General features: G+C 32.8%; 12 protein-coding genes and 3 long non-coding RNA genes across 18 annotated transcripts in view; 6 read left to right on the top strand and 9 right to left on the bottom strand.

Moving 5' to 3' along the window:
- Positions 1 to 5,147: 5,147 nt before the first annotated feature.
- Positions 5,148 to 7,423, bottom strand: LOC109182586. The gene is made up of 3 exons (XR_002054388.1): positions 7,075 to 7,423; positions 6,686 to 6,884; positions 5,148 to 5,437 (listed from the first exon to the last, which is right to left on the bottom strand). It is a non-coding gene; the product is annotated as an uncharacterized LOC109182586 (long non-coding RNA).
- A 12,273-nt stretch (positions 7,424 to 19,696) lies between these two features.
- LOC109182651 (AT-rich interactive domain-containing protein 1-like) lies at positions 19,697 to 20,413 on the top strand. Its single transcript, XM_019332803.1, has one exon. It carries the CDS (start codon positions 19,697 to 19,699, stop codon positions 20,411 to 20,413), a length of 717 nt encoding a protein of 238 aa, XP_019188348.1.
- Positions 20,414 to 22,404: 1,991 nt separating this feature from the next.
- On the top strand, positions 22,405 to 23,363 carry LOC109182585 (AT-rich interactive domain-containing protein 1-like). The gene is made up of 2 exons (XM_019332737.1): positions 22,405 to 22,429; positions 22,543 to 23,363. Exons 1-2 carry the CDS (start codon positions 22,413 to 22,415, stop codon positions 23,219 to 23,221), a joined length of 696 nt encoding a protein of 231 aa, XP_019188282.1. The 5' UTR covers positions 22,405 to 22,412; the 3' UTR covers positions 23,222 to 23,363.
- A 2,332-nt stretch (positions 23,364 to 25,695) lies between these two features.
- Positions 25,696 to 26,719, top strand: LOC109182650. The gene is made up of 2 exons (XM_019332802.1): positions 25,696 to 26,508; positions 26,666 to 26,719. The coding sequence occupies exons 1-2, from the start codon at positions 25,696 to 25,698 to the stop codon at positions 26,717 to 26,719; spliced, it is 867 nt and encodes a 288-aa protein (XP_019188347.1).
- Positions 26,720 to 28,528: 1,809 nt separating this feature from the next.
- Positions 28,529 to 29,461, top strand: LOC109182649 (uncharacterized mitochondrial protein AtMg00810-like). The gene has a single exon (XM_019332801.1). The coding sequence runs from the start codon at positions 28,529 to 28,531 to the stop codon at positions 29,459 to 29,461; it is 933 nt and encodes a 310-aa protein (XP_019188346.1).
- A 7,790-nt stretch (positions 29,462 to 37,251) lies between these two features.
- Positions 37,252 to 37,968, bottom strand: LOC109182648 (AT-rich interactive domain-containing protein 1-like). Its single transcript, XM_019332799.1, has one exon. The coding sequence runs from the start codon at positions 37,966 to 37,968 to the stop codon at positions 37,252 to 37,254; it is 717 nt and encodes a 238-aa protein (XP_019188344.1).
- A 382-nt stretch (positions 37,969 to 38,350) lies between these two features.
- LOC109182830 lies at positions 38,351 to 52,181 on the bottom strand. Of its 2 annotated transcripts, XM_019333042.1 has the most exons (7): positions 51,783 to 52,181; positions 51,495 to 51,692; positions 50,922 to 51,269; positions 50,612 to 50,779; positions 50,075 to 50,242; positions 49,250 to 49,870; positions 38,351 to 38,361 (listed from the first exon to the last, which is right to left on the bottom strand). In XM_019333042.1, the coding sequence occupies exons 1-5, from the start codon at positions 52,131 to 52,133 to the stop codon at positions 50,219 to 50,221; spliced, it is 1,089 nt and encodes a 362-aa protein (XP_019188587.1). In that variant the 5' UTR covers positions 52,134 to 52,181; the 3' UTR covers positions 38,351 to 38,361; positions 49,250 to 49,870; positions 50,075 to 50,218. The 2 variants fall into 2 exon arrangements, with proteins under 2 accessions (XP_019188587.1, XP_019188585.1); XM_019333040.1 differs by lacking the exon at positions 38,351 to 38,361 and having other exon boundaries at positions 49,239 to 49,870.
- Positions 52,182 to 52,272: 91 nt separating this feature from the next.
- LOC109182831 lies at positions 52,273 to 56,501 on the bottom strand. 2 transcript variants are annotated; one of them, XM_019333043.1, is made up of 4 exons: positions 55,581 to 56,501; positions 54,469 to 54,558; positions 53,831 to 53,999; positions 52,273 to 52,606 (listed from the first exon to the last, which is right to left on the bottom strand). In XM_019333043.1, the coding sequence occupies exons 1-4, from the start codon at positions 55,581 to 55,583 to the stop codon at positions 52,413 to 52,415; spliced, it is 456 nt and encodes a 151-aa protein (XP_019188588.1). In that variant the 5' UTR covers positions 55,584 to 56,501; the 3' UTR covers positions 52,273 to 52,412. The 2 variants fall into 2 exon arrangements, 1 of the variants encoding a protein (XP_019188588.1); XR_002054442.1 differs by lacking the exons at positions 52,273 to 52,606; positions 53,831 to 53,999; positions 54,469 to 54,558 and adding an exon at positions 54,945 to 55,469.
- Positions 56,502 to 65,709: 9,208 nt separating this feature from the next.
- On the top strand, positions 65,710 to 67,431 carry LOC109182832 (acyl-coenzyme A thioesterase 13-like). The gene is made up of 3 exons (XM_019333044.1): positions 65,710 to 65,997; positions 66,094 to 66,234; positions 67,072 to 67,431. The coding sequence occupies exons 1-3, from the start codon at positions 65,803 to 65,805 to the stop codon at positions 67,213 to 67,215; spliced, it is 480 nt and encodes a 159-aa protein (XP_019188589.1). The 5' UTR covers positions 65,710 to 65,802; the 3' UTR covers positions 67,216 to 67,431.
- A 392-nt stretch (positions 67,432 to 67,823) lies between these two features.
- On the bottom strand, positions 67,824 to 74,924 carry LOC109182829 (ABC transporter B family member 25, mitochondrial). 2 transcript variants are annotated; one of them, XM_019333038.1, is made up of 20 exons: positions 74,446 to 74,924; positions 74,047 to 74,274; positions 73,773 to 73,959; positions 73,533 to 73,594; positions 73,108 to 73,151; positions 72,378 to 72,480; positions 72,162 to 72,269; positions 71,719 to 71,802; positions 71,550 to 71,610; positions 70,953 to 71,098; positions 70,562 to 70,678; positions 70,341 to 70,426; positions 69,881 to 69,969; positions 69,752 to 69,807; positions 69,552 to 69,632; positions 69,395 to 69,460; positions 69,207 to 69,299; positions 68,608 to 68,672; positions 68,286 to 68,421; positions 67,824 to 68,204 (listed from the first exon to the last, which is right to left on the bottom strand). In XM_019333038.1, exons 1-20 carry the CDS (start codon positions 74,716 to 74,718, stop codon positions 68,064 to 68,066), a joined length of 2,226 nt encoding a protein of 741 aa, XP_019188583.1. In that variant the 5' UTR covers positions 74,719 to 74,924; the 3' UTR covers positions 67,824 to 68,063. The 2 variants fall into 2 exon arrangements, with proteins under 2 accessions (XP_019188583.1, XP_019188584.1); XM_019333039.1 differs by having other exon boundaries at positions 74,047 to 74,237; positions 74,446 to 74,923.
- A 5,471-nt stretch (positions 74,925 to 80,395) lies between these two features.
- On the bottom strand, positions 80,396 to 82,161 carry LOC109182647 (F-box/FBD/LRR-repeat protein At1g13570-like). The gene is made up of 4 exons (XM_019332798.1): positions 81,409 to 82,161; positions 81,155 to 81,331; positions 80,781 to 81,074; positions 80,396 to 80,635 (listed from the first exon to the last, which is right to left on the bottom strand). The coding sequence occupies exons 1-4, from the start codon at positions 82,159 to 82,161 to the stop codon at positions 80,396 to 80,398; spliced, it is 1,464 nt and encodes a 487-aa protein (XP_019188343.1).
- Positions 82,162 to 94,029: 11,868 nt separating this feature from the next.
- Positions 94,030 to 96,424, top strand: LOC109182877. Its single transcript, XR_002054456.1, has 2 exons — positions 94,030 to 94,272; positions 95,675 to 96,424. It is a non-coding gene; the product is annotated as an uncharacterized LOC109182877 (long non-coding RNA).
- On the bottom strand, positions 94,924 to 95,712 carry LOC109182878. Its single transcript, XR_002054457.1, has 2 exons — positions 95,616 to 95,712; positions 94,924 to 95,195 (listed from the first exon to the last, which is right to left on the bottom strand). It is a non-coding gene; the product is annotated as an uncharacterized LOC109182878 (long non-coding RNA).
- Positions 96,425 to 99,690: 3,266 nt separating the features above from the next.
- Positions 99,691 to 101,406, bottom strand: LOC109182876 (F-box/FBD/LRR-repeat protein At1g13570-like). The gene is made up of 3 exons (XM_019333109.1): positions 100,556 to 101,406; positions 100,292 to 100,459; positions 99,691 to 100,208 (listed from the first exon to the last, which is right to left on the bottom strand). Exons 1-3 carry the CDS (start codon positions 101,300 to 101,302, stop codon positions 99,894 to 99,896), a joined length of 1,230 nt encoding a protein of 409 aa, XP_019188654.1. The 5' UTR covers positions 101,303 to 101,406; the 3' UTR covers positions 99,691 to 99,893.
- A 4,072-nt stretch (positions 101,407 to 105,478) lies between these two features.
- The window catches only part of LOC109182646 (F-box/FBD/LRR-repeat protein At1g13570-like), a 10,665-nt gene continuing 6,824 nt past the window's right edge, over positions 105,479 to 109,319 (bottom strand). Inside the window, exons 2-3 of the mRNA XM_019332797.1 lie at positions 106,284 to 107,083; positions 105,479 to 106,196 (exon numbers count right to left, since the gene is read on the bottom strand). Coding sequence (XP_019188342.1) covers positions 105,726 to 106,196; positions 106,284 to 107,030 — 1,218 coding nt within the window. The 5' untranslated portion in view covers positions 107,031 to 107,083 and the 3' untranslated portion in view covers positions 105,479 to 105,725. The remainder of the gene's footprint in view (positions 106,197 to 106,283; positions 107,084 to 109,319) is intronic.

Here is a 109,319-nt window from a genome sequence, read left to right as displayed (position 1 = left end):
TCTCTCTAAATGTGAAAACATTTATTGTATTCATATTAATTTATAAATAAATTAATGTAATTCCCAAAAAATTCTCCTCCAAATGTGAAAACATTTATTGTATTCATATTAATTTATAAATATATTTATGTAATCCATGTAATTTAACATGTTAAGTAAAATAAAAATATAATATTAGTTATTACTACTGGAAATTATAAAATTTCCGACCACCTGAAAGTGATCTTAAATCAAGTCAAAAGCCTTGTTCCGACCACTTTTGGTATCCGAAAAAACCTTTATTGTTATTTTCGACCACTTTTTGCTTTCAAATTGATTTAAGATCACTTTCAGGTGGTCGGAAATTCCATAATTTTCAGCAGTGTATTATTATTATTATTATTATTATTATTATTATTATTATTATTATTATTATTATTATTATTATTATTATTATTATTATTATTATTATTATTATTATATCTATCTATCTATCTATCTATCTAAAAAAAATTTCCTCTAAATGTGAAAACATTTATTGTATTCATATCATGGTTGCAGTAGGCGCTGGGCGCTAGTCGGGCGCCCGGGCAGCGCCTAGCGCCTAAGCGCACTAGTCGGCGCCTAGGCGGAATCTAGGCGGCGCTAGGCGGTCGCGAAAAAAACAGTAGCAGACTTGCAATTTGACAATTTTAATGAGGCTGTTTTCAACATTCAATCAAATAACACATCCAAATAAATGACATAATGACAATTCATAAGTCATAACATCAAAAGAATATTAAAAAAAAAAAAAAACTCAAATGAAATACTCAAATACTTCAATCATCCAAAGATTGAAAGTATCAAACTAGTCTACGAGTGTATATATGTCATATTATATGTATATGTCATATAAATGGACAAAATTAGCAAGGTCGAGTCGGTCGGGTTAACTCGACTAACTTGACAGAAATTGACGAGTTAACTCGGCGTAATCGGACGAGTTAGGCGCTAGGCGGCTGAATTAGGCGCTAGGCGGGCGCCTAGGCGGCTGGTCTCCTAGGCGGGAGCCTAGGGCGGAAATCGCCACGGCCTATAGGCGCCTAGTGCCTAGGCGCCGATTACTCGGTGCCTAGGCGGGATTTTTACAACCTTGATTCATATTAATTTATAAATAAATTCATGTAATTTTCAAAAAATTTTCCTCTATTCCTAAAATTTTCCTCTAAATGTGAAAACATTTATTGCATTCATATTAATTTATAAATAAATTCATGTAATTCTCAAAAAATTTCACTCCAAATGTGAAAACATTTATTATATTCATATTAATTAATAAATAGATTTATGCAATTCATGTAATTTAACATGTTGAGTAAAAGAAGAATATAATATTAGTTACTATTATATATATATATATATATATATATATATATATATATATATATATATATATATATATTATAGTAATAATAATTCACACATAGAACAAATTTTTCACATACAAAAACGCGGAATCATGTATCCTATTAGCCTTAACGAATTATTATTACTATAATTATTATTTACTATAATTTACTATAATAATAATAATAATAATAATAATAATAATAATAATAATAATAATAATAATAATAATAATAATAATAATAATAATAAGAATAAGAATAATAATAATAATAATAATAATAATAATAATAATAATAAGAAGAAGAATAATAATAATAATAATAATAATAATAATAATAATAATAATAATACTATACTATACTATAATAACGAATTAGCCAATTTATAAATAAATTCATGTAATTTAACATGTTGAGTAAAATAAGAAATATAATATTGGTTACTATTATTATTATTATTATTATTATTATTATTATTATTATTATTATTATTATTATTATAGTAATAATAATTCGTGGTATCTAATAACACAATACTTTATAATATATAATATATGTTAATAGTAAGTGATAATGTTCAATATAAAAACCAATTTAGTATTGCTAAAGAAAAATAAATTTCTAAATAAATTTTCATCATTAATGTTTGATTTTATCATTTTTTAAAAGAATTAATACCCAGTATAATCATCGACTATATCGATTTTACTCAATTTAGTCCTAAATAACTTTTTGTACTCAATTTAGTCATCGACTTTAATAATTTTACACAATTTAGTCATTTGTTAAAAGTTCTGTTAGTTATCTGTTAGTTAACTGTTAGAAATAGAGTCCTAATGGAAATTTATCATCCTTCATCCCATTTAGGATGGTTCATTCTTCTTCCCCTTATTAAGATCCACGCATAAATGCAAATCTTTGAGGACTATATTAGGTATTAACTATTAACTCTCTTAAAAAATATTATCAACAATAAAGTTACTTAAATTTTATGACGTGCATCGCACGAGGACAAATATATTATTCCCACTTGGTTTTTCTGACTTATCTTAAAATAAACAGCCATTTTTACAACATATTTCCCGCGCATCGCACGTGGCAAATACTAGTATAATAATAATAATAATAATAATAATAATAATAATAATAATAATAATAATAATAATAATAATAACAATAACAATAACAATAACAATAACAATAACAATAACAATAACAATAACAATAACAATAACAATAACAATAATGTTATTACCTTAAATAGCCTCCCCGTCATTTCCTTCTCCACATTGGTAGGGGCGTAGGGCTTCGGTTATTACCTTAAATAGCCTCCCCGTCATTTCCTTCTCCACATTGGTAGGGGCGTAGGGCTTCTCAGGCTCATCTCTTTGCTTTCTTTTCCTATGAATTTTCTACCTTTTTCTAACTTTGCCTTTTTCTATAGAGGGTGGGAATGTGATGGTGAGGAAAGAGAAAAAGAAAATGGAAATATTTTTTTTTAACCAGAAGTTTCTATGTTTTCTTATACAAATTTATAATTGTAAATTTATATTAATAAATAATTATTAAGACAAGTTTAATTTATTTTATATTGGGGACACATTATTTTTAATAAATTTAATTTAATAATATTATACCTTAATTATTAAAATTTCACCTAATAATTTTAGTATTAAATGTCATACAATAATTACCATAAACAAAGTTTAATAATTGACAAAATTTATTAGGCAATAAAAATTCCACCTAATATGTACACATTATTTTTAATTATTTCGGTTTAATAATATTATATCTTATTTATAAAAATTCAAAATAATACTTTTAGTACTATTAAATTTTGATTGACTAAAAATTATCTTAATTATTAAGACAATTAATAGGTATAAATTAGTTTTAAAATATATGAATTATACATAGTAACATGGACCAGGACTATGTGGTTTAATGGTACCCGGGTTAGACTTTCATTTGGAATGTTGTAAGTTCGAGCCTCAGTGGAGGTGTTATTAGTTCTTTGTGTTTCTTCTGTATATGAACAGATACTACAATGTAATAGAGCTAGTAGCAGCATTCAAAAAATACATAGTAACATGGAAACAATTATATTAGGTAATTATTTTTTTAAAATATATACACAGATTATGCCTAACAAAATAGAATTATATATATATATATATATATATATATATATATATATATATATATATATATATATATATATATATACACTTAATGTATAATATTATTAGTAGAAAATCAATTATACTTACCTTAATAATTAATTATTAATATTATTCTCTAATAATTATGTATTATCATCTTTTTTGGTGTAATTATTATTGTAATTTATATACATACATATTTTTATACTTAATATATAATATCATTGGCACAAAATAAATTATACTTATCTTAATACTAATTAAGACACGCGCTTTGCGCGATTAGACAAATGCCCAATATGTATTTATAAATTAGTGTTCCTTAATTAGTTAAAGTATTCATATAATAATAAGAGAAAGAAAAATGCGAAATGAATAAAAGATAAAGAAATAATCGTGGTACTTATATATTTTAATAACAAATAAAGAAATTCGAAATAGTATTAATTAAGATGGCAATATTGTAATTAAGACATTAATATTGTAACTCGAAATTAGGAATCTATTAAGATTTGTATTTTTTATTCTAATTATAAATTATAAATTACAATTGTATAAAGATGGTAGTAATGTTTCATGACAAGTATATATATATATATATTTGATATAGTGAAGACCGCATAATTAGTAAATAAGAATTGCTTTTTTATTTGTCTAATCAATAACTAATATGGTGTGTACAGTGGTGATTGAATATGTTGGGTGCTTAATATAATCAACTGTGCTTCAGACATTAAAAATGTATGCCTCAGTTCTCTCATTAGTATCACCTTTCAAATTTAGATGTGGCTCAATTCCAGATTCTAAACCTACCAAAACAAACAAACAACCACACAATAGCTTAATATAATTCTGCACTTGCTAATCAACACACCCACACAATAAATAAGAGCCTTGAAATGCAGATATAATGCAGAGAACATGGTAAGCTACGTCATATATTTTGCGAACAACCAGCGGAAAAATCTAGAATCAGGGAATCGACTCACCAACCCATTGGCATAAAGACTATGCAAACCATCTATATAAAAAGGAAGTACTAACTCCTCAAAGCCTAAACCTCATAGAGCAATAACTCATGAATCAAGAAGAATCATCATTATACAAACATGACTTGCTGGAGAAGCAGTTAAGGGGCCAAGTGGGATTATGTACAGAAACTATATAAAGTGGTTGATTCTCCAAACTAACTGAAAAGCTTAACAACCAAAGTGGTGCTAAACCTCTTGCAATAAAAGGTCAAATCCAACTTTGAAGCACACGATTCAAGCAACACAAATGGTAGGGATTTATAGACTCATATCTTTGATATTTAAGAGGCTGTTTACAGGCCACAAACTATGACATAAGGCCAGCAGGCGAGAACTTCACCAATGCTAACTTGCAAAGTCTAACACAAAGCACAAGGCTCCAACATCATGTAGGTCTATGGAAGGATGATGATGCATGCAATATTACCCCCATATAGAGGCTGTTTCCCTTGCTTAAAACCATGGCCTAACAGGAAATGAGTGAGCACTTGACCAGCATACCAAACCCAATATTCATTGCTAAACAAGTTATTATTGAAAATTCAATAAGGTTACCACTCATCAAGCACTATGTTCAGAGCTGAAAAAAAGTTCCTTAAATTAGTATTTTAACATCAAAGAAACATTTAATAATTGACTGAGATACAAAAATGATACACAATACAACACTTACATGTTCAGCATACTTTCTTTTGTAAGTATCAACATGCCTAGAAGATGACAGAAACATGAGAATTACTATTTCAAAAAAGAAAATACTTCAGACTTTGTGATGTCGCTCTTAGAGAGAGGTGAATGGTGGATACTTTGGTCATTATTACAATGTACTTCAAGATTTTTCCATCTATCATATGAAACATGAAGTGTCTCCCTGTGCAAGGTTAATAACCAAAATAAATAAATAGTTAAATAAACAAACAAATTTATCACATAACCTTGCATTCAAAGTATCATGTCAGTCTTTCATTACTTAAGATAGTCTTGAGGGCTTATACTAAAGAGATGTTATACTAAAAATGTAAATCTCAGAGTCTGAAAGAAACAGCCATGGAAATGATCTGAAGGTCTCTTACAATGAAAAGAAAACTGCAGTTTTTGTAGCACTACAAACCAAGAAGTATACTGACTGACAGACAGACAGAACAGAATCCTCCATCACAGAATCAATCTTCAATGGATTGCACGGGTGAATCGCTAGTTTGGTTTGTGGAATTTTTTTCTAAAGTCCTTACTGCCCACATTAATAACCTGATAAAAAAGCCTATCTTAATGCCATGACCAATTTAAAATAAGCAGCCGAAAACTATGCTAGCATCTAAGCAGTTGACAAAAACCCTTGACGCAGCAAAATCCAAGAGTATGTCTCAACATATGGAAATTCATAGTTTCAGCTAAAAATGGATCAAAATTCACCTAAAAGTCTATACATTTAGCAGCTATACACACATCCTAATTTTTTTTTTTTAGGAGTTAACTCTTTTATTTTTAGTATGGAAAAGAATGTAGATGCATTTACTGTTTTTTACTTTAATATGTATGTGCAGATTTTGGGGCTTGAAGTCTGTGCTGATATTTTGGTTGGAGATGAAATGATTAGAGGGATTTCCGGGGGACAAAGTTAACATACAATTTTCCCTAAGTAGTATTCCGGTTTCTACTTGTTTTCACTCTACAAATCTGAAGATAGAAGACTGCAGGGATAAGCTTATCCAGCTGAGTTCATCATAATTGATAAACTTAATTTAAAGCTTCTGAAAACTACAAAAATTCAAATCAAATTAGGCCGGTGAAATTTCATGGTGAGCCATCTTCTGGATCAAAATTCACCTAAAATTTTTTACATTTTGCAGTTATACACGCAAGATTTGAATCCTTTAAATCAATCCTAAATTAGGCTGAAGTATCAGTGCAATTTCCTCATTACTGCTGGTAATAGTGATTAATAACGCTCAGATTTTACAAAACCAACCAAATAGACTGGCACAACCTGAATGCCAATTAATTTAAGTCCTAAACTTTGACCACATGAATAAGACTTACAATTTCATCTTCATTTGCATCTAAGAAACATATACGGCTTAACAGACAAGAGATAAATTAGGGCAGTGAAATGAATTACCAGAGTGAAGATGGAAGCTAATCGGAGGAAGGAGCAGAGAGAGTCTCCATGAGCTCCTTGTCCCGCCTTTCCATAGCTACATCCCACACGTCATTTTGTTTTCAAATAAGAAATTGAGGAATTGAGAACCTTACTCAACTCATCTGATCCCAAGGCATACCATCCTCAGAAGATGCAACAACTTGCTAATTTTTAAGCACTGTAATTAGCAAAATACAAAGAACTGTAATTAGCACATGAGTAATTACTTGTACCATTTAAAAAGAAAAGCCGTACTGCACTGTTTTATCTTCTGCATTTTCATTAAAGGACCAAAGTGATGGCGATGAGGGTAGGGAGTTTGAAAGAGGAATATGCATATGGAGAGGCAAAAGAAAGAAGGAACACACAAGTGAGAGTAGAGTGAGGTGAAGTCAAATCACTCTGCACAAACTTAAAACCCTCATCGAATCAGCCAAAAGAAAACGCAGCAGCAAATCCGGTAAACAAGATGCAGACGCCAAACTGCCGCTGGTTGAACTGCCGCCGCCGGAAGAGAATTCTTTTGCCGCCAAAGGAATTCTGCTCGCCGATCGGACTTCGAACGGAGATCGCTCCTTCGTTTATCGCCTCCAGAAGTGGTCCGGAGTAGTTGATGTTCGAACTGCTACCGCCGGATTTGCCTTCTCCGAACTGCTGCCCTAATTTCCGCCGGATTGTCGCCGCTCGTAATTGCCTCTCAATTTCACGTAAACTTCAAATTTGCCACCGCGCAGCTTTGTTTGACAGAGACGTTAAGTTTGACGGTACAAATTTGGTAAAATTAAGAAGGATTAGGTTATATTAGGATGAATTAATTTCACTTTTGGTCCCACAACTTTTGATGTTCTATCACTTTTGGTGCACAACTTTAAATTTTTTTAATTTTGGTGCATAACTTTGTTATTTTTATCAATTTTGGTCCTTTCGGCCAAATTGACAGCTAAATGTTGCTGGATTTTATATTGTTAGGGGTAAAATCGTCATCCCAAGGAAACATCTTCAGTATCTAAACAAAATCACCGTAAAATCATATCTATAGGTGTTTGATGATGAGAATAATGGGGAAGATGGGCAGAAACCAGACAGATCTATGAGATTTATAGTTTCGACCATTGGAAAACTCTTCTTTTCCTCTTAATATGATTTTTCTTTTGTTTAAATATTGAAGATCTTTCCATGTGATGACGGTTTTGCCCCTAAAATATAAAATTCGGAAATATTTTACCGTCAATTTGGCTGGAAGGACCAAAACTGATAAAAATAACAAAGTTAGGCACCAATATTGAAAAAATTTAAAGTTGTGCACCAAAAGTGATAAGAACTCAAAAGTCGTGGGACCAAAAGTGAAATTAATTCTATTAGGATTTGCAGTTGGCATTGTACTATTATAAAAGTTCAAAGTAAAATTCTGTAAAGGGTACTATTATTAGGTACCGACATTTTTTTTTTATTCCCGTTAAGGGTCTAACAATATTCGATCTTATTAAAATTGTAGATATAATTAATTTTTAATTTAATTTCCTAATTTTTATTAAAGGTAATTATTTTCATAATTTTTCTTTCTTTCTTTTGTGTAATTATTATGGTAATTTTATGTAATGTATTTAAATATTGGAAAAGAACAAATATTATAATTAATATAATTACTAAAATTATTATTATAATTTCTATAATATTTGGTAATTATAATTAATATAATTAATAAAATTGAGAAATATAAGATTTCTTCCGCATAAATATTTGTGACAATTTCATTAAATTATAATTAATAAAATATAAAATATGAAATATAATTAAATAAATAAAATTATAAAATTAACAAAACATGAATATTTATATATTTTTTAAATATACGTACATATACTTATGCACTATAATAATCATATAAAATTTAAATGATACTTTTTAAATTTCTAAACATAATTTTTAATTATAAATCTATCAATATAAATTATAGTTAATGAAATTATATTATAGAATTTTCCTATATACATATTAATAAATATTATGTGTATATACAATGTATTATAAATCATATAAGAAAATGTGTCCGATTAAAGTTTAAATTTATTAATACAAAATTTAGAATTTTTATTTTTTTATTGATTTCTAAGTACAATTCTCTTAGTTATTATTTTCATATTTTTAGAATTATAATATATATGAAATACAATTTGGAATAAATCAACTTAATTGTATGAATTTTTTAAATAATTCATATATGTGAACCAATGATTTCAAAATGAAATTAATATACAGTTACAAATAAATATAGCATGATTAGATTTACTTTAATTAGTTTTATTTTCTTAATGAAATGACTTTTCTTTATCAGTTTTTGATAGGAGACTAAGGGAGTATTTGGATTGCTGAAAAATATTTTAAAATAAAAATACATACTAATAAAAAATAATTTAAAAATATTTTTTTACACCTCATAACATGTGTAAATCTTATATTTTTAAAAAATACAATTTGATAAATATTATAATTTCTGTTTATAATAATTAAAAAAATAAATAATTCAAATATGTGAACCAATAATTTTAAAATGAAATTAATATACAGTTACAAATAAATATAGCATGATTAGATTTACTTTAATTAGTTTTAATTTTCTTAATGAAATGACTTTTCTTTATCAGTTTTTTATTAGAGACTAAAGGAGTGTTTTGGTTGCTGGAAGATATTTTAAAAATAAAAATACTTACTAATAAAAAATAATTTTAAAATATTTTTAATCCATAAAAATGAGAAAATTTTATATTTAAAAAAAATACAATTTCATAAATATCACAAATTAATTATTGCAATATCATTTATGTTTACAATGAGAACAATTAAAGAAAAAATAAATAATTTAAATATGTGAACCGAAGATTTCAAAATGAAATTAATATACAGTTACAAATAAATATAGCATGATTAGATTTACTTTAATTAGTTTTAATTTCCTTAGTGAAATGACTTTTCATTATTAGTTTTGTATGCGAGACTAAGTGAGTGTTTAGTTTGTTGGAAAATATTTTAAAAATAAAAATAATTTTAAAATTTAGTTAACCCCTAAACTTGCAAAAATTTTATATTTCAAAAAAGATACAATTTGATAAATATCATAAATTAATTATTGCAATATCATTTATGTTTACAATGAGAATAATTAAAGAAAAAATAAATAATTGAAATATGTGAACAAATGATTTCAAAATGAAATTAATCTATCTATAATATTAATAAAAGTAAAATCCTCCTTTACAACATTCTAGCCCAAATTAATATGAATATTAATTAGGTAGTTTTTAAAAAATTAATAAATGTTAATCGGTAACAAAATTTTATATGAAAATTAACTAATAAGTAATATCTAATGAATTGTTACCACAGATTAAAGTCAATATGTACATAAAAATAGAAAATGGTTACCAAATTCTGAGAATAATTAAATTATTATAATTGTGAAAATAATTGACATAAATTCTGCGTAATAAATGGGAAAATTTGTTTGAAATTCTATGTAATTTTATAAAGAAATAATAATTTATTAATTATTATTTACGCTAATTTATGCCATTAATAGAAGTAAAATCCTCCTCTTTCAAATTCCCGTCCAAATTAATATGAATATTAATTAATTGGTAAAAAATTAAATAAATCTTAATTGGTAACAAAATTTTATATGAAAACTAACTAATATCAAATAATTTTTTATCACAAATTAAAGTTAATATGTTCTTAAAAATGGAAAATGGTTATCAAATTCTTAGAATAATTAAGCCATTATAATTGTGAGAATAACGGAAACAAATTCTGTGTAATAAATGGAAAAATCCATTTGAAATTCTATGCAATTTTATAAGGAAATAATAATTTATTAATTATTATTTACACCAATCTATATCTATACTATTAATAAAAGTAAAATCTTCAATTAAAATGTCTTTCACCCTTTTGATATGAGATTTCCCGTCAAGTTCTAACGAAAACAATTCAGGTTGATGCTAGCATATGTCATGACTATTAACAAAAGTCAGGGTCAAACACTAACTCGCGTTGAGTTATTACTGAAAAAAATTAATCTTTAATCATGGTTAATTGTATGTGGCTTTTTTCCCGAGTCACCCAGGCCATCCTGTGGTCTGATGGTTTTAACTCTAGACGATGATGGATGGGTGACATTATATCAAGCCAGTGATATTATGTTTTTTTTTTTTTAATACAAAGATGACAAAATTATATTGCTATATATATATATATATATATATATATATATATATATATATATATATATATATATATATATATATATATATATATATATATATCTACATAGAAAATATATCTTCCGTATAAATAATTTCTATAACTGAGTTGCTAGACAACGAGCTAATTAGCTCAATTAATACAAATCTAAAATCCCAAGTTACAGCACCGAATGCGTATATCTACACACGTTAGCTATTAATTGGACAATTATTTGCTCGAATTCAAGCACGAATTCAAGCAATGATAACATCAGAAAACATAATCGGTGCAACTCAATTATATTATATAATATTTGATGTTATAATTTATAATTTTTTTTGAAAGTTACTGGCTCTATTACATTGTAGTATCTGTCCATATACTTTCTCAACCTACTGAAACACAAAGAACCAATAACGCCTCCACTGAGGCTCGAACTTATAATCTTCCAAATGAAAGTCCAACTCGGATACCATTGGACCACATAGTCCTGATGATGTTATAATTTATATAATTGTATATCAATCTAAATATTTTTAAAATGTTATAACAAATTCATCTCGTGCAACGCACGTGCGAAAATACTAGTGTAATGTAAACAAATTTTCCAATAATGCATCCAATGTTAAAAATAGCTTTGATTTATAATTTTCCAATAACGCATATGCAATGTTTAAAATAGGCATCAAAGATATGAAGTTACCCACACAACAAAGTAATAGGTCATTATTTTAATTTTGGGTTAATTTAAAAATCTAGAAAATTATTTATGGAAATCATTTTGTAGTTCAACGGAAAATACATTTTCTGGACAAAGGAAAAAATTTGTGTTTTGGCACAAAATATCTTTATAGATTTTTTAATCTAAATATGTTTCTCACATGTCTCTCATGCTTGGCTCTCTCTTTTCCCGGTATTTCAGGCTTAACTTGACTCTATTTTTCCTCATTCTACACGTTTCACTCCGTCTCCCTTTCTCTCTCACATTCAACTTTATCTCTCTCTCTCTCTCTCTCTCTCTCTCTCTCTCTCTCTCTCATGTTTCTCTTTATCCCTCTCTTAAGCACAACTCTCCCATACTCCAATCTTCTCAATCGTCACAGCTATCGCCTCACTCTTCATTGGAGTCAATTAAGTTCAAGTACGTACATATCATCTATTTTCTTTAGTTTCATTTATATATTCAAATTATTATTTTTTTGGATATGGATTTATTTGTTTGATTTTCTACCTTCGATTCTTTTTTTTGTTTTGAGTATTTTTAAAGTTTCAAGCATTTGATTCTATACACATAAATCGAAGAAATTGAATTTCTTCAGCTCAGATTAGAGCTACAAAATCTAACTCTCAGACACTTTGTACGCATTTAATTTAGATCACAACAATTTAGTACTCGTATACACAAAAACAGTATTACAACAAAACATATTAATTATAAACTATGACATTCTAAAAAAAAAGGTGCTACTTGACCAAAAGGTCTAGGCTAAAAATATAAAGTATTGTTTTATTTCAATAGTAATAGCTGTTACTGTTGTTGCTATTATTATTTAACAGCTAGAAAGTACTAATTAAAAAGTCAAAATTATTATGAATTATCAAAATTTAAAAGTTACTTGATATTTATATAAACTTTAATTTAATTTTAACATTATTCCGTAGAATTTTGTTGTTGTTGTCATTGTTGTATTAGTATTATTTTGAAACAAAAAAAGTATGGCGGTATGGGTTTTAAAGAGCTGAGGGCTTTTAATATAGCAATGCTAGGTAAACAAGCATGGCGATTTTTAACAGACCCAGAAACACTTGTAGCCAAAATCTACAAGGCAAGGTATTATCCCACAACAAATTTTACAGATGCAACTATTGGTAATTGCCCGAGTTATTGTTGGAGAAGTATAATGGCGGCCCATGCAATGGTAGTCTCAGGGGTGCGAAGGAGGATTGGGAATGGACAGACAACCCTAATATGGGGACACCCGTGGTTACGAGACAATCCTAGCCCATTGATTCAAACAGAAATGCCGCAACAATTGAGAGAGGCGCGAGTTGCAGGACTAATTGATTTACATACTCATACCTGGGATCCGCACATTCTGTCTGATTTATTTATTCCTGAAGATGTGGAACGAATAAATATGATCCCTGTTAGTCCTGAGTATGAGGACTCATGGTATTGGATGAGTGACCCAAAGGGGACATATACAGTAAAGAATGCCTATAGGCATATTGTGGGAGATTATGAGAATAATCCAGCGAATTTTGATAAGTGGATCGCAATGTGGAAATTAAAAGTACCCCCGAAATGGAAAACTTTTTTGTGGAGAGCCATATGTGATATTTTGCCAACAACCCTTAACTTGATATTTAAAAGGGTGGAGGTGGACCCAACTTGCCCTATGTGTGGTTTAGATCATGAAGATGTGTTACATGCTTTAGTGCTTTGTGAATATTCTAGACTTGTTTGGAATATAACACAATTACCTATTATTAATATTGTTGCAGACTCGTTTACAACATGGCTAAAAGGGGTTATGACAGTCTTGACGGAGGAGCAGATCCGGTTAATGGTAGCAATATTATATTATATTTGGAGAACCCGGAATTCAGCTGTCTGGAAGGGATCAATGATGCGGCCTGCCCGGTTGGTCAGAGCAGCCACCGTAGCACTGCAGGCGTATGGCACTGCTCATGTTGGCCGAACCAACCCGACACCGGCGACGGACCACGTGAATGGTTCAGGAGGGGGTGGTCTACGATGTTATGTGGACGCGGGTTTCCGGCACGACACGGGCGAGGCTACTTACGGCATGGTAATTATAGCGCCAGATGGCTCGTTTGTGGCAGCGAGGAATGGCAAGTTACCAATTTGTTTTTCACCACTTATGGCGGAGGCTCAGGCATACAAGGAGGCTTTGTCCTGGCTACTTGAACGGGACACCACATCAGTAAGTTTACTCACGGATTGCATGGAATTGGCAGCGATATTCAGGCACCATCATACGCCGATCCATTCGTACGGTGGGGTCACAGTTGACCAGTGCAGGATGTTTATGTCGTTATTTAATCGTATTACTTTGGATTATATTTCTAGGCAGGTTAATTTACATGCGCATACTTTAGCTACGTTAGCATTTACTCAGGATCAAACTATGTACTGGGATGCTATCCCACCTGACACTATTTCGGCTTTGATTCATTAATACAATCGCAAGATTGACCTTCAAAAAAAAAAAAATAGCCATTTTAGAGTTCAAGGACAAGAGAACTGAGACTGAATATAATTAAAATTGTCCAATTCTAAAAAGGAATTTAGTTAGAAAACTATATAGACATTGTCAATTCATTCTAAACTTACAGGTTTTATTTTTGTCCATTTATTTTAATTTTTCATCGCATATTTCCTTCCATAACTTTATGAAATAATTAAAGTTTTTCTATATTTGTGTTCATCCCCTACACATTGAGCAACAAATGTTAAATACCATAATTCACCTCCTTTTCAAACTAGTTTTAGATCTTCATGTACCGTTTCCATTTGATCTTAAAATTCCATTGTCTTCTTCTGTTTGGTTTTCCTTTTCCACAAAATTAACCAAAAAAAAAAAAAAAAACATAAAGATCCTTCAATCTAAAATTGATTATAAAATACCAATGACAATTTACTTGGCCTGCAACGGAGACCAAAATTCGGGGAACAAGAATAGATTCCATCTATTCCCTATTGGGACAACCGGACAAGGATACTCCTCTCTACCTAAGTAACCTAACACCGTCCTTGACTTATATGTGTGTGTATAAAATTTGTATTTGGATATATGATGTTTAGACGTTTTATAATTGTGGATTTGTGTTCTTATTTACATGAACACTCTTTGCATTCTGTAATTTGGCATTTCCGTTGTCGTTGAGGATTCAAAGAAAATTTAACTATTTAATTTTTTAAAAAAAATTGTAATAGTTTAACTAAGGCTGACTGAGTACGGAGAATCTCCATTATTCCAAAAAATTCTCCGTGGGGCATGGATGGGGATAAATTTCCAATCTGGATGGAAATGGGGATGAGAAATAGGATGGAGTTTTAGGGATAGAAATGAAGATTATACTCAGTCTTCGCGCCATCCTGTATGTTGACCTCCATATTGAAAATTGAATATTTATTTTCCTTAGCTTTGGAATGAAATTAGTTTGTTTTAGTGTACTTTGACTTGATGTTACATTTTGAAGATTATTAAGGTTTTTAATTTGTTGAAATAGCTAGGAATTAGATTGCCCTTCATATGAAGAATCGAACTTGAACAAATTGAAAGTATGAATATTTCATTAAATTCATAAAGATAGAACCCTAACCTAGCTCTATCATGCATTATTCTTATTAAACCTAAGGTGACAAAAAAAATGGCAATCAAATTTCCCTATTTTGTTTTTGTTTTTGTTTTAGAAGTCCTAATAGGAAAAGATGTGAATGTTACAAATTCAAAACTTCAATTCATTCATCCTTCTAATAGGAAAAGATGTGAATGTTACACATTTAAAACTTCAATTCAATTGTATTAGTTTATCAAACGAAAATGAAAATTTTTTGTGAAATTTTACAATTTAGTAATTTCAATTGATTTGTGGGTTTCATAAAGATTTCAATAAAATTGGAGGAATACGTGAAGAAGAAACTATTGAGACATTATTCAAACCATTGAATTGAAGTACTTTCTAAATTTTCATAGATATTGTTTTTTATTATTTTTTGTTTCAAATTTACTTGTATATTATATTATATTTAGAGAGTGAGTTGAAATTGTAAAAATCTAGAGAAAATAATATTGAATTGTATTTTCCAAAAAAAAATATTGAATTGCAAATGAGATGATATAGCACTGGGGTCCACTTCAAAAAGTGGGAGAGTATTGTAAGGATGCGGATAATGTAATGTAAACAAAAGTGTACCAACTTTCAATTATGCACGTATAAGATTCAAACTCTCACTTTTAATTTTTGACTATAGTATGTAGCATTTATATTTTTTCCAATAATGCATCCAACGTTTAAAATAGCTTTGATTTATAATTTTTCCAATAATGCATATGCAACGTTTAAAATAGCATCGCAAAGATATGAAGGTTCCCACACAACCAAGTAATAGGTTAAAATTATTTTAAATTTTGGGTTCATTTAAAAATTTAGAAAATAATTTTCAGAAATTCTTTTGTAGATTTTCTAATATTTAGTTATCCAACGGAATATAAATTCAACGAACGGAAATACATTTTCTGAACAAAGGAAAAAATTTGTATTTTTGGCACAAAATATCTTTATAGATTTTTTAATCTAAATATGTTTCTCACATGTCTCTCATGCTTGGCTCTCTCTTTTCCCGGTATTTCAGGCTTAGCTTGACTCTCTTTTTCCTCATTCTACACGTTTCACTCCGTCTCCCTTTCTCTCTCACATTCAACTTTATCTCTCTCTCTCTTTCTCACTCTCTCTCTCTCTCTCTCTCTCTCTCTCTCTCTCTCTCTCTCTCTCTCTCTCTCTCTCTCTCTCTCTCTCTCTCTCTCTCTCTCTCTCTCTCTCTCTCTCTCTCTTATGTTTCTCTTTATCCCTCTCTTAAGCACAACTCTCCCATACTCCAATCTTCTCAATCGTCACAGCTATCGCCTCACTCTTCATTGCAGTCAATTAAGTTCAAGTACGTACATATCATCTATTTTCTTTAGTTTCATTTATATATTCAAATTATTATTTTTTTGGATATGGATTTATTTGTTTGATTTTCTACCTTCGATTCTTCATTTGTTTTGAGTATTTTTAAAGTTTCAAGCATTTGATTCTATACGCATAAATCGAAGAAATTGAATTTCCTCAGCTCAGATTAGAGCTACAAAATCTATCTCTCAGACACTTTGTACGCATTTAATTTAGATCACAACAATTTAGTACTTGTATGCACAAAAACAGTATTACAACAAAACATATTATAAACTATGACATTCAAAAAAAAAAAGTGCTACTTGACCAAAAGGTCTAGGCTAAAAATATAAAGTATTGTTTTATTTCAATAGTAATAGCTGTTATTGTTGTTGTTATTATTATTTAACAGCTAGAAAGTACTAATTAAAAAGTATAAATTATTATGAATTATCAAAATTAAAAAGTTACTTTTTTTTTTTTTGAATGTTAAAAAGTTACTTGATATTTATATAAACTTTAATCTAATTTTAACATTACTCCGTAGAATTTTGTTGTTGTTGTCATTGTTGTATTAGTATTATTTTGAAACAAATTAGTATTTAAATAGCCATTTTAGAGTTCAAGGACAAGAGAACTGAGACTGAATATAATTAAAATTGTCCAATTCTAAAAAGGACTTTAGTTAGAAAACTATATAGACATTGTCAATTCATTCTAAACTTACAGGTTTTTTTTTTTTTTTTTTTTGTCCATTTATTTTAATTTTTCATCGCATATTTCCTTCGAATTAATTTCACTTTTGGTCCCACGACTTTTGATATTCTATCACTTTTGGTGCACAACTTTAAATTTTTTTAATTTTGGTGCCTAACTTTGTTATTTTTATCAGTTTTGGTCCTTTTGGCGAATTTGACAGCGAAATGTTGCTGGATTTTATATTGTTAGGGGTAAAATCATCATCCCAAGGCAACATCTTCAATATCTAAACAAAATCATCCTGTAAAATCATATCTATATGTGTTTGATGATGAGAATAATGTGGAAGACGGGCAGAAACCAGACAGATCTATGGGATTTATAGTTTCGACCATTGGCAAACTCTTTTTTTCCTCTTAATATGGTTTTTCTTTTGTTTAAATATTGAAGATCTTTCCATGGGATGGCGATTTTGCCCCTAAAATATAAAATCCAGAAATATTTTACCGTCAATTTGGCTGGAAGGACCAAAACTGATAAAAATAACAAAGTTAGGCACCAAAATTAAAAAAATTTAAAGTTGTGCACCAAAAGTGATAGAACATCAAAAGTCGTGGGACCAAAAGTGAAATTAATTCTATTTCCTTCCATAACTTTATGAAATAATTAACGTTTTTCTATATTTGTGTTCATCCCCTACACATTGAGCAACAAATGTTAAATACCATAATTCACCTCCTTTTCAAACTAGTTTTAGATCTTCATGTATCGTTTCCATTTGATCTTAAAATTCCATTGTCTTCTTCTGTTTGGTTTTCCTTTTCCACAAAAGAAAAAAAAAAATCCTTCAATCTAAAATTGATTGTAAAATACCAATGACAATTTACTTCGCCTCCAACGGAGACCAAAATTTGGGAAACAAGAATAGATTCTATCTATTCCCTATTGGGGACAACCGGACAAGGATACTCCTCTCTACCTAACACCATTCTTGACTTATATGTGTGTGTGTATAAAATTTGTATTTGGATATATGATGTTTAGACGTTTTATAATTGTGGATTTGTGTTCTTATTTACATGAACACTCTTTGCATTCTGTATTTTGCATTTCCGTTGTCGTTGAGGATTCAAAGAAAATTTAACTATTTTAATTTTTTTTTTTAAAAAATTGTAATAGTTTGACTAAGGCTGACTGAGTACGGAGAATCTCCATTATTCCAAAAAATTCTCCGGGGGGAATGGATGGGGATAGATTTCCAATCTGGATGGAAATGGGGATGGGAAATAGGATGGAGTTTTAGGGATAGAAATGAAGATTATACTCCGTCTTTGCGCCATCCTGTTGACCTCCATATTGAAAATTGAATATTTCTTTTATTTAGCTTTGGAATGAAATTAGTTTGTTTTAGTGTACTTTTACTTGAGGTTACATTTCGAAGATTATTAAGGTTTTTAATTTGTTGAAATAGGAATTAGATTGCCCTTCATATGGAGAATCGAACTTGAACAAATTGAAAGTATGAATATTTCATTAATTAAATTCATAAAGATAGAACCCTAACCTAGCTCTATCATACATTATTCTTAAACCTAAGGTGACAAAAAAATTGGCAATCAAATTTCCCTATTTTTTGTTTTTGTTTTAGAAGTCCTAATAGGAAAAGATGTGAATAATGTTACAAATTCGAAACTTCAATTCATTCATCATTCTAATAGGAAAAGATGTGAATGACACATTTAAAACTTCAATTCAATTGTATTAGTTTATCTAACGAAAATGAAAATTTTTTGTGAAATTTTACGATTTAGTAATTTCAATTGATTTGTGAGTTTCATAAAGATTTTATTTCAATAAAATTGGATGAGTGACATTATTCAACCCATTGAATTGAAGTACTTTCTAATTTTTCATAGATATTATTTTTTATTATTTTTTAATTTGTTTCAAATTTACTTGTATGTGTTAAGTTGTTTCATACTTTTTTTTTTTTTTTAATTCTAAAAAGAATACTAGAGATTCAGAATCCGAATTTTAGTGAATTCCCTTTTCTTGCATTTGTGATTATTTAGATTTTGCTAATTATTATTTAAAAAAAAAAAAAAAAAAAAAAAAAACTGGAGATAGGGATGTGTAATTTTTGCAGTTGACCATTTATAGAAATGTTACTGATACTTCTAATACTTCATTTTGTTAGGAAGGCTAAAAGTTTAAAGGGGAATGAATATATAGATCAGATTTTTGTATTTGAGCAAAAAGAGAAAAAAAGTAGTTTTCAATTTTTTTGTATTCCCTGTTATTATATTCTTCATCTACATTTCTAACAATAAGTTCATGGTTGATAATCTGGTAAAGAATTGAAGAATGGTGAAGGGCAAAGTCCGCAAGGAAGCGTCAAAGGAGCCAAGAAAATGGGTGGATTACATCCAGGATGAGAGTGAGAAGAAGGCAGTTCCAATATTAGCCGGCCGGTTTCAGGCGGAGTTGCCGGAGTGGATTGGTCCACCCAAGAAAGGTGATCAAGAAACAGAATTAAAATGGTTGGGTACGCAGATATGGCCAATCAAGAATGAGTCGTCTGATACAACTACAGAAGAAGAAGAAGAAGAAGAAGATGATGTGGGAATTATTGGAAAAGGGAGAGCTGAAGAGTTGTGCGACTGCGAGTCTCGTGGATCTGTTGAATGTGTTAGAAGGCATGTAAATGATGAAAGGATAAAGCTGCAGTCTGAACTGGGATCGGCGTTTTGGGAATGGAATTTTGATGGGATGGGAGAAGAAGTTTCGAATCAATGGACTCTAGAGGAGCAGAATAAGTTTGAGTCAATCGTGAAAATGAAGCCATTATTATTATCTCAAGGTGGAAAAGGGTTTTTGAAGGCTGCCATGGCCGCTTTGCCCTCCCACAACACCCAAAGCATCATCAGTTACTACTTCAATGTTTATCTGCCACGGAGAATCGCCCAGGAAACCAGGAGGTCAGATAATAAAACGGCCAATAATACCGACGACGAGGATGAGACTAAGGAGGCAACAAATTCCAAGACTAGTCGTCGGAAGAAAAGGCGTATCATATCTTGAATTGATAGGGCGCGGCGAGGATGAATCTGCAACGTAACTCGATCCATATGATCTCTGCTTTCATGAATTTGCTTTGTGAGTCTTGCATGCAAACTGCAAACTATTTGTTTTCTTGTTTTGGATGATGTTTGAATTGGCTTCTTATCTGCTGTATAGTATCAGTAAAGCACCTTCCTTCTGCGTACTTGTTGCTTCATTCATTATTTCCAAATCAGGATTGAAAATGAGTGACTAAATTAATTGTGGTACAAAAGTAGATATGATTTACCCTACAAATAATCTATAAAAAAATATGTTGTTGAGCCCAAACCCCATGACTCCATCGTGAATTGGCCACTTCTTCTAGACAATTAGAAGTAGTAGTAGACCCTGTCCTCATGGCCTTCACATTACAGCCTTTGCACTCACCCTGTTGAACTAAAACTTTCCTAACACCTGAACCCGTTCTTGACCTTGGCCCTACAGGCTCCAACCATTGTTAGTTTGATCGTAGGATGCTCCAAAACAAATTAAAATCTTCCCTATGTTGATTTTTAGAATAGTGAAAAAGTAGGGTTTCTTTTCTAATGAGATGACGCATTGTTCAAAGATTGATCTTTTCTCATGCTATTTATGTTTTTCTTGTGGGGCCTAGAATGTGAGAGAAAATGGAAAACAACAGAGCATTTCTGCCTGTGGAGCACAAGTATCTATAAAGTTTTTCAGTTTTTTTTTTTTTTTTTAAATTGTTGTCAGCCCTTTTTTCCTTTTTTTTTTCCTCACTTTTTTATTGACATCCTCTCTCTTTCCTAATGGCACTTCAAAAACCATGAAAAAACAAGAGCTGATGAGGATGCTATAAGCTGACTACCTTCCTAAGGGCAAATTATATCGTGGACCGCATAATGGACCGAGTTTCTAAACGACGTTATTTTGTTTAATGAAAAAAAAAAAAAAAAAAAAAAAACGGCACCCGTTCCACAAAAATTAATTAACTCTGTTATTCATTTTCATTTTGTATACACTGCATTTTCATTTCAACACAACTACAGTTTCATTTCGATATAACTATAGTTTCATTCGATATTTATACACTCAAATATATGAAAATGTTATTTAATTTTATTTTATATACACTATAGTTTCATTAAAACACAACTACATTATCATTTCGATATAACTATAGTTTCATTGCACAATATACACTCAAATATGTGAAATGTTATTCAGTTTCATTTTATATACACTGCAATTTCATTTCAACAGAACTACAGTTTCATTTATATATATATATATATATATATATATAGAGAGAGAGAGAGAGTGAATAAGGTACAAAATTGCATAACATGAGACACAGAAACGCATAACGCATAACACAAGACACATAGACATGTTTTACAGTTTAAAAAAAAAAAAAAAAAAAAAAAAAAAAAAAAAAAAAAACCTGAAACGTGAATTGAACAACTAACGGTCACCGTTAAAATTAAAATTCAATTCAAAACTGCATCGTTTATGATCATGGTCCATAATGTGCTATAGACCCTGGTCCACGATATAACGATTGTTTAATTTGACTATCTTTTTTTTTTTTTAAATTAATTGGACATTTTTCAATCACTGCCTATTTTTAACTAGTAAAATTTTGGTAATTTCAATTAACACTAGAAAATAACATAGCTCACCCCTAGTTATACTGCTTCGGTCTTCTTGCCCGTCCATATAATATAATGTCATTTTTTTTTTCAATTTCAGGACAAGGGTTTCAATTTCCAAATTTGTTGTTGAACATCTGCCTTACCTAGTAACTGTTGATAATTTTAAGGTTTAATGCACATGTTTTTTTATGCTTTCATTAAAAAAAAAAAAATAATAATAATAATAATAGACACAACTATTCCATAAATCTTTTCAAATTAAAGTTAAAAGACATGATGATTTGAAAGTATAAATATTTGTATATAGTTTGCTAACCATTTTCAGTGCTTGTAGCTGTTTGTTGTATATATTACAGATAAAAATGAATACTTTTAAAAGGTGAGATGTCAAAACTGTTCAAATCATCATCTATATATATTTTCTGCTATTCTTCAACTTGTCAACTTGTGTAATTAATATAATAATACCTGTTTGATATTCTGGTTATGAAGAATACAGGAGACCAAGCAAGCATCAAGGAAGAATCCAGTGCAAACAAATTGGTTGGATTACATCCAGGATGAAAGTCTCAAAACGATCGTGATTCCGGTAGGGCCCCGGTTTCAGGCGGACTTGCCGGAGTGGATTGGTCCGCCCAATACTGGAAAAGAGAAGGAAGAATCAAAATGGTTGGGAACACAGTTATGGCCAATCAAGAATGACGACACAAACGAAGAGAGAATGATTGGGAAAGGGAGACCGGAGTTCTGTCACTGTGGGTCGCCTGGATCAGTGGAATGTGTGAGAAGGCATGTGGGTGATGAAAGGAAAAAGGTGGAATCTGAACTGGGGCCTGCGTTTCGGGAATGGAGATTTGATGAAATGGGAGAAGATGTTTCTAATGAATGGACTCCACAGGAGCAGCGCAAGTTCGAGTCAATTGTGAAAAGGAATCCGCCATTGTCTATAGGTAAAAGCTTTTTGCAGGCTGCCATGGCGGCTTTCCCCTCCCACAACAGACGCAGCATCCTCAGTTACTATTTCAACGTTCATCTCCCTCGGAGAATTAGCAAGGAAACAAGGTGGTCGGATCATGGTGAAGCCGCCGGCACCGATGACGAGGAGAAATCGGCGTCGTCAACGAACTCCAGGAAGACTAGTTGTCGGAAGAAAAGGCGTTTTGTATATTGAAATTAATCTACAACTCGTACTGGAAGGCAAGCAAATTCTTTCGTTTGGATACTTGATATACTGTCTATTTATGGTGGTTTAAGATGAAAAGGGATGACCTTTTTTAATTGTAAAGCAATATTATATTATATGTACTCTTAAACTCCATTCCCATAAACAAGCTAAGTGTTATAAATATTAAGTTATGGCCATTATCTTATAATCTCTCCATTATCCCACTTTCTTTATTATTTTATATTGTATGAGCATTTCAGAGCAGAGCTGAGCTTTAATTTGCTGCTAAGGAGCTTCCTCTCTAGTGGACAGTGGTCAGTTTTTCTTCAGAAGGAGATGCATGCTGGTTTCAGCATGCTTGAGTTAACAAACTAATGTTGATGCCTTGATGGTTTCCAGAGGACTCGTGTTGGTGGCTATAGCAATAGCTGGCAATTAACGGATGGTTTGGTTGGAGGGTGGAAATTAGGTGGGAAAGGAATTATAATTTCATGGGAAATGAATTATTACGAATAAAGTGGAATTTAAATTTCACTATTTGGTTTACACGAATAGAATTATTGGGAATTTCAATTTCAATGTTTGGTATACATGGAATTGAAAGGGAATAAGTAGTATAAAGTCTAAAATGTCTATTATTATTGTTATTATTATTATTATTATTATTATTATTATTATTATTATTATTAATAAATGACAACTATTTCATAGACCCATTTGCATATTCAAACACAAAAAATATAAAATATTAATTTCAATACTAGTCATCTATCGTATCTCTTGAACTAGATATATATATTGTAATTAATTTTCATGCAAATACTTAAAAAAAAAAAAAAAAAAAAAAAAAAAAAAAAAAAGCTTAAGTTTTAAAAAAGAGGGATAATAATTTTGTCTCATGATTATCTTTTTTCTTCCTAAACTCCATGGAATTAAAATTACAGGGGGACATGAGATTTTACAGGGTGTTTGGTTGAAGGGAATTTAAATTTCCTCTCACCTAATTCCAAATGTCACAAAATCCCATGTCCCCCTCTGGGAATAAAAAAAAAAAGATAATGATGAGTCAAAATTACCCCTTCCTTTTTTAATCTAAAATTAATGTCTAACAACAACAATGGACATTTTTGACTTTATACTACTTATTCCCTTTCAGTTCCCATGTATACCAACATTGGAATTGAAATTCACAGTAATTCTATTTCTGTAAACCGAACACTGGAATTTAAATTCTCACTTTATTCCCAATAATTCATCTCCCATGAAATTGTAATTCCTTTCCCACGTAATTCCCCTCTCCAACCAAACGCCCTGTTAATTCCTTGAAAATGAGGGAATTGCAATTCCATGGAATTACAATTCCTTCCAACCAAACTAAGAAATTTAGTGACTTTTGAAATTGGGTGAGAATTAAGTGGGAATGGAATTTAAATTCCCTCCAACCAAAAACCCTAACAGCACATTTGGTTCACGGAATGAATTTTGAGGTAATAGGAATGCTATTCCATAAGGAATGGAATATGCAAGGAATAGAATAGGAATTGTATTCTATTGTTTGGTTCGCATAAGGAATAGACTTTAGGAATTATATTACAGTGTTTGGTTGATTTAAGGAATAGAAATGAAATATGTTTTAAAAGACATAAATACCCTTATAAAAATATGTGATGGTGGCGATGGTGGTGGCGGTGGAGGCGGTGGTGGCGGTGGTGATGGTGGTGGTGGCGGTGGCAGTGGTGGGAACGATGGTGGTGGTGGTGACGGTGACGGTTGTGGCAGTGGTGGTGGGGGCGGCGACGGTTGTGGCGGTGGTCCTGCTGGGTGATGGTTCTAGTGGTGGTGGTGGCGGCGGCGATGGTGGTGGCGGTGGTGGTGATGATGGTGGTGGTGGTGGTGGTGGTGGTGATGGTGGTGGTGGTGGTGGTGGTGTGTGAATAATGTTATTATTGTTATCTTTTATATTGTTATTATTTATTATAGTTTGGCTTAGTCTTCTATATAGGCCCTACTAGTTAGGAGATATTATAGCTATCTATTTCATATAGCTCTGTAATCCTTATCGATTGAAACTGAATGAAACACTTATTTCTCATCTGGTATCAAGAGCCAACGATCCTAATCCTTTTTTTTTTCTCTCCCTCTCCGATCGACTATGTCGACTAATTCTTCCGGGAGAACAGTGACTGCCGCCACCGTATCTACTCCGGCCACCACCCCAAACATGCTTGCCTCAGCCCATCATTTTGTATCCATCAAGCTCAATTCTCGCAATTTCCTGTTCTGGAGAACGCAACTCGTTCCCTTTCTCAAAGGACAGGGGTTGCTCGGCTTTGTGGATGGCGAAAATCCATGTCCACCATCCACGATCGCCATTCCACCAACCTCCGGCGACTCCAGCACTGCGACGACGACCACGCCCGCCACCACTGGTCCCAATCCCGCGTTCCACGCGTGGGTGCAACAGGACCAATTAATCCATCATGTCGCTTCTCATCTCCTCACTATCTGATGAGGTTATGTATCTGGCAGTAGGGAGGAGCACTTCGCGTGAGGTGTGGGAGGCCATAACTGCTACGTTGGGGTCATCTTCCCAGGTGCGTTGCTTGAATCTGTTGGGCCAGTTCCAATCCTTGCGGCAAGGGAACAGCTCTCCGGCGGAATACCTCAGCAAAGCTCAGCTCATCGTGGAAGCGCTCGCCCTCGCCGGTCGCCCTCTCTCTCTGGACGAACAAAATATGTACGTCTTCAGGGGGTTGAGGCCAGAATTTAGGGCGATGGCGTCGTCTCTCACCGTCACCGGAACTCCGGTATCCATCTCCCAGCTTTCGGATTATCTCCAAGCTCAGGAGTTTATTTACTCCGATGATTACCCGGCCACAGAAGGCGGCACTGCAGGTTCTCCGGCAGCCTTCTTCGCAGGTCGTGGACGTCACCAGTCCAGCGACCATGGTGGCAGCAGCAATCGCGGTGGGCAGAACCGCGGCAGGCAGGGTCGTGGACGTGGCGGTGGAGGGCGTGGCCGTGGCAGAGCTCCCCGGTGCCAAATATGCCGCTCGCACGGACATACTGCGGTGTATTGTTACAAGCGATACACGACTCCGCCGCCGGCTCCACAAGTCAATCTTGTCGTCGCCGGCGATGATGCTACCGTACCGGCAGTCGGGTCATGGTTCCCGAACACTGGGGCCACCGCCCACGCGACACCGGATTCCGCGATGGTTTCGCAATCTGAAGAGTACACAGGCAGCGATGTTCTAAGAGTCGGGAACGGCGCAGGTTTGACGGTCTCCCGAGTGGGCCATGCATTTATTCCTACTCAGTTTAAATCTCTGTCTATGTCTAATATTTTAGTTGTACCCAAATTGTCAGTTCCTTTATTATCTGTACACCGCTTTGCAACTGAAAATAATGTTTACTTCGAATTTCACAAAAATTGCTTTTTTTGTGAAGGATTCCGTCACCAAGGCGACACTTCTTAAGGGTCCTGTTGCGGGCGTTCTGTAAAAGCTGCCGATGTCACAGTCACATTTTGCGTTCATAAGCTCCCGGGCCACTCCCGGGGTGTGGCATCGCAGGTTGGGTCATCCACATAGCCAAGTCCAGAATCGTGTCCTTCAAGTTTGTCCAGTTACCACAAATAAATCTGAGGCGTCGGGGTCGTGTGCAGCTTGCCATCTTGGAAAATCGTCACGTTTTCCATTAGATAGGGTAGCTTTATCTAGTCAAAATGCGTTAGATTTGCTGTACACTGACATTTGGGGCCCCGCCCCCGTTATTTCTTCTTTGGGTTTCCGTTACTTTTTGTTATTCGTTGACGATCATTCCCGATTTTGCTGGTTTTATCCTTTAAAGCAAAAATCGGATATTTATAAAATTTTCGATTCCTTCCGTGTTATGGTAGAACGCCAGTTTTCGCGTTCTATCAAAGCTATTCAATCAGACTTAGGGGGTGAGTACCAAAAGTTACACAAAACCTTCCATTCCCTTGGCATAATACATAGGCAGTCGTGTGCGTACACACATGAACAAAACGGTAGGGTGGAACGCCGAAATCGACATATTGTTGAGACCGGGTTGTCACTCCTTGCCGAAGCATCTGTCCCTTTACAATATTGGGACTATGCCTTTGAAACGGCTGCGTGTCTTATCAACAATCTCCCCTCATCAGCCATAAATTTTGAAACACCCTACAGTCGGTTACACAAAGTGTCTCCTCCATACACGTTTCTAAGAGTCTTCGGGTGCCGATGCTATCCCTATCTCAGGCCATATAATCGGCACAAGATAGAGTATCGCTCTGCACCCTGTGTCTTCCTAGGCTATCCTCCGTCTTTTAGGGGGCATAGGTGCATGGATCTCACAACGGGGAAGGTCTATATCTATCGTCATGTCCGATTTGACGAATCTTGTTTTCCTTTTTCAGATATACAGGATCAGACACAAGCGGTTCCTACCCAAGCACCGTGGGCCGCCGGGCCTATTATACCACATGGTCTGACAACTGATTCCCCGAGTGTTGCACCTTTGTCATCAAATCCCACTCCTTTGGCACAGGACCCACCGCCTATGGCACTTGAAGCGCCGGCTACGGTCCCGGCCAGACGGAAGCGTACTCGTGTGCAACGCACCACTGACAGGGGCCATGTCATGAGACTACGTCACATAACTCGAGGAACTGACGAGCCCTTTCATGTTTTAAATGTTACTACTGATCCCACATGTTACTCACAGGCAGTTGGTCATCTACAATGGCAGGATGCCATGGACCAAGAATTTAATGCCTTAATTCATAACAGCACTTGGAAACTCATCCCGGCTACACCGGATATGAACGTCATTGGGTGCAAATGGGTCTTCCGTACCAAACGCACCGCTGACGGATCGATCGAGCGCTACAAAGCTCGACTCGTCGCCAAAGGGTTTAATCAAGTGGCTGGAGAGGATTTCTTCGACACTTTCAGTCCCGTAGTCAAACCGACAACGGTTCGCTTGTTATTTTCTTTAGCCGTATCAAGGGGGTGGACTCTGCGTCAGTTGGACGTGCATAACGCCTTCCTAAACGGGAACTTAGAGGAAACTGTTTACATGAAACAGCCTCCCGGGTATGAAGACCCAACCCACCCTGACTATGTTTGCCACTTGCAGCGCTCCCTGTATGGCCTGAAATAGGCACCCCGAGCTTGGTTCAAAAGGCTGCATGACTACTTGATTTCAGCTGGCTTTTCTCCCTCGAAGACTGATGTCTCGTTGTTTCACTACAAATCCGGGGCCTCCCGGGTATTTCTATTAGTCTACGTGGATGATATAATCATGATGGGTGACGATGCTCCGTTAATAGATGCTTTGCTTCAGGGTCTATCTACTACTTTCAAGATCCGGGATCTTGGTACACCAGGATTCTTTCTGGGCATCGAAACATTAAAACAGGATGACGGTCTTATGCTCTCTCAACGCTGCTACATGAATGATCTCCTGAGTCGAGCAGGAATGTCAGATTGCAAACCGCTTACAACTCCAGCGGCTGTTACACAAGTCGTTTCCCCCTCAGATCAACCATACGAGAATCCCACACAATACAGGCGCTTAGTTGGGGCTTTACAGTATCTCACGATCACACGACCAGATCTTTCCTATGCTGTGAATCGTCTTTGTCAGTTCATGCATGCGCCCACAACAGATCATTGGGTTCTATTGAAGCGGGTTTTACGCTATATCAAAGGCACCTTGAACTATGGGTTACGGTTGTCTCCGTCCACATCCCCCGACATCCATGCTTTCTCTGACTCTGATTGGGCCGGTTGTCCGGTGGACAGAAAGAGCACTAGCGGGTATGCGGTCTTCTTAGGCACTAATCTTGTTTCGTGGCTATCCAGGAAACAGCGCACGGTAGCCCGCTCTTCGACTGAAGCCGAGTACAAAGCCCTAGCTGATGTCTCAGCCGAGGTCACATGGATTGTCTCTCTACTCCGAGAACTTGGGTTGCACTTTGGGAATCCTGCCACTCTTTGGTGTGACAACTTAGGTGCTACTTATCTTTGTGCGAACCCGGTTTTTCATGCCCGGACGAAGCATGTGGAGATTGATTTTCATTTTGTCAGGGACAAGGTTGCAGCAGATGATTTTATCGTTAATTTCGTGTCTACGAAGGATCAGCTTGCAGATATCTTCACCAAACCACTACCGGGGCCGCGGTTCGTGACTCTTCGTGACAAGCTCAGTGTGGCTACACACCACCCTTGTGCTTGAGGGGGTGTGTGAATAATGTTATTATTGTTATCTTTTATATTGTTATTATTTATTATAGTTTGGCTTAGTCTTCTGTATAGGCCCTACTAGTTAGGAGATATTATAGCTATCTATTTCATATAGCTCTGTAATCCTTATCGATTGAAACTGAATGAAACACTTATTTCTCATCGGGTGGTAGTGGTGGTGCTGGCGGTGGCAGTGGTGGGGGCGGCGACGGTTGGGGCGATGGTGGTGGCGACAGCGGCGATGGTGGTGGTGGGGTGGTAGTGGTGGTGCTGGCGGTGGCAGTGGTGGGGGCGGCGACGGTTGGGGCGATGGTGGTGGCGACGGCGGCGATGGTGGTGGTGGTGGCGGCGGCGGCGGCGGTGATGGTGGTGGCGGCGGCGATATAGGATAAATTTATATATATGATTTAAAAAAATTAGGTTAAAGAAAGGGGTAAAAAAGAAAATAGATTCTAAAATCTATTCCTGAACGTTCAGTAATAGGCTAATACCAGGGGGGGCCCTAGTAATAACTATTACCTTATTTGAGGTAATAGGCTATTACCAGAAATATTATTCCTGGTAATAGAAATGATTACCAAACAAAGGAATATGCATATTACTGGAAATGCTATGCTATTCCAGGCCTATTCCGTGAACCAAACGGGCCATAAGTTTATTCATCTAAAAAGTTTTTGAACTGGGAAGCTGGTAGTGCTCAGACTATTGGAAATGTTGAGCAAAAAGGAATCATCGATTATGGAGTACAACTAGAATTAATTATGGAAAATTATATCAGAGTTTTCCTATTTTTATATGATAAAATATTTATCATGCCATATAAATTCATATGATAATAAATTATTATGTGCAAATGATTGTTATGTGCACTTAGTCATATATTATTGGGTATTTGATATTTCATGTCATGCCTGATATAATTATTTTTAAAAGTTATATCCTTGAAAGAAGCAAATGGATACATCATCACTCTCGACTGGATATAAGAGAAATGAGGAAATTATATATGTTGTGGCATTCAAAAAAAAAATATATGTTGTGGATAGTGCAACCACACATACAATGCCTAATAGTGCAAAGTATTTATGTACATTATTGAAAAAGAATGAGAAATTTGTTACTACAATATATTTATATATTGTAGTACAAAAATGAGTGAAGGCCCCGGTAAAGTTAATATATTATTCCCTAGATGAACAAAATATATAATAGATAATGAATTGTAAATTGTAATGCATTGTTCCCTCTGAACTCTCACAAAAATTTGTAAGTTTTAAAGATGTTCGCACTAACGAATATTATATTGCGACTATAAAAGAAAGGAATCAAGAATTCTTCAAATTACAAATGCAGTATCAGAGAAGAAATATATGTTGGAAAATTCCCTGCTCTTTCCTCATTTTTATATTGCACAAGAATAAATGTTATTGACGTCAATCTTATTGTAAACTTAAAGTTTACCGATTTGAATTATTTTAAATATCGTTAAATACAAGGAAATTTCAATCTCCAATTATGAATTTTTTTCAAAAAAGAAAAATAAACATAAAAAAATATTGCGGTTCAACCTACTTTGTATTAAAAAGATTGAAATGTTTTTGTATTTAACGATATTTCAACGATTTTGTTGAAGAAAGACTAAAAATAGTCATGTCACAATAATACTAAGACTAAATGAGGATGCTCTAATAAAATAATACTAAAAGTGAACAGTCACCTATAAATCTAGAACAAATAGAATTAACTCTACCAAACAGGCCATAGTTACGACTCTTTCTTGGAATATTGTAAACATAAGTTCAAATTTGATGTTTACAACCCTTGAATACTATTTGAGTAGTATTGCATCACAGTTTAGTTTTTTTTTTTTTTTTTTTTTTTTTTTTTTTTTTTTAAATAGAAGTATAATTACAGTACTTGAATATTGTAAAGAGAAAATTTCAATTTTGGTCCACTGATTATTGCACTTGTGTTAATTACAACACTTGATTTTTAAAACTGTTAATTTAGTACCTTGACTATGTAATTTTTATCAATTTTGGTCACTCCGGCCAAATTACCGACCAATTCACGCTAGAAAAACTTAATTAATCAATTAATATTTAATCTGAGGGGCAAATTAGTCTTTTTAATTGTGACAGTCTTCCCACCGTTCTTGCTGACCTTAGCAGAGTGAGATGTACGACTTTCGGACGTTCGTTCTTATTCCGACGAGATTCTCCAATGGTTGTGGTTCCGAGAACGCACCCCATAATGAAATTGATGAGCGAAATAAAAGAATCCAAAACTGAGTAGATGAATTCAGTAACTGGTTTTGCTACTGCATTTATTACAGCTTAGCTCTGATCTTGCTCTTCTTCATCACAAACATAAACAAACAATTTTATTGCTCATATCTACACATTAAATTAAATTAAATATATATGACGGTTGGAGTTCGGTTCCCCGGAGTCAGAACCTGCCCCGTTGATTTCATCGCTGAGAGATTGAAGTCGGTCGATTCTGCGAGCCGCTGGCTGAGCTTGTGTGCCGCCATTAAATCCGGCGAATGGGTCAAATTTATCGTCAGATAAGCAAAAGGAATGAGGTGTAATGGCTCAGAATCCTTCCATGTTAATAAAACTAATCCTTCGTCGGATTTGCATTGGCAACGGAGTGGTTGGATTCGCGTCGTCGGATACTCCGGAGTCACGACTCACGTCAGACGGACAAAGATGAAGAAATGGAATAGGAAAATTAATTTGGGGATTCTAGAATACAGACATTAGGGCTTAGGTATAATTTGAGGTTTGAATTTTAATTCCTAACTATTGAAGTGTTTGAGGGTTGATGAACAAGTGAAATCCATGGGAACAGTAGAGTGAAGGCTTCATCGTCTTCTGCAATTTTCTTATTCTAGGCAGAGCTCATCGCGACGGCCATTCCGGCCAGCCAGATATCATTGGAGGGTATTGTAGAAAGACGAATTTGCCTCTTAGATTAAACATTAATTGATTAATTAAGTTTTTTCGGGGAGAATTAACCGACGATTTGGCCGGAGTGACCAAAATTGATAAGAATTGCATAGTCAAGGTACTAAATTAACAGTTTTGAAAGTCAAGTATTACAATTAACACAAGTGCAATAGTCAATGACCAAATAAAATTGAAATTTTCTCTATTCTAAACATAAGTTTGAATTTGATGTCTCCCACCTCTAATCAGTAAAGAGCCCCGATCTTAGCGCAGTGGTTAACGGCATGACTTGCACAACTGAATGTAAGAATGTGGTGATTCGGATCACACAAATATGAATATGAATGGGAAAAAAAAAGTAAGGATGATAGAATGTCTGAATTTGATCACTTATAAAGACTAGGGTCTGATCAATTGGTTAACAATAGTTATTGTGTGGACTGGGCTGTGTGGACCATGGTCCAAAAACGACGTCGGTTTTTTCAATTTTATTTTTTTGTGCGCTCAGTTGCAACATACATTTTTATCTCATAATGTACATGATTCTAAAACATAATGTATATTATTCTAAAGTATAATGTACATTATTTTAAAACATAATATACATTATATTACCTCAGATGTTTCATTATTTTAACACGTAATGTATATTATTTTAACACATAATATACATTATTCTAACATGTAATTTATATTATTCTAACACATAATGTACATTATTTTAAAACATAATATATATTATTTTTACTCATAATATTCCTGACGATGCTTTTGGACCGTGCATCAAAACGATATTGTTTTATTTAATGAAAAGAAACAACATCTGTTTCTTGTCGTTTCGCACCCTCCCGCAAAAAGTAACTCTGTTATTCAGTTTAATTTTGTATACACTGCAGTTTCGATTCAACACAACTACAGTTTCATTTCGATATTTATAGACTCAAATATGTGAAAATGTTATTGAATTTTATTTTATATACACCATAGTTTTATTAAAACACAACTACATGATCATTTTGATATAATTACAGCTTCATTATACAATATACACTCAAATATGTGAAATATTATTCAGTTTCATTTTATATACACTGCAGTTTTATTTCAACACAACTACAATATCATTTTGATATAACTGCAGTTTCATTTGATAATATAAAAATAGTACGTGAAGCAGTATCGGTTTAGATATACTTTAGTGTCAATTGGTAATTAACATATACAAAATGCGCATTCCGTTAAAACTAATGGCGCGCCGTTTTAACCGAAGTGTACGTGCACCGCAGTCCACGATATAACGACCCACAGAATTCAGGTTGGTCTATGAAGCCGTAATAAGAGTTGGTTGGCTACGATCTCACATGGAGCAATTAGTGCAGGATGAAGGTTGCAGGGGAATAGGTACATATGAAGAAAAAGAAGCCGACATATATAGGGAAGACTTTGTTTCGGAGCATCCTACGATCAAACAATGATGGGCACCTGTAGGGTCAAGGTCAAGAACGACTTCAGGTGTTAGGAAAGTTTTACTAGTTCAACAAGGTGAGTGCAAAGGCTGTGATATGAAAGCCATGAGGACAAGGTCTACTACCAAACACGCCCTTAGCCCCTTTCTAGAAAAAGCCTAGCTCCACTTACCTAAATGGATTGTACCTTTGCAAAGCCCACTCCAACTTGCCTAAATGGACTTCCTTTTCCTAAACATTCCACCATGACACCTTGTACTTTACCCCTTACCATACTTTGGCCCCCAAACTCCCCATCTCCACTTTACACCCCCCACCCCCACCCCCACCCCACATTACTTCTTGATCCAATTTAGGCTCCAAAAACAATAGCCCTAGGCTCCAATTATTTCCAGACGTAATTAACCGTCGAGTTTCCCTTCCCTAGCCCAATTGATATTGGGCACAAACCCCATAGCTCCATCAGTAATAAAGTACATAATAAAGTATGTATATAAAAATATAAAATCATAAATATTCAAGAAGTTGTTACATCGTGTAAAGTTGAAAACTCCAGAAAGGGCATCATTATTGAAGAGTTGTCTGAGGAGTCTATTCCATCATATTCTTCACATATGTATAAGTAAGGGTGACCACGGTTCGGTTCAAGCCGTAATCGGCATTGTAGTAACTAAAATCGAATCGGACGATTCCGGTTTCTAATTGGAACCAATAAGTATAGGTTCCTGTTAAGGTTTGTGAAATAAAAAAAATCGGAATCGTTGGTTGCAGTTCTAAACTGTAAAAAAATAATAATAAATAAATAAATAAATTGATGGGTGTAGGCCTACGCCTGCAACATACTGCCTCACTACCGAGTCGTTATGCTGTGCATCAGTGTACACCATGCATGGTGTACACGGATGCAAAAACGACGTCGTTTTGACGTCGACATAAAAAAAAAATTCAGAATTACATAACTACACATCCATAATTTCATAACTATACATCCAGAATTGCATAACTATACATCTAGAATTGCATAACTATACATCCAGAATTGCATAACTACACATCCATAACTTCATTACTATACATCCAGAATTGCATAATTACACATCCATAACTTTATAACTATAAATCCAGAATTGCATAACTTCATAACTATACATTCAGAATTGCATAAATACACATCCATAATTTCATAACTATAAATCTAGAATTGCATAACTATACATCTATAATTTTATAACTATACATCCATAATTTCATAACTATACATCCATAATTTCATAACTAGACATTCAGAAATTATGCACAACATAATGTTGTTGACGGGAATCAAAACTGATTTTTTTAAAAGTTGGACGCGCGTTTTTAGTCAAAATGACGTCGTTTTTGCATCCGTGTGCACCATGCATAGTGCACACGGATGCACAACATAATTTGCCCTCACGAATAGTTATGCTGTGCATCTGTATGCACCATGCATGGTGCATACAGATGCAAAAACGATGTCGTTTTATTAAAAACGCGCGTCTCCCCTTTAAAAAAAAAATTCAGGTTCAATTCCTAGTAACAACATTATTTTGTTCATTCATTATGGAATTTTAGTTCATGGATTATGGAATTATAGTTCATCGATTATGGAACTATAGTTCATCGATTCTGGAATTATAGTTCATCGATTCTGAAATTTTAGTTCATAGATTCTGGAATTTTAGTTCATTCATTCTGAAAATTTTAGTTCATAGATTAGATTATGGAATTATAGTTCATCAATTATGGAATTATAGTTCATCGATTATGGAATTATAGTTCATCGATTATGGAATTATAATTTCGAACCTTTTTTTTTTTTTTAAGGGGAGACGCGCGTTTTATAAAAACGACGTCGTTTTTGCATCCGTATGCACCATGCTTGGTGCATACGGATGCATAGCATAATTTGCCGGGTTAGAGGGGCCTTAAAGGTTTCATGGCTTAGGAAGAAGCAATTATACTGTGGACCGCGGTCCAGCGCCGTTACAATTAATGGAGCGCGCATGTTTAGTGTATTAATTATCAACTGAAACTACAGTCTATCTAAACTGACATTGCCTCACGTATTATTTTTATATTATCAAATGAAACTGTAATTGAATTGAAATGAAACTGTAGTTGTATTGAAATGAAACTGCATATATAAAATGAAACTGAATAACATTTTACATATTTGAGTGTATATTGTGCAATGAAACTGTAGTTATATCGAAATGATAATGTAATTGTGTTTTAATGAAACTATAGTGTATATAATATAAAATTAAATAACATTTTCATATATTTGCATGTATAAATATCGAATGAAATGTAGTTATATTGAAATGAAACTGCAGTGTATACAAAATGAAACTGAATAACAAGAGTCACTTTTTGCGGAACGGCGCGAAACAGGTGCCGTTTCTTTTTATTAAACAAAACGACGTCATTTAGAAACTCGGTCCATAATGGATTATGGACCGCAGTCCACAATATAATTTGCCCTTAGGAAGGCGGTCAGCTTAGAGCATCCTCATCAGATCTTGTTTTTTCACTGTTTTTGAAGTGCCATTAGGAAAGAGAGAGGATGTCAATAAAAAAGTGAGGAAAAAAAAAAGGAAAAAAGGGCTGACAACAATTTAAAAAAAAAAAAAAAACTGAAAAACTTTATAGATACTTGTGCTCCACAGGCAGAAATGCTCTGTTGTTTTCCATTTTCTCTCACATTCTAGGCCCCACAAGAAAAACATAAATAGCATGAGAAAAGATCAATCTTTGAACAATGCGTCATCTCATTAGAAAAGAAACCCTACTTTTTCACTATTCTAAAAATCAACATAGGGAAGATTTTAATTTGTTTTGGAGCATCCTACGATCAAACTAACAATGGTTGGAGCCTGTAGGGCCAAGGTCAAGAACGGGTTCAGGTGTTAGGAAAGTTTTAGTTCAACAGGGTGAGTGCAAAGGCTGTAATGTGAAGGCCATGAGGACAGGGTCTACTACTACTTCTAATTGTCTAGAAGAAGTGGCCAATTCACGATGGAGTCATGGGGTTTGGGCTCAACAACATATTTTTTTATAGATTATTTGTAGGGTAAATCATATCTACTTTTGTACCACAATTAATTTAGTCACTCATTTTCAATCCTGATTTGGAAATAATGAATGAAGCAACAAGTACGCAGAAGGAAGGTGCTTTACTGATACTATACAGCAGATAAGAAGCCAATTCAAACATCATCCAAAACAAGAAAACAAATAGTTTGCAGTTTGCATGCAAGACTCACAAAGCAAATTCATGAAAGCAGAGATCATATGGATCGAGTTACGTTGCAGATTCATCCTCGCCGCGCCCTATCAATTCAAGATATGATACGCCTTTTCTTCCGACGACTAGTCTTGGAATTTGTTGCCTCCTTAGTCTCATCCTCGTCGTCGGTATTATTGGCCGTTTTATTATCTGACCTCCTGGTTTCCTGGGCGATTCTCCGTGGCAGATAAACATTGAAGTAGTAACTGATGATGCTTTGGGTGTTGTGGGAGGGCAAAGCGGCCATGGCAGCCTTCAAAAACCCTTTTCCACCTTGAGATAATAATAATGGCTTCATTTTCACGATTGACTCAAACTTATTCTGCTCCTCTAGAGTCCATTGATTCGAAACTTCTTCTCCCATCCCATCAAAATTCCATTCCCAAAACGCCGATCCCAGTTCAGACTGCAGCTTTATCCTTTCATCATTTACATGCCTTCTAACACATTCAACAGATCCACGAGACTCGCAGTCGCACAACTCTTCAGCTCTCCCTTTTCCAATAATTCCCACATCATCTTCTTCTTCTTCTTCTTCTTCTGTAGTTGTATCAGACGACTCATTCTTGATTGGCCATATCTGCGTACCCAACCATTTTAATTCTGTTTCTTGATCACCTTTCTTGGGTGGACCAATCCACTCCGGCAACTCCGCCTGAAACCGGCCGGCTAATATTGGAACTGCCTTCTTCTCACTCTCATCCTGGATGTAATCCACCCATTTTCTTGGCTCCTTTGACGCTTCCTTGCGGACTTTGCCCTTCACCATTCTTCAATTCTTTACCAGATTATCAACCATGAACTTATTGTTAGAAATGTAGATGAAGAATATAATAACAGGGAATACAAAAAAATTGAAAACTACTTTTTTTCTCTTTTTGCTCAAATACAAAAATCTGATCTATATATTCATTCCCCTTTAAACTTTTAGCCTTCCTAACAAAATGAAGTATTAGAAGTATCAGTAACATTTCTATAAATGGTCAACTGCAAAAATTACACATCCCTATCTCCAGTTTTTTTTTTTTTTTTTTTTTTTTTAAATAATAATTAGCAAAATCTAAATAATCACAAATGCAAGAAAAGGGAATTCACTAAAATTCGGATTCTGAATCTCTAGTATTCTTTTTAGAATAATAATAAAAAAAAAAGTATGAAACAACTTAACACATACAAGTAAATTTAAAACAAATTAAAAAATAATAAAAAATAATATCTATGAAAAATTAGAAAGTACTTCAATTCAATGGTTTGAATAATGTCTCAATAGTTTCTTCTTCACTCCTCCAATTTTATTGAAATCTTTATGAAACTAACAAATCAATTGAAATTACTAAATCGTAAAATTTCACAAATAAAATTCATTTTTGTTAGATAAACTAATACAATTGAATTGAAGTTTTAAAGCTTTCAAAAAAAAGAATTGAAGTTTTAAATGTGTAACATTCACATATTTTCCTATTAGAAGGATGAATGAATTGAAGTTCGATTTTCCATATGAAGGGCAATCTAATTCCTATTTCAACAAATTAAAAACCTTAATAATCTTCGAAATGTAACCTCAACTCAAAGTACACTAACACAAACTAATTTCATTCCAAAGCTAAGGAAAAGAAATATCCAATTTTCAATATGGAGGTCAACAGGATGGCGCGAAGACAGAGTATAATCCTCATTTCTATCCCTAAAACTCCATCCTATTTCCCATCCCCATTTCCATCCAGATTGGAAATCTATCCCCATCCATGCCCCCCCCCCCCCCCCCCCCCCAGAATTTTTTGAAATAATGGAGATTCTCCATACTCAGTCAGCCTTAGTCAAACTATTACAATTTAAAAAAAAAAAAAAGTAGTTAAATTTTCTTTGAATCCTCAACGACAATGGAAATGCCAAATACAGAATGCAAAGAGTGTTCATGTAAATAAGAACACAAATCCACAATTATAAAACGTCTAAACATCATATATCCAAATACAAATTTTATACACACACATATAAGTCAAGGATGGTGTTAGGTTACTTAGGAAGAGAGGAGTATCCTTGTCCGGTTGTCCCCAATAGGGAATAGATAGAATCTATTCTTGTTCCCCGAATTTTGGTTTCCGTTGGAGGCGAAGTAAATTGTCATTGGTATTTTACAATCAATTTTAGATTGAAGGATTTTTTTTTTTTTTCTGTGGAAAAGGAACACCAAACAGAAGAAGACAATGGAATTTTAAGATCAAATGGAAACGATACATCATGAAGATCTAAAACTAGTTTAAAAAGGAGGTGAATTATGGTATTTAACATTTGTTGCTCAATGTGTAGGGGATGAACACAAATATAGAAAAACTTTAATTATTTCATAAAGTTATAGAAGGAAATATGCGATGAAAAATTAAAATAAATGGACAAAAAAAAAAAATAATAACCGGTAAGTTTAGAATGAATTGACAAATGTCTATATAGTTTTCTAACTAAAGTCCTTTTTAGAATTTGACAATTTTAATTATATTCAGTCTCGGTTCGCTTGTCCCTGAACTCTAAAATAATGGCTATTTAAATACTAATTTGTTTCAAAATAATACTAATACAACAATGACAACAACAACAACAACAACAAAATTCTACGGAGTAATGTTAAAATTAAATTAAAGTTTATATAAATATCAAGTAACTTTTTAATTTTAATAATTCATAATAATTTTGACTTTTTAATTAGTACTTTCTAGCTGTTAAATAATAATAACAACAACAATAACAACTATTATTATTGAGATAAAACAATACTTTATATTTTTAGCCTAGACATTTTAGTCAAGTAGCACTTTTTTTTTTTTAGAATGTCATAGTTTATAATATGTTTTGTTGTAATACTGTTTTTGTGCATACGAGTACTAAATTGTTTTCATCTAAATTAAATGCGTACAAAGTGTCTGAGAGTTAGATTGTGTAGCTCTAATCTGAGCTGAAGAAATTCAATTTCTTTGATTTATGCGTATAGAATCAAATGCTCGAAACTTTAAAAATACTCAAAACAAATGAAGAATCGAAGGTAGAAAATCAAACAAATAAATCCATATCCAAAAAATAATAATTTGAATATATAAATGAAACTAAAGAAAATAGATGATATGTACGTACTTGAACTTAATTGACTCGGCCAATGAAGAGTGAGGCGATAGTTGTGACGATTGAGAAGATTGGAGTATGTGAGAGTTGTGCTTAAGAGAGGGATAACGAGAAACATAAGAGAGAGGGGGAGAGAGGAGGGGGGGGGGGGGAGAGAGAGAGAGAGAGATAAAGTTGAATGTGAGAGAGAAAGGGAGGCGGAGCGAAACGTGTAGAAGGAAGAAAAAGAGAGTCAAGCTAATCCTTAAATACCGGGAAAAGAGAGAGCCAAGCATGAGAGACATGTGAGAAACGTACATATTTAGATTAAAAAATCTATAAAGATATTTTGTGCCAAAATACAAATTTTTTCCTTTGTTCACAAAATGTATTTTCCATTCGTTGAATTTATATTCCGTTGGATAACTAAATATTAGAAAATCTACAAAAGAATTTCTAGAAATCATTTTCTAAATTTTTAAATGAACCCAAAATTAAAATAATTTTAACCTATAACTTGGTTGTGTGGGAACCTTCATATCTTTGCATTGCTATTTTAAACGTTGCATATGCATTATTGGAAAAATTATAAATCAAAGCTATTTTAAACGTTGGATGCATTATTGGAAAAATTGTAAATGCTACATACTATAGTCAAAAATTAAAAGTGAGAGTTTGAATCTTATACGTGCATAATTGAAAGTTGGTACACTTTTGTTTACATTACATTATCCGCATCCTTTTTGAAGTGGGCCCCAGTGCTATATCATCACATTTGCAATTCAAATAATTTTTTTTGGAAAATGCAATTCAATATTATTTTCTCTAGATTTTTACAATTTCAACCCACTCTCTAAATATAATATAATATACAAGTAAATTTGAAACAAAAAAACTTTCAAAAAAAAAATTTGAAACAAAAAAAAATAATAAAAAACAATATCTATGAAAAATTAGAAAGTACCTCAACGGTTTGAATAATATCTCAATTGTTTCCTTGTATGAATCAATTCGAAGACGAAACTTCCTACTTCACTCCTTCAATTTTATTGAAATCTTTATGAAACTCACAAATAAATTGAAATTACTAAATCGTAAAATTTCACAAAATATTTTCATTTTCGTTAGATAACACTAATACAATTAAATTGAAATTTTAAATGTGTAACATTCACATCTTTTCCTTTAGAAAGATGAATGAATTGAAGTTTCAAATTTATTGTAACATTCACATCTTTTCCAATTAGGACTTCTAAAACCACCAAAAAAAAAAAAAAAAAAAAAAGAGGGAAATTTGATTGCCAATTTTTTTTTTTTGGTCACCTTAGGTTTAAGAATAATGATAGAGCTAGGTTAGGATTCTATTTTTCAGAATTTAATAAAATTTTGATACTTACAATTTGTTCAAGTTCGATTCTCCATACGAAGGGCAATCTAATTCCTATTTCAACAAATTAAAAACCTTAATAATCTTTGAAATGCAACCTCCAGTCAAAGTACACTAAAACAAACTAATTTCATTCCAAAAAAAAAAAAGAAGAAATATTCAATTTTCAATATGAAGGTCAATAGGATGACACGAAGACAGAGAGTATAATCTTCATTTATATCCCTAAAACTCCATCCAATTTCCCATCCCCATTTTCATCAGGATTGGAAATCTTTCCCATCCATGCCCCCATGGAGAAGTTTTGAGAATATTGGAGATTCTCTATACTCAATCAGCCTTAGTCAAACTATTACAATTTTTTAAAAACTTAAAATAGTTAAATTTTCTTCGAATCCTCAATGACAATGGAAATGCCAAATACAGAATGCAAAGAGTGTTCATGTAAATAAGAACACAAATCCACAATTGTTAAACATCTAAACATCATAAATCCAAATACAAATTTTATACACATACACACACACACACAAGTCAAGGATGGTGTTAGGTAGAGAGGAGTATCCTTGTTGGGTTGTCCCCAATAGGGAATAGATAGAATCTATTCTTGTTCTCCGAATTTTGGTCCCCGTTAGAGTCGAAGTAAATTGTCATTGCTATTTTATTACAAGCAATTTTAGATTGAAGGATTTTTTATTTTTATTTTTTTTGAAAAGGAAAACAAAACAGAAGAAGAAAATGGAATTTTAAGATCAAATGGAAAAGAAACATGAAGATCTAAAACTAGTTTGAAAAGGGTCTTTAAAAAAAAAAAAAAAAAAAAAAAAAAAACTAGTTTGAAAAGGAGGTGAATTATGGTATTTAAAATTTGTTGCTCAATGTGTAGGGGATGAACACAAATATAGAAAAACTTTAATTATTTCATAAAGATATAGAAGGAAATATGCGATGAAAAATTAAAATAAATGGACAAAAAAATTAACTCTAAGTTTAGAATGAATTGACAATGTCTATATAATTTTCTAACTAAAGTCTTTTTTAGAATTTGACAATTTTAATTATATTCAGTCTCAGTTACGTTCTCTTGTTCTTGAACTCTAACAGGGCGTTTGGTTGGGGGGATTTTAAATTACCTTCCCACATAATTCCCACCTAAATTCAAAGACCATTAAATTCCGTAGTTTGGTTGGAAGGAATTGCAATTCACCCATTTTCATGGAATTAAAATCTCATGTATCCCCCCACCCCCCCACCCCCCGCCCCCCCGGTATTTTAATTCTTGGGATTTTAAGAAGAAAAAAAAGATAGTGATGAGTCAAAATTACCCCTTCCTTTTTTAACCTAAAATTAATGCCTAACAACAACAATGGACATTTTTTACTTTATACTACTTATTCCCTTTCAATTATCATGTATACCAAACATTGGAATTGAAATTCCCAGTAATTATATTCCTGTAAACCAAACACTGAAATTTAAATTCTCACTTTATTCCTAGTAATTCATCTACCACGGAATTACAATTCCTTTCCCACATAATTCCCTCAATCCAACCAAACGCCCTGTAAAATGGCTATTTAAATACTTTGTTTCAAAATAATAATACTAATACGACAACAACAAAATTCTACGGAGTAATTGTTAAAATTAAATTAAAGTTTATATATATCAAGTAACTTTTTAATTTTGATAATTCACAATAATTTTGACTTTTTTAATTAGTACTTTCTAGGAATTCTAGCTGTTAAATAACAACAACAACTATTATAATTTATATTTTTAGACTAAAATAAAACAATAATTTATATTTTTAGCCTAGACCTTTTCGTCAAGTAGCACTAGTTTTTTTTTTTTTTTTTAAGTTAGAATGTCATAGTTTATAATGTGTTTTGTTGTAATACTATTTTTGTGCATACGAGTACTAAATATATTATTGTGATATAAATGTTTATAGAGTGTTTGAGAGTTAGATTTGTAGCTATAACCTGAGCTGAAGAAATCCAATTTCTTCGGTTTATGCGTATAGAATCAAATACTCGAAACTTTTAAAATACTCAAAATAAATGAAGAATCGAAGGTAGAAAATCAAACAAATAAATCCATATCTAAAAAAATTGGTTAGATTTGAATATAAAAATATAAATAAAGAAAATATAGAAGATAAGTACATACTTGAACTTAATTGACTCTAACGAAGAGTGAAGCGATAGATGTGACGATTGAGAAGATCAGAGTATGGGAGAGTTGCGCTTAAAAGATGGAGAGAGAGATAAAGTTGAATATGAGAGAGGGAGAATGAGCCAATCGTGTAAGAGGAGGAAAAAGAGAGTCAAGCCTGAAATAGGGGGGAAAGAGAAAGTCAAGCATGAGAGTTACGTGAGAAACATCTTTAGAGTACGTACAAAATCTATAAAGATATTTTGTCACAAAAAGTCAATGCCGCCTCCACTAAAGCTCAAACCCACACCCTCCCATATGGGTGTGCAACTTTGGTGCCATTAGACCACAAGCTAAGGTCTTGGCATTTTTTAAATTTTTAAATGAACCCAAAATTAAAATAATTTTAAGATATTACTTGGTTGTGTGGGCAATTCATATCTTTGATGCTATTCTAAACGTTGCATATGCATTATTGGAAAAATTATAAATCAAAGCTATTTTAAACAGTGGATGCATTATTGGAAAAATTGTAAACGCTACATTAGTAAAAAAATTAAAAGTGACAGTTTGAATCTTGTACACGCATAATTAAAAGTTGATACACTTTTGTTTATATTACCTTATCACATTTGCAATTCAATATTATTTTCTCAACATTTTTACAATTTCAACTCACAATCTAAATATCTAAATCTAAATATAATAGAATATAATATAGAAGTAAATTTGAAACCAAAAAAAAAAAAAAAAAAAAATCTATGAAAAATTAGAAAGTACATCAACAAATTGAAGTTTGTAACGTTCCTATTAGAAGTATGAATTGAAGTTTCAAATTTGTAACATTCACATCTTTTCCTATTAGGGCTTCTAATAAGACAATAAAAAATATGGCAATTTGATTGTCGTTTTTTTTTTTTTTTTTTTTTTTTTTTTTTTTTTTTTTTTGTCAATTTAGGTTTAAAAATAATGACAGAGGTTAGGTTCTAACTTTTAGAATTTAATGAAATTTTTATACTTAGAATTTGTTCAAGTTCGATTCTCCATATTACCATATAAAGGGCAATGTAATTCTTATTTCAACAAATTAAAAACTTTAATGATATTCGCAATGACAATGGAAAGGCCAAACACAAAATGCAAATAGTGTTCATGTAAATAAGAATACAAATTCACAATTATAAAACGTCAACACATCATATATCCAAATACAAATTACACACACATACATATAAGTCAAGGATGGTGCGGGGTAGAGATGAGTGTCCCCAATAGGAAATATATACAATCTATTCTCGTTCCCGGAATTTTGGTCCCCGTTGAAGTCGAAGTAAATTGTCATCCCTATTATACAATCAATTTTAGATTAAAGGATCTTAATTTATATATATATTTTTTAATTTTATTGAAAAGGAAAACAAAATAGAAAAAGAAAAATAATTTTTAAGATCAAATGGAAAAGAAACATGAAGATCTAAAACTAATTTGATAAGGAGGTGAAGTATGGTATTTAAATTTGTTGCTCAATGTGTAGGCCAGGGGACCAACACAATTATAGAAAAACTTTAATTATTTCATAAAGATATGGAAGGAAATATGCGATGAAAAATTAAAATAAATGGACAAAGAAAAAAATTACCTGTAAGTTTAGAATGAATTGGAATTAACAATGTATATATAATTTTCTAATCTTCTTTAGAATTTGACAGTTTTAAATATATTCAGTCTCATTTCTCTTGTTCTTGAGCTCTAAAATGGCTATTTAAATACTTTATTTAAGAATAATACTAATAACAATAATGACAACAACAGCAAAATTCTACGGAGTAATTGTTAAAATTAAATTAAAGTTTATATATATCAAGTAACTCTTTAATTTTGATTATTCATAATAATAATTTTGACTTTTTAATTAGTACTTTCTAAGCTAGCTGTTAAATAATAATAGAAACAACAATATATAACAACTATTACTATTTAAATAAAACAATAATATATATTTTTAGCCTAGACATTGTGGTAGAAGTAGCACTAGTTTTTTTCTTTTCTTTTATTTTTATATTTTACTTACTTTAAATTAGAATGTCATAGGTTATAATGTGTTTTGTTGTAATACTATATTTTTGTGCATACGAGGACTAAATTATTATGATATAAATGTATACAGAGTGTTGTTCAGGAGTTTGATTTTGTAACTCTAACCTGAGCTGAAGAAATCCAATTTCTTCCATTTGTGCATATAGAATCAAATGCTAGAAACTTTTAAAATATTCAAAACTAATGAAGAATCGAAGGTAGAAAATCAAACAAATAAATACATATTCCAAAAAAAATTAGATTTGAATATATAAATGAAACTAAAGAAAATAGATGATATATATGTACGTACTTGAACTTAATTGACTCCAATGAAGAGTGAGGCGATAGCTGTGGTGATTGAGAAGATTGGAGTATGGGAGAGTTGTGCTTAAGAGAGGGATAAAGAGAAACATAAGAGAGAGAGAGAGAGAGAGAGAGAGAGTTGAATGTGAAAGAGAAAGGGAGACTGGGCGAAACGTGTACGAGGAGGAAAAAGAGAGTCAAGCCTAAAATACCGGGAAAAAAGAGAGCCAAACATGAGAGATGTGTGAGAAACATATTTAGATTAAAAAATCTATAAAGATATTTTGTGCCAAAATATAAATTTTTTCCTTTGTTCACAAAATGTATTTTTTGTTCGTTGAATTTATATTCTGTTGGGTAACTAAATATTAGAAAATCTACAAAATAATTTCCGGAAATCATTTTTTAAATTTTTAAATGAACCCAAAATTAAAATAATTTGAACCTATTACTTGGTTGTGTGTGAACCTTCATATCTTTGCGATGCTATTTTAAATGTTGCATATGCATTATTGGAAAAAATATAAATCAAAGCTATTTTAAACGTTGGATGCATTATTGGAAAAATTGTAAATGCTACATACTATAGTCAAAAATTAAAAGTGAGAGTTTGAATCTTATACATGCATAATTGAAAGTTGATACATTTTTGTTTACATTACATTATCCGCATCCTTAAAATACTCTCCCACTTTTTGAAGTGGACCCTAGTGCTATATCATCACATTTGCAATTCAATATTATTTTCTCTAGATTTTTACAATTTCAACCCACTCTCTAAATATAATATAATTAATATACAAGTAAATTTGAAACAAAAAATAATAATAAAAAACAATATCTATGAAAATTTAGAAATACCTCAACGGTTTGAATAATATCTCAAGTATTTCCTTCTTTGAATGGATTCGAAAACGAAACTTCCTAACTTCAGTCCTTCAATTTTATCGAAATCTTTATGAAATTCACAAATGAATTGGAATTACTAATTTACTAAATCTTAAAATTTCACAAAAGTTTTCATTTTCGTACATAACACTAATGCAATTGAATTGAAGTTTTAAATTTATTACATTCACATCTTTTCTTATTAGAAGGACTAATTGAAGTTTCAAATTTGTAACATTCACTTCTCCTAAAAGGTTGAATCCCCAACTCAAAGGGCTCCCCACATTCTGGTCTGACAGAGCATTTGGGAGAAATAAATCACGATGACTCAATAGTTCAGCGAAATTTGTAACATTCACTTCTTTTCCTATTAGGACTTCTAAAACAATAAAAATAGGGAAATATGATTGTCAATTTTTTTGTCAATTTCGGTTTAAGAATAATGATAGAGGTTAGGATTCTATCTTTTAGAATTTAATGAAATTTTCATATTTACAATTTGTTCAAGTTAGATTCTCCATATGAAGGACAATCTAATTCCTATTTCAAAAAATTAAAAACATTAATGATCTTTGAAACATAACCTCAAGTCTAAGTACACTAAAATAAAAAAAAAAATAAAAAACTAATTTCATTCCGAAAGCAAAGAAATATTCATTTTTAAATATAGAGGTCAACATTATGGTGTAGAAACTGGGAGTATCCTTCTAATTTCCATCCCTAAAACTCCATATCCTATTTCCCAACCTCATTTCCATCACGATTGGAAAATTTTCCCCATCCATGCCCCCATGGAGAATTTTTGGGAATGGAGAATCTCCGTACTCTGTCAGCCTTAACCAAACTAGTACAATTATATATAAAAAAAAAAGTAAAAAATAAATAAATAAATAAATTTTCTTCGAATCCTCAATGACAACGGAAAGGCCAAATACAAAATGAAAATTGTGTTTATGTAAATAGGAACACAAATCCACAATTATAAAACGTCAACACATCATGTATTCATATACAAATATTATACACACACATACATATAAATCAAGGATGGTGTTGTGTAGAGATGAGTATCTTTGTCCCCAATAGAGAATATATACCATCTATTCTCGTTTCTCGAATTTTGGTCCCCGTTGAAGTCAAAGTAAATTATCATCCAATTTTATAATCAATTTTAGATTGAAGTAAGGGACTTTATGTTATATATATATATATATATATATATATATATATATATATATATATATATATATATATATATATATATAATTATGGAAAGGCAAAAAAAAAAAAAAAAAAAAAAAACAGGAAATTTAAAAAAAAAAAAAAAACATGAAGATCTAAAACTAGTTTGAAAAGGAGGTGAATTATGGTATTTAAAATTTGTTGCTCAATGTATATGGGATGAACACAAATATAGAAAAACTTTAATTATTTCAAAAAGATATGGAAGGAAATATGCGATGAAAAATTATAATAAATGAACAAAGAAAACAATTACCTGTAAGTTTAGAATGAATTGACAATGTCTATATAATTTTCTAACTGAAGTCTTCTTTAGAATTTGACAATTCACTACAAGAAAATTGTTCATTAGTGAGAAGTAAAATCGTCACTAAAAAATTAAAAAAAAAATCATCATAAAAGACTTTTAATGACTGGAAATTTACTATCACCACCCGTCGTTATTTCTTTCGTCGTCATTTCTTTCGATGATAAAAACAAATAGTGACGGGGTATGATATCATCATTAATAAGCATATAGTGATAGTATATTTACTCTCACTAAAACGTTCTTTTTGTGACTAAAAATCTCGTCGCTAATACAATTACTCACTAACATAATTTCCTCAAATTATATTCTTGTAATGATAAAAAAATCACGTCAATAATATTACTATTTACTAACAAAAATTTTCCTCATTATATTAGATTTTGCCCATCACTAAAAATTATAATTTAATATCAAATATTATTTTACTAATTTTGTATATATTGTTACTTCTCATTAAATATTAACTTTTGTAATACATTTTTTTCTCACTAATCGATATTATACTATTGTAACTATAGATATTGTATTGGTAAAAATTTAAATTTTTACCATAATGCAATCAAAGAAAATTCGATCAATATATTAAAAGACTTCATCATCACTACCAAAATGAAATGTTTCATACAACTTTGTAAAGACTAAGGCAAAGAAACTAACTATAATAAATAGCTAAAGTAATGTATCTATTGACTATTTTGAAAGGTGAGATTACAACATGTTTAGTTTAGACAAAAGCAGCCCCAAAGCAAAAAACTCCAATCTGTCCAATCTAATTCCGATTTGCCTGCTGTTAAGATTCGGGCACAGGCTAGTGTGCTTGTTGATGCGCTAGTGGACCTGTCAACGCGGCAGAAGGATGCTATTAGGAGTTTGGGGTTTGGGTCTTTGTTGGATTTCCAAGTCACCGAGTGCCCTCCCCGTTTGTTGCATTGGATATTAACTAAGTTTGATGGTCGGTCGAGGACGTTTGACTTGGGTGGTGGAAGGTCCTTGCCTGTTTTTGAACGTGATGTTGAGTTGGTATTGGGTTTTCCACGTGGCCAGACTGAGATGGTGAAGCGGGATAGGGTGCATATTAGTAACCTGTTAAAACATTGGAGGGGGTTGTTTGGGCGGGTGAGACATACGGTTACTGCGTTGATGAACCGGGACCGCACAACCCGGGCCCTCGGAAAGTGCTGCCTCACGAACCACACCAACATTTAAAAACTCCTGCCAACAAACAAACAACGCAGGGGATCAATGAACCCACCGCTACCATGCACGTGAACACACACATGACAGCACACACCCCAGACCATAGAATAATTAATTGTCTCATAAAAGACAAAACACACGTTAAATGACCCACAAGCACACACCAGATTCCACATATATCACCCACACAGTTACGAACATAAAGGCAAACAACCGAACCTCAACCGGGGTAGAAAATGCAAGGCCTGCTGAAGTAGGGCAAACACCCAAACCTGAACCACCAACCTCAACAGCAGAGCAATTGCCTTTATTAGCATCATCCACCACCCCAGGCACAACTCCCGAATCTCCCACGCCACAATCTTAAAGGGGCTCATTAACAAACTCCTACAACAAACCAAAAACCAACATTATTAGGCTCAAACAACAGGTCAGAAAATACTGAATACAAGCATCTGGAGAAGCTGTCGTGCACAAGCTAAACCCACGGGAGAGCACACCATTCGAGAATAAAGTTTAAACACTCACCAAATATAACACTAGTACAGTAACACAACAACCGCCCAACAGCCATACAAGCACACCATGAGAAATATATCTACCCAATTACATAGCAACAAAACTACAAGGCACAGTTAAAGACTAATGATAGCACACACGTAGAAAAACGAAATGGCATGCACATATCCACTGAACCACCCCTAATCTACAATATATTCACCACACAGTTATAAACATAAAAGCAAAGTAACAAACCTTAACCGGGGTAGAAAATACAAGTCCCACCGAGGTAGGGCAAACACCCGAACCTGACCCACCAATCTCAACAGCAGATGCATTGCCTTTATTAGAATCATCCACCACCCCAGCCGCAATTACCGAACCTCCAACACCACAGTCTTGAGGGGGCTCATTAGCAAACTCCTACAACAAACCAAAAAATAACATTATTATCCCCCATACCACAGCTTGGAAAATACTAAATACAAACATCTCGAGAAGCTGCAGTGCACATACTAAGCCCATGGGAGCACACACCACCCCACAAAAAAATTTACACACTTACCGCATCCATAATAGAAACCCGACCACGCTCTGAAGATGTGGCATGCTCGGAATTTATGCTGGTAACAACGGCCGCAATCGTATCCGAGTACCTACCATGCAAACCATCCTTCCCAAAAAGTTGGGTTAATCCAAGGCTGAAAGACGGATTATCATCCAAGCAATCAGGCTCAGAAATTGTCCGCAAATCCTGCTCTAAATCACGCAACTTGGGCTGAATAGTTGCATACATTCGTTGACAAAGCTCAAACCCCACATTCCGACCACGTACCATCCTAACGAGCTCAGACAAAGTAACAACAGAACTAGATAGAAGAGCAAACTCCTCACCGACCACACATTCAAACGTCTAAACAACCACAGAAAACAAAAAATACATTAGAAATCAAGCTGTGTGCAAACACTATTTTTAAAAGGAGAATCAGACTCGCGTGCACCATTACAAAGAAGCGCGTGCGTACTGACACAAACCCTGTACACCCACTAGGAGAAATGTGCAGCTAATCAAAGTGTGTGAGCATGACAAATACTAACACGTACAAAACCATTAACAATAAATAAACACAAATATTACCTTAGGACCATACTGAGCACCATCACCATCAACATTAACACCAAGAATAGGAGGCTCAACAACCCCCCTCCCAAAGCCACCCGCACTAATCTCTGCAGGCTCACGAGCAGAAAGCAACTCAGTTGTCCACCCCACAAGTGAAGGCACCAACCGTGGCACAGAACGCTCAAAAGGCACAACGCGGTCAACATAAAACAACTGAAACAGAAAACACCAAGCTAAGACACAAATACAATCAAATAATACAATAATAATACAATGATAACAAAAGAAACCAAATGAGCATACCGCGACAAACTCTGCAGGCCCAACAAAGCATCGATGGCGACCAGATTTCCAGGCATCATGAGTTTCCACCAACGAATCCAAAAGAAGCTTGCACCAATTTAACTCATGGATGCGCAAGACATCATCAAAACAATCAAAATACATCTGATTGGCATACCTGTTGGTCATACACGACACCAACGTGGAGACCACCAACATAGCGAAGTGTCTCTTGAACCAGTCGCCCCCATCAACCTCGGCCCTAACCTCGTCTGCAATCAGGGACGCAGTAACCGTATGTCTCACCCGCCCAAACAACCCCCTCCAATGTTTTAACAGGTTACTAATATGCACCCTATCCCGCTTCACCATCTCAGTCTGGCCACGTGGAAAACCCAATACCAACTCAACATCACGTTCAAAAACAGGCAAGGACCTTCTACCACCCAAGTCAAACGTCCTCAACCGACCATCAAACTTAGTTAATAGCCAATGCAACAAACGGGGAGGGCACTCGGTGACTTGGAAATCCAACAAAGACCCAAACCCCAAACTCCTAATAGCATCCTTCTGCCGCGTTGACAGGTCCACTAGCGCATCAACAAGCACACTAGCCTGTGCCCGAATCTTAACAGCAGGCAAATCAGATTCCTACTCAGAACACACCGCACCACTAGAATCGCCATCAAAAGATGAACCACCCACACAGACATCATCAACAGCCTGCCACACCGGGTCTTGTTGCAACCTCGACAAGAACGCCAACGGTGGTGAAACGAAGTCATCGTCACTAACACAACTTTGATCCCCACCAGGAGCACACCGCAACACCCTTGTTTTCTTACCTAGAAAACAAAAGAACACAAAGATTAACACCTATGCACCACAACAAAACCCCACAAAACGAACAAAAATAAATAACAACACCGTACCAAAAAAACGGGCTTTGCAACAAACAACAAAAACCCAAACACACACCTGGCCCCAATGCAAAAATGGTTACCAATAAGATAACCAAAAACACATATATTGGTACCACCACATACACCAACCCCTTCCGCACACACAAGTAGAGCTAACGAGCCAGACATTCAAACATAACAAACCCAACCCGAGCACAGTACTGCCACAACGAACGCACACATATACCATCCACATTTTTATTTCCTATTTGACTCAGTAGAATCCCTCAAAATTATAAACATCTAACACAGTGGCACTGCCAAACACACAGAATAACAACACCCCCCCCCCCCCCCCACCAACATATCACCTATCCAGAATCAGACCAACCATAACAATTACCTACCAGCTAAAACTTAAATTTTCATAATCATTTATTCAACACTTTGAAAGGAAAAGCCAAGTTAAACTAATTTTGAACAGTTGCATATAGCATATATTAACTCGGACTTAAGCACATGAATAAAGCAGAAATAAATCACCAAAATTTTAAATACAAATCTGAATTAAAAAAAAATACTAAAATCATAAGAATGCCATACCATATACCTAAACCTCTTACACCCAACCTCATACCCATACGGCAGAAAACGGACATAAAAAAAAAAAAAAAAAAAAAAAAAAAAAAAAAAAAAAAAAAAAAAAAAAAAAACACACACACACACACACACACAACCAAAGAATAGATGAACACAACTAACCCCTCTACCCAAGTCCACCGTCTACACAGCCACCACCCAACACACACCTGCTAAACCCACCCAAACCCCAGCACCCCACAACCACGGCAGAACGCCATAAAAAAACCAAAAAAAAAAAAAAATCCGGGTAAAAATGCAGCCAAACAACACAACCCAAACCCCATTCCCATTCGTAATAAGTGAGTAATAACCAAAAACAGCAACCAATTAAATGATCAAAAACATGATTAGAAAACCCCCAAAATATGAAACCCTAAATCCAAAATCCCACATAAACATTGCAAAACCCCACAACACAACCAAACAACACACACAATACGCGTAGAAAGCAGAAACCCCCACCCAAATACAACAAAAACACACGGAAAACTACAAAAAAAAAAAAAGAACGACGATAGCACGTACCTCGGCCGACACCTGCGACCAGTGGTCCCCTCCACTCCGATATGCCCAGGTCCCCACCTTCTGCCATTGATACGTGGAAAGAAAAAACAAGAGATGAAAACACGCGATGCCCGATTCGTGAAGCCGCACAGAACGAGCGAGAGATAGGCAATGGTGAAGCCGGGAATCCCTGCGCGTGGAATAAAAAAGAGGAAGACTAATCTGACTAGGTAAGTACCACAACCAAAAAACCATAAATACCCTTCTAGGCCAAATAAAACCCATCACTTAACGTGAAAACAACACACACACGCAAAACATTAAAACGAATCTGGACCATCCAAATACAATATCCAACGGCCTCATATTGTCCACACATTTGTATTTTAAACCCTGTTTTCACCGGAATGTGTGTGTGTGTATATATATATATATATATATATATATATATATATATATATATCTCGTCATGAGACAACTTAATGACAATTAAATATAGTTCCAACACAATTTAATCGTAACTGTAAACTAAAAACATCGATAATACTCAAACCAAATGAAATATATATTTCATATCAATATAGAGTTAACATATATACATATTTCTTTTCAACAAATGAAATTAACTTACATATACTAAAACTTCCATGTTTTATTACCTCAATTTCCTTCATTTGAGCCTCCACATAAGCCTTCTTAGTGTTCTCCCATGCTGCAATAGCAGACAACTTTTTGTGTGTCTCTATGTACTTCTCAACACCAGCATTCTGGAACAAAGACGAATATGGACAAAATAGATAAGGTAAAAAATAAAAATAAAAACAAATATTAGAGAGGCTGAGAGAAGAAAATAATAAAGAGAAAAGAAAAGAACTGATAGGGTTTTTGTGCCTTTACGAATCTGGTTCAGGGCCACCTCGAATCTCATTTATCTCATTTATGTCGTTGATACCTAATTTATCAAACTAACTAATAAACTTCATGTGATTGAAGACTACACACCCTTATCAGTCATTAATTAACTCAATTCATCAAAGAACAGATCGATAACACATCCTTGTTTTCTTTACCCTACAATTTTTTTTAAAGCAACTGTGACTTTTATTGCCTTGAAAAAACTATCTATGTACAAAGAGACCTAAAAGTGACCTTCAAATGAACAAGGTCATGCTATGCACTAACTCTACCACATGAATGCACCTATGCCGTGCACTAACTAAGCATTCCCCAGCTGGCCAAACAAAAGGCCTACTGTCCAAGTCCAATATGGAAACTCTCAATACTCACAAACCATTTTCAAGCACACAATCCAATCAAGCAAAAAACAAGCTCAATCATCCATGCCCCACACCCTAAGCAATGGTACCATAACTCCCTTATTCATTTTCTCACAACTCACCACTACAACAACAATAAACCAATCTGCTTTTCCATATTTTCCTCCAATCCACCAACATGGCAACATATCTCTTTTTTCTTATGTTTTCTTTCATATCTTTTTTGGTTCAAATCGATGGATACTCCCACCTCAAAGTGCATGCAATGCAAGGAAGTAAGCATCAAGCAAGCAAGCAAGCATGCACCCATCATCCCCCCTACCTCTACACCCTCCCAGTCAAAAGAGTTCAGCCAATTAAGAGGCTAGCCCAACAATGCCAACCTACTGCACAGACAGAAACTGCATTCAAGCTCAAAACTGACAGGCATAGCATAAAAACACAGTTCACTGTACAAAACAAATCAAATTAAAGCTCCAGCATCTTCAGATTACCATTTCTGCTCCAACAGAGGGCACTGTAATTTCTACAGTGTATTGCCTCTGCAAAGTGATGACCAAGAGCCAGCATCCTCCTCTTCATTCTGCATGGTGCTACAGACTATGGAAGGTTCCAACATCTCTGTCATCACCCCCTCATCTGCAGCACCAGTCCAACCTGCATAAAATATTGTTACTTCACAATTTTCCTTCCTCATTTTTCCTCTCATCACACTCTTAACCCCCTACTCCCTCTCAGATTTTCAAAGCTCAGGGGGCACCCCTTCAATGCTTGCAACCAGCCAAACCTGTCATATAACCCTACAATTTGATTGAAAAGGAAAAATAGGCAGCAAAGTCCCTGCTATCTAAAAGGATACAAATGTTGCAAGTTCCACAATCGAATACTATATGTTGATAATCATTATGTTAACAATCTCCACAAACACAAAAACTAGAAACAACATTCACAATAACTTAGTAATTTTACAAACATCTATATATATGGTAGCTAGCTGACACCATTAGTTCTACTACTCAAAAACACTGTAAAAATTATATCATTTACACACATATATAACAATTAACAAGCTAGCTACAACCTTTTTACCCTTGTGAAATTAGGGAAATTAGGGCAAAAACATAATAAGATTTCAAAACTCAAAACTTAGGACAAACAATTGAACAAATTAAGATTTATAAAAAGGGCCAACTGCCAAGGGGGTGCGACCGCCGGGCACCGAACGGCGATGGGTGACCAGTGAGAATCAGAGAATGTGAGATTGTGAGAAACGAACTACGAACCTAAGGCGACGGTTGAAGATGGAGTTGGGCACTTGGCAAACAGGCGACTCCGCAACAGCCGACGGTTGAAGGCAGCGACTCCGCGACTGGTTTCCGGTGGTGAGGCAGAGCAAAGTTGAAATGGGTTCACGATAGAGAATTAGAGACTACAGAGAGGTGCCTAAAAATAAAATTTTAGTGGAAATTAAGTTTTAGTAAAATAATTTTTAACATCATAGCGAGTAATAATATCGTTCGTACTACTAGTGAGAGTATATTTTAAAAATTTTAAAAATAAATATAAGATCAAAATTTAATTACTAAATTATAAATCTTTAGTTAGAATAATTTTTAACACTTACCTAAATTATATAAATAATATATTAAATGAGAAGTTTTCTTACCCCATTAATTTTTTTTCACTAAAAATTATTTTTCTTGTCGTGATTTTAATTATATCCAGTCTCATTTTTCTTGTTCTTGAGCTCTAAAATGAATATTTAAATGCTTTATTTCAGAATAATACTAATAACAATAATGACAACAACAACAACAAAATTATACGGAACGGATAATTGTTAAAATTAAATTAAAGTTTATATATATCAAGTAACTTTTTTTTATATTTTGATAAGAGTTAATTCCTAAAATGGTCCTCCGATTATGGTCTTTTTTTCAAATTGGTTACTTGACTTTTAAGTGCACCCAAAGTAGTCTTTCGACTATTGAATTTTAAGTCAAAATGGTCCTCCATTAGTTTTGGTGTTAAGTACGTGAATGTTAAAATGAGGGGTCAAATTGGTAATTTAAGGTTTTTACTATAGTCAAAGGACTACTTTGAGTGCAATTAAAAGTCAAAAATCCAATTTGAGAAAAGACCATAGTCGGAAGACCATTTTAGTAATTTTCTCTTTATAGTTCAAATATGATTTGTACTCATTTTGATTAAAATGGGTTGATCTTGTACTTATTTTCATTTTCTAAATAAACAATCTTTTTACTTTAATTGTTAGCTAGAAAATTATTTTTTAAAAAAATAACTTAGAATAATAATTTTGATTATTAGCCTAGTACTTATATATAGTTGTACAAAGTAACATTAACTTTAGATTAATTCTTTATTATTCAGGAATGCTTGACATTGTGTATTTGAATTTTAATTTTCTATGATCATAAATAGGCATACATATAATGACAGAGTTATTGTGAAAAATTACAACCAAATGGACAACAGACATAAATCATTACTTATTAAAAAGAGAAAAGAAAAAAAAAAGACAACAGTTAAATACAAACGGATAAGAAAGATAATTAAAAAAAAATAATTCATTGACTATTACAAAAATACAATATTGGTTTATAGGGGCAGAACAAAAAATGTTGGTTAGTGGAGGCAAAAAAGAAAAAAAAAAAAAAACCTTCAAAACATAGTAAAAGAATATTTATAATAAAATATGAAATGGTTGGAATAGATTGTATATCATCGTTATTAATATTACTAGTATTTGCCCCGTGCGATGCACGGAAAAAAATTTATAAGTATTGTTGTAATGTTATGATACAAAGCATAATTAATTTTATTAAAAATGTAAGTATAGTTATACATTGTAATATTTAAATGTTAAGACCAATATAGGACCAAAAAAATGCATTCATATTGCTAATCTCATTTGCAATAATGATCTTACAAAGTTAAATGGACAGAGAAAGACTCGGACCACCTCATGGTTTACACACAAAAAAAATAATTATCTTACAAATCTATTAATATGCATTCACACTTAGGCGGGAAAATTTTTTCCCTACTTAATTTTACTTTACCTAACTTTCTTTGCAAAGGTTTGTGCTAACAGGTTGAAATTTATGTTGAATAACCTGATTTCCAGTGCGCAGAGTGCTTTTATTCCGGGGAGATTAATCTCGGATAATATAATGTTGGCATATGAGGTGCACCACTACCTGAAGAGGAAAACGCAGGGATAGAATGGTGTCGTGGCACTAAAATTGGACATGTCTAAAGCTTATGATAGGGTTGAGTGGTTGTATCTGGAGGTTGTAATGCTGAAAATGAGTTTTGCTAAGCAGTGGGTTGATTTAATGATGGAGTCGGTAACATCTGTGCGGTATAGTGTGCTACATGAGCACCGGCAGTTGGGGCCTATATTGCCGGGGAGGGGACTTCGTCAGGGGGACCCGCTTTCGCCCTATTTGTTTCTGTTTGTAACCGAGGGGCTCAGTGCATTGTTGGAGAAGAGAATGGCGGGGGGTGTGTTGCATGGTGTCACAGTTGCTAGAGGAGCCCCGGCGATCTCTCATCTTCTTTTTGCTGATGACTGCTTCTTGTTTCATCGGGCAAATTTGGATGAGAGTGTGCAGATGAGGTATGTTCTGGATACTTATTCTAAGGCTTCGGGCCAATGGGTTAATTATGATAAGTCCACTGCGTGCTTTAGTGCGAATGTTCAGCAGAATGTGCGGAATGAGGTGGTGGAGGTACTGGGGGTGGAGGAGGGGCTTACGAGTGGGAGGTATCTGGGGCTACCATCCCTAGTTGGCAGGAGAAAGAAGGAGATTCTGGGGTTCATCAAGGACAGAATACTTGCTAAGATCAGATCATGGAGTGCAAAGTTCCTATCCAGAGCGGGTAGGGAAGTCCTGTTGAAGAATGTGATTCAGGCAATGCCCACCTTTGCGATGATGATTTTCTTGTTACCTGTGGGGCTGTGTCGTGAGATTGAGACGTTGATGAATCAGTATTGGTGGACTGGCAGTGTAGGAGGGGGTCGGGGCATCCGGTGGCGCTCTTGGGAAGGGTTGTGTAAGCCGAAGGGTTGTGGTGGTTTAGGGTACCGGAAATTGCATGAGATGAATAAAGCATTGCTTGGGAAGCAAGCTTGGCGCTTGGTAACTAGGCCTCAGTCTTTGGTGGCTCGGGTTTACAAAGCGCGTTATTACCCGAGGTGTGGTTTCTTTGATGCAACGGAGGGTAGTAATCCCTCTTACATTTGGAAGGGTATTATGGCGGTACAAGGGGTGTTGAAGGAGGGGTGTAGGAGGGTCGTTGGGAATGGGGCGGACACGATAATTGGTATGGATCCCTGGTTGCCGGATGACAACAACCCATATGTGGAAACAGAGTTGCACCAGTCTGTCGTTGGAGCTCGGGTAACGTCTTTGTTGAATGACCAAGGTGGGATTCTGATTGTGTTAATGATATTTTTAATTCCCGTGATGCTAGACTGATAATGAATATTCCGGTTAGTTGGCGCAGGCCTGTTGATCGTTGGACTTGGCATTGGGATCCGAAGGGGATGTATTCTGTTAAGTTATGCTACAAACGGATTACCATGGTTGCCTCGGATGATCGGCCTTGGTCACGTATATGGAATCTACATGTTCCCCCTAAGGTAAAATGTTTCTGTTGGCAGCTAGCTTCTGAGTTTCTTCCCACACGTGATGCGTTGGCTGTGAAAAGGGTAGCTTGTTCACTTGATTGTCATATGTGTAGGCTGGTGGCCGAATCTGCGGTCCATCTGTTTGTTAACTGTGCGGAGGCCAGGCGGGTTTGGAACCTTTTGGGTGTGCCGCAGCTAAATGCTTATGCAGGTGATAATGTCTCTGATTGGTTTTTTTGGTGTGTTAGTAAGTTGTGTGCTGACACTTTGCCAGGGTTTGTAATGGTATGTTGGGGATTGTGGACAAGCAGGAATGATAGTGTCTGGAAGGGCTATGTGCATAATTCAGCCATGGTGGTGCAGCGTGCCCTAGACTTTCTGGAGGGGTGGCGTGGTGCGAATCAGGAACATCGTGTGAATGGCCCGGTGGACGCTGACCACTGGAAGAAGCCGCGGTTGGGCAGATTTAAATTAAATACGGATGTTTCGGTTCGGCAGGAGGAAGGACGGATGGGTTTGGGTTGGGTGCTGCGGGATGATAGTGGGGGATTCTTGGCGGCTAAGAATGTGCTTGTAGCAGGAGCTTATTTGGTGAAGGAAGCTGAGGCCTTGTGTGTAAGAGAGGCTCTCAGCTGGCTGAAGGCTACGGGACTAGGAGGTGTGGATGTGGAGATGGACTCACTACTGGTATGTAATGCTATTCATTCTGTGTCTTATGGTTCAGCTTTTGGAAATTTGGTAGATGATGTAAAGGATTTGGCATCTGAAATTGAGGATGTTAAATTCTACTTTGTTAAGCGATCTGCGAATCGTGCCGCTCACTGTGTTTCTAGGGAGGCCTTTTCTGAGTCAGGTTGCGGGGAGTGGCTGGACTCCCCTCCATCTTTTCTTGTAAACATTCTTCATTCTGATATAATGAATTAAGTTTACTTTCTCAAAAAACTAATCAAAATTACAAACTATTAAAAAGTTAGTACATATATATTTAAATCAAAATTGATATATAATACTCATAGAAATTAATTTTTTTTAATTCATGATTACATGAATTTATAAATTTGTACGCATTTTTTATCTTGCATCTTTGTGTTGTATAGGCTCAACAATCTCTTTCATATATATATATATATATATATATATATATATATATATATATATATATATATATATATATATATATATATATATATATATATATATATATATAAAGATTTATGATGATTATGATGTTCCTAAACCCTTGATATTTCATAACTCTCAAATGCACCAAATGGAGGAAAAATTTTTCACCTTGATTCTGTTATATTATATATAGAGATAGAGATATTCATAAATACTTTTTAATTTAATTAGATCAACTCTAAGTATTTTATATTAATTTAAATACGATAATACACAATTGAAACTTTTAGATTATATTAACTAGATAGTTCATAAAAATGAAATTTTCTTTTAAAATATTAACAAGATAGTTCAGAATGGTCCTTTGACTTTTAATTGCACCCAAAGTAATCCTCTAACTATAGTAAAAAACTTAATTACTAGTTTTAACTTTTACTCATTTTTTTTTTTTTTGAAAATTAACTTTTACTCATTTAAATACTCACTTAACACCAAAACTAACAGAGGACCATTTTGGCTTAAAATTCAATAGTCAGAGGACCACTTTGTGTGCAATTAAAGAAACCAATTTAAGAAAAGGCCATAGTCAGAAGATCATTTTGAGAATTAACTCTTTTGATAATTCATAATAATTTTGACTTTTTAATTAGTACATTCTCTAGCTGTTAAATAATAATAACAACAACAATAACAACTATCTCTATCTCTATCTCTATATATATTCTTCTAAAAGGTTGAACCCCAGCCCTAATGGGCCCCCCACACCCCGGCCCGACAAAGCATTTGGGAGGATGTAAATCATGGTGACTCAATTGAACGTGAACCACAGAGGTTAGACCGGTCACCGCTGGTGAGACACTCGATCCCTGATCATTCTTCCAAAGTTTCACCTCTATGACCAGTTGAGCTACCCATGCGGGCTATCACTATATATATTAAGGCTATAGTTTGACAATCTAGCTGAAAGCTTAAAAGGAGTTGAAAGTTGAAAAGTTATAAGCTAGGAGCTGAAAACTAAAGAGCGGTTAAGCTAGTTGTTATGTTTGAAAGTGTTTGGTAAAATTAGCTTTTTGATAAGTTGATACATGTAAAAAGAAAAAAAAAAGGACATTTTCATAAAATTTAAATTAGTTTGTTTACATATTAAAATTTAATATTTTGTCTTTAAAAAAATTAACATTTTGAAATAAAATTATTAGCATAATCATGATTTAGCATCTCATAATGAAGTAGCAATATTCTTGCGAATCTCCTTCATCTAATAATAATAATAATAATAATAATAATAATAATAATAATAATAATAATAATAATAATAATAATAATAATAATAATAATACTTCGTAATAATAATAATTACTGTGAAAGTTACGGATAAAGGAGAAGAGAAAATGATTTTAATTGGGAAGGATAAATGATGTCATTTTTTTAAAATAATAAGGAAAAAGATGGAAAAAAAAATAAAAGGTTTGGAAGCTACTAGCTTATTTTGAAACGCTACCTAAGGTAGCGTTTCAAAATAAGTTATTATTTTAAGCTACGAGCTTATTTTGGGAACATTACCAAATCGAGCTTATAACTTATTAGTACCTTAAAATAAGCTATAAGCTTCTAAATAAGCTCTGCCAAACAGAGCCTAAAGCAAAATAATGGCCACAAAATTTTCCCTCCAAAATGTGAATGCATTTTGATAGAAACAAGATTAGCAAGTATGAATGCATTAATTGTGTGGGTAGATGTATTTATACATTTTTTTTGAAGTTATTGTGTGTATTTATATTTTATAAATTATATATTATTATATCTCTATCTCTATCTCTATATATATTAAAGCAAAATGAAATAGGAAAAAAGTTTATTGTGTTCAAATTTATTGGTAAAGTTTTATATTTAATATAATTTGTGTATATATTCATTTAAACCTCAATTATAATTAATTTGACTCCACATATATAAAAATGAGAAATTAGATATAAAATAAACATTGTTCTTACATAAATAATCTTTTTCAAATAAATAAGTTTTTTGTGGAGATTTTCGACAAATATTACCTGTTATTTTATTTACAAATTTTATTTAAATAGATTAGTTATATAATTATTTTCAAAAAAAAAAAAAAAGATTAGTTATATAATTAAAGTAGTTATTTCAAATTCAAATTCAAACAAAAAAAAAAGTAACGATATACTTTAAAATTAACATAATAATAACATAATTAAACTTTTAAAAATATTAAATATTACATTGTATATTTATACTTACATTTTTAATGAAACTAATTATGAGTTGAAGAACTCAAGTACGTTTTTCTGTTTCCACAACCATTACTTTCTTTGCTAATTTAGAGGATGTCCAAAATTTAATTCGTAAATTTGTTAAATTCATAATAGTCCGTGCATCGCACGGGATAATTACTAGTTACTATTGAAATAAAATAATAATTTATATTTTTAGCCTAGACCTTGTGGTCAAGTAGCACTAGTTTTTTTTTTTTTTTTTTTTTTTTTTTTTTTTTTTTTTTAGCTAGAATGTCATAATTTATAATGTGTTTTGTTGTAATACTATTGTTGTGCATATAAGGACTAAATTGTTGTGATATAAATGCATAATAAGTTTCCGAGAGTTTGATTTTGTAGCTCTAACATAAGCTGAAGAAATTCAATTTCTTCGATTTACGCGTATAGGTTTAAATGCTAAAAACATTTAAAATATTCAAAACAAATGAAGAATCAAAGGTAGAAAATCAAACAACTAAATACATATATAAAAAAAGTTAGATTTAAATATAAAAATGAAGCTAAAGAAAAGAGAAGATAAGTACGTGTTTGAACTTAATTGACTCCAATGAAGTGTGAGGCCACAGTTGTGACGATTGAGAAGATCAGAGTATGGGAGAGCTATGCTTAAGAGAGAGAAAAAAGAGAAACATGAGAGAAAGGGGGAGAGAGAGAGAGAGATAAAGTTGAATATGAGAGAGAAAGGAATAATGAGCCAAGAGGAGGAAAAAGAGAGTCAAGCCGGGGGGGAGGGGGGTGGGGAAGAAAGCCAATCATGAGAGATACGTGAGAAAAATCTTTTGGTTCAAGTTATCTAATATAACCACGGGAATGTGACATTCCTAAGCTTACATTCTCATGTTTGGTTCATGTTATCTTACTTTTCAAATGGAATGTAACATTTCCAAAGGAATGCAACATACCCTCCACATAGGATTTTGAAGGGAATGTGATTCCCTTACATTTCTTAGGTTATCTAAGAGTACCATGCATGTTCAAACATTTTTCCCTTTTAATTCTAATTATTAAAAAATATATATTTATGTGGACTTATTAATTATTATATGCATCATTTTAAATTATTTTTCTAATTATATATTTTATTTTATTTTTTATTACGTCATATTAACTTATAAAATAATTTTATTTCACAAGTTATGTTAATTAATTATTGTTAAATCATGTAATTATATATGATACTATTATCTTATTTATTTAGATAAACTTCTCACCAATATGGAAAGATGGAGAAGGGGATTGACCAACGACACAACATGCAAAGCCTGCGGAAAAGCTGAAGAGTCGATGGCTCACATCTTTACGACGTGCAACGTAGCGAGGGAAGTATGGAGGCGGTCCTACCACCCGATCTCCTTCCGCAACAGCCTGATAACCAACCTGTCCACATGGCTGAAGAAGAACTGCACTGAGAAGGAATTGCTAGATGGAAGACCCTAGGGCACAACTTTCATCTATTCCTGTTGGGAGTTGTGGAAAGCGAGGAACAGGCTGATCTTTGAAAATGTCACGACACCACCTTCTGAAATCGTCAGGAGAGCGAATTCGTGGACTCAAGAGTCCATTGACGTTTTCTCCAAATTGTGTGATAAACAGGGAAGAATCAAATGGGTATCTTGGCAACCTCCGGAACCGGGTTGGACAAAACTGAACACTGATGGAGCTTCTAAATCTTCGGCTTGCCCGGGATCACACTGGGGCTTGGTTATTTGGGTTTACCACCAACATTGGGGTTTCTAATAGCTTTGCGGCAGAGATGTGGGGCTTAAGGGAGGGCCTACGGCTTGCGAAGGATAGAGGGGTTCGAAGAATCGTTCTGGAGCTGGATTCTGAAGCCGTAGTGGCCATCATGAACGACGATAGTTCAACTGGCGAGTACTCGTCATCCTTGGTGAAAGACTGTAAGCTCTTGGTTACTAGCATGGACCACGTTATCATTAGACATACTCTACGGGAGGGCAACAAATGCGTGGATCACCTGGCCAATCTGGGTCAAGATGCTCCTTGGGGGACCTCATGGCTTGAGCTCCCTCCGTTAAGCCTCCATCCTTTTCTTGCGGCCGACGCCTTTGGGGCAACCGCAGTTAGAGTTTGGTAGTTCTCGGCTCTTTTCCCTGTCTTAACGGGTCTTTTTCTACCAAAAAAAATTATCTTATTTATTTATTTTAATTTAAACGTTTATTCAAATATATGAAAATATGTTAAGGTATTACATACCTCAATTTTAACATAAAAGATAACCCCTAAACGAAACAAGTTTATATTACATACCTCAATTTTAACCAATCACATAAATCTAACATTCTCAATATTCTAACATTCCTACCAATCTAACATTTCCTATAGTAATCTAACATTCCGTGAACCAAACGATCCCTTAAATAATACTTTTCATTTCTTTCTTTTTCTTTGTCTAATAAAATCGAAAGCATACCTATGTATTGTATTTGTTAAACATGAGTTTGTTTTTTTGTGAAAAGGTTGTCCGGATTTTAAGAATTTTGAGAAGCAACAGGACATGCATTTAAAAAAGTAGGCCAGATTGAACACGACATTTTACCCGAATCGCTAATTCTTATCCGCTGCTCCCAGAATTACAAAACCCGAAAACACAAATAAGAAGACGAAGAAGAAGAAACGAAAATGGAGAAGGCGAAAGCATTCATTGAAGGAATAAGCAAGGAAGAATCTGAGCTACTGTCCTCACTCACCATTCCTCCCCATCGAGTCAGCGTCGAGTCTAGTTTCTACGAGTACTACGCCATAAGAGGCATCCGAGTTGACCGAGTCGAACCCGGCTTCGTCTCCTGCACTTTCAGAGTCCCTCATCGCCTCACCGTGAGAACAATCCTCTTCCATTTTCTTCTTTGTTTTTGATGTTTCTGAGTTGTCGATAATTGGAGAAATATTTTAATTTTAATTCAATTTTTGTAGGACAGAGAAGGGAAATTAGCATCGGGTGCGATTGCGAACCTGGTTGATGAAGTGGGAGGTGCGGTTGTACACGTGGAGGGTCTCCCCATGAATGTTTCTGTGGACATGTCAATCTCTTACCTTTCTGCTGCAAAGTTTGATGTAAGCTTCCCCTTCTCTCGTATCTTCATTCTCAACAGTTTATGAATTTCTTCTGATTTACCTTTATTTCTTCATCCTTTATCTCTATAATTATGTTATCATCTATAATTTGTTACTTTAAGCTATTTGGATTTTGGGTAAGTGTTTCACATTGATCTGAAGAACCATTCCTGATTGATTTCACACTTGAATTTTAGTCCCAGGAATTGCATCTTTTCACCCAGTGTGTATATACTCTATAGGCTACAAATTGGAAAAATGTATTTTACTTTTTCTATTAGGGTTTAGAAGCAAGGTGCTTGTCTTTCATCCTCTCCAATCTAAGTAGAATTCTCTTCAGTTTTCTCAAGCCATATCATGTTGTTGAAATGCAATGCCACTTGAAAATACTATTATCTAATTAAGATGAAAGAAAGGGATAAAATGCATTCCATCTTAGGTAAGGCTGATAATGTAGTGTTAGAATCGTTAAACCTGCAATCATCCCTGTTGCGATAGAAAAAGACGAAGGGGGAGGGGGAAGAAGAAAATAAACAGAAACAGCATTGATCCTAGGAACTAGGAAGGGAAAACTCTATGATACACTGTTCTTTCCTAGGCTTCACAATTTGAACTTAAAGCTGGCATTTGCTTATCTGTGTTTGAATTCCTCTTTTTCTTGTTTAGCTTTCCACCATGGTCTGGTTCTGTTTGATTGATTATTTGATTACTAAGTGTTCGACTACCTCTACTTAAGACATTCCTGTTTAGCTTTCCATCATGGGCTGGTTTTGAACGTAAATCGTACTTGTTGGATTACTAATTTTACGTCTACCTCTTCTTATGGCTTACTGACAGGACGAATTGGAGATCGTTGGACGATGCTTAGGTAAAAGAGGAGGGTACTCCGGAACGAGTGTGCTGGTGAGGAACAAGTTGACAGGGGAACTTATTGCTGAGGGCCGGCATTCGTTGTTTGGTAGACATGTCAGTAAGATGTGATGTGATGGCATGTTCTAATGCTTTTGTTCCCTTAAAGAATAGAGACAGGAACTCTTAATAACATGACTACTGCATTACCTTTTTCCTGTACATGCTGGTTTCATTGATGCAATCAGATTTCATCTGTAGTTCAATAGCAATATATATATATGTAGCATATTTATATTATATACAGAGTAGTATTTAAGCATTTCATTGAATTAGAGTCTGAATGTTGAGAGTAGATGAGCTTTCAAAATAGTTGAGCATTGTAATATTTACAGCTAAATTTAACTTTCAAAGGTGCAGTTGTTAAACCCTTTAAGAGAGAATATATGGGTTTATAAGACCAGTTTGTCTAACCAAGCTTTTGTTTCGGGGGAAGGAGTTAATTGATTGGATTCAATCTTTCAGTGTGGTTTAACCCAGGTGATTATAGCTCAATTGAGTGACTTTGCTCCAATCTTAGATTATAACAAATATATTTGTTTTCAAGGAGAAACAAGAACCATGATCTCACATTTTAAGCACCTAAAACCATCATCTTGATTCTTGCATTAAGCATTGCAAAATCTCTCAAGGGCATATGGTTCTAATGACACCCTTTGGAAGAGAAACAAAGATATGTGTATATGAGAACAAATCTTTTATTATAACTTTTTAGCCCAAAAAACAAATATATTTGAAATTCCAGTACAACAGTGCTAACCACAAACTTCCCAACTGTCACCATTTGAGATTACACTTGAATAAATATGGTAAAAAGAATTTTCATGCCTTGAACCCCTTATGGACAAAGGGTAAATTTTAAGGCAATGGGATGTAGTAAGTACAAACAGACCAAGCAGCTTCCCCTCTTACTTGCGCTTTCAAGCCTCGAGTTTGATGGCTGTGTCGAGAGCATCCAAAGTGTTCTGCTGAGCCCAAAGTTGCGCGTACCTTCCTTGCTTCAACAGTAGAGCCTCGTGTGATCCCTGCTCCACTACTCTTCCATTCTCCAAAACAATAATCTAGCAGTAACCAACCCAACAGCCAAATATGAAGAACGCGTTGAGAGAAAAAGAGGCTAAAGAAAATTCTCGTATAAATACCTCGTCACATTGCATTGCAGTAGTTAGCCTATGAGCGATAAAGATAGAAGTACGATTATTTGACAAAGACTTCAAAGCACCCAAGATTTCCGCTTCGGTGGTGCTATCAAGTGCACTTGTAGCTTCATCACAAAGCCTAAGGAAATACAAGAATAGTGAGAACAAGGAAATGAAAATAGAGCACCACTTCACCTTTTCATTCAGGGCTACAGTTACATTGTTGGCTTAAGCTCATATTTGGTTAGACAGGAGAGTTTGTAACCAGAGAGCGAAAGTAATTATGTAAACAAGAACAGGATTTGATAATAGAGAAAATACTTACATAATTGCCGGTGATTTGAGGAATGCACGAGCTAATGCCACCCGCTGCTTCTCACCACCACTTAACTAGAAGGAACCAATGAGGGAGAAAGAAAAGCATATCACTGAACTACTCGAAAATTGCAGCTCATATCTATTCATGAATAACCAACCATATGGAAATGATATACAATCTCAATCAATATAATTGTTAGGGAAAATTGTAATTTATGCCCCTCCATAATTATCAATGTCACCCCTGAATTATTAGTAGTGTAAATGTTGTCCCTCAATTTTCAAAACGGTACATATAGTGCCCTACTGTAGTGTATATGTTGCCCCTCATTTTTCAAAATGGTACATATTGCCCCTCCTGTATGGTACGGGAGGGGCAATATATGTACTGTTTTGAAAATTGAGGGGCAACATTTACACCACTAATAATTCAAAAGTGACATAATTGAGATATTATAGAGGGGCATAAATTACAATTTTCCCTAATTGTTATTTCCAAGGAACCACAAAACCAACAAAGGAGCGAGAGAGGCTAGGAATTATGTTAAATATCTGCACATGCTCTTCGTTATAAACTCAAGAAGATTTAAGGGGAGAGAGGCTCACCTTAAGTCCACGTTCCCCTACCACAGTTGAATATTTTTGAGGAAACTTCATGATAGTATCATGAATAGCCGCTTGTCGAGCAGCATCATATACCTAATAGCAGATGCATTTGGAGGAGAATAAGGCAAAAGCAGTACACAAGTATTGCAATGGTTGGAATAACAAGCAACAATCTATTGTCCACCAACCTCTTCTTCTGTTGCTGAAAGGCGACCATAATGAATATTGTGGAAGATAGTATCGTTAAACAAGACCTGAAATAGGGCACAAGTTTCTTTTACCGTGAATTTCACGTTTGAATAAGTATTACTGAAAAAGAGAGATCGCTGCTTTTGAATCACTCACAGTATCCTGCGGAACAACACCAATAGATTTCCGTAGACTCTCAAGCGTTACTCCCTGAATATCTTGACTATCTATCCTTATCTGCCATATAGCACATAAACCCACCAGAAATATATGAATGAAATTGAAGGGAAAGTATAATATAAACCAATGAAAAATAAAAGGGATTTGCAGTACAAAATATGTTTTCCTTATCTTACATTCCCAGAATTGGTGTCAAAGAATCTGAAGAGTAGTCTAAGAATGGTTGATTTACCTACAAATATAAAGCAATTTAGGCTTTAACACAAAGAATAACTAAAATAACAAGGAAAAATCTGAAGCATTACCACTCCCACTGGTTCCTACAATAGCAACACTTTTTCCGGCAGGTACAACAAAAGATATCCCATCAAGAATCTTTCTATCTGTTAAATAACTTTGACAAAGAAAAGGGAAAAAAAGGGGGAAATAATAAGAATGAAATTCCATGTGACTTTTCAAGTTGCAATGAGAATAAGCTGGAACAATCTTTTACCAATTTCCCCACAGGACTAAGTGAACCTGGTGAAGCATTGGCATTCAAGGGAGAATGAAATACACATTAAGGTGGGCAGGCCAATCTATTTGGTTGCCAGTCATGAACATAATCCCTCTTTAATTTTGCACACTAAATGTGCACATTTGCGAAATGCATGGAGGAGACAATTTAATCGAACTATACAGAAAAAGACTAAGCATTGTCTCACTAGTAAATGAAGAACGTTATGTTCCATGACTAAAAAACAGATTGGATGTTTTGAAATGTACCTGAAGTGAACGTTGTCAAATTCAATGGCACCACCATGTAACTTCAGAGCCTTTGCATTATCTGCGTCTCTAATTTCAGCCCTCTCCTGTGTCAATCAATAAATGCTTGTAAAGTCTACAAGTGCACAATTATATATGCAATTGTATGCATGCACACTAAAGACAAGTGCAATAGAAGTGGACAAGAATGCAGCAGCAATATTAAAGAAGCTTATAGATACCTCTAGTAACTGAAACATAGCTTTCATGTCAACCAGGCTCTGGATAGTCTCTCTGTATACACTTCCAAGGAAGTTGAGTGGAAGAGAGAGTTGGAACAAGAGCCCATTAACCATAACCTGCACTTAAGAAGTGAAATTATTTTTTTGAATGCTACTGACTCTATTACAATGTAGTATCTGTTCATAACTACTTTCTCAATCTACTGAAGCACAAAGAGCCAACAACGCCTCCACTGAGGCTCGAACTCACAACCTCCCATATGGGAGTCCAACCCGGGTGCCATTAGACCACAAGGTCTTGGCAAGAAGTGAAATTATTAGCTCAAAAGTAGGCATCATAAAAAAGTGAAGAAAGTTGACCAAGGCAACGAGTAGCGGAGAATTCACTTACCAGGTCACCAACGGTCATTACACCATTCATGATTCCATTAGAACATAACACCATAGCAGCAGAAAGAGCTGTACTAAATATTGCACTTTGCCCGAAGTTCAAAACTGCAAGACTACGCTGTGTTTTTAAAGCAGCATTTTCATATCCTGAAGATAAAAATAAAATAAAATAAAATTTAAAAATAATAATAATAAAAGTAATGATATATAATTAATACAAGTGATCCGCTTAAAACAGAGCTACAAATGCCTGCAGGAGAAATATATTTCTCCTTGTATGTTTTATGGTAGCACATTCAAGTCCACATATGCTCTGATTCTTAAATCCTAACTACTTATTACAATCTAGTTAGCTCTTGAACTTGGAGATCAACTTAATTGATGGAGAAAAATACTCTAGAAGCTCTGTTTGCCATAACCTTAATCTACCAGATCACCATAAATGCTAGATGTCATTATGTTAATGGAAAGAAATCTGTTGCCTTATGTAGAACTAAGCTAAATATAAAACATTTTCCAGTGCACTTTAGTCAGTAGTATACTTCTCAACTTACAACATAGTGAAGAGAAAGAAGTTATAAAGAGTGAATAAGCTTACTCTTCAAAAACTCATCGTATTTGTCTGCTTCATAATTCTCATTGTTGAAATACTTCACAGTCTGAGAGATAATACCAAATGTTAATTTTTGGCAAAATGTTAGCTACCATAAGTGGAAAATTTTACCAATACAAGGAAAACAAGGGACTCATGGTAAAACTCAAATTACCTCATAATTGATGAGTGAATCAATTGCCCTAGTGCTTGCATCATTATCAGCTTTATTCATCTCCTTACGAAACTTAGTTCGCCACTATAAATCAATTCAAGGACAGGTAACATTTATTAAAAATACCAGAACTCAGATCAAGAAAACTCAAGCACAATATTAGAGAACACCTCAACTGGTAAACATGTACCATCCAAGAATCCAATCCAAGAATTAGTAAAATGGAGGAAAACAGAGAGCATAGACAGTTTTCATGAACAAAAACATGTTTGAAGAAAATATAAAAAGACAACATAGAACAGACAACCAAAATCAGAAATGTATATCTGCGATATCCTCCTAAATCCTCCTCAAAACTTCTCCCAATTATGCATGGCATCATAAAAAACTGTGGTAATGGAATATCCAAGGAAGCAATGAAATAATATCCAACAAATAGTTACCTGTGTCACAGTCAATGTGAAAGCAACATATGCAGCCACTGACAGGGAAGTGATCAATGCAAATGGTGCTCCAAATTTGTATGCAAGTATACCTGATACCATAGAAATCTGAAAGGCTTCATTGTTAAAGCTGCAGAGGTAACAATCAAAATCCAAGAAACTAACTATTAACAACTATTCTCAGAAAAAAATGATTAACAATAGAAACCTGCATACCTCTAATATTGTTGGAACAACATTAAATACCATTGACGAAAGAATGAAATTAATAGCACGGCTACCACGATCTATGATCCGGTTTAGACCACCAGTTTCTCGACTAAAAAAATACAAATAAAAAAAATAAAGATAAGTAAAGCAGAGAAGAAATTAACTAAATAAACTAGCTCTAAAAGGTTCCATGATACAGGTCTTCTTTTTTTGCTCGAAACAAGTATAGAATGTAGACAATCAATTAAACAACAAATATCTCTAATACAATTAATGAATATTCCCAATTCAATTAACAAAAGGCAAATATAACACCCCGAACAATGGGGACTAATCCTTATAAAGGAGGACTAAAATATACCTCACTAGTCACTAGCATTGCTTTTAGTGAGGTTCAAACCCCCTAACCGTTTGGTCAAGGGCTCTAGCCTGAAGACCTTCGAGGCTTTGACAATTGGACAAGCCTTTAGGTTCACCATGATATAACATTTTAATAGGTGAACTTTAGTCCCTTGGAAATGTTGGAGGTAAATAATACAAACAAGTCAATATCCATCGATCAGGTATTCAAGTCTCCTTTTATTGTACAAGTGCCAGAAGTAGTATGCTAAGATGATCAGACCAGAATGATTCTTGAGGAAACATTGACCTCCTGTAGGTACATAGACTTCCAAATCTCTAGCTTATCAACATAGAACAAGTTATTCAAATATTTAAACATGTCTTAAGGAAATACCTGAGGTGGTACTGCAGGTCGAGCTCATGCAAATGTGAAAAGACCTGCAAAAGTTGAGGTCTGTTATGTGTCAGCATCCAAAACTCAAGTGCAGTAGAAACTTCATTAAAAAATAAATGAACAAACATACACAAGGTGAACATGAAATCAGATATAACTGGAATGTTAATAAAGTTTATGGCACATAAAAGTATCTTGATATTCAAATGATGGGTAAAAAACATTATGGTAATGTCCTAATGCAGACCCCTTACATGTTTATGCATTTGTATTCTTTATGTAATTGAAACTTGTTAACTTTTCCCTCAAATTTTGGAAGAAAATCTGTACTGGACTAAAAGCTTAGCAGATGTTACAACCCCCAAACCAGTGTAACTATGCAATAGGAAAATTAAGGGAGAGAAAGGGGACTATTTGCCCTATACCTTTCTAGAAACTGATCGGATTGTTCTAAGCGCCACCTTAGAAAACACAGCTGTTCGCAATTCTGAACCATTTTTAAAATGCAAGAAGAAAAACAATTAACAACAGAAAGGCATTCTGAGCATGCAGAAGAATAGAAGGAACCAAAGACTCAAGACTTTGGTAGTAATAATACAATAATAAAAATCTGGGTAGAGAAAGGAAAACAAATGAGATGCACTAACAATTACATAGCTAAGTACCATTGAAAGCAGATGCACATGACCGGGCTATCCCATATCCTATCAAAACTGCAGCTGGAGACACAAAAAGAGCTAAAGCAGTTGCATTAGCAGAAGTAAACTGAGCCAGTGTGCTAGCATTGCCAGTTGCTGTTGTTAACCAATCAACAGCAAGCTTAAACAGAAAAGGAACTTGAACATTCAGTACCTGTGAAGGAAAAGAAGACACATTTACCAGACACCAATTCAATCAAAGTATTCAAACAATTCTATGGCCCATCTAAAAGAAGAATACCTTGGCCCCAACTAATAGACCTAAAGCGGCCACCACTCTCAACCGGAACTCCAGATTATCCTTCATCCACAGGTATTTTGCGAGAGTGCCTATAATTCTTGTGTCGTTTATTTGATTGCCCGAGCCTTCTTTGACAATTTTCCCAGACTGCTCTTGCTTAACAGGTGGCTTTTTGCCCAATGCACCACCATCTGTAGAAAACATTGCAAACCCATTGGGCAAACGAACCTTCATCACGCCAATTCCCAGTAAAAACAAAAAAAAAAAAAAATTTAAAAATTCAGCACTTTGGAATTTCAAACAATGTATACATATAAAACACATACATAAACTTATACACGCAATCAAGCACAGCACAAAGCGAGAGAGGGAGAGAGAGAGAGAGAGAGAGAGAATTACAGGGTCTTGGGGGTTTTTGGGTGGGAAATCAGAAAGAAAGGCATTGACTTGTCCCAAGGAAGAGGGGCAAGCGGTTCTTGTAGACCCCCAGAGGCTTCGTCTGGTGGAAAGCCGTCTGGAGAAAACGGCATATCGATTAATGTGAGCAATTCGAAGAGAGCTGGCGCAGTTGGGCGACTGCAGATGCACCGAGCGGGATGGAACGTAATTCAAAATCAAGGACTCTGCTTTGGGGAAGAAGAGCTCGCTAGCCCTAAAACACCTGGAAGCCATCGAATTTCTCAAGAAACTGGAAACCCAGTCGATGAATTAGGCAAACAACTCCTCCAGTCCCGAGCTAGAATATAATAGAATCTCTATCTGCGCCGGCGGTTACGACAGGCGGCCGTACATACACAGACAAATCCTCCTTTGCGTCAACTTGTAGTTGTGTTCCTTCACGACTTCACCAAGACACAAAGTAACTCCTCCGTAATAGAAATAAGAAATTCCACGCTACAAATATTCCTCCTTTTTGTGGTAATCAGAAATTCGAAAATAATAATAATAATACTCCCGTAATTAAAAAAAATAAAAAAATAGATTGTAAGATCCAACACGAAATTACATAATTTGATGCAACATTTTTTTGGACAATGAGGAAAACTTTTAACCACCATTTGAGATAAGATATATATTGGATAAATCTTACTCATGTATAAAAGCTCACAAACCACACCCCCAGAGGTTAATAACACTAGGAAGATTTTGTGTGACGGTCTCGACCAATAGGGTGTTGGCAGTATACAATATTTGATGGCAAAAACTTATGTGATACTATCTCACGGATCTTTGTCCGCGAGACGAGTCGAGTCAAGATCAAATGTAATACTTGTAACGAAAATAATCCTGCGGAAAGATTATTTCTAGAAAATACAAGCACAAGCAACGAAAGATTAATGGTTTAGTTCAAGTCAAGCGAAACACTCTTTCCTTAAAACCTATAATTGCTACCTCCCAAAGGTGCTAGGAGCGTTGTAGCCTAGGTTTTCTAAGATAAAACAAACTACGACTCAATGTTTGAGCAGTCAAACAAGTGAGCCAGGCGAATATGAACACGGTTAGAACACAGAGATTTGAGGAAGAAGATGAGTAGGGTTTCGAGGAGTAAAAAGCTGTGGGTTTTTCAGCGTATTATCGTTGTAGTAACATCACCTGCGACATTCAAACTTTATATAGGAGAAGGGATTAAATAGCATTTAACATGGCATTTATACTCATAATAAAATCAGTTAATATAACCTTCATAACACACAAACATTTATCTGGAACTTAATTCTAAAATTTAAAATTAAAATTAAAATTAATTCTAAAATTACAAGTGTGACGCATATTTGATATATATAGTATTCAATTCAATCTTGAAACGTTATGGTTACCAAGCTAACAACATAACTGTTAGGATCAAGCGCTTACCGCTCACGCCAAAAGCTATAGCTAGTAGCGAAGGCACAACTTATTTTCTTACTTATAGACCGTCATCACATTGTTTGAGACAGATTGGGTGTTGGACTTGACCGTTGGAGGTTTTACCAACCTCTGCCCAATAATTCCCCAGCTACTGGGTACTAGACATATCCCCTTTATCGGCCTTGCCCAACAATAACCAACTTGCATGGTTGTCATATTGTTAGTTTATTTTATATGCTAGTTATAATGCGCGCATTGCACGATTAAATAAATGTCAACCACGAAAACTAAAATAAGTAAATACTTAGTATAATTTTTAAATATTAAAATTTTTTTTTGAAAGCTACTGGTTCTATTACATTGTAGTATCTGTTCATATACTTTCTCAACCTACTGAAACACAAAGAACCAATAACGCCTCCACTGAGGCTCGAACTCACAACCTTCCAAATGGAAGTCCAACCCAGATACCATTATTTAAATATTAAATAATTAATACAAAATAAAAATGATTATTTTCAATAGAACCAAAATGAGTATTTTCAACTTGTAATAAACGTAGTAGTAAAGGTGAGTATTATTATTGTAGATAGGTATAATTATGAATAAAAATGATATCCTAACAATATTCATATTAAAATTAACAAAGTATATATTTAATTTCTTAACTCAATAGGGTAGCTCAAGTGACAAATGAGCTCTCTTTGTGGGGGAGAATTTTGGGATAACCCGGGTTTGATTCCCATAAGCAGGTTCCCTTTTACGGGTTACGTTCTACGTACCACAGTCCGTATCTTTCTTGCACGGTCCCCCTTTTCTCTTACAATAGCGTCATCAATGGCTGGGTTCCCTAATGCGGTTGGCATTTAATGTGTTTATACATTGAAAAGTATTTTGTACTGCCTAAATGCTATGTTATTGGGTTGGAGTGTGCATTTCAGAATCACGTTGTGTGCGGTTTATGAATGGTGCATTTTGTCTAGGTTTTTTGTGCGTTTTAAGGTTCACGGTGTGTGCTTATCTGTGTGGTAGTGTAATCAGGGTATTCCATTCATGTTTGTGCATAGGGGGATAGTGGGGTATGCATTATGTGTTCGTTGGGGTATGATGCACTTGATTGTGAGTGTTATGTGGTGTACTTTTGAGTGAACTATGGTGTACCACAAAGTGCTGGTATGTGGTGCACTAATGGGAAATGTGCGATGGAATTTAGATAATTTCCTGCACCATGTTATTTCGGTGGTGCACTAAGTGTTTGGGTATGGTGCACAAATGATTACTCTGTGGTGCACTTTTGAATATACTATGTTGTACCACAAACTGTTGGTCTATGGTGCATTAATGGGAATGCGTTGGCATTTTGGTAATATCCTACCCCATTTATATTTCGGTGGTGTACTTAGCGCTAGGGTGTGGTGCAATTATGAGTGATCTATGGTGTACCTATGAGTGTCCTGTGGTGCACTAAGAGTGGATGCATCATCGAGCAATGTAAATGCACAAGGCCACACGACCGTTTGGGAAGAGTTGATTGCATATGAACCAGACTATATATATATATATATATATATATATATATATATATATATATATATATAAAGCCTTAGAGATAAAACATTGCCTCACCACCTATGAGAAAATGTCTGGTCAGGCAATGAACTTTCATAAGTCCAACATCTCTTTCAATCACAACACTCTGACTAGAGATATGGAAATGGTGGCTAATTTGCTTAATGTGGTTCAGGCCCTTGATTTTGATAAACACTGGTGCAAAAAAGAACATATGAGACTGAATTTTAGCTACCCTATTCAGAATGTGAACAACAATTAGAAGTGCTTCACCCAAAAAGGAAGTAGGCAAATTTGTAAGAGCTGGCATAGACCTAACCATATCAAGTAAGGTCCTATTGCGCCTCTCTGTAACTCCATTCTGTTGAGGCGTAAGAGGCAAAGATAACATATGGATAATCCCATTTTCTTGGCAAAAATCACCAAACAAATTAGATTGGTATTCACCCTCTCGATTTGAATGAAAATTTTTAATATGCTTGCTAATTATATTCCCTACTCCCGCTTTAAAAGTTTTAAAAATTTCTAAAGCTTCACTTTTCTTATGCAAGAGGTATATCTTCCCGAATCTAGAAAAGTCGTCAATGAAAAGGGTGTTAACACTCATGGCTGGGGCCACACATCAGAATGTACAATACCAAGAGTTGTATCACTTTTTTGGGCAATTGAGGGGAAAGGAAGCCTTGTCATTTTTCCATATATACAACTCTCACAAGTAGGTAATTCAAGTAAAACAACATCACTAAGCAAGCTAAGCCATTTTAACAAGTTTACAAATTCAGTTCTTATCAAGATGAAGATGCCATAAAAACATATGATTTGAATAAACAAATGAAGAACTAGCAATATCACAAACAATATTACCATATAAAAGAACTTGATACATATCAGAATTGTGGAAACCCCTTGAAATTATTTCATCATCCTTGTACATCACAAACTTTCCACTACCAAAATAAAACATAAACCCAAGTTTCTCCAAACATGAGACAGGCAAAAGATTTCTTCTCATGCAATGTGAGGCAATCAAAGAAATTATTATTATGTAACTTCAAGTGATATGTCCCTACTCCTACTTGGGCTCTATCATCATTTCCCACATAGATAAAACTCTTCCCACTCTCAATCTTCCTTATTTCGATTCCTTGGACCCTTGTAAATCATTAGAAACATGGACATTAGCACTTGAGACACGACAAATTATATCGTGCATCGCGATGTATAATCAATTATGTACCGCGCATCAAAACGACGTCGTTTTGTTTAATGAAAAGAAACGGCATCAGTTTCCCGCTGTTCCGCACCCTTCCGCAAAAAGTACCTCTATTATTAGGTTTTATTTTGTATACACTGCAGTTTCAGTTCAACACAACTACAGTTTCATTTCGATATAATTACAGTTTCATTCGATATTTATAGAATCAAATATGTGAAAATGTTATTTAATTTTATTTTATATGTTGGAAAAATAGCATTAAAAAGACATTTTAAGTGGCTATTTTGTGGTACAATTATTAGTAGGGTCCACTTCCGATTTGGGTCGGGTCAAAGTGGATTCGGATTCTTCGTAGTGAGACGAAGAGATTGATATATTGTACGCTCAAAACGAATAATGGGTGAATGAGATATATTGATTCTCAAAGTAGACCCATTTGAGTTGGAAAATGAAGGAAAAAAGTGAGATTTTGTCCCACATTGGTTTGGAAAGAAGATTTGACCCCCCTTTCCAAAGGTTATACATATATATACAGATAGGAAAGGCTTGATTCAAGCCCGATCTCGTGTGCGCGGGCACGAATGTCGTCCGAAAATTGGCTGGCCTTGCGAGCTAAGTTATGCCATACTTCGTCAATGAAAGGGGTGTTAACACTCTCGTTCGCCGGGTTCGTTCGTTTGGGTGCTCAAACGTCGAACCGTTGTACGTTTTATCCTAGGAAACCTAGCAAAGAAAGGCACCTCGCCTAACTCGTACTAATCTTTCTTCCTCCCATTCTTTCTTGTTTTTGGATTATGCTCTAAGCAAAAATCCTTGCTTCTTTCTTGTTGGATCAGAATTATAATCAAGAGGATTATAAGTTCCATTTTTGGTTAATATATATTGGTATATCTTTTTCAAAGATATATATGTATATATAACCTTTGGATCCGTTATATATATATATATATATATATATATATAATATATATATATATATATATATATATATATATATATATATATATATATTTCGGATACATATATATATATATATATATCCAATAATATTTTATATATTTCGTGTGTATATATATAAATATTATTTCAGGGATATTAAATCGATTTTGGTTCATTATCACCAACATTATATACACTATAGTTTTATTTTTTTATTACAAAGGAAGGGAGATACTCATACAATCTACGCCTACACTATAGTTTTATTAAAACACAACTACATGATTATTTTTGATATAATTACAGCTTCATTGTACAATATACACTCAAATATGTGAAATGTTATTCAGTTTATTTTATATATACTGCAGTTTCATTTCACCACAACTACAGTATCGTTTTGATATAACTGCAGTTTCATTTGATAATATAAAAATAATACGTGAGGCAGTGTCGATTTAAATATACTGTGGTGTCAGTTCGTAATTAACATACAAAAAAATGTGTGCTCTGTTAACACTAACGGCACACCGTTTCTTTACTTAAAGAAACGACGCCGTTTTAACCGCGATCCATGATATAACGACCCTCCTCACCAACTAAAAGGTTCAATGTATTGCGAACAAGACTCAAGAAGTAATAACTCACATGGATTCACAATTTTCTAATTCCGCTCCCGTTTCAAAAATTTGCAATCTCTCTTGAAGAGATTTAGCTATACCACAAAGCACATATGACTGAGATATATCATTAGTCACTTCCAAGAATTATAAACACTTAATTCTTGTTCATATTGGCCTTCACAGCAAGATCATCAGTTACTCCCTTAGGCATTTTAGGAGGTTTATCAACACAAATAATGTCTTTATAACCATAAAATGATAGCAACATATCAACCTTTTGTTTCCAATCTACAAAATTAGTGTCTTCTAAAACTTCAGATTTCAAGATATCAACAAAGGCAAAACCACCACTTCGTACAAGCAAAGAAATCCCTAACATCACCAGTATAGATATCTATGAATATATCATATAGACCAAACACCAAGTAATAACATACAACCTTCTATAATATCCACTTACCTCATGGGGAGTCATGAACATTATTAAACATGCAATTGGAGTTGCACTATACTCAATTCCTAAACTCTGGGAAGCCAACCACTTTATACCGAAAGTTATAGTCCATGTAGACAACTTGTGCTTTTGGAGATGCACGAGGAAAGCGCAACAACTCTTTTGAAATTTTGAGAGCCGCGGAAGGATTGAGATCATCTGATCCTTGAATAACAACTTTCTCTAAGGCAGGGCATTTAGAGAGTAACATTTTCACAAAATACATTTGCACTTTGGATCCCCTAAATGATTCAATCTTTAGTGTGTGGAGCATCTTTAGATCTTGATCAATAATATAACCGTGATCCTCCGGAAGTCTTGTGTCATCAAATAAATATGTCTACAACTCAAACAAGAAATGAAAAGCAAGTACACTAAGGAAATGAAGAAAATATATACTCCATAATATTGATTTCGTACCGAATATGATGCTATAATCTCCAGTTCACATAGGTTGGGGGAATTTTTAAGCAATTGCAAAGCGACAGTGAACTGCTTTTCTCTAGCAAAATTCAAACTATATAGCTTGATTACTTGTAGATTTATTGCAGTTGGGAACATCAGTGGGGCTAATACAAAATCTTCAAGCTTAAAAAAAATAAATAAAAAACAAATCAGCCTTGGGACAAAACCTTTACAAGAAAAATAAAGAATGTGAAAGTAGAGATTCTTACCAACAAGAAGTGACCCAAGCAAAGAGTCTTAATTGCTTTCAAATGAAATGCAAACCATCTCAATTCGGCCGCTCCTATACAACTAGTAATAGACAAGCTTTCAAGTTTTGGAACTCTAATCTTAAAATTACTAATCCCAAAACAAAAACAATCAAATTCCAGCTTCTCAAGATTAGGAATTTTGTAGACAATTCCATTAAGTTCATCACTAAATTTAACACCCTCGAAAACTAATGAGGTGAGACCGGAGAATATAGAACAGGCCTTTATTGGCAAATAAAAAACGAAATAGCCCAATTTTAATTTCTTAATTGTCGGGCACGTGAGTATACAATATGGCAACTTATATTTATATTCATGGCGGCCCCAATCAGCTAGGAAGATTTTAAGTTCCTGAATACCATTTCTTGATAGAAATAGAAACCATCGATCGAAATCAGACTGTTGCAGCTGAAGACTTGATAAGTAAATGCATAGAGTAAATTTCTTAACAGGTCCAGCTTGACGCAAGAGAATGACATTTATCATGTTCACAAAAGCTATGGTTTTATCACCTTGGCGTCTTTGGACACACTGTAACAAGTCTGAATCAACCACAATCCGCCCCAGCCCCAACCAAACATCCCTCCACCCAGTCGAGAGTATAGCAGTTCTTGCAGCGTCTCGAGTGGGTAACCTCTCCAAAATTCTTTCCTTAATCTCTGCTGGCAGTTCACTTATTACATCCCTACTTGAGTTGCACTTTGTAGCCATTTGAGATAGAAGGTGAAAGTTTAGAATTTAACCTTCTAGTGGGCGATGAGAGAGGGAGATCAGAGAAAGGGGCGAGCAGAGGAGGGAGAAGGAGAGGGCGAGAGGCTATGCAATTGACGGAATAGAGAGACACGAGCTAATTATTTCAATTATTTGGAGAGATCAAGATTATTACGGAGTACTTTTAGGATAGTTATTTAATGAGATGTGATTTCTACTTAAAATATAATTATAATTAATAAAGAATACTTAATTATTATGGTATCTCCATCCTTTCTCCCCTAAAATTCGTAATCTGTCACCATATAATCAACTTCTTTATTTTCTATAATTTCCATTACACATCTTCATCTTTTTTAGTATTGTAATTATACTAAAACTCTGTATTTGATGTATATATTAAAGAATACTTAATTATTATTCACAAAAAACATTTGCACTTTATATCCCATAAATCATTCAATCTTCCGTGTGTGAAGCATCTTTAGATCTTGATCAATAATACAACCGTAATCCTCTGAAAGTCGTATGCCATCCAGATAAATATGTCTACAACTCAAATAAGAAATGAAAAGCAAGTACATGCATAGGGAAATTAAGAAAATATATACTCCATATGATCAATTTCTTACCAAGTATGTGTGGTAATTGTATGCATGGTATTAAAAATAATAATTACGTATGGTATTATGTATAGTAATATTAGGTATGATATTATGTAATACGTAGTATTAATTAGGTTGTACATTTATTCTTTTCATATTCTCATATGGACGTAAATCCATAATATGGTATATAACCAATAACCAATATGGTATATATATATATATATATATATATATATATATATATATTCACTCCTTATTATAAAATATAAAATAATAATTCAATTAAAGTTTTATATAAGTAAATAATCTGTAATATTTATCTTAAGTATAATTTGTCAAATTAATCAATTTTAATTTGATAATGATTATTTTCTAACCAAACAATTGATAATATTTACGATTTATTGAACCAATTCATATATGTTTTTTATCATCCAGACTAATTATAATGGTCAAATTAATAATAAATTTTATTAGTTATTAATTAGCATAATATTAATTTATTATGCATAATTACTGTATAAAAATAAATTACCGTTCAAATGAGTACATAAGATGATATACATGTTCATTGCACGAAATCTTAATATTAATTGAGTTGTCAAATCGTATATTGCATAAGAATTATTCTTACCTTACTATATAAAATTACAAATTTATTCCGAAATTCTGAAAATTAAATAAGTTAGAAATCTAATTTTAAGTATGTATTTCCTGTTTTTTCATTTTTAATTTATACAACTAATTTATTAATTTATATACACAATTTTTTGCTGCTTTTAATAAAATAATTCACTACATTTTTTTCAGTAAGTAATTCCTCTTAAGCAAATAATCCGTAATATTCCCGGATATACTTTACACAATTTAATCATTTTTTATTTTATAATTTCTAATTTATTAAATTATATATATATATATATATATATATATATATATATATATATATATATATATATATATATATATATATAATTTAATATAGATATAATTAGATAAAGCTTATTTTGTGACCAAACAATTGATAATATTTATGATTTATTGAACCAATTCGTAAATGAGACAATCTATACTATAATTAAAAACAAAATCCTATTTACTTGATTTCCCACCCAAACAATAGTAAATAGTAAAGGTAAATTTTAAAAAAAGAATGGAAAAAAAGAACATAAATATTTCACAATAATATTCTACATCATCCGTTAAAAATGGAATGGAAATTAGGTAAATTGAAAAAATAACTTAATATTAATAATTGACTGAAAATTTAAAATGAAAAAAGGAACATAAATTAGGTTAATTGAAAAAGGAATAAATATTTATAATTGACTAAAAATAAAAAATGATCCATAATTGACTAAAATGGAAAAGGGAAATGGTCAAATTATTACATTTTAATTTTTTACAATAATATTACACAATATAGTACATCAAACCATAATTATGTCATAAATCTTTCACAATTTTAAAAATGGAACAGAAATATTTCAATAATAATATTTTACATCATCAAGTAAACGTAAATTAAAAATGAAAAGGAAATACTTAAATAACAATATTCTACATCATCAATAATAAAGGCATATTCTAATCAATAATAAAGTTAAATTAAAAATGCAATGAAAATTAAAAATGAAACGGAAATATTTTAATAATAATATTCTACATCATCAATTAAAAATGGAACGAAAATTGGGTAAAATATCACTACATCTGATATTCTAATTGACCAATTGACTGAAAATAAAAAAGAATAATTGGCTGAAAATGAATATGATATTATTAATTAACTGAAAATATAAAATGAAATGAATATTAATAGTTGACTGCAAATAAAAAAATGATCTATAATTAACTAATATGAAAAAAATAAATGGTTAGATCATTGCATTTTAATTAAAAATTGATGGAAATTAAAATTTGACGGAAATATTTCAACAATAATATTCTACGTCATAGATAATAAAGGCATATTTTAAACAATAATAAAGTTAAATTAAAAATGCAACGGAAATATTTCAATAATTATATTATACATAATCAGTTAAAACTCGAACGAAAATTAGGTAAAAATATCATTGCATATGATATTCTAATTGACTAATTGATTAAAAATAAAAAAGAATAATTGGCTGAAAATGAATATGATATTACAAACTAACTTAAAATATAAAAAAAATCCCTAATTGACTAATATTCTACCATTATATATTTTGACTCGAGTCACCCATCATGATGGGCTGAAGGTGTTAGCTATAGACGATGATGGACAAGATTGTGTTGCTACTACCAATGTCGAAAGATGTTTCAATAATTTGTACATACAATCGTTGATATTTTTTTAAAATGACAAATTTGCTATATATCTAGACAAAAAATATATATCTTCCATACAAATGAATTAAGATAGTAATTCATTCCTATAACTGAGTTGCTTGAGAATGAGCACATTTGACTAATTTATAAAAAAAAAAAATACTAAACAATGATAAATAAAATTTCCAAAATTACAGCACCGCATGCGTACATCTACACATTAGCTATTAATTTGAGCAATCATTTGCTCAAATTTAAGCAATGATAACATCAAAACACATAGATAATCCAAACCATATGTTCAATTGCACTATATAATATTTGATGTTCTAATTTAAATAATTATATATTGATCCAAATATTCTTAATATATTACCACAAATTCATTCTGTGCATCGAACGGGTGAAAATACTATTATTCTAATAATTTTTCTTTCCTTCTTTCGTGTAATTACTATGCTAATGTATTTAAATATTGAAAGAGAATTCTATAAAAAGGATCCTTAACTCACTAAAATTCTATATTATTCTTAAAAACAAAACCCCCATTTCTTACTTACCCGCCCAAATAATAAAAAAAATTACCAATTAATAATACTAATAATAATTAGTAAAAAAGTTAGTAGTAAAATAGAAAAAAAGATCCTTAATTCACAAAAAATAGAAAAGGAAACGGGATTCACTAATTAATTAAAACTAACAATAATCAGTAAAAAAAGATGATTAATTCACTAAAAATGAAAATATAAACGGAATTTACTGATTATGACTAATAATAATTGGTAAAATAGGAAAATAAAAAATGAGTCTTAATTCAATGAAAATGGAAAAAAGAAACGTAAGGGTGTGAAAAAAAAGGGGCCATAATAAGGATAACAGTAAAAAAAGAAAATTCTACCAAAAATAAGAATAATAAAAAAAGTTTCTTAATTCACGAGAAATAGAAAAGGAAATGGAATTCACTAATTAATTAATAGTAATAATAATCAGTCAGAAAATTAGCAGTAAAATATAAAGAAAAAAAAAGATCCTTACTTCACTAAAAATGGAAAAATAAACGAAATTTACCGACTAATACTAATAATAATCAGTAAAATTGAAAATAAAAAAGGATTCTTAATTCAATGAAAATGAAAGAATTTTTTTTTTTAAAAAGGGGTCATAATAAAAATAACAGTAAAAGCAATCCTACAAAAAAAAAATTGAAAAAAAAAAGATTCATAATTTACGAAAAATAGAAAATGAAATGAAATTCACTGAATAATTAATACTAATAATAATCAGTAAAATTAAAAGTTAACATTAAAATAGAAAAATATAAAAGGATCCTTAATTCACTAAAAATAGAAAAAGAAACGAAAGTCACTGATTAATACTAATAATAATAAGTTAAATAGGAAAATATAAAAAGATTCTGAATCTATACCATTATTAAAAAGAAAATCCTTCTTCCTTACTTTCACACCCAAACAATAGAAAAAGAAAAAAAATTTATAATATAATTAAAAACAAAATTCTATTTACTTGATTTATCGCCCAAACAATAGTAAATAGTAAAGGTAAATTAAAAAAAAAAAAAGGATGAAAAAAAAAGAACAAAAATATTTCACAATAATATTCTATATTATCAATTAAAAATGGAATGAAAATTAGGTAAATAAATAAGTACTATATTATCAATTAAAAATGGAATGAAAATTAGGTAAATAAATAAGTATCTGTTCATTTAAAAAAAAAAAAAATAAGTATCTGTTCAAACATATTTTCTCAACCAACACATTCACTAAGGCTCAATCTCATGACTTCCCACATAAGAGAGGTCACTACATGCCATCTGAGCACAAGGTGCTTGGCAACAAACATTAGGTTAATTGAAAAAGGAAATGAATATTAACAATTGTTTGAAAATAAGAAAAAATTCATAATTGACTAAAATAGAAAAAAAAATGGTCAGATCATTGCATTTTAATTTTTCACAATAATATTACACAGTATAATACATCAAATCACAAGTATGTCATAAATTTTACACAATTTTAAACAATAGAATGGAAATATTTCAATAATAATATTCTACACTATCAAGTAAAGGTAAATTAAAAATGAAAAGGAAATACTTCAATAATAATATTCTACATCATCAATACTAAAGACATATTTTAAACAATAGTAAAGGTAAATTAAAAATGTAGCGAAAATTAAAAATGAAATGAAAATATTTCAATAATAATATTCTAAATCATCAATTAAAAATGAAACGAAAATTTAGTAAAAATATCATTGCATTTGATATTTTAGTTTGCTAATTGATTAATTGACTAAAAATAAAAGAGAAGTAATTGGATGAAAATAAATATGATATTACTAATGGATTGAAAATTTAAAAGGAAATGAATATTAATAATTGACTGCAAATAAAAAATTATTCATAATTGACTAATATGAAAAAAATAAATGGTTAGATCATTGCATTTTAATTAAAATGGAAGGGAAACTAAAATTGAACGCCAATATTTCAATAATAATATTCTACATCATAAATAGTAAATGCATATTTTAAACAATAGTAAAGGTAAATTACAAATGGAACAGAAATATTTCAATAATAATATTATACATCCTCAATTAAAAATGGAACACAAATTAGGTAAAAATATCACTCCATGTAATATTCTAATTGACTAAAAATACAAAAAAATAATTGACTGAAAATGAATATGATATTACTAATTTATTTAAAATATAAAAGGATCGCTAATTGACTAATATTATACCATTATATATTTTCACCGAGTCACCCATCCTGATCAATTGAAGGTGTTAGCTCTAGACGATGATGGACAAGATTGTGTTGCTACTACCAATGTCGTCTACAAAGAGGTTTCAACAATGTGTAAATAAAATCGTTGATATTATATTTTTTAAATGACAAAATTGCTATATGTATAGACAAAAAAAATATCCTCCATACAAATGAATTAAGATAACAATTCATTCATATAACTGAGTTGCTAGAAAACGAACACATTTGTATAATTTATAAAAAAAAAAAATACTAAACAATGATAAAAAAAATCTCCAAAGTTATAACACTACATGCATACATCTACACATTAGCTATTAATTTGAGCAATTATTTGCTTAAATTCATACAATGATAATATAAAAACACATAAATGATCCAACCCGTATATTCAATTGAACTATATAATATTTGATGTTCTAACTTAAATAATTATATACCGATCCAAATATTCTTAATATATTACAACAAATCTATTCCGTGCATCGCACGGGCGCAAATACTAGTTATAATTAATAAAGAATACTTAATTATTATGGTATCTCCATCCTTTCTCCCCTAAAATTCGTAATCTGTCACCATATAATCAACTTCTTTATTTTCTATAATTTCCATTACACATCTTCATCTTTTTTAGTATTGTAATTATACTAAAACTCTGTATTTGATGTATATATTAAAGAATACTTAATTATTATTCACAAAAAACATTTGCACTTTATATCCCATAAATCATTCAATCTTCCGTGTGTGAAGCATCTTTAGATCTTGATCAATAATACAACCGTAATCCTCTGAAAGTCGTATGCCATCCAGATAAATATGTCTACAACTCAAATAAGAAATGAAAAGCAAGTACATGCATAGGGAAATTAAGAAAATATATACTCCATATGATCAATTTCTTACCAAATATAATGGAGAAAATTACCGATTTGGTCCCTCGACTATGAGGATTTCACCAATTTGGTCCTCGACTATCAAAATTACTCAATTTGGTCCTCGACTATGACATTTTTACTTGATTTGGTCCTAAGTGTTATTTGCAAGTCAAACCTAAAGGGCAATTTTGAGATTTTAAAAAAGTATCTTCCTTCTTCTTCCCTAAATCTAAGTCGTTTGTTTTATATAGATAAGTTATTTGTTTTCGATAGCAGTCGCAGCTTCAATATGCAACCAAAGTGCCGTGAATTATCTTCATCAAGCTATAATAATCGAATGATGTTCAAAAATTTGATGCCTTGTGCCAACATCATTTAAATTCCAGCTATAAGCATCTCCATTTTCGAACATCATTTGATTCTTATAGTTGGATGAAGATGATTCACTGCACTTTGGTTGCATATTGAAGTTGCGACTGCTATCGAAAACAAATAACCTATTTATATAAAACAAACGACTTAAATTTAGAGAATAAGAAGGAAGATACTTTTTTAAAATCTCAAAATTGCCTTTTAGGTTTGACCTGCACATAACACTTAGGACCAAATCAGGTAAAAATGTCATAGTCGAGGACCAAATTGAGTAATTTTGATAGTCGGGGACCAAATTGGTGAAATCCTCATAGTCGAGGGACCAAATCGGTAATTTTCTCAAATATAATGCTATAATCTCCAATTTACATAGGTTGGGAGAATTTTTAAGCAATTGCAAAGCGATAGTGAACTGCTTTTCGCTTGCAAAATTCAAACTATATAATTTGATTACTTATAGATTTATTGCTATTGGGAACATTGGTGCGACTAATACAAAATCTTCACCCTTAACAAAAAAAAAAAAAAACAAAACAAAAAGGGGCAAATCAGCCTTCGGACAAAACCCTTACAAGAAAGAGAATGTGAAAGTAGAGATTCTTACCAAGAAGAAGTGACCCAAGCAAAGAGTCTTAATTGCTTTCAAATGAAATGCAAACCATCGCAATTCGACCTCTTAGCTTGTACACAACTTATAATAGACAAGCTTTCAAGTTTTGGAACTCTGATCTCAAAATTATTAATCCATAAACATGTATAGAATTTCAGCTTCTCAAGATTAGGAATTTGTAGACAATTCCATTAAGTTCATCACTAAATTGAACAACCTCAAAAACTAATGAGGTGAGACTGGAGAATATAGAGCATGCCTTTATTGGAATATAAAAAAACGAAATAGCCGAATTTCAATTTTTTTAAGTATTCTTAATTCTCTTTTGAGTAACATTGTCATTGTATTCATGATCTTCCGTGTTTGTCCTTTATTGGGTTACTGTTATTCTTAGTTGTACTATGAACTCTTGATCTTGCAAGTGCCTATTGATATTCTACCGTGATAATTTTTCCCCTACATGTTTCATGTGGAAGTATTGAATAAAATATTAACATTTATTATACTTGTATAAGGTTCTTGAATAGTACCATTTTCATAACTTGTTTACTTGATAATAACGATTGTGTGTGTGTGTGTGTGTTTTTTTTTTTTTTATATAAAGAAAATCCATGAATGAATCGGTACTCGTCCTTTAGGTATCTTGCTCAGTGTTCATTTAGTTCAACCATTATTGTTGAATGAATTATTATGGATAAAGAAATTTCTAATTTAAAGAATTCAGATGAGGTAGTAAAATATTTTTTGAACGGTTGGTAAATATGATGTTACTGAAGAAAGTGTTTGGTTATTTAGCAGTTTGGAGCAATAGTTTGTTTCAAACCACTTTAAATACAAACATTACAATTTACAATGTTTTCACTTAGCATTTTGAAGAATAATTTTCCCAAAACACTCATATATTAAAAAAAAAAATATTTACTGTGGAACAATTTCGACTCCTTGAATGACCAAAGCGAGTTTAGCTGGCTTACTGCTTGCCCATCAACGGATGGGCAAGGTTGATGTATAAATTGGAGCCTTGAGGCTCCTTTTATTGGAGCCTCAAGGCTCCATGCCACTTTTTTCACTAATGTGAGAAAAGTGACAAAATTAAGGGGAGCCGAACGTTCGGCTCCCATATGTTTTATTTTTATTTTATTTTAATTTATTTTTTTTATTAAATTATTATTATTATTATTATTATTATTATTATTATTATTATTTTTATACCCTTTAGGTCATTCTATATGTTAATCTAAACAGTTATTTTTTTTTCAAATATATTTTTACCAACTACTAATATAATTTGTTGGTCAAACTCGCTAATATAATCCGCTATTTTCTAACTGCTTACACAATCTGCTAACCGCTGATTTCCAAACAATGACATTGCGAGGTAGTTTTCCACTTCAATTTGCTGTGTGATTTGAATACGTACTCTATTTGTCAACAAATTTCCCAAGTAGTTAATATGATTGGCTTAATTATTTTATTTCTATTTTTTCATAGTATTAATAAAATACTTGGTAAATAAATATATAACATTATTTTGTATTATAAATTTGATATTTAATTAAAAAAATAGTGTACCAAAAAAGATAACGGACAATGTAGTGAATATAATCAATTAAAGAATTTGAATGTAAAGAATTATTACATTAGAGAAAAATAAAAACAATATAATGAAATTATTTCTCTTAATTAATTTATTGATAATGAATAATTTTTTTGAATAAAGGCATTGTAAGGAGAATGTAGCGAATATAATCAATTGATGAATTTGAATGTAATTAAAGAATTTTTACATTGGAGAAAAATAAAGACAATATAACTAATGAAATTATTTTTCTTGTTTAATTTATTGATAATGAATAATTTTTTTTTTGAATAAAGGCATTACCCGAATAGCAACAGGTAACATGTGGTGTATTATATTAATACATGACAATCATGGAACTTCATGAAAACCAATTTAAGGTCATTCATTGACACAAGTTTTTTTATATTCGATGAATAACCAGAAGGAACCTTGTCGCCATTTAAACAAGCACAAAAACAAACTTGTTTTCTCTTTTATTTGTTGGACAAAGTATGACAAGCTGGTGGTAAGTATGTCCGTTTTCCCGATTCTAGTGGTGCTAACTTCTCCCGTATTCCCATTTCAACCATATCCTTTCTAGCTTTAATACTATCTTTTGTCTTTCCCTGATAGGTTACCATAAGCTGGAAAATCATTTATGGTGCAAAAGATCATTGCTTAAAATGACGCAACTTAAGTACTGATAAGCTTTGAATTAGCCCATAATTATGCTTCGTTTGTACTAATTTCTGAGTGAATGTTAGGTGTTTATGCGAGAATGAAGCATATTTCAGGTGTTTATGGCTTAAGGAAAGGAAATGTAGATTGGGGCATACAAGAGCTTAAAATGAAGGCAAATCAAGATGATATTAAGGCAAAGTGGTTCACAAATGGAAGAGCACAATGATAACAACGACCAACGGAGCATCAGAGCGAAGGAGAAGAGAAAACAAGTGACACTTTGGCTAGCTTTCAGATGGTCAGGTGTCACGCTGCTGGTCATGCCGTGTATATAATAATAATAATAATAATAATAATTATTATTATTATTATTATTATTATTATTATTACTAGTTATCCACCCGTGCGATGCACGGACAAAGTGTGTGTGTGTGTGTATATATATATATATATATATATATATATATATATATATATATATATATATAAATCATATCTTAAACCTTAAGATCAAATCTTTATTATTATTTTTATTTGAATTGGACTTTCTATTTTTTTATGATAAGTAAACATAAAAGAACTCAAAAGTATAATGATTGTTGAAAAATGTTGGTGTTATATGTGTATAAAATCACGACATAACATATGTATTTGTTGATTTTTTACAAACATGATTTTTTTTGGTATTAATATATAAATATCTATGTAACAAAAAATAATAAAATACAAAATTTGATATATTATTATTATTATTAAACACGTCTTTATATACAACATTTGACATTGAAAATCATATTCTACATTGTCGTTGCAAATAAGTAATTTAAGACCGTTCTGTAATTTATTATTTTTTAAAAAAATTTTATTTATCCTATCGTAAAAAATATTACATTTTGAGAAATGTTATTTATCATATTAAATTCTAAAAAACCCAATTAAAACATTAATACCAAAACAATAATAATAATAATTACCCTTAACCTGGAATTTAATATATTTGAAATATTTATTTAAATTAGTGTGTGGGTGTGTGTGTATATATATATATATATATATATATATATATATATATATATATATATATATATATGATAGTTATGCTGTGCATCCGTATGCACCATGCATGGTGCATAGTGCATACGGATGTCAAAACGACGTCGTTTTATTAAAAAACGCGCGTCTCCCCTTTAAAAAAAATCAGGTTCGATTCTCAGCAACAACATTATATTGTTCATTCATTCTGGAATTTTAGTTCATAGATTATGGAATTATAGTTCATTGATTATGGAATTATAGTTCATCGATTCTGGAATTGTAGTTCATCGATTCTGAAATTTTAGTTCATAGATTATGAAATTTTAGTTCATTCATTCTGAAATTTTTAGTACATAGATCAGATTCTGAAATTATAGTTTATCGATTATGGAATTTTAATTTATATGTTGTTGCTGGAAATCGAACCTGATTTTTTTTAAGGGGAGACGCGCGTTTTATTAAAACGACGTCGTTTTTACATCTGTATGCACCATGCAGGGTGCATACGGATGCACAACATAATTTGCCATATATATATATATATATATATATATATATATATATATATATATATATATATATATATATATATATATATATATATATATATATATATATATTAGATGCCCGCATGGGTAGCTCAACTGGTCATGGAGGTGAAACTTTGGAATGATGACCAGGGATCGAGTCTCACCAGCGGTAGTGTGGGAGCAACCTATCAAAGTGAGGGGGGCTTCTTGTGCGCAGTGAGCACCGGTCTAGCCTCTATGGTTCATGTTCAGTTGAGTCACCATGATTTACATCCTCCCAAAGACCCTGTCGGGCCGGGGTGTGGGGGGCCCTTAGGGTTGGGGTTCAACCTTTGGAATGATATATTATATATTAGTTATTTAGTTTTTCAGACCTAGCAGCCCAACTAATATTTCTGAAGCCCAAAAAAAATCCGGCCCATGGATCAAGTATAAATGTAAAGAAACCCGTTGTTACCCTAATTTCTCGCTAGCAGCTCTGTCCGATCTCTCTACGCTCTCTACTTGGTTTTCTAGCAATTTCGCTCGATCCTTCCAAAATCAAACCCTAAATCGTCCTTATACTTCCCAAATAATCCACAAAACTCCAAAAATTACACAATAGTTAAGTGTTTTTGTTCTTACATGCGTTTGAGGCGGAAATCAGTACTGTTTTTGGACGAAGAGACCGTAAATTGCGAAAGTTCAAAATCAAGATTTCAAACAGAATCAAAGGTAATCCTTGTAATCTTTCATTTCTTTTTTTTTTTTTTCGATCTAAAATTTTTGATTACTATACACATTACATCGTTTTTTGTAAGGTTAGATAATAATATGAAATTAAATTAAATTTTTTGGCATTTGAAATATGTATGCTGTTCGATTCACTTGCATGCATAAGATTGTTAGATTTTTATGCTTGAATGCATACATACATATTTTTTCAAGTAATAAATTTTAATAATTAAAAAGAAAATTATCTTTGTTACACTTGAATTATTTAAAGATTATATGGCAATTTAAATATTCAAATAACCGTGTAATGTGTTACGATTCTAAATTAATTAAATCTTACTATCGAAATGTAAAATTAACACTATACATATTTATTTAATGTATCTATAATATTATTATAAAGAAAATTTGATATTTGTAAGTGGTATAATAAATTGCTGTTAAATTATTTGATATTTGTTTAATTTGAAAGATTTCTTTTTTTAAAAAGGAAATTAATTTTCTGGTTATTATTTAATATATAAAGTGTTATGTACAAAATAAATTAACACTGGAAAATTTTAAAGCTTTAAAATACAATATTTATGTGAAAATTGGATTTGAATTTTAAGAACCACCAAATTTATGTCCTATATTATTTAAAAACATTTATAGTATAAAATTGCCAGTAGGTTTTTTTTTTTTCTCTTTTTTTGCTTACCTCAAATATAAAATACATTCAAACATTATCTATCTACAACGTAAATAACTACTGGTAATGCAAGTAAGAATTCTGTTTTAAAATATTTTATGAGACAATGACAGGTACGTTTCAAATACTAACATTAATCTTCCTCTGCTTGCTTTCTTTTGCCACCAATGATAAATGATCCTTTTAGCTTCCTCATATTGCTTTGATGTAGTTTATATTAGATGTTGATAATCTGTGATAGTAAAGGAAGAGTGATATATGAACATATAGCCTTGTCAACATTATCATCCCACATAATGCACTTAAGCTATTTGTGACTGTAAAAAAAAAACATTTAAAAGCAGCCTGTAATTAGAAAATATATTTTTTTCAGTTCAAATAATTTTTTTTTTTTCAGTTGACAATGGTAGCATGCTTAAACTTGTCCATATAGCTGATTGCTTGTTTTGTATTTTAAGTAGTTCCTAATACATAAGAAATTATTCAGTCCATAAATCTTCTCCTTTTTGAATTGATTTCATATTTCTCAGCATTTTCTGTAGGTATATGCTTATGGATAATAAGCAAGGTTTTTGGTTTGTGACAAACAAAAACATTATACATTATTATATAACACAAATAATACTGAAAATTACTAAATTTCTTTATTTACCTTTGCATTGTGAAATACACATCCTCTGATCTTGATTGGGCCTTTTGTTTTTGTTTCAGAAACCTCATATGTATTCACTAATTGTTGGTGGGCTCTCCGTCGGTCAATGTGAGAATGAAAGCATCTGAAAAAAGGGGAACACCATCAAGCTTGTTGTTTGCCGGAAAAATAGACCACCAAAAGAACATCAGAACCAGAATCCTTGATTCCAGACAGACCAACCAAGCCACCATCAAAGCAAATGACACCGGAGTGGGAAGCCAGGGCCAGACCAGAAGCAGAGAACATCCCCTCTGCTTACACCCTAATCCACGGACCCAAGACCAACCAAACCAGTCGGAAAAATCGCAGACAACGGAGTGAAATGGTGGAACAAAAGCCTCCATTAACCAACTCCATATCAGTCCAAACTCCAGGCACGGATTTAGTTCAAAAAGAGTCCAAAAAGGAGAACGTCCTAAATATGGTGTGTCTCACGTCGGAGGGGACTCATATGCCTGAGCAGACAACCACGGCTCCAGCATGTGTGCATGGACTTAGAATGTCCAACCTACATTACTGCCACAGCAGCAACCATGAGCCTAGGCACCATTTCCAAGCAAGGAATCCAAACTGGATAGACTCGCCGGAAAAAGCCCACCAAGAAGGAACAAAGGAGCGGAGGAGAAAAAAAGAGGGAGAGCAAGCCAACCATCTTGCTCAAAGCATGAGAATCCATAGCACCCTATATAACGTGTATATATAAGCAAATGTGTGTACATATAACGTGTATATATAAGCAAAGCCCTGTTCCCAAGAATCAGCATCCACACGTTACCTTGGCAGAAAAGTCAACAAATCAGCGAAAAAATAGGAGACAGCAGAAAGTTCTAAAACTTAGCCCCTAAGATTAAAAAAAAAAAAACAAAAACGCCATCGTTTGAGTTGGGCGGGAAAATGAAGCCTTCTGATTGGCTGAAATTTAGTGGCTTTTATATATGTATAGATAGATAGATTATTATTATTATTTATTATTATTATTATTATTATTATTATTATTTTGAAATCAAACCAATCAAGAACATTGTGTATTCAAATTAGCTAAATACAGACCTTTATTACAGTGTATATATTCTATGGTATTTATACAAACTAGTATTTGTCTCGTGCAATGCACGGAAAATATGTTATAAAAATATACCCTATGTGAAGTTTATTCATATATAACATTTTTGTTATTTAATAATTATTATGTGTGAATTCCTGTGATAAAATTATGAACATAAATATATTTACAATTAAAATAATATTTAAGGTGGGTGATTACTACAAATCTTAAACTATATTAAAAATTTAGTACATAGCATTTAATATTACAAATTTTTTAGAACTTAGTAAACTACAATAGTAATTGAATTACAATTTTAGAGTCACCACGGATCAAAATTTTTAGACCTTTTAGATTTCTAACTCTAGATGTAGCAATATACAACTGACCTTTAAAGATCAAAATCACAATCTTAGTTCGAACATTGATTTTTTCTTCCAAATACTATCGAATTAAGTGTGTAATCAATAAAAGATGAGAACTAATAACAGGGCCGGTCCTATCATTTTATAGGCCCAGGGCGAAACAAAAATAAGGGCCCTTAATATATAAAGTTAAAAGATAGTAAATTATTTTGTAGACTCAGCTCAGATCTATCTTGTAAGGTAGACCTGGGTCCAAATGATCACAATTTACATTTTAAAAATTCACAATTTTTATACTACGAAGTACGAACACATAATGTTAATATATATGTACTTTATTATCTTATTTTGTATTCACAAATTTTTGTCGAATACTACAATCACACAATATTAACATATTACGATTTGATAACCTTGTATTTTATTCACAAATTTCCTTCTATAGTTGTTATGTGTTTTGACTTATAAACACAATTTATATTCTAGAAGTTCGCAATTCTAATACTAAATATATATAATTTATACCAGGGCCGGTTTTTAGATTTTTGTTGTCCTGTTCAGATAAATAAATAAGGCCCTACCAAAATTAAAATCTATAAAATTAATACCGTAATTTTATTATCTAAATATATAACAACAACAAAATTATTCGTGCATCGCACGCACACTGCACGCACATCGCACGGATAATTGGGTAATTATTTGCTCGAATTCAAGCAAGGATAACATAAAAAAAAAAAACATAATCGATACAACCTATTTCATCAATTGCACTATATAATATTCGTTGTTATAATTTTAAGATTATAACAAATCTTTTCCGTGCAACGCACAAGTAAAGATAGATATATTATGGAATAATAATAATAGTGTGCACAAGTTTTGAACCTTAGACCTCAAAGTTAAAATACAATAAATACATGTTCCTACCATTTCTTTATAAAGTCTTTTAAGTTTAATTAAAAACTTTTAATTTTTATTTCTAAACTAACTAGGTAAAAATAAAATATTGAGCTTCTAAAATTTGGGACCCCTCTAAAATTTGGGGCCCTGTGCGGTAGCCCAGCTTGCACAACCCAAAATCCGGGTCTGATTTATACGTCGTTTAGGACCAGGATCCACCTTGTAAGGTGCACCCTAGTTTATGGTATAAAAGTCTTATAAAAGGTTGTATGGGTTAATTGAAAATAACAAAATGATAATTTTGAATTTTTGTAAATATATAATTTTTTATATTAAAAAAAAATTGTATAATAGTCTTGGAGTAGTGCCCATTCAAACTTTGGGACCCTATATGAAGTCTAATCATAAATTAATTCAACATTTACTAATATATATCTATTAACTAAGATAAATATATCAAATGGTCGTAATTTTTAAATAGATTTAAAAATTAATAAATAATGTTGAAGTAATGGATTCAAATATTTCCATATGCAATTAAACATTTGTTTTAAATTTATCAAAAAAAAATTCTAAAAACAAAGTTAGGGGCCCTCCCAACAGTTGGGCCCAGGGCGGGTGCCCATTCTGCCCTCCCCTCTGGGCCAGCCCTGACTAATAATTCGAGAATATAATCTTAATGTTACTAAGCCTACTTCACGTCAATAAGTTGGAGAGTGTTGTTGGATAGTATCCGATGAATCCACGAATAACGCATCTTTGTCTCCGTAGTCCTCAATATGCACATCAAATAATCTTAAATATTAGGCCGCCTAGCTATGCCATATATTAATTTCAAATTTATGAACTTTGGGGTTGCATGCAATAAAAAAGTATATTTTAAATATACTAAGGGTACATTATATATGTATGTATATAAAAATAATGTATTTTTAATATATTAAAAATGTATTTGATATTCATGATCCATACAATTATGTGGACCATCGTTCACACAATAATTTGCCAGTAGAAATTGAAATATATATATATATATATAAAAGAAACTGTCATTGGAAATTATTATCATTATTATTATTGCAATTATTATTATTATTGTTATTGTTATTATAATTAACAATAGTATTATGGTCTTGTGAAAATTAAATGTTGATTATCACTATTTAATTTTCACAAGACCATATGGCTTTATTATATATAGGATAGATTTCATCTAATCATTTTAAAGGAGCAAATAATGCATAGACGCATATAACCAACATAGTTGGCGTGGTGGTTCAGCACCTTGTCCCTTAAGCTTGAGATTGGGGGTTCCATTTCCATCAATGTGAATGGACCCCTGGCCTACCACTTAGTGTGTTGACCGTTAAAAAAACAAACAATTTACTCCTTCAAGTGAATAGAAAAAAAAAACTTTATTGTATTACGATGTCCAAAAAAAATTCTCTCTATAAATATAACAATATTTATTATCTAAAGACTAAACTACGTTCATAAAATTGTTTCTGGCCAACAAATTTGAAACACATTTCTAGACAAAGTAACAACTAAAAACACATTTCTAGACAAAGTAACAACTAAAAGAATTTCTTTGAAGATTTTTTTTTTTTTTTCAAATATGAACTTCACCCAACTATATGTACAATGGGTACTTAAATGAAGTAGGTTAAATTGAACACCAAAATAAAAATAAAAGAAACTATATTTAATGCAATACGAACTAAGAACACACCTATTATATAACCTATCACACTATCAGCGTCAACATCATCTGAAATATAAATCTAGTAGCTACAATTGAAGGGAGACATTATATGCTTAGCAAAATAACGAACATATCATCCTTATCTTACAAAAGTTCACTACCATTGATTACATTTCTACTTTAAACCATGCAATGGAGCTGCACTATATTCTCAATTCCTAAAAGTCTGGGGAGCCAACCACTCCATACCCAAGGTTATAGTCCAGGTAGACAACTTGTGCTTTTGGAGATGCACGAGGAAAGCGCAACAACTCTCTTGAAATTTTGAGAGCCATGGAAGGATTGAGATCATCTGTTCCTTGAATAACAACTTTCTCTAAGGTAGGGGATTTAGAGAGCAACATTTTCACAAAAAACATTTGCAATTCGGATCCCATAAAACGTTTAATCTTCAGTGTGTGAAGCATCTTTAGATCTTGATCAATAATACAACCGTAATCCTCCGGAAGTCTTTCGCCATCAGATAAATATATCTACAAATCAAACAAGAAATGAAAAGCAAGTACATGCATAAGGAAATTAAGAAATTATACACTCCATATTATCAATTTCTTACCAAATGTGATGCTGTAATCTCCAGTTCACATAGGTTGGGGGAATTTTTAAGCAATTGCAAAGCGATAGTGAACTGCTTTTCGTTAGCAAAATTCAAAGCATATAGCTTGATTACTTGTAGATTTATTGCTATTGGGAACATTAGTGCGGCTAATACAAAATCTTCACCCTTAACCAAAAGAAAAAAAAAAACAAAAAAACAAATCAGCCTTAGGACAAAACCCTTAGAGGCTAAAAAAGAGAATATGAAAGTAGAGATTCTTACCTGCAAGAAGAACTGACTCAAGCAAAGAGTCTTAATTGCTTTCAAATGAAATGCAAACCATCGCAATTCGATCGCTTGTGCAGAAAAAATAATAGATAAGGTTTCAAGTTTTGGAACTCTGATCTCAAAATTACTAATCCCTGAACATATGTAGAATTCCACCTTCTCAAGATTAGGAATTGTGTAGACAATTCCATTAAGTTTATCACTAAATTGAACAAAGTTGAAAACTAATGAAGTGAGATTGGAGAATATAGAACAGGCCTTTATTGGCAAATAAAAACTGAAATAGCCTAATATCAGTTGCGTAATTGTCTGGCACGAGAGTATACAATATGGCAACTTATATTCATAATTAGGTTCACAACAATTCAGAAAGATTTTAAGTTCCTGAATACCATTTCTTGATAGAAATAGCAACCATCGATCTAAATCTGACTGTTGGAGCATAAGATCTGATAAAGGGCATAGAGTAAATTTCTTAACAGGTCCAGCATGGCGCAAGAGAATGTCATTTATCATGTTCACAAAAGCTGCGCTTTTATCACCTTCGCATCTTTCGACACACTGTAAAAAGTCCCAATCAACCACAATCCGCCCCTGCCCGGACCAAACATCCCTCCACCGAGTCGAGAGTATAGCAGTTCTTGCCGCGTCTCGAGTGGGTAACCTCTCCAAAATTATTTCCTTAACGTCTGCTGGCAGTTCACTTATTACATCGCTACTTGAATCGCAGTTTGTAGCCATTAGAGATAGATGGTGAAAGTTTACAAGTGATCAGAGAGGGAGAGAAAGGGGCGAGAGGCTATGCAATTGACGGAAGGGAGAGAGACAGGAGCTAACTATTTAATTGTTTTTAATTTAATGAGTTGTGATTTCTAGTTCAAATATAATTCTATTTAATAAAGAATATACTTAAGTATTAAGGTATCTCCTTGAGTTGTGATTCCTCAGACATTCCAATGAATAAAGTACAGTAAACACGCACACATATGTTTCAGTATACTTTATATATAAAGTAAAGTATATCTCTTTTACTTTACTTTATTCATTATATTGGGAACTGGGAAGTATGAGGAATGGCCATATTTGGTGAAGGGTGTTGTTATTTGTACCCCTTTAATTAAAATGGGATAAAAAATACATTGAAAATATAAAAAGTTAAAAACTTATAATAAATACATAGGGGTGGAAATAGCCTAATGAGTGGTCAAAATGTTATTTGCACCACCTTAATTAAATCACATTTATTATATTTAAATATTAATTAATTAATTTAAAATTAAAAAAAAGAAAAAAAAAAGAATAAATCCCGCCTTCTCCGGTGAGAATCACCGGAGAAGGCAACTGGCTATCTTCTCACCGGAGAAGGCTACATGGGTCGCCTTCTCCGGTGAGAAGGCGACCCCTGGGTTGCCTTCTCCAGTGAGAAGGCATATATGTCCATAGCTTTCTCACCGGAGAAGGCGATGGTTTCCTTCATTGTTATTATTTTTTTGTTTTTTTTTTAACAACCCGTTGGGTTGCCTTCCCCGGTGAGAAGGCAGCCCATTTGCCTTCTCACTGGAGAAGGTGACGGGAGGGAGGGTGGTTTGATTTGCTTTTTTTTAAAAAAAAAAAATTTTAAAAAATTGAAAAACAAATAATAATCTTTGACCACATTTAATGATGGTGGTGTAAATAATAAATTTATATTTACACCACCTATAAAGCTATTTGACATACTAAATAGGTGGTGCAAATAGCAAAATAGGTGGTGTAAATAGAATTTCCCTTGGTGAATGGCTATTATTTTTTAGTAGTGTTGCAAAAATCACGCTTATTATCGTCCGATCGCGTCGAAGAACGTCAAAATCGATCTCCTCTACGGCCAGACGTCTAGGTGGCTGGCTTGGCGACCGTCTAGGCGGCACCTAGCCCGCCTAGCCGGTCGAACTGTCGCAAATTGTTTTTTTTTTTTTTTTTTTTATTTAATGAGTTGAGATTTCTAGTTCAAAATATAATTCTAATTAATAAATAATACTTAATTATTAAGGTATCTCCTTGAGTTGTGATTCCTCAGACTTCCCAATGAGTAAAGTAAACACACACACATATATGTTTCAGTATACTGTACATATAAAGTAAAGTATATCTCTTTTACTTTACTTTATTCATTAAATTGGGAACTGGAAAGTATGAGCAATCCAATGATCATATATATGTGTTTTAAGTCAGGTTGGTAAATTGACTGTTAGCTGTTAGCAGTGTTGTAAAAATTACGCTTAAGTCCCGATTAATCGGCGTCTAATCGTGTCGAGGAATGTCAAAATCTGCCTCTTTCGCGGCCAGCCGCCAAGGTGGCTGGCTAGGCGGCCGGCTGCCTAGGTGGTCGAGGCAGCACCTAGCCCGCCTAGCCGGTTGAACCGTCGCAAATCGATTTTTTTTAAGGTTATTCGCCAAAGAGACGTTGTTTTGACGAATAACCCCATAAAAAATAATCGCGATTATTCGCGATTTTAGAACGGCAAAGGCAAATTGCGCAAACGGCAGAACACTTTCAAAGCCACCGCGAACTGCTTCAGACTCCAGCCTCCGCCACGCCCTGCACTAAGATCGATCCCAATTCGCAATTCTCCTCCTCATTATATCCTACCTTAATTTGAGGAGGAGAATTGCAAATTGGGATCGATCTTAATTGCAAATGACGAAAATACCCTTAATAATTTCATATTTCGGCATGTCTTAAACGAAAAGATGACCGACATGATGAATTTTGACACTAAAACAATATTTGTGGATGAAAATTGATACTAAAACAATAGTGGTTGATAAAAATTGGTAAGAATTAAACATGTGGACCAAAACTGTCATTTTGCTAATACTCGTGAGACCAAAATTTGTATTTGCTGAATACTTAATTATTAATGTATCTCCCTCCCTCCCCATAAAATTCCCAATTTGTCACCATATAATCAACTTCTTTATTTTCTTTAATTTCCATCTTACCTCTTCGTCTTTTTTAGTATTGTAATTGTAATTATATTGGAACTCCGTATTCAATATATATATATATATATATATATATATATATATATATATATATATATTAATAAATATTATTTAAAAAACAAAAAAAAAAATCTTTATTGTATTAGGATGTCCATAAAAAATGATCTCTATAAATATAACAATATTTATTATCTAAAGACTAAAATCTACTATCTACTATATATATATATATATATACTAATAAGAGCCCAAGAGAGTTAGGCCTAAAATGGGTAGAAAATGTGTCCGTCACAGATTTTAATCAAATGAATGGCTCAGATTGATCAGATTTTAATTTTTTCTTAATATTTACTAATTTATCCTCAATGAATATGATTTTCCGTTAACTTTTCCGTTAAATATTATCTTTTCCGTTAATTTCTGTTAGTTCACCGTTAACTTATTCATTGATTTCAATAAGAAAGGTCTTAAGTTCGAAGTTCGAACCCCATCCCAATCAAAGTTGGCATATTTAATACTTTATTTTACTTTTATTAAATTAAATAATAATTTAGTAGTTACAACAATAAATAATACATATGCATTTCGATCTTTAATTTAGAATTATGTATCTACAATGTTTTTATTCAAAAAATTTATTTATTATCAATAAATTAAATAAGAGAAATAATTTCATTAGTTATATTGTCTTTATTTTTCTCCAATATAAAAATTCTTTACATTCAAATTCATCAATTGATTATATTCGCTACATTGTCCCTACAATGTCTTTATTAAAAAAAAAATTATTCATTATCAATAAATTAATTAAGAGAAATAATTTTATTATATTATATTATCTTTATTTTTCTCCAATTTAAAAATTCTTTACATTCAAATTCATCAATTGATTATATTCACTACATTGTCTATTATCTTTTTTTGTACACTATTTTTTTAATTAAATATCAAAGTTATAATACAAAATAATGTTTTATATTTATTTATCAAGTATTTTATTAATACCATGAAAAAATTAAGAAAAATATAATTAATAAAGTTAATAATATTAACTACTTGAGAAATTTGTTGACAAATAGAGTATTCAAATTACATAACAAATTGAAGTGAGAACTATCTCGTAATGTTCTTGTTTGACAATCAGTAGTGTTAGCGGTTAGCGTTAGCGGATTATATTAGCTTATTTGACCAGCGAATTATATCAACGCTGGGTAAAAAGATATTTGAAAAAATTAGCTTTTTAGATTAACATGTAAAATGACCTAAGGGTATACATAATAATAATAATAATAATAATAATAATAATAATAATAATAATAATAATAATAATAATAATAATAATAATAATAATAATTGTTTTAAAAAATAAAAAAAAATTAAGCCAATCATATTAACTACTTGAGAGATTTATTTACAAAAAGAGTATTCAAATTACACAACAAATTGAAGTGGAAAACTACCCCGCAATGTCCTTGTTTGACAATCAACAATTAGCTCTTCAATATTAGTATATATTTAAAATTTTATGCCCTAATTTTTATTTGTTCTCCCTTATGTCCCGTATTTGGTTTCAACCATACCTATACAATTATTTTATTGACAATTATAATCAATCTTGACTATATTATCTTGCATTTGTAAACTTAGAATTACCTATTCAATTATTTATGCATGAATAATACTAATATAATCCTGCCTTGATATACTTTAAAGTACTTATTAAAAAAAATATTGGGCATTATCTCAATCGCACAATGCGCGTAAAAAACTAGTACCTTCATAAAATTGTTTCTGGTCAAATTTGAAACAAATTTCTAGACAAAGTAAAAACTAAAAGAATTTATTTGAAGAGTTTTATTTCAAATATGAACTTCATCCAACTATATGTACAATGGGGTACTTAAATGAAGTAGGTTAAATCGAACACTAAAATCAAAATAAAAGAAACTATATTAATGCAATAAGAACTAAGACGACACCTATTATACCTATCACACTATCAGCATAAACATCATCTAATACAAATTTAGTAGCTATAATTGAAGGGAGACATTATATTCATCAAGTCTACTGCTTAGCAAAATAACGAACATATCATCCTTATCTTACAAAAGTTCACTACCATTGATTACATTTCTACTTTAAACCATGCAATGGAGCTGCACTATATTCTCAATTCCTAAAAGTCTGGGGAGCCAACCATTCCATACCCAAGGTTATTGTCCATGTAGACAACTTCTGCTTTTGGAGATGCACGAGGAAAGCGCAACAACTCTCTTGAAATTTTGAGAGTCATGGAGGGATTGAGATTATTTATTCCTTGAATAACAACTTTCTCTAAGGCAGGGGATTTAGAGAGCAACATTTTCACAAAAAACATTTGCACTTTGGATCCCATAAACTGTTCAATCTTCAGGGTGTGAAACATCTTTAGATCTTGATCAATAATACAACCACAATCCTCCGGAATGCCATCAGATACCAAATATGATGCTATAATCTCCAGTTCACATAGATTGGGAGAATTTTTAAGCAATTGCAAAGCGTCAGTAAACTGCTTTTCGCTAGCAAAATCCAAACTATATAGCTTGATTACTTGTAGATTTATTGCGATTGGGAACATTGGTGCGGCTAATACAAAATCTTCACCCTTAACCAAAAAAAATAAAAATAAAAAAACAAACAAACAAAGACAAAACCCTTACAAGAAAGAGAATGTGAAAGTAGAGATTCTTACCAAGGAGAAGGGACCCAAGCAAAGAGTCTTAATTGCTTTCAAATGAAATGCAAACCATTGGAATTCGGCCGCTTGAACCCAACTAATAATAGACAAGCTTTCAAGTTTTGGAACTCTTATCCCAAAATTACTAATCCCTAAACATGTATAGAATCCTAGCTTCTCAAGATTAGGAATTCTGTAGACAATTCCATTAAGTTCATCACTAAATTTAACAGACTCGAAAACTAATGAGGTGAGACGGGAGAATATAAAATAAGCCTTTATTGGCAAATAAAAAACGAAATAGCCCAATTTCAGTTGCTTAATTGTCGGGCACGAGAGTATACAATATGGCAACTTATATTTATATTCATCAAGGTCCCAATCAGCTAGGAAGATTTTAAGTTCCTGAATACCATTTCTTGATAGAAATAGAAACCATCGATCAAAATCAGACTGTTGTAGCCGAAGACCTGAGTAAATGCATAGAGTAAATTTCTTAATAGGTCCAGCTTGGCGCATGAGAATGTCATTTATCGTGTTCACAAAAGCTATGGTTTTATCACCTTGGCGTCTTTGGACACACTGTAACAAGTCTGAATCAACCACAATCCGCCCCTGCCCCAACCAAACATCCCTCCACCCAGTCGAGAGTATAGCAGTTCTTGCAGCGTCTCGAGTGGGTAACCTCTCCAAAATTCTTTCCTTAATCTCTGCTGGCAGTTCACTTATTACATCCCTACTTGAATTGCACTTTGTAGCCATTAGAGATAGAAGGTGAAAGTTTAGAATTTAACCTTCTAGTGGGTGATCAGAGAAAGGGGCGAGCAGAGGAGAAGGAGAGGGCGAGAGGCTATGCATTATGCAATTGACGGAAGAGAGAGACCGGAGCTAATTATTTCAATTATTTGGAGAGATCAAGATAATTACGGAGTACTTTTTAGGATAGTTATTTAATGAGATGTGATTTCTAGTTAAAATATAATTCTAATTAATAAAGAATACTTAATTCTTACCAAACTAAAGAATACTTAATTATTGTGGTATATATCTCCATCCTTTCTCCCCTAAAATTCCTAATTTGTCACCATATAATCAACTTCTTTAATTCCCATTATACATCGATCTCCATCTTCTTTAGTATTGTAACTATACTAAAACTCTGTATTTGATGTATATATTAATGACTTGTTTTACATGCCAATCATGAATATGAGTTAATGCCCAATGTTTATAATTAAATAAGTATTTGAAATTATAGAGATATTATGGAAGAAGGGTCAAATATGTCCATAATATACTAGATAATATGTATTATAAATGAATTGAGCAGCAAAATGTATTTTTTTAAAATTAATTTTAATTTTTTTTACTTGAGTGTCGACATTTCCGACCACTATCTGTAGTGGTTAGAAATTCCGACAAGCGTTTTTGCGGATACCCAAAGTGGTTGAAAAATCGGTCGGAACAGGGGTTTTCGACCCGATTTTGGCTATTTCCGATCACTTTTTGGTGGTCGGAAAACCGCGAATTTCCAGCAGTGCATGTACTACCATTAATTGTTCATATAGCACCATGAATTAAAATATGGTCCATCTAGACTATTATACTCCCAATTATTTTTCATCTAACATTTTTAGCAAGTTTCTAACAAGTAACTCATCTAATTGCTTACCTGAAAAAAAAAAAAAACAACATGCTGACATGTTTTTTTTTTTTTTCATCTAACTTGTTGTTTTAGTCGCTTTTTTCTGCAGAAAAAATCAATTTTGTTTACGTATTTCCAGATTATGTTAATTTCTTCTATATATTTTTCAGAAAATAGTGAATCTATTTTTCCATCGGTTTTGAAATAAGTATGTTACCGTATTTTGTGGTTTCTGAACCTATTTATTGGCACTGGCATTGATTTTTATTTTGATTTTGGATGACACGTTTATGAGACTATTTGGTACATACCTAAGATTGAGGAGCTTGGAAAAGAGCTAGTTAATAGACTAAGGGACAACAATGATATGTATATTGCTCATCATTTGAGGTATAATAACTACCACGACTTTTGATATAATGTTTGAGGTGTAACTTAATTAACAGACTTCCTTTGCGTGTAGATACGAAAAGGACATGCTTGCATTTACTGGCTGCAGCCACAATCTGACTGAAGTAGATGCTAAGGAACTTCGTGTTATGAGATATAATCTGCATCACTGGAACAAAAAAGAGATAGACAGCGAAGAAAGGAGATTGTCATACGTCCCCGATGGAAGCGGCCATGTTTCTGAAGGCGATGGGGTACCCATCCACGTCAAAAATATACATTTTGCAAGGCAAATTTATGGTAACAACAGCATGGATGCATTCCACTTAGAATACATCTACGTGTTTCACACTCAAAACTCGCAATAGAGCAGGAGTTGGAATCTTTCAAGTCATATCAAAAATCAACATATTCCGGAACTACATAAAAAAAATTGAATTTTTCTGCAGAAAAAAAAATGACAAAAACAGCAAGTTGGATGAAAAAAATAACATGTCAGCATTTTATTTTTATTTTATTTTTCCATGTAAGAAAATTAGATGGTTTACTTGTTAGAAACTTGCTAAAAATGCTAGATGAAAAATAATTGTGAGTATAATAGCTCAAATGGACCATATTTTAATTCGTGGGGCTAGATGAACAATCAGTGTTAGTACATGAGCCTATTTGACCCTTCTGCCCAATATTATATATGAGAAGTTCATACATAAGTATTGAATGTATGTCGAGTTGTCACTACAAGATAATATAGGAGATTCATTATAATTGTCACTAAAATAAATGTTTGCAACTTTATAAAATTGATAGTCTAACTACTTAGTCTAAAAATGGTAGTCTAAATAAATACTATGTTTGGTTTCAGTTTTTCTAAGTATTCTTAATTCTATTTTGAGTAGCATTGTCATTGTCTTCAATTCTTCATCATCTTCACTGTTTGTCCTCTATTGGGTTACTGTTGTTTTTAGTTGTACTATGAACTCTTGATCTTGCAAGCGCATGTTGATATTTTACATTGG

The sequence above is a fragment of the Ipomoea nil genome, unplaced genomic scaffold (genome assembly GCF_001879475.1).
Source record: "Ipomoea nil cultivar Tokyo-kokei standard unplaced genomic scaffold, Asagao_1.1 scaffold1074, whole genome shotgun sequence".
Lineage (NCBI taxonomy): Eukaryota > Viridiplantae > Streptophyta > Magnoliopsida > Solanales > Convolvulaceae > Ipomoea > Ipomoea nil.
This window is presented reverse-complemented; position numbering and strand designations above follow the sequence as displayed.

Bases quoted from the DNA above. Each gene is read 5' to 3' on its own strand.
- LOC109182650 (XM_019332802.1), top strand. From the start codon at position 25,696: ATGTCGCTTCTCATCTCCTCACTATCTGATGAGGTTATGTATCTGGCA. The intron at 26,509-26,665 runs GTGGGCCATGCA...TTTTTTGTGAAG, and splicing joins CAGGTTTGACGGTCTCCCGA to GATTCCGTCACCAAGGCGAC.
- LOC109182829 (XM_019333038.1), bottom strand. From the start codon at position 74,718: ATGGCTTCCAGGTGTTTTAGGGCTAGCGAGCTCTTCTTCCCCAAAGCA. The intron at 71,611-71,718 runs GTAATTTGAGTT...ATTATCTCTCAG, and splicing joins ATTCACTCATCAATTATGAG to ACTGTGAAGTATTTCAACAA. The intron at 69,461-69,551 runs GTGAGTGATTCA...GCCCTATTTCAG, and splicing joins GTGTTGTTCCGCAGGATACT to GTCTTGTTTAACGATACTAT.
- LOC109182830 (XM_019333042.1), bottom strand. From the start codon at position 52,133: ATGGTGAAGCGGGATAGGGTGCATATTAGTAACCTGTTAAAACATTGG. The intron at 50,780-50,921 runs GTAAGTGTGTAA...GGTTTGTTGTAG, and splicing joins GGGTTTCTATTATGGATGCG to GAGTTTGCTAATGAGCCCCC. The intron at 50,243-50,611 runs GTTTGTTACTTT...GGTTTGTTGTAG, and splicing joins TATTTTCTACCCCGGTTAAG to GAGTTTGTTAATGAGCCCCT.
- LOC109182832 (XM_019333044.1), top strand. From the start codon at position 65,803: ATGGAGAAGGCGAAAGCATTCATTGAAGGAATAAGCAAGGAAGAATCT. The intron at 65,998-66,093 runs GTGAGAACAATC...CAATTTTTGTAG, and splicing joins GAGTCCCTCATCGCCTCACC to GACAGAGAAGGGAAATTAGC. The intron at 66,235-67,071 runs GTAAGCTTCCCC...GCTTACTGACAG, and splicing joins TTTCTGCTGCAAAGTTTGAT to GACGAATTGGAGATCGTTGG.
- LOC109182647 (XM_019332798.1), bottom strand. From the start codon at position 82,161: ATGGCTACAAAGTGCAACTCAAGTAGGGATGTAATAAGTGAACTGCCA. The intron at 81,332-81,408 runs GTAAGAATCTCT...TTTTTATTTATT, and splicing joins GCTTGGGTCACTTCTTGTTG to TTTTTTAAGCTTGAAGATTT. The intron at 80,636-80,780 runs GTTGGCTTCCCA...ATATATTCATAG, and splicing joins ATAACTTTCGGTATAAAGTG to ATATCTATACTGGTGATGTT.
- LOC109182649 (XM_019332801.1), top strand. From the start codon at position 28,529: ATGGGTGACGATGCTCCGTTAATAGATGCTTTGCTTCAGGGTCTATCT.
- LOC109182651 (XM_019332803.1), top strand. From the start codon at position 19,697: ATGGTGAAGGGCAAAGTCCGCAAGGAAGCGTCAAAGGAGCCAAGAAAA.
- LOC109182876 (XM_019333109.1), bottom strand. From the start codon at position 101,302: ATGGCTACAAACTGCGATTCAAGTAGCGATGTAATAAGTGAACTGCCA. The intron at 100,460-100,555 runs GTAAGAATCTCT...CTTTTGGTTAAG, and splicing joins TGAGTCAGTTCTTCTTGCAG to GGTGAAGATTTTGTATTAGC. The intron at 100,209-100,291 runs GTAAGAAATTGA...TTTGATTTGTAG, and splicing joins AGATTACAGCATCACATTTG to ATATATTTATCTGATGGCGA.
- LOC109182831 (XM_019333043.1), bottom strand. The intron at 54,000-54,468 runs GTAATAAAACAT...TTCCACGCGCAG, and splicing joins CTCAAATGAAGGAAATTGAG to GGATTCCCGGCTTCACCATT. The intron at 52,607-53,830 runs GTACGTGCTATC...TTTGTTTTCTAG, and splicing joins GGTCGCAGGTGTCGGCCGAG to GTAAGAAAACAAGGGTGTTG.
- LOC109182648 (XM_019332799.1), bottom strand. From the start codon at position 37,968: ATGGTGAAGGGCAAAGTCCGCAAGGAAGCGTCAAAGGAGCCAAGAAAA.